Source organism: Arvicanthis niloticus, chromosome 6, assembly GCF_011762505.2.
Source record: "Arvicanthis niloticus isolate mArvNil1 chromosome 6, mArvNil1.pat.X, whole genome shotgun sequence".
Classification (NCBI taxonomy): domain Eukaryota; kingdom Metazoa; phylum Chordata; class Mammalia; order Rodentia; family Muridae; genus Arvicanthis; species Arvicanthis niloticus.
In genome coordinates, this window is record NC_047663.1 from 65959690 (window position 1) to 66103868 (window position 144179).

Here is a 144179-nt window from a genome sequence, read left to right on the forward strand (position 1 = left end):
ACACACAGACCCTTCTTGTCAGAGGGCCAGCCTTGTGGCTAGAGAGAGAGCCAGAGACTTAGTTGCCCCCCCCCCCGACCCCGTTTGCTGCTGGTGGCTCTTTCCCAGGGCAGCCCCTAGAGCCCCTCTGCAGAATCCTAGGTCCCTGTGCAGATGTCTTACCTGACCACTTCAGCTTGTTCTCTGTCAGCCATCACAGAGAGAGATTTACAGGACTGCTCAGAGTCACAGCCATTCAGAGGCAGACACAGGACTGGAAGCTTGGATGGTTTCTGCCCTGTTTGGGGTCCTGAGGTGTCCCTTCAGCCTCAGGGGATTGTGCAAGTGCCAGGACTCCCAGGTGGTGCTCCCTGCCTCCTCCCCTAGTCTCAGAGATAATCCCATAATGAATTAAATGGAGCAATTATGAGGGTTGGGGAGCCTGCACCGCTTTTGGGGAACCAGTTGGCATCTCGCTTACGTTCAGTGGCGTACTTAAGCATAATCCCTTTTATGCTCTCCTCCCCAGTTCAAGTCTGCAGTCCCTGCCAGATGCTGAGGTTCAAATGTGAGCAAAATCCACCTGCCTCTGTCTCTCTCCAGGGACAGTGCCACAAACACGGAATCTCCGTCTAGGGCAGGAGGGATGCTGGGCCTCTGCCTACAGCAGCAGCAGGAACACCAAGCCGCTCTGTCTGTTGCAGCACATGTTACAGCAAAACTCACTTTGTTATTCTGTTTGTTCAGAGCAAAGGATGAAGCACAGGGTTTTGGAGATGACTGCATCCCTCCAACTGGAAAGTCCCTCTCTGATTTGTCTGTCTGTCTGTCTATCTGTCTGGACTTCTTATCCCTTAAAGTCATCTGCTCAGAAAAGCCCTGTGCATAATATTCTGCTGTTGTGTTTTGTCTGTTTTTGGAAGAATGAAATATCCAGAACTACGGAGGGGCTTTTAAGGAAAGGAGTTTTCTACGGTTTCTATGGGTTAAGGTTCAGGATTACCATTGGCATTTGCTGGGATTTGGTGAAGGACACTTTGCTATACTGCAGTTCAGAGGCTCACCGCAATATGACCAGCCTGCCTGCATCCCCTGCAGCAGCGTGGAACAGGAGTATGCCTAGCTGAGCTGACTGCATGCTTATTCTTAGCACCCCTCTGTCTGTGACCTGAATCCCACACATGTTTGAGAGTATGTTGTCCAGCCTCAGTTTCCCCATCTGGAGTGCTTATGAGTTCTAAACCTGTCTCTCCAACTATGGAGCACTTCCGGGTAAGGGATGCATGTCTTAAGGCACCAGCTTCCAACTTCACTCTATACTGACATAACCTAGGGATGCTTTGATGCCTTCACTACATTGATGTTCGTCCAGACTCTCTGAGGCTGAGCAGACAGCAAGCCTTTTTAAAGCTTTCTGCCTGGGCTGAGAGCAGATGCTCTGAGCACGGCAAGGTTTCAGCTCGGCTCTGTTTGCACAACCCCACAGGCCCACAGCCTGGGACACCCGTGCAGACAACAGGGCAGCCTCCATCTGGGCAGCAGCCAGGTGGGCGGAGCAGCAAGAATCCTGTATCTCACCTCGGGTTCTAGAAGGATCCCTGCTGAAGCATGCTGGAAGCCGAGGGCTTAGCTCAAAATCCTTAGGCAATTTGAGGGACTTGTATCTGGGAGCTGCTGAGGAGTTGGCAAGCTTAGGGTGTAGGGCCATGGAAGGGTCATTTAAACTATGTCTTTGCCTCTGGGCAGGAGGCATTGATAGGGGCCCCCAAATAGTCTGCAGGAGAGCTGAGTCAAGTCTCCAGCCTGCCAGGCACCCATCAGTTGAACATGGATGAGGGATGACTGTTGCAGACTGAACAGGTACACACTGAGCAGTGCTGGTGTACCAAGCAGACCTCCTCCTGGATGTGGTGAAGCACTCATTCTGGTTGTTTCTGAGTCAGGTCTCACTGTGTAGCCCTAGCTAGACCAGAACTCACTATGTAGACCAGGCTCACCTCAAACTCATAGAGATCTGCTGCCTCTGCCTCTTGAGTGTTGGGATTAAAGTCATACACCACTATCTTCTTGGAGATGACTCAAGAACTGTACTTTGAAGAAAGCTTCCTAGCCCGATCTCTTATTCTACCAGAGTAACCTGAGGGTCAGAGAGGGTAAGAAATTGCCTTGGATTGTAGAGCGTGGTAGTGTGAAAGGCAGGCCTGCACCCAGGTGTCTGGCTCTAAGATGGTGTCCTTTCTCCTAGACTGAAAAGAAAAGGAAAGTAGCTCAGCAAGTGGCGATGGAGGATGGGATGGGTGGAGACAGAGCGCAGTTGGGTGAAAGGAGAGATGTGGGAGGCGACTCTGCCTTTAATGTTCCTTTGCTCTGCCCAGTTCCCAGTTCTCAGGCCTCCCTTCCTGGAATCCCCCACTGCTATGTGGTTTGCCTCCTGAGCCCCACTTGGCTTTCCAGCTGGGACAGTGCCTGAAGCTGAGTGGCCTTGGGCCAGGCCCATTCCCCTCCCCACCCCAACTTCCTCATTAGCAACATGGTAGGAATCAGCTGACTTGGCTTTGAACCCTTTCAGAAGTTCACTTAAAATATGCAGAATCCAGGAGTTGGGGGATGGCTCAGAGGGCAAAGTGCCTGCAGTGCACATGAGGATCTGAGCTCGATCCCCAGAACCCAATAAAGTGAAGAGCAACAAAGGATAATTGGATATTAGCCTCTAGTGTGCATATTTGCACACACAGGTCCACAAGTATGTGTATTATATACCACACCACATGCACTAGCATGCACGCACACACATACATACATACATACATACATACATACATACATACATAATACATACACTATATACACAACACACATACACCACATACATTCACACACACATACCACACACACCACACATGTACACACTCACATACATACACCCCCACATTCACATACACACACATACCACACACACACACACCACATATTCACATACACACATATACATACCACATATACTCACATACACACACACAATACACACCCCACACACATCCCACACACACTCACAGACACACACATACCATATACACACACCACATATTCACATACACACATATACATACCACATATAATCACATACACACACAATACACACCCCACACACACTCACATACACACATCACACAAACTCACATACACACACAGCACACACACACACACACACACACACTCCATCCAGAATCTATGGACTGTGTAATAATGAAGACCTGAATTTGGTCCTCAGAATCTTTATCATGAAACTGGGCATCCAGTCCCAACAGACACATCTATAATACAACTCCAACACCTAAGGTTCAGAGATCATTTGCCCTGGTGGAAATATCGTAAAAGCCAAAAGGTCAAGAAGTTTGATGTGAGATATATCTCCTCGTAATGTCAAAAGCTTCACCCATAAAGTCTCACCCATATCACCACTGCCTGAATGTGACCTGAAACAAGGATGTATTAGTCAGGGTTCTCTAGAGTCCCAGAACTAATAGAATGTCTCTCTCTATATTAAAGGGATTTATTGGAATGACTTACAGTCTGCAGTCCAACTGACCCAACAATGGGCAGATATGAATGCAAAGTCCAAGAATCTAGTCCCACGTGGCTAGGTGTTTTAGCTGGTTCTCTATATAAGCTGAAGCCAACATGTGCTGGCAAGTAAGTGCAAGCTAAGGAAGAAGAAGGAATCTTCCTTCTTCCATTGTCTTTATGTAGGCCTCCAGCAGAAGGTATGGCCCAGACTAAAGGCGTGTACCATTGTGCCTGGATTTGGAACTTTCTCTGTCCCAGGCTGGCCTTGAACTCAGAGATCTGCTTGCCTCAGTCTCCTGGAACTAAAGGTGTGTACTACCTTGCCTGGGACTAAACTTTTCATGGCCTCTATGCCTCAAGATCTGGATCAAAAGCATGTGTCATCCCATGTCAAGATCAGGGTCAGAGCCTGTGTCTTCCAGCCTCAAGATCTGGAACACAGGTGTGCCCTCTATTTCTGGATTGTAGTTCATTCCAGATGCAGTCAAGTTGACAACCAGGAATAGCCATCACAAAGGGTGATACCAGTAGACATGCCAGTGGGTGGGAGAAAGCCTTCCAGGCCTCAGCCCCAGACAAAGAACTATAAACAACCAAAGAATGCTAAGATTGTTAGAAAAAGTCTTCCCCAGGGAAGAACACACCCATTGGTTATCCAACACTAAATGGTCAGCCCTAAAAACAGACATATAAGTAACATTATACAGATTGAGCAGGTTGCATTTGTATATTTAAGAATGTATGTATGTATGTATGTATGTATGTATGTATGTAACAATAATTAACTTCAAAAGAGACCATGAATTTGAAAGAGAGCAAAGGTGGTTTGAAGAGAGAAAATGAAAGGAGGAAACGATGTAATTTTATTAAAATCTCAAAAAAAGAGAAATAATTAAAAACAAAAGTGGGCATAATGTCATGTGCTTGTTGTAATCCCATCTCTGGGGAGGCAGAGACAGGCAGATGCCTGGGTCTCACTGACCTGCCAGCCCAGCCAAATTGCAGGTGTCAGTGCCAGAGTGGTAATAGAGGTTGTCTTTTGGCCTCCACATGCACATGCATTCACATAAACACTCACACACATGCACACTCACACATACACACAAGTGGGGCCCTTCCTGGTGGGGATAGGGACTGGGAATGTGCATTTTAACAAACCCTCCACCAAAATATACACACCGTGCTGAGTCCTACAAACTATGAAGGTAGAACACCCTGGGTTACTGAATTTCCCTGCTGTCAGGTCTACGACTAGCCTGCAAACAGAGCTCAGGATGTCGAACAGTGGTCCCAGATTCTCAAGACACCTGCCTTCCTCTGTGTCTCCTGTCTCCCTGCCCTTCCTCTGAAGTTTCCCTCCCCGAGGGAAGGTTCTTCCTAGCCAGACAGAATATGTGGATGTGACTCAAGGGAGACTGGACAAGGAGGGTGGTGGCTCTGCTTCTGGAATTCAGGGGACAGAGGACAGACTGCCAACACTCAGGGACTCTGCCTTGCTAAATTTGGTGTGACCTGCAGACCAAGCAATTGAAAGAGGCTCTGAGACCAGGGAATCTTCATACACCTCAATTTTCTAATCTGTAGAGCCATGTCCTACAAGGAAAAGGCAGAGAGAGAGAGAGAGAGAGAGAGAGAGAGAGAGAGAGAGAGAGGGCAAGCAGCCCCTTTTATAGTGAGTTAGGTACACCTGTCTGTTGCCTATGTCTAGGCAGAGCCTAGACTAAGTGCCAACTTACCTGTCTGAATCTCAAGTCCTGCAAAATGAGAGTGACAGTGACACCCTTTACTGGGGACTTGGGGGTCAACTTGTGGATGGAACATAGTGGTGCTTAGTTCTTTTTATTTTTTAAATCTTTGTGTATAAGTGTGTGTGTGTGTGTGTGTGTGTGTGTGTGCGTGCACATACACCATGGTGTGTGAGTAGAAACCTACAGACAATCTCAGTGTCTGTCCTCATCTTTTGTCCTGTTTGAGACAGGGTCTTTTTTGTTACTGTTGTTATTTGCTGCTGAGCACAGCAGGCTGGCTGGCCCATAGCCTTCTCTGAATTCCTTTGTCTCTGTCTAGCAGAGGAGTGCTGTTATTTCAATCAAAGGTTACCACATGTGCTTTCACATGGATTCTGGAGATCTGAACTCAGGTCTCCATGCTTATGTGGAAAGCCCTTCACCCACCAAGCCGTCCCCACAACCTGATGCTTAGTTCTTAAGGAATAGTAACGGGTATTAGTTACTAGTGACGTTACCAATGTTGTTGATACTGTGTGATGGGGAGAAATAGGAGATGAGGAGGAGACTGTTCATGGTACCAGGATCCCCAGTGCTTTAAGTCATGATCATCAGAGTCCTAAGAATAAGGAAGTGGTGGGAGGATAGGGAGCAGATCATAGGTCCTGTTTCAGGTTCTCAGAGTGGCTTGCTAACTCCCAGGCTTATAGGTGGAGTGACCCAAGCAAAGCTAGGGCCAACAGCCCGACAGCCCGGCTCCAGCAACACTCAGCAGTGGAGGCCCCACCCACTACACCAGCCTGGGGCAGGAGGACATAGGACGGGATTGGTGGAAAATGAGCTCATGCCCAGGCCTGGCCTACGAGACTGGACACTTCTCCTGGCAGGAGCTTGTCAGCCTTGCTGGCTGGGGGTGAGGATGAGCTGGTGCCCAGATGCCCATGGCCAGCGGGTCTGCTGAGTGTTTGATTACATTCCCGGGCACCCCATGCAATGCCAAGGCTAGCCGTTCCCACTCCTGCTGGGGCCCGTCTGTCTGAAGGAGAGCTGGACTCCCGGCCCCGGCCCCCACGGCCCACCTGCCTTCTACCTTCTGTTTCTCCCTCTTGCCTGTAGCCCTCCTATGGCCAGGTGGCCTGGTCCCCAATGACTTCATCCTCCTTAAAGGTATCAGGTCCCTTTAACAGTCGGGCCCTGGACCTTGTCCTGTCTGAGGACCCACGGACTGATAGGATCTTTGCACTGTACCTGTCTCCCAGTTCTATTTGTTTTTCCTTAGGTCGAGAGGGAGTCCAGCCCAAGAAGACACAAGCCTGAATTTCACGTTCATCAAACTCTTTGCCCAATGTGACTAATCTGTGAGACAACTGTCCCCAATAAAACAATCTTCAAAGGTAGCAGTTGTCTCACCTTGAGTGACCAAAGGGACTAGATTTCCTTGGCTGTCTCCTTTATTGAAGGCTTCATATTTGGAGAGACCCCCTCAGTCCCGAGGCAGCCAGGATTTTGGATAGCCAACTAGCAAGCACATCTAAATCAGGGTTTCTCAACCTGTGGGTCGAGGGTTCGCATATCAGATATCCTACATATCATTTATTTATATTATAATCCATAACATTAAAAATTACAGTTATGAGGTAGCAATGAAAATAACGTTATGGTTGGGGGTCACCGGAACATGAGAAACTGTATTAAAGGGTCACAGCACTGGGAGGGTTGAGGACCACTGATCTAAATTGTACTGACTCTGGCTTGTGTCTTATTTGCCCTGAATGAACTTTAGCTAGTCATTAGCCTGTCCCAGAAGGAATCAAAGGTGTTCAGTGTGTTAAACTTAAATGAATACTTCCTATGCTTCCAGACTTCATCAATATTCTGAAACTCCCATCACTGCTCATATGAGGGATGTGGCTCTGCCCTGTAATAGGGGCAGCTTGAAAGGGAAAGAGGGAGGGAGGGGGAAGGCCGGGAGAGCTCCCTGGTCTATGGGAGACAGGGTAGCTTTCTCAAGGAAGTAGAAGAACACAGGGTGGCTCCTCCCTGGCTCTGTCTTGAGAAGTCCCTGTTAGGGCTTCCTTCTTTTGATATTGCAGCACAGTGGTGTCATCTACATAAATTCACACTCAAGAACCACAGAATTGAGGTACACACCAAAAAAAAAAAAAGGATTATCTCATAATATTTTAAGCCGGTGTTTGATTTTGTGTTGGCTGTATTCACAACTATCCTGGGCTGCATGTGTTGAGTTAGACACCCATGTGGACCAGGTGTTAAAGACCTTGTTAAAGTTCAACTTTGGCCTCACTTGCATAGAGACACAGAGTTCCAGCAAGGGCGTGTGGGGGACCCTGCACAAGGAAGCACAGATACCTTCTCCCCTTCCCCATGACTGGGGTTATGCTGGGGTAAGACATCAGGAGTTCTAAGAGTTCTCTGAGTGGGTACCATTGTGTAGCCTGGATTGAAGAACGTTATCACACACACATCCATCCCCAGGGAGCTCAAGACAAGCTAATCAAGAGTTAAAGTCAAGAGAGGCTCATGCAACCCAAAGGACCACATGGGAAGGTTGGCAGAAGACCATGGGACAGAGAAAGACATGGGCAGTGGAGAACCAGAGGTTAGGAGGACAAGGGCTTAGACAGACCAAGTCTTGCCTATCAGCTTCATCTAGATCACTGACCTTGGGCAGGTAATGAAAGCTTTTCTGAGATTCAGCTAAGCTATTGTAGCGGCGTCCAGAGAAACAAGAGAATCTTTGGAGAAAGAGGGATGCTATGGTTAGGAACTTAGAAATAAGAAGGTTCAGTGCACTCTGGGGCACACAGAGTCCCATTTCCTCAGTGCATAGGACCTTAAGCTAGAGATCCACCAGAAAGGTCTGAGGGCAGCTGGGAGCTGCACCAGGCCAGGTATGGCAAGACAAAGCAAAAGAACGGATGGACACGTGTCTGTGGCAGCACAGTTCTGCAGTCCCCCAGCCCCCTTACACCCTCATCCATTCAGGCCAGTGCCCCACCTGAGCCAGAGGGGCCCCCAAAGAAGGCAGTTGACTGCTACTCTGCACATGACTAGTCAAGGGCTTGGGGGACACCCTGCCACCCACCTCTGGTTAATGTATAATCACATCAGATTTGGAGACTGGGTGACAGGCAGCCACATCGATTACTGTTCAGTGTGGCCTCCTGCCACGGCGATCACAGGGGCCCCATACTGGAAGCCCCTAGGCCCACTGTTTATTAGACATAGATATCCCAGGGAAGAGACTTTAGAGACTCTCTTGTGACATTCTATACTAGTGACCTGTCCCTGAAGTCATGACCTACCATAGCTGCAGCAGATGATTAGATTAACTCTCACCTACAGCCTGGGAATAGCCAAAAGTGGCATTATTCCCCCATTTTCATATGTGTGTGGTAGGCATGTGTATATGCACATGTGTGTGTGTGTGCACGCACGCATATTCGTGCACATGTGTGCATGCACATGTAGGCTGAAGTTGATGCTGGGAACCATTCTTCATCAGTCTTCCACCTTATCATTGAAGCAGGTCTCCCAATCACACCTAGAACTTGCCAACAGGGTTAGTTTCAAGAGCTAGCTTGCTCTGGGGATCCTGTCTCCACTTCTGGAGGCTGGAATGACTGTTGAGCCACCACACATGCCTGATATTTATGTCTGTCCTGGGGACCTGAACTCTGGTCCTTACATTTTGAATTGCAAGTGTTTTGGCCACTGAGCCCTCTACCCAGGCTCCAAACAACGGGGTTTCATTATGGCATCTTCACAGAGGAAGACCTTTGTACTTTGCTTATAAGCACCCTACTGCCATGGCTTCTCCCCTCTCCCCACAAACAGTTTTCTCCTGCCTCCATATCAGACACACATACTTATGCATGTGTACATCCTGCATACAAGAGAAAACATGCAGAATTTGTTGCTGCTCCATTTCTCTCTCATTATCTTTTCCACTGGTCCTCCTCCTCCTTCTCTCCTCACCATTCTGCACCTGAGAGAAATCATGTGACAGTTGCTTTTCTAGATCTGCTTTTCATTGTTTAATGCGGTTGACCTGATTAGCTTTTATTGTCAACCTGACACAGCCTAGAGTCACCTGGGAAGAGGGAATCTCAAATGAAGCATTGCCTACATCAGGTTGTCCTGTTGGCATATCTGTGGGGCATTGTCTTGATTATTAATTAATGTAGGAGGGCCCAGCCCACTGTGGGCGGCACCATCCCTAGGCAGGCTGGCCTGGGCTATAAAAGAAAGCTGGCTGAGCGTGGGTCTATGAGTGAGTAAAAAGGTAGCATTCCTCTGTGGTTTCTGCTTCAGTTCCTCCTCTGGCTTCTCTCAGGATGAACTGTGACTGTAAGCATAAGCTGAAATAAACCCCTTCCTCCCCGTCTTGTTTTTGGTGAGAGTGTTTCACCATAGCAAAAGAAAGTAAACCAGAACAATGGTCATCTCCAGTTTTATTTATTTTCCAGAAAATGACATGATGGCTGAGTAAGGGATCGTAATATTCTAGCCCAGAATTTTAGCCATGGGATCAGGTCTCAGCTCTTTCCACTCTGCGTGGAAGCCAGATCTGCTTTGAATGTTCTCTTCACAGAGTGGCTGAGGCTATAGCTCAGTGGTAGAGTACTTGCCTATCCCAACCTAGGCCCTAGATTCACTCTCAATATTGCAAAAATCAAACAAACAAGTGGCCAGCAAGATGGCTCAGTGTGTGTGAAGATGCCTGCCTTCCAACCTGACCACATGAGTTTGATCATGCATCTCACATTGAAGGAGAGAACAGACTCCCATAAATTATTTTGACCTCCAAACTTGCACCATGGTGCATGAAAACACACACACACACACACACACACACACACAAACATACACACACAATAAATAAATATTGTGTAAATATGATTTTAAGAAGTAGAGAGAAAGATACAGACAGAGAGAGAGACACACACACAGAGAGAGACAGAGAGAGAGAGAGAAAAAGAGAGAGAGAAAAAGAGAGAGAGAGGGAGAGAGAGAGCACGCAAGAGAGCCCTGTGTGTGATGGCTCAGACACTTAATCCTAACACTGAGGCAGGAATATCAAGAGTTCAAGACCAGCCCGGGCTACATGAGGCCTTGCCCCAAACACAAAACAAAATAAGAAAACAACAACAAAACAGACACTGAGCAGACTTAAGCCATTTGCTCTGGGTCACGTGAACTAATGGTGACAGTGGAAACAAGGAGGTCTGAAGAGTTCTTGCTCATCAACCAGGTTCAAGGTCACCGCTCGGCTGAACATCAGGTAAGACTGCTGCATCTGAGCAGGTTGCCGGGAAGGAACGAGTTCTCTGTGATCAGATGTGCACAAAACCAACAAAGACTCAAGCACTTTCCAGGGATGCTGGAAAGGGGGAGGTTGGGAATGCCAACTGTGGAAGAATGGTTTCCCTGTGTGGGGAGGGACTCTTTCCTGATCTTGACACTCTAGTTTTGAAGGCCAGTGCTACACTTGAGAAAGCAAGCACAGGGCTTCCCCAGTGAAGGATGGCAGGGGCTGAATGGGGGAGAAGGGTAACTCCTGTGGGTCTCTTCTTTTATTCTCCTCAAATCATCCAAGTCTCTCTCTGTCTCTGTCTCACACACACACACACACACACACACACACACACACACACCCCAAACACACACTTTACAGATGGGGATCTGGGGCTTGGAGGGAATAGGTCATACAGCCTCATATCAATAAGAATCACCTTTTCTCAACCGCTCTCATTTTGCTTGTTTTGGGAGGGGTTGAGACAGGTCCTCATTCTGTTCCAAGCCCAGGCTGGCTTGGAACTCACAGCAATCCTCCAGTGGCCGACTAACAAGTGCTGAGATTTCAGTCCTGAACCACAATACCTCACTACAACTTTTATTTTTATTTAATCCTCAAAACCACTCAGGGAGGTAGGAGATATGAGAGAAGAAAAAGAAAAACAAAGGAAAAGAGGGTGGGGGAGGGAAACTGAGGCTCCAGTTCTATGACTGCCCAAGGCTACATAATTAGCAGTTGGCAGTGCAGAGCTGGAAGTGTGTGTGTGTGTGTGTGTGGGGGGCGACCTGGAAATTAGGATCGGATAGAACACTGATCTGCAAGCCAAACCACCTTTCCCACCCTAGTAGTCTGAGGTGACTTTGTATAACACTACCTGCCCAGTTACTCAGTTTCTTGAGCTGTGGAACCTGGAAGAGAGGTGACAAGGGGCCCGTCATTCTTCCCTGACTTCATCCTTACCCCATTGTGAGCTCTGGGCTGCAAACCAGTTGGCTTCCTCGCTTTCTCTCCCTGCAGTGAGCCAGAGAGCTGGCAGGAGGGGGATGATCCGCCTCACTTCTCCCACCTCCTCTCCCTCCTCCTCTCCCTTCTCCTCCCTGGGCCTGGACACACCTACTCCAACTTTCTCAGCAGCCTCTGGGCTGGGGCAGTGTTGAGAGCCTTCCTGTTCACTCCTCTGTCCCTCCTGGAGCCTTCAACTAAGCCCTGGGGACTGGGGCCCCAGCCCAGCACCCGCTCCTTCCAGGTACCCTCCTCACCTGAGGGGCACAGGTAAGACCTAGGAAGGGATTGGGAGGTCGGGGCTGGGATTGTAAAATGAATTTGTTTTTATGCCTGGTCTCTGAGCAAGCTGGCACAAGCTCCTGGGAGGTAGTGAAGGAACCAGGAGCTGGCAAGACAGACATAGAGGGGTGAACAGGGAGTCCAGTCTCAGTCTCCCCCGGTGTACTAGTGACAGTGATGTGGCCAGCCTGCAACGGTCACACCAGGCCACTAGTCAACAGGAATCTGGAAAGATAAGATTCTGGACTTGAGGAGAAAGAGGAAGGTCACATTTGCACGAGGGGAAGGCTGGACTTGTGTCTTTTGCCTGGGTTCCAAGGGTGAGGCTTTATGTTATAGGAAGATTTCCTGTGTAGTTTTAGAAAGTGAACTGAAGCAAGGGGCTAGCTTCTTATGTGTCTGAGGAACACAGAGACCCTGTGGCAGATAAAGCTACTTAGTAAAGAGGAAGGAAGACTTGGGAGGGTGTCAGACAGTAGGGCTACCCATGCCTCATCTTGGGTCCTTTAAGGGTGCCCTCCCAGACCCTTGTCTTGCCTGGCTGTGTGACAGGGGCATACGTTGTGACTAAATGTGACTAAATTCAGGGAAAGGTGGTAGTTTGACAGGCTCTGGAGGATGAGCTGACTCACAAGACTGCAGAGACCAATTCTGTTCTCATGCCTTGGGGGAGCAGAGCGGAGTCCAGAGAGCCCAAGTGGAATTTTGAAAAATCCACTGGGGGCTCAGCTCAGCTCTCCATGGGAGAAAGATGGTGTGTTTGTCCTAGCATGGGGAGCAGCAAGGCTGTGCTGAGGCTTGCCAGGAGCTCCCAAAGCAGCCTCTGCCCAAGACAGGATCCAGAGGCAGTGTCCGGGCTCAGGGACGAGGAGGGAGGTGGAGAGAGAGAGACTTAAGACTTCTAACGTTCTAGCCCTCCGCCTCGCTTTCAAGTGTGGACCTGAGGTAGAGTCACATGCCCTCAGCCTGTGGAAGTGATGATGGTCACCACGCTGGCATGTGCTGACCTCTTCCTGTGTGCTGGGGTTTGTGCTGAGCGTGTGTTCATGGTCTTCTTAGTTTTCCTGGCAGAAGGTGTGGCACTGTGAAAAGAGACCTTTCATCATGCTCCGGTGATTCTCATGCTGTGTGGCCTGGGACAGGGTCATGTGTCTCTGGGTTGACATTTCTACAAATGGAGTCAAGGTATTGGAGGGCCATTAAGATTCATTTTACTTAAGACTTTTTACTTAATAATTGTTTTACATTGTGTGTTTGTGTGTGTGTGTGTGTGGTGTAAGTGTGAAGGCATTTGCATGTCCACAGCATGCTGTTGAGGTCAGAGAACAACTTCCAGGAGCCAATTCTCTCTTTCAACCATGTGGATCCCAGGGATAAAACTCAAGTCACCAGGCTCAGCAGCAGGCACCTTTATCTACCGATCTACCTTGCCCACCCTGTTGATTCATTCTCAGTTGGTACTAGGAATGTAGCCCAGTGGATAGAGCATTGATCTAGCATGCACAAGGTCTTGGGTTCTATCCCCAGCATTGTATAAACCGGCTACGGTGATACAGCCTCGTCACCAGGGAGGAAGAAACAGGTAGATCAGAGGCCCATGCTCACCAATGGCTACATAGTGGGCTCAAGGCCAGATTGGGCTACATGAGACCCTCCGACAAAAATAAATAAAGATTTTTTTTGTTGAAATAGCCCCCAGATGACATCAGACAGACAGGACAGGCAGAGGAATCTTCTGACTGAGTGTCCTATGTTCGATGGAGGAGGCAGGTGTGAAGCTTCCCAGTAGGCTTTACCTGGAGACCCTGCCAGAGTCCTCACAGGAAAATACCAAGTCCCCAGCGCTAGCTCATCCAATAGCTGGAATAAAGCAATGAGCCTCCTCTTCATCTGTGACATGAGGAAGGCTGAAGAACTAGAATCGATCAAATTGTCTAGCATCCCTGTGATTCCATGATTCTCAGCATCTAGTCCTTAGAGTCCCAGAGGGCTGTAGGCAAGATACCTGTATTCTCCAGACACTACCTGCAGCTGGACCTGGTGTCTGTGGGCTGGACCTCTTGGATCCTCCAACAACTTGGGTGTGAAGCTGCTGTGCCCCTCCCTTCCTCCTCTGCCTTGGTGACTTAACTCCCCTCAGCTAAGTGGGAGAGAGGAGACTTCCATGGTAGGCTGAGCTGTAGCTGCTACCACTGGCCAGACAGGGCTCCATGGAAGAGGCCAGCAGCAGGTGCTGAGCCTCAGGAAAATCATGCATGCTGGGGATGTGTGTGCTGGGGACCTCCTGGTACGCCTTAGGTGGGCATGCCCTCTGCAAGCTTCATGGTTCTTGGGTCACCAATACTAACCAAGCTGGGGACAGAACTTGGAATTCTACTGCTCCATTCACAGAGCTAATAATTCCATTTAGAGTGACAGTTTGAAGGTAGCTTTAGTGAGATGGGCATAAATCTAAACCCTGAGTATTGTTAGTTGTGTGACTGGGGCTTCAAACTTCCCTAAAAAAAATTCAGTCTCTATTTGGAAAGTAGGGACAGTCATGTTCCTTTCTGTGTGTACTTGGGTGTTTGTGGAGTGTGGATGCACAGGGGTGCACACCCATGAGCAGGCCAGAGAACGTCCTTAGATGTTGTCCATCTTGATTTTTGAGTCAGGGTTTTCCACTAATCTGACACTTGTGTCAATTAAGCTAGGCTGTCTGGCCAGTGAGCCCCAGTGCTCTGTGGGTCTCCACCCACTCAGTGCTGGGATCACAAGTGTGCACTAAGCCCCATTTTTTTCTTTGTTTTTTAATATGGCTTCTGAGAATAGAAGTTATGTTCTCATATTTGCAAGGCAAGCACTTTACTGGCTGAGCCATGTGCCCAGTCCAACAACCTTCTTGGAGAGTTGGTGTGAGGATTCTGGTTGTTGAAGAGAGGGGCTGTGAGCTAACACAGTGCTGACAGCTTCAGGATTCTGAGGCCACGAGTGAGACAGAATCAACATGGGAGACTGAGAACAACACCAGGGTCACACAGCAAGTGGGGAAGGCCTGACCTGGACCCGTATCTCTTGCTTTCCTCTGCCTCAGCTAGTCAGGGGGTGTTCTAGTCAGGCCATTCGCAGGGAAGGGTAAATTGACCTCAAGTCGTCTAAGCTGTGCTGGATGGGCAGTGAAGCTGGTCACTAGGTTATAAACTGCTCTCCAAGGGACAGAAACTTATCAGTTAGACCCCTTCACACACATACATGCACATGCATAAACACACACACACACACACACACACACACACACACACACACACTCACACACTCACACACACTCACACACACCCCTATAGTCTTTCCCTGGTCTGTAGCTCTTTCCACTCAACAGCAGATAAATGTCCAATCTGAAGGGTCCTCAAGGGTCCCAGAATTGCCTGTTGAAGAATTACTGGTCCTGTTTTATAGGTAACATCATAGATTTTTAACATTTACCTAAACTTGAGTCATTTTTTTCCCCAACAGCAAGCTATTTGCAGTCATGGATGTGAATGAGGAGAGGATGCAGGCTAGCTAAGCCCTAAGTGGTGCATATCTCCAGGCTAGACCATCATACACATCATGGTCATCTTCATTGTCTTCTCCTGGATCTTTCTGTCACCTTTGTTTTCACTGTGGGGACAGAGTCAGATCCATCACCCAGCTTCTGTTGTGTAAGATTCACTTCCTAAAGTTGGGGAGGCCAGTTGGGGCTACATGAGACCCTGACTCAAATAAAATAAAAATATCTGATAGGGTTGGGTCATACACAGATGGCTTAACACCTCACAGTGGGCAATAAAACAGGAAAACTCAGGCTGGCACAGAGACCATTGTACCTACTGTACAACATAGCTCCAGATTTCAAGGAAAGTCAGCGGAGAACACATCCCACAGACAGAAAGCAGCATAGCAGGGATATAGCAGGCAGCCTTCAAGTACAGGACCCTTCGTGCCTGTGTGGAGGACTGGGCAGCTGTTCTGGGAAGAAAAGTGAGTTGGGGTATGAAGGGAGTGAGGATTGGTTTGCTTGCTAGCTTTAGTGTGTTGAGACAGTGTCTCTTGCTATAGCTCATGCTATCCTGGAACTCACTATGTAGCCCAGACTGGCCTCAAACTTGCAGCAATTCCCCTGCCTCAGTCTTCCAAGTACAGGGATTATAAAAATGTGCCATCAAATTTTCTTTTTTTCTTTTCTTTTTTTTTCTTTTTCTTTTTTTTTTTTTTTTTCTTTTTTTTTTTTTTTTGAGACAGGGTTTCTCTATGTAGTCCTGACTGTTTTGGACTCACTTTGTAGACCAGGCTGGCCTTGAACTCATAGAGATCCATCTGCCTCTGCCTCCAGTGTGCTGGGATTAAAAGCATGTACCACCACACTTTCTAAATTTTTTTCTTTTTAAGACACTTTTTAAAAAATGGTTTTGAGACAGAGTCTCTCACCATGTATCCCAGGTGGGCCTCCAACTCCTGACCCTTCCATTTTGGCTTTCCAAGTGTTGGCGTGACAAGTGTGGGCCACCATGCCTGGAACATAGCATTTTTAAATATAGACAGTGGGGGGTCATTCATATATACAAACGTAAGTGGTGTTAAGGCTCCTCCTCTTTTGCCTTTAATAACCATGCTACCTCCAAGCCTCTCCCAAGCTTCTGGCTCAGGTATTTTTTGAAGCAAGTCCATCTGGCTCAGTCCATCTGGATCTCCTCACATATCTTTGCATTACATATTTATTTGTGTATTTATTTATTGTGTGTGTGTGGTCGAGGGAGTGCTGTGGTGCACATGGTAATAAAAGGGTAACTTTCAGGAGTCAGTTCTCTCCCTCTAGGGATTGAACCTCTGTTGTCAGGCTTGGTGGCAAGTACCTTTACCCACTGAGCCATCTTTCTGAGTCCCATCCCCACAGATCTAAAAGCAGAAGGACATTATACCACAGGGTTATGTGTGACTTGCCCTCTATAAGCACTGAGAGATGACGAAGAACCTTAGGTGCCAGTGCATTGCTAGGCACATCTGTCTGAGAATGAAGATGAAGAATAAAGGTTACGATATCTTGTCCTTCAGAGGCTAGTCCAGGGTCTTATATGCCTCCATTACCACAGACTAACTCAAAACCTGTCTCTAAACCTATTGCCATCTGCAGTCCAGAAGAACTCAGTCTGAGCATTTTGTAGCTTCAAGCTTGCAGAAGGCCACAGCTCCCTACCTCACTCAGTTTTGTTCCCAGTCCTGAGGTCACAGTGGCCTATACAAGGCCACCAGTGTAGCCAGAGTGCAGCAACTCTCTTTCCAGGCAGGTTGGGTGGAACCTGCAGCAGCAGCAGATCCACCAGCCTCCCTGGGCTCCTATGCCCACAGCCAGGCTGAGCAGGACGGCACATGCCAGTGTGGGGATAACGTCAGCCTGTGAGAGTGTGTTGGCTTGCGTGTATTCACGTGCCTGGAATTAGAGCTCCTATCTACCCCATACCCCTGGGTCCTCCCAAGACATTTGGGACCCAAGGGTCCTGAACTGTATTTCTCTGGGCCTTTGGGAGATCAGTCAGGGAAGCAGAGGGATGGTGCTAGGATGGTCTCTATGTGTGTGAGCTCTACAGCCACTCCTGGACTGATTGTCACTGTTCCTCTGTACAGTGAGGACATGCACTTTCACCTCAATAGAGGGGCACACACTGCCATTACACTGACATGTTACAGCTAACAGAGTCACTGGCTCATGGTAATTGAACACCATGTGTCAGCAGCTATAGGTGAAGAGGAGATCCTGAAATCTTGGGAACTGATTCAACTCCCAGAATCTCTGACCCTTGGATTCAGCCCAGTAGCCTGGCCCTGCTGGACCCTTCTATCAAGTGCTAGCACAGAACCTGGCCAGTGTCTACTATAACTTTTAAAGTTCTCTTTGTAAACGTTCAAAAAGAGAGTACATAAGGCCTTTGCTGTAGCCGCTGAGGTTTTATAAAATAAAAGAAACTGGGAGCCCAACCAGAATCCAAAATAGGTGTCACGGGCCCCAGGAGCCCTCCTGAGGCCCCTTGCCATCCTAGCTACCTCTTTGCACTGTGTGACCCATATCCAGCTGGCCACCTCAGGACAGCAACACCTCCCTTCTCTGGCTATGCACTCCAGTCACAGCACTGACGATGCAGGAGGCCCAATGAGTTTATTGAAGTCGCTAAACTAAACCTGACCTCTCAGTTGCTTTGCTGTGGCCATCCTGTTCTGTGGCCCCTAGAGCAGAGTTGAGCTTTTCAGATGTTTAGAAAAGCAGTCAATTCTATGTGTGAAGGAGTAAAAATTGGCAGGGGCCGCGGAAGTAGATTTTCATGGGCTTCGAGGTTCTGGGCATGACACTGTAGAGCATTGGTTTCCATAGCCCTGTCTTGTCTGGCACTGTTCCCATAGCTTGATTTTGACTACCATCTCCTTCCTGGTTCCTGGGGGTAGGAAGAGACTCCACTTGATCCTTAGCCAGTTAGATGGCTGCCATCATATACACAGCTTTTTCCCTATCAGAGTCACCTCTGAACACTTACTAGGGCTTAAAAACCTTTCTAATGAAATATGATATCCATACAGAAGAGAGCATGAGTCATAAACACTCAATTTAGTGAAAACTAACCAACTCCAAGATAAACAGAACATACCTTTCATCCAGAAACCCCACTTTGTGTGCCTTTCAGGTACCAACTGTTCCCACACCTTTGAGGGTAATTTTACCCTAATCTAACTCATATCTTCAATTTGCCTATTTTAAACTTTATATACTAGTTGTAGCACAATGTGCAGAGAGAGAGAGAGAGAGAGAGAGAGAGAGAGAGAGAGAGAACGCTCCACATCATGAACAAGACCCATCTGCACTGTGCCTAGAACAATGGTTCCTCTTCTTCACTGCATAGTACTCCATTACACAATCATGCTCCAGTAGACTTAAGCATTCAGCCCTGGTTCTTTGGGCTGTTTAATGGAGACAATGATGGTGAGCTGTGCTGGTCCCATGAGGAATCTCAGGTGAAGGTTTGTTCATGTTTCTGTTGGGCCATGAGCTGTGTGTTCACATGCAGAGAGTTATTGTTTTCAGGTTCAGTTCTATTTATTGCAAGAGGAGCATGGTCCATGGGCTGGGACTCTCTGAAGGTAAACAGACTCTGTCTCAGGGAGGTAAACAATTGCCCTTGGGGCCTGAATACAGATGGATGCAACATATACAGGCTCAAAATGCAGGTGAACTTCAAATGTGTGAGGTTGGTTGCTTTCCCTCCTGGCCACTCTTCTGAGCTATCCACTTGGCAATCTGCTGAGGTCCTATGTTCCCCCAAGAGCATCTAGAAGATCACCAAGGGAGAAGATCTGTTCCCCACTTGAGCAACCCCCACACATGCCCCTACCAAATCATGCTTCTCAAAGGCTGAGGTCTCCAACATATCAAATCTCTTGTCTGACCTCAAAGATCAAAGTTGTCAAACCTCACCAACTCCCTATGGGATAATCTAGTCACTCAAAGGAGGTATGGCCCCAACGGAAGACCCTAAAGAAAGAGCCATGTGTCTTGTTCAGTAGATCCTCATTGCCAGGCACACCAAAATCATCCAGGAAACTTGTTAGACTCCTATTCCCGAGCCCCACCCCTGAGGATCTTGAGTCAATAGATCTGGGGTGGGGCTGGAATATTTATGTTTTAACCCCTCGTTACCACAGCAGCCTGCTTCACAGAGCACAGGCTGCTTCATAGATCAATTGACTCCTATGTCTATAGACGACCAGAAAGGATATAGATTTAGGGTGGATAAGGGAAATTAGGATGTACAGAGTCCTGGGATGGAGGGTTGTGGCTGAAGTCCAGTACCTTTGGGTCAACAGAGGATGCTGCAAAATCACCCCTCACTCACCAGGGGCCACTGGCCCTGTGTGCACTCTTTTCTCATTGCTAGAAGACTGCTCTCTACCTGCTGTGACCTGCCAGCCTGCCTGGTTCTGTTCTAAGCTGCCCTGCTCAGGGGAGGGAGAGGACAGATGGACAGAAGACTGGGCAGGGCCAGGCTGGAGAGAAGGGAGCTCAAGGAAGGATTGGATATGGAGCCTTGGCTGAGAATCTGCTGGTATGAGCAGTCCCATGGTATTAGGATCCCTGCTGTGGGGGAGGGACCACAGAACCTCTCCCTTCCTGGTAGCTCCTTCCAACCCATGGGCATGAACAGACAGGCCGGGCAACTGTTAGACATATAGGCAATGTGAATTCTACTCCAGCGTGGCTGTGGGATCAGAAAGGTGGGTCACCTATGTGAGTCCCATCAATGTCATGTGTATGTGTGTGTGTGTGTGTGTGTGTGTGTGTATGTGTGTACATGTGGAGGTCAGAGGACAACCTACAGAAATCAATTCTTAGCTTCTACTGTGCAGATTCTTGAGATCAAACTCAGGTTGTCAGGCTTGGCAGTAAGCACCTTTGCCTGCTGAGCCATCTTGCTGGTCCTCAGCAATGTCTTTTTCAGAACAAAGCTAAATCAGGGTTGCTGGAGATGAAGGGTACTATGTGCTCACCACAGTTCTAGCTTACAGTAAATGTTCAATTAATGTTGCCCACCTCTGAGAACTGCATGTCTCCACCCTCCACTGGACCTCAGTGCATCACTAATGATAGCTTAATGGAGGGTTGGCTCAGAGACGTAGGAGAATAGTTAATTCATCCTATTTCAGATGGTTGCTGGGCTCTACAGAATGAGGGACTCTGCTCTGGGATCACTTAATCCCTCTGATGACAACCATGTCACTGGGGTCGCAACAATGACCTCATGAAGGTTCCAGGTATGGCATTGTGCTGTCCACATCCCATTCCGCTTTGGTCTCCTAACAGTCAGAGGCTTATTTCCTGGTTGATGTATAAAAAGACTGAGGCTCTGTCAGATCCCCTCATTGGCTGAAAGTCACCAAGTCATGGGCCAGAGCAGGACTCGTTTGTACATGACCATGGTAGTATACTTCCTTGCCCTACCTGGCACATCTTCCTGGGCCAAAGTTGGAGGTATAACCTGGCAGGGAGTGGCCACACCACCAAGGAGCTTGTGGGCAAGGAGCAAGGATAAGACACAGCATCCACTCTCTGTATCTGGGTGGGGGTGGGAAAGTTGAGCAGGAAGCTCTAGATACAGTGGACATTCTGTTGTGTACGCTCATTGATAGACGGAAATGGAGCAGAGAGGGCACCTTGCACATCTCTGAAGAATACACAAGAGGACCACCAACAGAAGCCATCTAAATGGCCGGACTATATCTCTGTCTCCACTCCTCTCTCTTCTCCCTTCCCATCCTCTTCTCCCATTCTCTCACTCCCTTCATCCCTCTTCATCTCTCCCTCCCTCTCGCCCCTTCCTTTCTCCTTCTCCCTCCCTCCTTCTCTCTCATTCCACCTCTCTCCCTCCCTCCTTCCCTCTCTCCCATCCTACCTTTCTCCCTCTTTTTCTATCTTCTTCCTCCCTCCCTCTCTTTCATTTTTTTCCCTTAAAGATAGAATTCAGGGCTGTGCACCTGCTTGGCAGGGAGCTGAGACCCCAGTCCGTGTGTAGCACCTCTTCCGTTCACACCCTTTCTTTTCTGTCCCTTCTGAAACCCTGGAAGAATTCATATCTCTCAGGTTGCTTCTTCACGTTTGAAACAAATCACTGCAAAAAGAGGAGTGTTACAGACCTGCAGGTAGGTGTGTGTGTGTGTGTGTGTGTGTGTCATGCACATATGCATATGTCTCTGGGACTGCTCCCACAAAGAGCCCCTGGGCACACTGGTGACTAGTGATGTGTGGAGACTTCCCGCATTCCACAAATTTTTGAGCATGTATTGTGATAATACTGACTTCAACTTGTCAGCTACGTCAGCATCTCACTTGGCATCTTACCAAACGCTTTTCACACTAAGTCCTTCAGGCCCCCAGTCCCTGGGGAAAGTAAATGGGGATACTGAGGCTTGGGGTGGCAGAGCCTGGGAATCATGGATGCTGAAGAAGGAAAGGCCACCCTTTCCAATATCTTTGGCATAGTCTTCAGTCTTCACAGCAGTTTACAAGAGCAAATGACAGTATCCAGACAGTGATTACTAAGCCACACTTGTACACAATGTTCACATTGGCCTCAAGCTGCAGAAGTTACCTTGTTCAGCTTGTTTCTTGTATGAGTGTGCGTTGATAGTTTATGTGTGTGTGCACTGAGAGTTCACATGTGTTTGAGTGCATATGTACATCTCTGTGTGTGCACACAGAATAGATGCTGTCTCTTCCCACCTTATATACTGAGGCAGAGTCTCTCACTTGAACCCAGAGCTTGCTAATCCAGGGAGGTTAATAGCCAGCTTGCTCCAAGGATCTCATATCAACCTCCCAAGCACTCAACTACAGGTGGGCTGTCACACCCGTCTGACATTTGTGTGACTTTGGGGACCAAAATTAGGTCCTCACATTTACAATGCAAGCATTTAGCAGGCTGAACCATCTCTCCAGTCCCCCCATCCTGAAAACACACACACACACACACACACACACACACACACACACACACTGTTTTCTACTTAAAATACAATTCTGTGGCTGTGGGGTCAAACACAGGGCTTTGTGAATGCCAGGCAAGCACTCAGGCACCCTTCAGTTCTCTTCTTATTTTTTATTTTGAGACAGTGTCTGACTAAATTGCCCAGGCTGACCTTGAACTCTTTCTGTACTCCAGGCAGGCCTGGAACTTGTGATCTTTCTGCCTCCTCCTCCTTAATAGCTGGGACTACAGGTGTGCATCACTAGGACCAGCTATATATAGTCCCTTATTAATTAAGAATCACCTATTGCATTGTGGATCTCCTGAACTCACTGCTAACTTTTGACCAGCACTTCCTGCCTCCCACACTCAGAGCTTTCGGTAACCATTATTCCACTCTTGGAATCTGCTAGTTCAACCTTAGAGTTTCCCTGTGAGTGAAATGGTACAGCATTGGCTTTCTGTGACTGCTCTGCTCTGCTTCACCTATCGTGATGCCCCTCAGCTTCATCTGCCTCATTAGGAAGGATGGAGTCTCCTTTCTTTCTTCAAAATTTTATTTTCTTTTGAAAATTTCATACTAGCCATGTATTTATAACATTTCTACCTTCACTCTTCCTCTCTGACTGCTTCTGTGTCCCCCCCATTCTCTCTCAGATCCATAACTTTTTTTGTTGTTGTTGTTGTTGTTTTGTTTGTTTTTTTGTTTTTTTTTTTTTGAGATGGGGTTTCTCTGTGTGTAGCCCTGGCTGTCCTGGAAGTTACTCTGTAGACCAGGCTGGCCTCAAACTCAGAAATCTGCCTGCCTCTGTCTCCCAAGTGCTGGGATTAAAGGCATGTGCCACCACTGCCCAGCTCATAACTTCTTTTTTAATTACACACACACATACCTATAGAATTCATTTAGTGTTGTTCGTATGAATATGCCTTTAAGGTTGACCACGGGGGTTAGATAACCTGTCAGAAAAGTTGACCTGGAGAAAACTAACTCTTTCCTCTCATCAGCTTTTGGTTGCCTGTAGCTCTTCACCTAGGACTGAGGCCTTGTGAAATTTCCCGCATCCATGTTGGCGTGTCAACTGGTATTGTCAGTATACAGAACACACCTGCTGTGAGACAGTATTCTGGACATCACAGGAAGGCTGCACCCAAGAAATATCAACAATACATTTGCATAAAAATTTCTTTTTATCTTATCTATTTATTTTTTAATGTTAGTTCCATTTTTGTTTATTTGTTTTGTGTCCCTGCATGCCATAGGAACAGCAGCCAGTTCTTTCTTTCCACTACATGGATCCTGGGGATAGAACACAGACCATCAGGCTTGGAGACAAACACATTTCCTGCTGAGCCATCTTACCAGCCCCACTCCCGCCCCCCCTTAAAGTCTGAGTAGTATTCCATTGTGTATACAGACTACATTGTCTTTATCCATTCATCGGATGCTGGACACGTGGGTTGTTTCCATTGGGTAGCACGAATGTGCTGCAGTGAACGTGGGTGGGCAGACTGATTCCATTTCCTTTGGATGCTCGCCCAGAGGTGGGATTGCTGGGCCATATGGTGGCTCTATTTGTAGTTCTTTGAAGAACCTCCCTGCTGTTTCCATCATGGCTGTTTACATCACCAACCACACAGCACTAGGCTTCTCCCTCCACACCCTCACCAGCACTTGTTGTCTTTAGTCTTTTTGATGACAGCCATCCTAACAGACGAAGAAAGACAGGCCTAGTGATTAAGTTATCCAAGGCCACCCAGGTCGGGACCTGAGGTCTACTGGAGACTCAACAGTTTTGCAAAGGGTTCTGCTGAATCAAAGAGGCAAGAAGCAGAGGCCTGTTCAGCAGGTCTGGCTGGCCTCTGCATTTTACTCTGTTCTTTCATGTTCAAGTCTTCCTTCCTTCCTTCCTTCCTTCCTTCCTTCCTTCCTTCCTTCCTCCCTCCCTCCCTTTCTTTCTTTCTTCTTTCCTTCTTGCCTCCCTCCCTTCCTTTCTTCTTTCCTTCTTGCCTCCCTCCCTCCCTCCCTCCCTTCCTTCCTTCCTTCCTTCCTTCCTTCCTTCCTTCCTTCTTTCCTTCTTGCCTCCCTCCCTTCCTTCCTTCTTTCCTTCTTGCCTCCCTCCCTTCCTTTCTTCTTTCCTTCTTGCCTCCCTCCTTTCTTTTCTTCCATCCATCCATCCATCCATCCATCATTCCTTCCTTCCTTCCTTCCTTCCTTCCTTCCTTTCATCCATCCTTTCTCCCTCCCTCCCTTTTTTTCTTCCTTCTTTTCTTACTCTCCTCTCTCTGTTTTGTTTTGAGACAGGGTCTGATGTAACTCAGGTTTGCTTTGGGCTTACTTCTATGTAGCCCAGGATTACCTTAAACTCTTGACCCTCCGGCTTCCTTCCAAGTGCTGGGGTGCCACTGTGCTGTGCAATGCCCTAACTGAATTTTGTGTATGCCATCACACCCAGCCTCTGTGCTCTTTCTAACAAAGCTCTCAATGAATGCTGTTAATCCCAGCACTGAGGAGGCAGAGGCAGGCAGATCTCTGGGAGTTTGAGGCCAGCCTGGTCTATGTAGTGAGTTCCATGCCAGCTGTGGTTACATAGTGAGACCTCTCCCAGATAAAAAGCTCTCCCACTCCTATAAAGTTGGCTTATCTCATAATTTCAGGGGAATTATGAGATAGACCTCAATGCGTCCTGGGCCCTCCAGTCATTACTTGGCCAGATGCTGCACAGTTGAAGACAGAGATGAGTCTTTGAGTCTAAGCTCAGACCCCAGGGAAGGGGCTTTGTCCATAAAGCCTTGGTTCGTACACCTTGGTTAATACATACCAGGCAGGGCACTTCGAGGTCTGACCTCAAAAATCACTGTCAATGGAGCTCCGCAGGGACCTGGAGGGGCAGGGTGGTCAGAGGGACCTGGGGCAATGGGATGGTTGGTGGCTAGCGGGTAGAGGTGGGTGGGGCTCCAGAGTCCTTCCCCTGTATCTGCTGATCAGCTGGGCAAGGCTTCTCTCTAGCTCAGGCAGTTTTAGCTCACACACACAGACACTCTTCCTCAAGATGCAGTAGTCTCCGTTAGTCTCTTGGGCCTGAGGGTGTCCAGCGGCTGCAAGGAAAGCGGGTGGTCCTCCTGGGCTTGGCTTTCTCCCACCCAAGTCCTCCTACCCAGCTCTGACCCCGCTTAACTTCCATTATCAGCTGAGATTAGGCTTATTCATGGTGGTGTGGCTGTAGCTGGGCTCTGCCCTCTGTTCAGGTTGGAGAGAGACATGGGAAAATAATTTGCTTCTCGGCCATGTGTAAACTGGCTTTTGGGAAGAGGGCATCATAAGCGTCCACCAGAAGCATTCACTGCTCAGCGCCAGTCAGCGGGTGCCACACAAGAGCCCCAGGGCATGTCTTTCAGTTTTGGAAAGAGGAGCTGAAATCCAGGTTTGGGGAAAAGTTGCCTAGAGTTGTTATGTGAATAACTCGCCATAAAAAAAAAAAAAAAAAAAAAAAACCAAAAAACCAAATGATAGATTAAAAAAAAAAAAAAACCCACCAAATAATAGGATGATCTGTCACAGGCCAGGAACAGAACTGGATTCCACCAGTTGGCTCCATGGGGGCACCCTTGAAGATTGTTTAATTAATTAATTAGTTAATTAATTGATTTTGAGACAGGGTATCTCTGTGTAGTCCTGGATATCCTGGAACTCACTTGGTGAACCAGGCTGGCCTCAAGTTCACAGAGATCCTGCCTCTGCCTCCCAAGTGCTAGGACTAAAGGCATACACTACCATTACCCAAGTGAAGGTTGTTTTAATCACTCGTGTGTGTGTGTGTGTGTGTGTGTGTGTGTGTGTGTGTATGAATGTACTACATGTGTGCACACATGTTCATATGGAGGCCAGAGGACGACCTCAGGTGTCATTTCCCAGAACATAATCTACATCATTAGAGACATGGTCTCTTATTGGCCAGGAGCTCACTGTTTAGACCAGGCTGTCTGGTTAAGGAGTCTCAGATCCCCCTGCCTCTGCCTCTGGAATTCAAGGTGTGCTCCACCACAGCCAGATGTTTTTATGTGGGTTTTCGAGATTGAACTCAAGTTCTCATGATTAGATAGCACGCACTCCGAGACCTGAGTTATCTCCTCAGGCTCTGCACAGAGCTAAAGCACTGGTCCACCACCATAGACACTCTTCTTCGTGTAACTGTCACTCAGATCCCACAGTGGCATCCTCCTCTCTACAAGTCTCTTTGGACTCAGGGCTTTTGGCCATCTCTCTGCCCACACAGACATCCTCATTCCTTCTTCCTCCATTGCCCCATACACCTCTTTGCTCCTGCCTGGGAGCTTTGCATAGCCTGTTCTTTGGCCAGGAACTCTCTTCCTTAAAATAACTACATGACTATCTTCCTTACTTTGACAGCATCCTGCCCTTAGGTCACCTGACCTTCTAAATTCCCTTTCCAGGACAACATTTCTTCCTCGACTCTATATGGTTTCCCTGTATCTCACCTTCATGGAAAGACACAATGCATATGATTTCTCTGCACCCTTCCCACAAGAATGCATTTCCCTCCACAAGAATGTAGTCCCCCAGGAGCAAAAAGTTGAGCTTCTTTTATCCTTTGTTCTAGAACTGTAGGTAGAAGGTTCTACTTCATGAGTTCTGAATGAACCAGTCAGTGGACCTGGCAGAGGAGACCCTGTACAGAAACCACAGTCCAGCCATCTCCATATATCATCTTTCTTCTTCCAAACTCTCATGCCTGGGAGCGCTTAGCATCCTCATATGCCCCGCCCACACAATTGCATTCCAACCCTTGAAGACCCCAGGTATAAAGCCTTTGGGGGGGGGACCCGTCCTCTGTGAAAAACATTTAAAATGACCATACAGTTACAAATTAATTACCGTTACAGTCATATTTTATTTAGCACAGCACTGGTATGAGGATGGGCATTCTGTTGTCTATGATAGCACTGTCTTCGGGGCTGGGAATGGGAACCAGAGGGCAGAGTACTTGCCTAGGATTTATGAAGCCCTGGTTCAACCTACATCATCATTTAACCAGAGGTGGGGGTGTGTCTCTGTATTCCTGGCATTCAGGAGATGGAGGCAGGAGGATAAGAAGTTGAAGGCTATTTTCAGCTATATAGTGAATTTAAGACCAGCCTGGGATGCATGAGGCTTTGTCTCAAAATAAATAAACAACTCCTCCAAACAAAACAAAATCCATTGTCTTGAATCTAAATGTTGATTTTTTTTCTTCAAATGATGAAGAAGCTCAGATACCTTCTTGGGCCCTGGGAGAGCCCATGGTGCATGATAGATAAGTTGCCCCTGAGTGGCCCCTCCCCAATCCCACTCTTTCCTGTGCTACATTCTGCAGCCAGGTTGACTTATGTCATTCTGGGGGTGGAACCCTGGTCTTCTTACAAGCTAGGAAAGCATGCTACCCACTCTGCTAGCTTCCTTTTGAGTGACTGTTCATCCTTCTGGTCTCAGGGATGGGTGGAGCTGATGCTTCCAGATCCTCTCCTAAGAAAGCCTCTGGGCCTGCTGTAATCTCCATACATTGTTGGTCCTAAAGGGTGCCACCTGCCCACTCTCTCTGTGCATCCTCTTGTCATCCCACCTGTCCTCCTGTAGCCCTGGGAAGTGGGTCAGAATAGTTCTTATCATCACCAGCTTACATGTAAACGAAGGCCCAGGACAGGCCAGGTGGCTTTCTCAAGGTCATGTGATCCATCTACATGGTTCAAGCCACTGGCTGTTGTCGGCACTTGTGCAGCACGGGCCTTTGGTGTCTTTACTCAAACACTCAGTAGTGGCTGCCTATAAACTGACAGATGGATTGAATGCTCTTCTGGGTTTTATACATGACAATTCCCTTTGGCTTAGGTGACAATGCCCAGCACGCAGGATAGGACAGTCTTGATCTGATGTTAGATTAGTTTTCTCAAAACAGTCCTGCTTCTCCTCAAACACCCTCAAAGGCTCTCCACTACCAAGGAAAGAAAGGAGGAAAGGAAAGGGAAGGAAGGGAAGAAGGGAGGGAGGGAAAAAGAAGGAGGGAGGGAGGGAGGGAGGGAGGGAGGGAGGGAGGGAGGGAAAAAGAAGGAGGGAGGGAGGGAGGGAGGGAGAGAAAAAGAAGGAGGGAGGGAGGGAGGGAGGGAGAAAGAGAGAGAGAGAGAGAGAGAGAGAGAGAGAGAGAGAGAGAGAGCTTTCATGACTAACAACTATGCAGAACTTACAGTCTATTTTGAAGGCACACTCCCTGCTCATCAGCCCCACCCGCTATAGCAAACAGAATGCATTTAGGACCCTCCCCTTTGAATGCCACTAGAACCATTCCTAGCACCGAGTGCTCAGACCAAAGGAGGCTCTAAGAAGAGGGCCTAAGAACACTGCAGCACTGAGTTCACTGCTGTTGCACTGGGTTTGGGAAGAGAGAAGATATCTTCCAATGGCGCTAAGGGACTTGTGCCAAAGGACTCACAGTGAATGAATCCAGGGACTTGTCCTTTCTTGAAAGGCCTTCCAAGTTTAAACAGCACCTGAGCTATCAGCCAGAACTCCTGCAGTTTAGGTACATAGATATACCAGGAGTCTGTTCAGGGGTCAGCCCTGTTGCAACTGGGGGAAGGGTGTCCTGGGAAGCCATGCAAGCCTGTTTCCCTTCCTTGAGAGCTGGAGTAAAAGGCAAGTGTCTTCCTACCTTCCTTTCCCCCCTCCTTCCATTTCTTAACATTTATTCATATTTGTATTTGTTCTTGTGTGTGTATGTGTGTGTGTGTGTGTGTGTGCATACCACAGCAGGTGTGTAGAGGTCAGTGTGTGCGTGTGTATACCACAGCAGGTGTGTAGAGGTCAGAGGTCAATGTGTGAGAGTCAGTCTTATCCTTCCAACATGTGAATCCTTAGGAGACACTTTGGGACACTGCTTATTAACACCGGCCTTGTGCTGAGAAGGGAGGTTGTTGGCCCTTGAAGGGCTACTCAGAAAGCCTCTGCCTTTGCCTAGGTAATAACACATTTTCCTCCCTCCCTCCCCATAAGGGTTTCAGAGTTTCAGGTCTTAAGCTAAGGTCTTTGATCCATTTAGAGACAATTTTCATGCAGCGAGATGGCCAGGAACCTGGTTTCATTCTTCTGCATGTGGATATCAAGTTTTCTTTTCCACATGACCGAGCTATACCACTCCTGAGATTTATCCAGAGGATGGAGACAGCATATCACAGACACCAGGTTCACTGCAGAAATATTGACAATGGTTAAGACATAGAACCGACTCAGGGGTCCATCGACAGAGAGTGGATAAGGAAAATGTGTATACATAGAGAGATTTTTTTTCCAGCCATAAACAAGAACAAAGTTATATCATTTGTAGGAAAATAGATGAAGCTGGAGACAATCATGTTAAAAATTAGGTCCATTCCAAAAAGTCAGATATCATGGCTTTACTCTCATTTGTGGTTTTTAGATTTTAATGTAGCTATATAAACTCATGTATGTTTATGTAAAGTAAAAGTAGGAATAAAACTGTCTAGAGTTCAAAGGGGACAAACGAGAAGGGTAAGAGAAGGATAGGAGATGTGGAGCTGGGGGCCATCTGCTCAACATATAAGATATACATGTAAGAAGACTTAACAATTAAAGTTTAAAAAGGGAGGTGTTGGATAGAGGACAGATGTCCCTCTGCTCGATGCTCGGGTATTTCTGGGAAAGACAGGAGTATTTCCCGGTGCTCCTTCAGTTGAGGCTTGGTCTGGTTTTGATTCATCAATCTCTTCATAGAACAGACATCAGTCAGAGACACAGACTCCTGGAGTTTCAAGTGACACACCACACATGGGCTGCTGCATGTGCTGTGACAGGCGTGAAGATCACAGCACACCAGACCAGATGTCCCCAGACCTCTTCTGACAGGACTCAGGATGCTGGGCAAGCAAAGCCAGCTTGCCAGAGTGGAAAGGACTTTTAGGGGTCCTTCAGCATGCTGCTCAGCCCTGAGTTCCCAGTCAGGTGAGGGGCAAGACTGGGGGCAGGGTGTAGGTCCCAGCCCTGCTTTTAGTAACATAGTCATCTTCAGGTTGTTCACATATCAGCTTAGTTCTGTTAGGAAAAGAAAATTCAGCGAACCGGCGGTGGCGCGCATGCTCTGTCTCTGTCTCTGTCTCTGTCTCTGTCTCTGTCTCTGTCTCTGTCTCTCTCTCTGTGCGTGTTCAAATCCCGCCCGCCTCCTCCCGCGTCTCATGGGGGGGAAAAAAAAAGAAAAGAAAAGAAAAGAAAAGAAAATTCTACCTTCAAAGTAAGAAACAGCTCTGAAAACATTGAGCCATCCCCACCTCACTGAGCCTAATACACACAACATTTACAAAGAGGTCTGTGGGGTGGAGCAGATGTATGTGGCTGAGAACACACAGTGAATGGGTGACCTCAGATTCTAGGGTGCTAGGGGACCTTCTCAGGGATATGACCTAGGGTTTGTGCAGTACTGGTAGGTGTACAGATGAGTCCATGGCTGGGAACATCTCTCAAGGCCTCTGGGAGGCTCCTTTAATATGTGCTGGAGCTGCCTCTCCATCCATACGTACAGTTCAGAGAGCCATGCCTAATGAGCCAGAGCGACCTTACAACTCTGCACCTCCTTGGTGTAGAATGCCTTCCATAAGTGCAGCTCAGACTGATTGCTGTTCTGGGGATTGCAGCATCTTCTGGGACACTCTGGATCAGTGGTACCAAATTTAGTGCCACAAAGTTCTTAAACATCGGAAGCGGTGTTCTGAGGAACTGGTAGCTGAATCACAGGATGACCAGAATCACAGCCTCTTAAAATCCTATAGCAGCAGGGCTGGGGATGTGGCTCACTTGGTGGAGTGCTGGCCTAGCGTGCACAAGGCCCTGGATTCCGTTCCCAACACTGCACAAACCAGGTGTGATAGTGTAGTCCCATGATCCCAGAATTTGGGAGATTAGATGACTCAGAACATAAAGGTACTCGCTGCCAAGCTTGCTAACCTTAGTGTGTTCCCCAGGACCCTATGGTAGGAAAGAACCAACTCCAGTAAGTTGTTCTCTAATGTCCACAGATGCACTTTGACCTTTCCCTTTCCTTCCACCACCCATGTGTGTGTGTGTGTCTGCATGTTTTTCTCATAAATAAATAAATAGATAAATGTAACAGAAAGATAGAAAGTTTAAAAAATAAAACAATCAAGCAGATAAACAACCCCGTGCTTTGTGTTGCAGATGAGCAGATGCAAGATTAGTTAGGGAAGGGCAGGACACCTGATACCAGAAGTCTTCCTTATCCACGAACCCACCTTTAACAGGATGAGCCTGTCACTGAGACATGCTAGCACTGGATGATATTGAAAACCAGGCCCCAGGGGCTAGAGAGATGATAGCTCAGGGGTTAAGAGCACTGGCTGCTCTTCCAGAGGACCTGGGTTCAATTCCTAGCACCCACATGGTGGCTCACAACCGTAACTCCAGTTCCAGGCAATCTGACATCCACACACAGACATTCACACAGGCAAAATACCAATGCACATAAAATAAAAAATAAAGAAAGAAAACCAGAATATCAGGTCTCAATCTGTATTCTCACCAACTTCATTTCCATAAATTTGGAAAACTAATGATCAGCGATGGCAAGTCATTACCTGAGGCTACATAGCTGGTCCCTCTTCTGTGAAGTGGAGCTGGGTCTCACACAGAGGCAGCTGGATTCGTACATAGATCCTCACGGCATTCTATTCACACTAGATGTGTATGATATCTCCACATGACAATCCCTTTGCCTGTGTCCCCTTTCTGTCTGTCTAGGCCTGGGGAGCTGGGGAGCGCCAGGCCCCACCCCAGACAAGTACCCGCTAGCAGCTTCCCAGAAGAGCATGGAGTAGGGCCAGCAAGCAGAGACCTGCTTCCTGTTCCACTGGGCCCAGGCTGGACTCTCTCCAGAGATGTCAGTGGGCCCCAACCTCACCCCATCCCAGGCTCTGATTCATTGAGAACTAAGAATATAAGACACTCAGCAGCCTGTACTCAGGCACCAGGCCCTGTACAGTGTATTTATGCTCACTTCTCTTCATTTTCCTAAAACCCAGTGGGTAAGAAACTCTCAACAGCTCATCTTCCAGACAAGGAGAACAAGGTTCTCAGAGATCAAGCAACGGCTCAGCAATACAGTTGGCTAAGGGCTGGGGCTGGGACTAGGGCCCTAAGAAAATAGCATCACTTTCTGGTGGCCCAGTTGGGGGAAAATCCCTGGCTGTCATCCTTACTCTGAAACTCTGGGCAAATCCCCTTATTCCTTTGGGACTTCATTTTCCTCACCCTTTAAAAAAAAAGATTAATCTTATTTTTAATTATGTGTTATGTGTATCTGTACGTGGGTATGTGTCCACGAGTCCAGGAGATGGAGGCCAGGAGAGGGTGTTGGGTCACCTATAGTCAGAGTTACAAGTGGTTGTGAGCCGCCAGATGTGAGTGCTAGGAACCAAACTGGTCCTTGGCAATTTAGGCAAGTGCTTTTAACTTCTGAGCCATCTACCCAGCCCCATATTTGCCCCCTGCTCTCAACAGAGAGGAGCATTTCCAAAGATTCCATTTTCTTCTCTCATGACTTTAGGTTCAGAGCCTCCCATTTTCAGCTGGTATCAATTGAGCTGGGTGTGTACCCAGTATTGATCCCCCACCCAGTGGGGGTCCCACTGTGAGTAAGGAGCTCTTCATGGAGCCCTCGGATGTTCAGTGGGGGAGGACTGTCACTGGATAAACAAGGTGATGACAAAGACTCTGAAGCGACACGGGTGGTATTGGGGAGGGGGGTTGCTTCAAATCAGGATCCGGGAGCACATGAGATGTGAAGTAGGGTCTTATGAGAGAAGCTTCAGTGGAAGAAGCCACAAAATCAACCATCTTGAGGCAGCTCCCCCACTGAACGTGTTTGTAGAGGGAAACGGCAGCTCCAGTACATCAGTAGAGTGGAGAATGGTGTGATGTCATCAACAGGTGGTTTGGGACCTTTTGTACCATCCTAAGGTGATAAGATGGTAATCTAAGAATTATGGGAAAGTTAGAAAAATTTCAACTGATAAATGATATGAAGATACGAACTGCTGTGTATTTTTACAAGAAGTCTCATGTATTGCTCCTGGGTGTGGGAGGTTCAGAGGGTAAGACAGGGAGGCCTGGATGCCTCTACACCCTGAGAGCATGCTCACCTGTTGGTACTAGGTGCCAGGAAACAGCCACGTGTAGACACAGTGTCCTCCCTCCACAGGCTGCCTGCCCACTGTGGCTGTCTGTCAGTCCTACACTTTGCATGTGGGTACATGCATCAAGCTACCACCCCAGGGTGCATCTCTCTGCCTCTCATCACCCATGGAGACCCTGTGGCCACCTCATCCCTACAGTGCATCTTAACGGGTCGGCTTGGCGCCTATGCCGGCTGAGCCTGCTCTTGTTGGGACCTGCCCATTGCTGGTGCTGACCCAGGGGAACAGGAAGCGCCCTGCAAGCAGCGGGGCAAGCAGAGCAGCTAGGGCGGGCTGCAAGCACCTGGCTCCCTGGAGCTGAGGCTTCTTTACTGGGGTAAGGGCTCTTTTCTCCAGGGATTTCAACTTCAGAGAGCACACAATCCTGTGAGAGCTGGGGCTTGAGTGATTCAGGGTTCCCTCCTGCTTGAGGGTCTGGGGGCGGGGTCCTTGGATGGTTTCTGCACGTGCTGCAGGACAGAATAAGGTAAGAACCGGGCTGCGGGGGGGCGGGGTGAGGGGTGGGCACGAGGATGAGAAACGCTGATTTGGGGACCTGGAGGTGTGGTGTCTGCCTCTGTCCTGTATTCTTTTGCCGAGGTTAACTCCAGGCACCCCAACAAAGTCTTACACGGCAGACTGTGGTGTTGAAGTTAGAAGGGTGGGCTAGACCCTGCCCCTTTTCTGTCTCAGGCTTCCAGAACCCGGGGTCCGGTGGGCTTTTCCGTTCCTTCCTCCCGTCTCGAAACATTTCCTGCAGGCTGTCAGGGAACCCTATGCCCTATTCACTGGGGACTCTGAGAAGAGGTGGCGCCCTTCTCCTTTCCCCCTTGCCCTGGAAATTTAACTCTTCGGTGTCTTTGAAGAGCAAGATAACCAGAAAAACGAGTCTGTCCCGTCTTACCCAGGAATGCTCCACACATGGCCCAAAGCCAGGGTGTTCCTGGGAATGGGGTTCCCAGGGGCAGACTGGGCTCCCAAATCGGCTTCTACCCTCGGTTCTCTGGAGCAGGCTCAACTCTATGGGACACAGCAAGCAAGTAGAGAAGACAGAGGAGTCAGGAGGTTAGTTCAAGGAGAACCAGTTCCTTAGACTAGTTCAGACCTGGCAACCCACCATATGAGCTGGGAAAAGCCCTAGCTCCAGAATGGGTCTCTTTGCCCATTTGCACGTGAGTACAGAGCCCCATTTTTGGCTAAGACATTCCCGGAGTCTAGGAGTTATGTATCTGGAGTTAAGTTCTGTCCGCAGTGGGTAGGGGTGATTTAGAAGTTCCTAAGCCTGAGACAGGGGAAGCAGCCCAGCCAGTGACTACAGAAGCTTCATCCAGCTCCTGCTTTGCCTCCTGGTAGGTGCAGGTCTTGAACTCATCCTTCCTACTCTTAATAATGCCTAATCTTGTTAAAACTTACCTCATACCGATCTCTGCTAGATCCCTCACCTTTGTTCCCCCTTTAATTTATACAACACTGCTGTAAGATAGAGTCACCCACACTTATTATTTTAAGATTGGGTCTCACGTTGCCTAGCCTGCCTTAAACTTGCTATGTAAACAAGGATGACCTGGAACTTCTGATTCCCCCTTCCTCTATCTCCTGCGCGCTTAGATTACAGGCATGCACCATTGTACTGAAGTGTTAGTATGAAATCCAGAGTTTCCAGCATGTTATGCAAGCACTCTATTGATTTAACCATATCTTCAACCCTAAATTATATATATATATATATATATATATATATATATATATATATATATATATCATATTATTTTAAATTATATGTGTATGTATGTGTCGATGTGTGGGTTTGTGTAAGTGAGTGTGGGTGCCCGCAGAGGCCAAAGGAAGGTGTCAGATTCCCAGGAGCTGGAGTTAGATGTAATTGTGGACTGCCTGATGTGGGCACTAGGAGCCAAACTCTGGTCCTCTGGAAGAGCAGTATGCCCCTTTAACCACTGAACCATCTTCACGAGCACCACCTAGATACTATTTTTATCCCTGTGTTATGGAATAAGGAATCAGGGTTCACAGAGGTCAGGGACTTGCTGAAGGGTTAACCACTTGGCAAATAGAGAGCAGGGACTGAGATTTAGGTAGCCTGGTGCCAGATCTGGGATCCTGATGGCAGTGCTTGTCTGCAGTCCCCATGTGAACAGATGCAGTTCATTCCGGCTCCTGCCCAGCACCAGTGGAGGGGTTCTCACATGGAGAAACTGCTAAGTTTGGGTCCTTGGCTAAGAGGTGGCACAATTTTACCTTCTTAAGGTAGCCACAAAGGTTTATAGGGGGTTGGGGTGAGGCAGGGGGAGGAGCCAATCAAAATTAGGATGTATCCACAGGATACCACTGAGAGAATATTTCCAGCTGTCTGTGTTCTGATGCGGCATAAGTCAGACGGAGCCTCTGTGTGATTACGCTCTTTTCTCTGCATCCTCCCTTGCGCTGCTGAGGAACAGGGATCTGGATTTGGGGGAATGGGAGGAGGAATAAAAGAGGGTAAGGAGGGTAAGAAGATCACATACTTTATATTCATGTATGAAAATGTCCTAAACCAGTTATTAAGTACAATTAATATATGCTTTCAAAAGAGAAAGAACCACAGTGATGGGAGTCGTCTCCTCTCTAACTTGAACCTTCTCCTTCTTCTTACTCAGGAGCTTTTCACCATGACTCTTGTCCTGCTGGGTCTAGTCATCATATTGCTCCACCGTGCAGCCTGTGAGAAGCCCCTAGAAGAAACCCTCACCCCCTTGTCTTGGCGCTTCACACATTCCCTGTACAATGCCACCATTTATGAAAACTCTGCTCCCAAGACCTATGTGGAGAGCCCAGTAAAGATGGGCATGTATCTGGCAGAGCCCCACTGGGTGGTGAAGTACCGGATCATCTCTGGAGATGCAGCTGGAGTATTTAAGACCGAGGAGCATGTGGTGGGCAACTTCTGCTTTCTGAGAATAAGGACCAAGAGCAGCAACACGGCTCTTCTCAACAGGGAGGTGCGAGACAGCTACACGCTCGTTGTGCAAGCCTCAGACAAGAGTCTGGAGTTTGAAGCGCTGACCCAAGTGGTGGTCCACATCCTGGACCAGAACGACCTGAAGCCCCTTTTTTCCCCACCTTCCTACAGATTCACCATCTCTGAGGACAGGCCCCTCAAGAGCCCCATATGCAAAGTGACTGCCACAGATGCTGATCTGGGCCAGAATGCTGAGTTCTATTATGCTTTTAATGCCAGGTCAGAGGTGTTTGCCATCCATCCCACTAGTGGGGTGGTCACTGTGGCTGGAAAGTTGAATGTCACATGGCGAGGGAAGTATGAGCTCCAGGTGCTGGCTGTGGACCGCATGAGAAAAATCTCAGAGGGCAATGGGTTTGGCAACTTGGCTTCATTGGTAATTCATGTGGAGCCTGTACACAGGAAGCCCCCAGCTATCACCTTAGTGGTCCTGAATCCACCAGAGGGTGATGAAGGTGACATCTATGCCATTGTCACAGTGAATACAAATGGCTCAGGAGCTGAAGTAGATTCCCTGGAGGTGGTTGGTGGTGACCCTGGAAAGTACTTCAAAGTCCTCAAGTCCTATGCCCAAGGTAATGAGTTCAATTTGGTGGCAGTCAGGGACATTAATTGGGCAGAACACCTTCATGGCTTCAACATCAGCCTCCAGGCCCACAGTAGGAGCAGATTTCCATCCCACTCCATCATCAGGGCTTTCCATCTTCCACCATACAAGCTGGCCAACCTCAGATTCGAGAAAGCTGTTTACAGAGTAAAGCTCAATGAATTCTCTCCTCCCGGAAGTCGTGTGGCATTGGTGAAGGTCACCACGGCCTTCCCCACTTTGCGTTATGTTCTAAAGCCATCCCCTGGGAGCACAGTGTTCAAGTTGAATGCTCGCACAGGCCTGATCACCACCACAAAGCTTGTAGACTTCCATGAACGAAACCAATACCAGCTCCATGTCAAAACTTCCTTGGGTCAGGCCACCACCACTGTGATCATTGATATTGTGGACTGTAACAACCATGCCCCAGTCTTCAACAGATCTTCTTATGAAGGTACCTTGGATGAGAACATCCCTCCTGGCACCAGTGTTTTGACTGTGACAGCCACAGACCAGGACCATGGGGACAATGGACACATCACCTATTCCATCGCTGGCCCCAAAGCTGTGCCATTCTCTATTGACCCTTACCTGGGGGTCATCTCCACCACCAAACCCATGGACTATGAACTCATGAGAAGAATTTATACCTTTCGGGTCAGAGCATCAGACTGGGGGTCCCCTTTTCGCCAGGAGAAGGAGGTGTCTGTTTCTCTGAGGCTCAAGAATTTGAATGACAACCAGCCTATGTTTGAGGAAGTCAACTGTACCGTGTCCCTCCGTCAAGATGTACCGGTCGGAAAATCAATAATGGCTGTGTCTGCAATAGACATGGATGAACTTCAGAACCTAAAATATGAAATCGTGTCTGGCAATGAACAAGACTATTTCCATCTCAACCATTTCTCTGGAGTGATATCTCTCAAACGCTCTTTTATGAATCTCACTGCTGTTCGGCCAACTGTCTATTCTCTGAAGATTACAGCTTCTGACGGCAAGAACTATGCCTCCCCCACAACTCTGAAAGTCATAGTGGTGAAGGACCATCACTCTGAGGTCCCTGTACAGTGTGATAAAACGGGAGTACTGACCCATATCACAAAGACCATCCTTCAGTCTGCAGGGCTTCAGGGCCAAGAGTTGGGTGAAGAGGAATTCACCTCCCTTGGCAATTATCAGATCAATCATCATGCTCCCCAGTTTGAGGACCACTTCCCCCAGTCTATTGACATTTTGGAGCAGGTTCGTGTCAACACCCCCTTGGCCCGCCTGGCAGCCACTGATCCAGATACTGGCTTTCATGGCAAACTGGTCTATGTGATTGCAGATGGCAATGAGGAAGGTTGTTTTGACATTGAGCTGGAGACAGGGCTGCTCACAGTGGCAGCAGCCTTGGACTACGAGACCACCAGCTTCTATGTCCTCAATGTGACCGTGTATGACCTGGGTACTCCTCCGAAGTCCTCCTGGAAGTTGTTGACAGTGACTGTGAAAGACTGGAATGATAACCCACCCCGGTTTCCTCCAGGTGGATACCAACTCACCATTTCTGAGGACACAGAAGTTGGAACCACGATCGCAGAGCTGAAGACAAGGGATGCCGACTCAGAGGACAACAGGAGGGTTCGCTACACCCTACTAACCCCTACAGAGAAGTTCTCTCTCCACCCACTCACTGGGGAGTTGGTTGTCACAGGACACCTTGACAGGGAATCAGAACCTCAGTACATACTCAAGGCAGAGGCCAGAGACCAGCCCACGAAGGGCCACCAGCTCTTCTCTGTCACCGACTTGATAATCACATTGAAGGATATCAATGACAACCCTCCCCAGTGTATCATAGAGCACAGTAGGCTGAAGGTGCCAGAGGACATGCCCCTTGGGACAGTCTTGACATTCCTAGATGCCTCTGACCCTGACCTGGGCCCTGCAGGTGAAGTGAAATATATCCTGGTGGATGATGTTCATGGAACCTTCCGGGTGGACCCGATGACTGGTGCTCTGAGTCTGGAAAAAGAATTGGACTTTGAGAGACGGGCTGGTTACAATCTGAGCTTTTGGGCCAGTGACAGTGGGAGGCCTCTAGCCCGCAGGACCCTCTGCCACGTAGAAGTGTTAGTCATGGATGTAAATGAGAATCTCCACTCTCCCCACTTTTCATCCTTCGTGTACCAGGGCCAGGTGCAGGAGAACAGCCCTGCAGGGACCCAGGTGATGGTAGTCACAGCTCAGGATGACGACAATGGCTTGGATGGAGAGGTCCAGTACTTCTTACGGGCTGGCACTGGCCTGGAAGCCTTCAGCATCAACCAAGACACAGGTACTGGGGTGAGGTACACGGAGAGCCAGGGCCTGGAGGAGAGTGGGATGGAAGGGACACAGGGACAAGTGGAGATCTGCCCTTCTGCTCCTTGTATTTTAAATTTGTCTTTATGAGGATTTTTACGGCAGATTTTTTGTAGACTCTCACACATATATACATGTATGTGTAAAATGCATACTACATGTGTATAATAAATATACATATCCCATTGATGAAAGTGATACATGATAGCTATGCATTTTTCCTTTTTTAAAATCTTTATTTTTAAAAGATTTATTTCTTTTATTTGTGTGAGCACACTGTAGCTGTCTTCAGACAAAATAGAAGAAGGCATCGGATCCCATTGCAGATGGTTGTGAGCCATCATATGGTTGCTGGGAATTGAACTCAGGACCTCTGGAAGAACAGCTAGTCCTCTTAAGCGACGATGCCCCTCTCCAGCCCCCCCCCCTTTATCTTTGAGACTACAATTTAATTACATTTCTCCTTTCCTCTTCTCCCTCCAGACTCCCCTTATATGTCTCCTTGCTCTTTTAAATTTGTGGCCTCTTTTTGTTTCTTTACTAATTGTTATTGCATGCATACGTGTATATGTGTATACATGTATATTCCTCACTATAACCTATCTGCTTATATAATGCTACCTGTATGTATGTGTATGTTTTCAGGGCTGACCATTTGGCCCTGGACAACCAATTGGTCTGCTTTTCCCTGGGGAAGGCCACCTCTCCCATCCCTAGGCTTCCTTAGTTGCCTATAGTTCCATGTATAGAAGTCTTGTGGCCTTCTCTCCAGCTAGTTTGGCATATATGTTTATTGGTGTCCTTGTTTAGCTTACATGCTGTTTAGACTCTATGGGTGTAGTTTCTGATATTACTAGGAAACACCATCTCAGAGCAAACTCCCCGACTTTCTGCCTCTTAGTCTTTCCATCCAATCATCTACAAAGTTCTCTGAGCCTTAAGTGCAGGAGTGTTTTGTAGATGTATCTGCTGTGACTGGGTGCCACAACTCTGCATTTTGATTGGTTGTGGTTTTCTGGAATGAGCTCCATCTGTTGCAAAGGGATGCTTCTTTGATGAGGGAAGAAGACATATCTGTGGGGAAAAGGACAAATGCATAGATTGTTGTTAGGGATTATGCTGGTTTAGTAAATTAGTGGTTGTAGATTCTTCTCCAGTGTCTATGACTTCATCATTAGCACTGAGTAGTCAGCGAAGTTTCCAGTATCAATCAAGGCCTCCCTCTTGCTGAGCAGGTCTTAAGTCCAATTAGAGAGCTTTAAGTTACCACCAAGGTATACTTGCCACTACTAGGGTTATTGTGCCATGATGCTTGTTGATGTGGTTCATAGGCATCATAGTTGGGTAGGACTTTGGTTGCCTCCCTCCTTTGGAAGCTTGCATGATACCTTCTGGTGCCCAGGGAGGAGGCTTTCAGGTCAGTTCCAGCTCAGAGCTCTCTGGGCCCTGTTTTGGAAGAACATGGTGTCTTCCAAAGGTAGCGAAGGTAATAAGGACTTACCTTTCACGTCTGGCGCTTGTCAGGAGCAACAGCAACAGACTCTATGTTTTGAGAATCTCTTGAACAGCTCTGGCCAGCAATTCAAAAGAGGGCTTCTCACTCATATCTGGTTTTGGGGCTTTTGTTTAGTTGGCCTTTGGCTCTTGGAGGAAGCCTGGTCAATTCAGATGACAAAGGTTCATTAAAACTATACATGAATATTTTTACACCAAGTTATATGTATTATGGGTGTTTGTGGTTTTTTGTTTTCTTCTGGATTAATCTCCCTCCCTTTTCCCTAACAGGCCCTCCGCTTTTCCATTTCACCAGGTCACTTGTAGCCTGCTATTCCTCTTTGCCTTCCTCCCACCTTCTTCTGTATTTACTCTCTCCGCCTCAAAGAAGCTCCCCTTTCCCATTTCTGGGATCAGGTCCTGTATACACTCCTCGTCCCCGTTCTATTGCTCTCCAAGCCCCACATCCTGGCAGCGATCCAGTTTCATTGTCCTGGTTTCTGTGGTTACTATGGACTATGTACTCACGTATATGAAGGTCTGGAGTTTGGAGCCTCCAAAAAGAGAGAGCGTACATTTGTCTTTCTGGATCTGGGTTTTGTCAGTCAATATGTCTTTTCTTAGTTCCATCCATTTACCTGCAAAGCTCATGATTTCACTTTTCTTTACAGGTGACTAGTATTCCATTGAATATTTGAAGCACATTTTCACCACACCCTCATCAGTTGTAGGACATTTAGGTTGTTTCTATTTCCTAGCTATTGTGCGTAGAGCAGCAATGAACATGGCAGAGCGAGTGTCTGTGGAGGAGGGCGTGGTGTCCTCTGGGCATATGCTGGGGGTCATACACCAGAGTCAAAGAGTTGATTTACTTGAGCTTTTTGAGAATTCTCTACACTGATATCCACGGCGGCTGTACTAGTTGGCAGTCCCACTAACAGTGAGTGAGGGTTCTCTTCTCCTCACATCCCCGCCAACATTTGCTGTCGGCTCTTCTGTTGATCTTTGCCATTCTGCCTGGTGTCAGATGAAAACACAAAATTTGTGTTGTTGTGTATTTCCATAATTTCTGGAGATAATGAAAATTTTTTTGAGATGTTTCTTAGTCATTTTTCCCTTCTTTTGAAAACTCTGTTCAGATTCCAGGCCCATTTCTGAGTGGGTTGTTTGGATTTTTTTTTTTTAATCTTGTTTTTTTTGAGTTCGTTATATAGTCTGGATATTAATCCTTTTTCAGATATATAGCTGGCAAAGATTCTCTCTCTCATTCTGTAGGTTTCCTCTTCAGCCTGTTGGTAAGTTTCCTAGCTATGCAAAAAGCCTTTTTCCCCTCCAGCCCTGCTTGCTCCAGCCCTGCTTTCTCCTGATCAAAGTACACTGTAGCTGTCTTCAGACACCCATACGAGGGCATCAGATCTCATTACAGATGGTTGTGAGCCACCATGTAGTTGCTGGGATTTGAACTCATGACCTCCTGAAGAGCAGTTGGTGCTCTTAACTGCTGAGCCATCTCACCAGCCCCTATGTAAAAGCTTTCTAGTTTTATGAAGTTCCACTTGTCAGCTGTTGGCTATAATTCATGGGAAGTGGAGTTCGATACAAGAAGTCCTTTCTTTACCTGCATCACACAGGCACTTCCTGCGCTCTCTTCTGAAAGTTTCAGTGTTTCAGCTTTCAAATTAAAGTCTTTGGTTAGTTTGGAATTAGTTTTGGGGTTATATAGTAGAAACAGGTATGATTTCATCTGCATGTGGACCCCCAGTTTCCCCAGGGCCATCTGTTGAAGATGGTTTTGTTTCTCTAGCATGTGTTATTGGCATTTTCGTGAAATATTAAATAACTGCTTACATGTACTCATGTTTGGGTCTCTGGTTTTTGTTTCTTTGCTCTATATATCTGTTTTTGTGCTGATACCACATTGTTTTATTACTGTGACTCCATAATATATCTTAATGTCTGAAATTGTAGTTTGTTTCCAGGGTAAAGGGCAGAGTAGTGTGGTTGGTAGAGTATTCTGTTTAGTAGACTCTAGATCCAGCTCTCGAAATCTCTGTTTCCTCCTGCTCCTCCTCCTCTTCTTCCTCCTGTTCCTCTTTCTCCTTCTCTTCATCCTCCTCTTCTCCTCACCCTTCTTCTCCTCCTCTCTCCAGGGTTTCTGTGTAGCCTGGGCTGGCCTGGAACTCACTCTGTAGACCAGGCTGGCCTCAGTCTCACAGAGAGTCGCCTGCCTCTGCCTCCCATGTGCTGAGATGAAAGGTGTGCACCACGCTTAACCCCAGCTCTTCCTCTTACTATATAATCTTGACCAAATTTATGCTTCCTCTCTGGGCCTCAGTTTCCCCATCTGTTACTTCTGGCCTGCTGTGCTCTGATTGTGATTCTAGACCCTGCCCCGTCATGCAGACCCCATCAGCTGAGAGTGAGCACTTAAGGTATGGTTGGGTTTCTTGTAGTACTGTTAGAGCCTGGTGCTCTAGACCAGAGCTGGGCCTTACAGGCAGTGTGTAGAGTAGATGGACCAAAGAATGGAGCTGAGCCCCTAAGACCATAAAGTGACAGAGTAGGGAGCAAAAAATGTATCCCTCAAACCCCTAACCAGTAATTTGAAAATCTATCAGGATTTAAGGACTAATGGAATCAGGTCAAGGCCAGCTGTAGGACATCTCACAGAATGTGAAGTGATGAGCTGGAACTTGGGTGGAAGGAGTTGGTGAAAGCCTTGCATATGTCTGTATGTCAGGAGCAAGGGCCCATTTTAGCAGAGAAAGGCTAAGAGGTTCTACCAAATGGACACCCACCTTAGCACCTCCCACCTCATACTGACAGCCCTACCCTCTTTCCCTGAACTTCCTGTCAACATCCTTTCCACATACAGATCAGTAGACGTTGGGTAAGGTGAGTTTTTTTTCTGTTTATTAATTGTGTGTGTGTGTGTGTAGCTGTGTGTATGTATATCTATCTATGCGTTCATGTGTGTGTGTGCACTGGGCATACATGTGTGAGTGTGTCTATAGACTTGTGAGCAGGCACATCAAGGCCAGAGATTGATAAATTAGGTTTCATCTTCTATTGATCTCCACTTTATTGTTTGCGACAGTCATTACAGAACCCAGAGCTCACTGCTGAGCTGGACTGGCAGCCAACAAGCTCCACAGACTCTTCTGTCTCTACCACCCCTCCTCCCTAGTGCTGGGACTCATGGGTACATGGCACCACACCCAGTTTTTATGTTGGTGCTGGAGATCAGAGCTCAGGTCCCTGGACAGCAGACATGTCACTGAGCCATCTCCCTAGCCCTGGGTAGGGTGGTTTCTAAAGCCTCACTGAGATCTGAGTATATTGAGTTTGGTCACTTGCTGTCCCCAGGAATGCTCGAGACTCTGGCACCTCTGGACCGAGAATTCACACCCTACTACTGGTTGACGGTGTTAGCTGTGGACAGAGGCTCCATTCCCCTCTCTGCTGTCACTGAAGTCTACATTGAGGTTACAGACATCAATGACAACATTCCATCCATGTCTAGACCTGTGTTCTACCCCTCTGTCCAGGAAGATGCCCCTTCAGGTACCTCTGTGCTTCAGCTGGAGGCTTGGGACCCAGACTCCAGCTCTCAAGGGAAGCTGACCTTCAACCTCACCAGTGGGAACCACATGGGGCATTTCATCATTCATCCATTTACAGGTAAGGCCCGGAAAGCTGGGGGAACAGGGATATATAGATCTACAAGGCAGTTCTTGGAGTGTTCCTGATGCGGTATCGGGGCAACCTGCAGACGGGTTGGAAATTCCAATTCTCAGGCATCTCACTAGACCTGCCAAATCCATATTCTGAGGGCAGACTCCGGAAATGTTTGTTTTAACACCGCAAGCATGGCATTCTGACAGGTGCCAAAGCTAAGATACATTTCACCAACACCTGCCTCCACATAAGGAGAATCTGTTAAAATCTTTCTTGCCTTGGGGTCCAACAGGACCTTTCTTGCCAGAGGTCAAGCTGCAATTAGCTCAGGCCTTTGAATGCTCTCCAACTGCCATGGCCAGAACCATCATTGGCCTTTGTTCTACTTTATCTCTGTTGCTGTGCTAAAAACACTTTGATCAGGAGCAACCTAGAGGAGAAAAGGGTTTATTCAATCGATATACTTTATTGTCTTAGACCTCCAAGTCACACTCCATCATTGAGTGAAGTCAGGGTAGGAACTGAAGGCAGGAAACGTGGAGGAACACCGCCTACAGGCTGGCCTTCTGGCTTGCTCATGGGCTCATGTTTACCTAGTTTTCTTCTGCAGCCCAGGACCACCTGTCCAGAAAATAGTGCCACCCACACTGAGCTGGGCTGGCGTGCATCAATGAACTGTCGAGCCAATCCTCAGCAGATGCTCACACATGCCAATTTGATCCACGCAATTCCTCCGTTGAGGCTTTTCTTTCAAATGACTCTAGGCTGTGTCAAGTCAAAAAGCAAGCTGACTAGGACAATCCTTATTGCAGACAAGTCTCAAGCCTGCCCACAAAACAGTAACAATTGTCATTCCACCCCACATCCCATCAGGTCAAGGGTGGTAAAAGGTTCAGAGGAATCCAGGGGTCACTTCATTGCAGCGGTGAGCCATGGAGAGCCATCCCCGCCCCCCAAAGATATCTGACTCAACTCAGAAACTTTAAGCACAAATTTGCCAATTTGTAGTCCATACTGGCAAATTCCACAGAACATTCTGTATCTCCGGATGGTCTTCAGAAATGGCATGCCTTGACCACACTTTCGCCACTTTCTCTGAGGACCACAGTATACTGGAGGCTGACAGCAACTCACTGAGCAGATCCCACATACATTCTTTGGTCCCACAGTCCCCTCCTCCACCCCCCATCCCCATTGTCTTAGTCCCAGCCTGCCTCCTCTAGTTGTGGCATCTGTCACTCTAATTCCCACTGGACTCTGAGAGAGGCTCCTGTAAGGAAGGCTGACCTTTCCGTGTGGCCCAATCTTTTCTACTGCAATGTTCTCTTGTTGTAGAAGGACAGACTATAGAGGGGAAAGAGATGGTGCTTGTGGGCTTTCCCAGGAGCCCCAGGGAGAAGTGGGGCAAAGAGTAGGTAAGGGATGCAAGTGTCTGACACTGAAGACTTTGGTGAGAGCCTTTTCTGTTAACCTTTGACCTCAGGCTATAGACACGTCCTCTTCTCTCTGAGTTGAGGGAGCTTTTCTTTTAGAAAACAGGTCCAAGCAGGTTCTCCCCTCAGGCTCACCCCATGTCCCCAAGGTACCATACCCACACCCCTGTGCTCCACTCCTCTTTCCAGAAGAGTGGGGGAATCGAGCCCTCACCTAAGGCATCAGCTTCTCCCAATCCCTCTTTAATTTACTGTCAACAGTCCTCTGGCGGCAGGCCTGGCCCGATGCCCTTGCAGGCAGACACCTCTCAGCTTCCCTGCAGCAAGGCAGAAGAAATCGTGACTAGCGTGAAGTCTTACTTTTAACATTAGAATTGCATCCACCACCAGCCCCAACCCACCTTCCTCACCGAAGTCCCAGTACCATTCCACATCCCCACCACAGAAGCCTGGCAGGTTTCTCTGTGTCCTCCAGGTAAAGTCAGGGTCTCCTGTGTCCCACAAGCTGGCACCTAAATGGGCCCCCTGACCTCTCTGACTTCGCCACATCTCTCTCACCAGACCTCTTTTGGCTCCAGCCACACGGCCGTATCAACAGTAAAACCACAGCTCTCATCTTAAAGGGAATAAGAGATAGTTTATTCTGGAGACATCACGTGTGACTGTAGCCCGGGAACACAGATTTAGGTTACCCCGATCAAGTTCCACGTTCAAATGTGGGTGCAGTTTCACAGGGTTTTATAGTTTTACACAACAAAGAAGGCCATAAATCTAGGCAGCTTTAAAATATATTGGCAGGGACACCAGAGAGGCAGATACATCAAAATGGGGAAGCTTTTTATAGACCCAAGATGCTATCTGATGACGTTCTTCGCTCTTGGGTTGGCGGAAGCTAGTGTTCTGCTAAGTTCACAGCTTCTAAGACGTTTTTACTTACTATCATGAGGTATTAGTTTAGATACAGGGTGGGGGCAGGGACTGACTACTACTTTGGATCATAGAAGCTCTTAACACGGGTTTTGACACATGCTACAGGAGTCTCTCCCTGCCCTCTTACTATGAAGTCCTGGCTGGCCTAGAACTTGCGAAGTAGAACAGACTGGCCTTGAACTCACAGAGATCTGCCTTCCTAGTTCTGTGATTAAAAGCTTGGCTGGCTACATGTCAGGCTTCCACTCTCTCTTTGTCTCTGTGGCCTCTGGTCTCCCACAGAGCACAGCCAGATAGTTGCTAATATCATCACATACATGCTGGTACTGCCAATGTACCACTCAGCTCACCATACTCATCCGAGTAATTGTCCACTATTCCACCTCCACTGGCTTTCCACAGGTCCCTAAAAAAAGGAAAGTTGACTGCTTTTGCCTGCCAGAGTGTCTTCAGTGCCTGGCAGAACCACAGAGTACAGTACAAGCTCACTAAGCAATTGGTAAATGAATGAATGGGTCCTCGAGGATCCATGCATGTACCCAGCAAGTGCTTAAAGAGGTCGCCCCTGTAAGGCCTTAAAGCCTTGCGCTGTAGAAAGATGTAAAGAGAAATAAGATCTGGTTCTTGGTGTCAGAAAGCCAGCTCATCAGGATCGTGAATGTGTGGGGATAGATACTGTAGGAACAGCAGAGGAGAGTGATGTATATGAAGGTAGATGCTGCTGTGGCTGCTCAGGGGAGGGAAAAAGCTGCTGGGTGTGGCCAAGCTGCAAAGGACTAAGGAGGCAGGGCAGGTGATAAGCAGCAGGTAGGAGGGGTCAAAGACAGCGAGGGTAGCCCGAGAACCTCCAAGTGGGCGAAAAATGAGGCTCTCATTGTGGATAGAAGCCATGGTCTGAAGATAGTCCATTCCACCATTTGTAACTAGTAGGGTCTTGGGAAAGTTTCTGGACCCCTCTGTTAGCCCATTGCACGTTTCTCTAATTGAATACCTCAGGCTGGATAATTGATAAGGAACACAGGGCAATTTAGCTTGTGGTTTTGGAAGCTGAGAAGTCAAAGACCATGGCATCTTGTGGGGGTACCTTGCTACAGGATATCTTGGTGAAGTACAGAGCGAGTGTGTTAGGTCTTCTCTTTCTGAAAAGCTATTAGTACATTCATGGGGACTCTACTCTCATGACTTCATCTAACCCTAATTACCTCCTGAAAGCCCATCTACAAATCCCATTCAGCTATGGATAGACCAGGGTGTGGTGTTACATACCTATAATCTCAAGCAGGAAGACCAGTGGGCAAGGGTAGCCTCAGCTACAGAGTGAGTGAGTGAGTGAGTGAGTGAGTGAGTGAGTGAGTACCAGGACAGCTTGTGTTATGTACATAGGGAGGTCCTGTCTCAAAAAGCCAAAATAAATGGCCAATAATCTGCGGATAATATTTGCAATATTTGAACTTTTGAAGGTAACACCCACACTAAGCACTGGTTTGTACTGAAGTTTCCACGAGTAAAATACAACCATCAAACTGCTTCCTAGATGGCTACGGGTCCCAAATGAATTAGTATGGAGTGCTATAGCTATAGGAAGAACTTAGAAGAAAGCCTGGCACATAAGGGGTCAGCAACATTGGCTCTGTGATGCTGAAGGATGGAGGAGTGGGGACATTTGAATGGATAACTGGTTGGGGAAGAGCCCTAGACTTCGGTGGATCAAGGAGTGAAGGAGCAGGAATCCCTCAGAGGTGACTTAACAGCTGTTGATAACCTATCTGGGGGCAGAGGGAAGAGTGTCCCTAAGGTGGAGTGATGGGAAAACTTAGTTTGGAGGAGAAAAGAGATAATAGTTAAATCAACAGAGTGTCACCTTGGGCTGGGACAGGCGGGGACTTACACGACACAAGCTCAGTGAGTGTTTCTTATCCTCACGTGGGGAGTTACCAGCCCTTTGCAGAATCTCAGCCATATCTCATGGGAATTCCTTGGGAATCCAGACACTGATGTCAAAGAGAGACTTGAAGGTAGACAAGAGAGTGGCAACTCAGGAGGTCACAGAGCAGCGGTTTCAGGGGCGTGAACCCCTAAAGGGTCAGGGAGGAGATGGGGAGAGCAAGTCCAAAGACAGAGACAAAATAACATTGAGCATGATGGTTGCATACCTGGAATCTCAGCACTCAAGAGGTTGGAGTTGGCACCTGGCTGGGCAACCTGCTGATACTGCGTGGGTTGCTGAGTTTTGGGTCCATCACTCATGTCTCATGGGGAAAGAGGACTTACGTGAGAACTTCAATTAGTCTATTTTTTTTCTGTCCATGTCTCCCACCTCCTCAGTGTCCCTTCCCTTTCTCCAGAGCTCTAAAAAAAAAAAAAAAAAAATACCAGGACTCTGTTTTGTTGTGTGTAATTCTGAACCTGCTCCAGTGACAAGACCCTGGGAGCCCCTTGTTCATGCCTCTCTCTCTCTCTCTCTCTCTCTCTCTCTCTCTCCATCCCTTTCTAGGTCTCCTGTCCACTGCCAAGCAGCTGGACCGAGAGAACAAAGATGAGTATGTCCTAGAGGTGAGTGGTGGGAAAGCTGGGCACTGCCTTTGAAAGCCTCCGACGGAAGCTGGACTGTAGGCCGTCAGCTGTACGACTCCAGTGCTGTGGATGGGGTTGGGGTGGGAGGCTGAGGCAGGACAGGACAACCTATTTCATTCTATTTCTGTAGCTGGTGGTAAAGATCTGTAGGTCTTCACCAGCTCTTCTTCTGAGGAGTTTAGGATTCTGAAACTTTATCCAGACAGGGCAGGAATCTGTGTTAACTAGTAATGCCTGAAGGAAGTGCTGTTTGTGTGTGTGTGTGTGTGTGTGTGTGTGTGTGTGTGTGTGCACATGCACATGCGTGTGGTCTAGTTTCTAGCTCATCCCTCCTGGCTTGGAGAAAGCAAACCACTTAATGGTCCTTTACAAGGTTTGATGCAGGGCCAGAATAAACTTCTTTTGTCTTCTAGATCTGTGTTCTTCCTAAGGTGTCTTCCCAAGATCACCCAACTACAAGGCTCCCACAGTGCTCTAGAGAGGAGTAAATTAGCAGAGGCTACAAACCTACTTATTTCTCTCCCGAGCAGCCCGTACCCCACCAGGCATCTCTTCTGGCCTTAAGGGCACCCATAGGGTAGGATGCATATTCCTTAGCAGATTGGAGGTCATTCTGCATTTCTATGCTATGGGCTCTGAAATTCTCCTCCCCTTTGAAATACTGGGGGGGGGGGGGGGGGGTGGGAACCTGTGATCCCAGCTGTTTAGGAGGAGAATCACAAGTTTAAAGCCAGTCTGGGCTACAGAGGGAATTCAAGGAAGTCTGTGAACTTAGTGACAGAACTTGTCCCAAGATAAAAAAAAAGAGAGAGAGAGAGAGAGAAAAATGAAGGTGGGGCTCACTGGTAGAGCACAGCAAGTATATTCAGCAAGTGTGAGGCCCTGGGCTGACATGCTTAAACCACAAGAAAGGAAGAAAAGAAAGAATGAAAGAGAGAGAGAGAGGGAAGAAGGAAGGAAGGAAGGAAGGAAGGAAGGAAGGAAGGAAGGAAGGAAGGAGGGAGGGAAGGAAGGAAGGAAGGAGAAAATGGAAGAAAAGGAGAAAGAAGAGCATTTGTCGCCGGGCAGTGGTGGCGCACGCCTTTAATCCCAGCACTTGGGAGGCAGAGACAGGTGGATTTCTGAATTCGAGGCCAGCCTGGTCTACAGAGTGAGTGCCAGGACAGCCAGGGCTACACAGAGAAACCCTGTCTCGAAAAACCAAAAAAAAAAAAAAAAAAAAATGGTTTCTAAAACCATTGGAAAACACAGATATTTACATCACAATTCCTAACAATTGCAAAATTACAGTATGAAGTAGCAATGAAATAATTTTATGGTTGGGGTAACCACGACACGAGGAACTGTATATATTAAAGGATTGCAGCATCGGGAAGGTTGAGAAACCCTGCTCTAGAAGTTCTAAATGGCTGCTTTCATGTGCAGACTGAGGATCAAACCCAGGGCCTCATGCGTGCTAGGCAAGTACTGTACCACTGAGCCACACTTCAGCCTCTGGGGTACTGTGAGTGGAAATGCCTTGTCTCATACCATTTCCTCAGCACTATGGCTGCATCAGATGATTGGGTCCTGGCAAGTCAGAGTTTATTTCAGGTATAGGGCAGCAGGTCTGACCCAGGTTTCACCCATTCCTGCAATAATGCTTTCTAACCCAAGCAGAGAAGAAGGCTTCTGGCAATCATAGGAAGAGGCCCAGCATCCTCCACGTGAAGGCCAGGTTTTCATGGCAGTGACTTCTGGTTCTCTGTGGTTCCTTTCTGTTCTTACTGTTCTAAGGTCAGATTGTGGCTGCAACAGCATCGGGCTCTAACATGGTATGAGCCATGGTAGGACTGTGGTAGTTCTAGATACGGCTTCACAGTGGCAGCACAGGAGCTCACACCCTGTTTGTCTACAGGTGACTGTGCAGGACAACGGGGACCCTCCACTAAGGTCCACCTCCAGGGTGGTGGTGTGCATCTTGGATGTCAATGACAACCCACCCGTGTTCTCCCACAAGCTCTTTAATGTTCGCCTTTCGGAAAGACTAAGCCCCCTCTCCCCGGAGCCTGTGTACAGGCTGGTGGCTTCAGATCCAGATGAAGGTCTCAATGGCAGCATCACCTACAGCATTGAGGAGAGTGATGAGGAGAGCTTCAGAATCGACCCTGTCACAGGAGTTGTATCTTCTAGCAGCACCTTTGCAGCCGGAGAGTACAATATCCTAACGGTGAGTGGTCCAAGGGCTGCCCAGCTGCAGGGCAGAAGTAGCTGGTGATTTTCCTTTCTTTCTCTCTTTTATTTCTTCCTTGTGTGTGTACATGTGTGCATGCGTCTGTCTGTCTGTCTGTCTGTCTGTCTGTCCATCTGTCTGTGTGTTTTAGCTTATAAGGAGGTAGAGGAGGGAGGCAGGCTCACTCCTGAGAGACACTCACAGCCTGTTGTGCTGGGATATCACTAATCCATTCCTGAGAGTTGCAACTGAAAAGACCATCACTAAACTCCATTTCTTGTGTGTGTGCATATGAGTGTGTGTGTGTGTGTGTGTACATGTGTACTCTTGTGTAGTAGCACTCACTTATGTAGGTATGCATGTACTATTAATCTTTAGGCACCATCTTTTTTTTTTTTTTTTTTTTTTTTTTTTTGGTGACACTTTCACTGACCTGGGCCTCATCAGGTAGGCTAGGTTGGCAGTCACTGGGCCTGTGAGTCACCTGTGTTTGTGTTTATCACCCCAGCACTGGGATTACAAATGGTCATCAGCACATCCAGATGTTTTTAATAGCTTCTAGGGATTCAGTTCCTATGCTTTAAAGGCAGGCGCTTTGCTGACTGAGCCGTCTCCTCAGCCCCTTGACTCTGCCTCCTAATAAAAGTTTATTTACTAGTTTATTCTGTATGTATAAATGCATTGCCTACATGTATGTGTGTGTACCTTGTGCATGTCTGGTGCTGTGGAGGTTATTGGATCCCTGGAAACTAGAGTTACAGAAGGTTGTGAGCTTTCACATTGGGTGCTGAGAAGGGAACCCAGGTCCTCTGGAATAGCAGCCAGTCCTCTTAACTGCTGAGTCTTCCCTCTGACGCCCCCAGATTCCACCCTTGAGAAAGACTCCCCAGCCTCAGCACTGCTTCCTTGGGAACCCAGCATGCAGTTCATGAAGCTTTGAGGGACACACTCAAACCATCTCTAGACCATAACAGGGTGAGGCAGGTGAGAAAGGCCTAGGGAGTATTTGTAAAGAATGGTCCCAGATGGTGAATTTCTGTGAGGATACAGGAGGAAGGAGATCACCTTCTTTGTCTTCCCTTAGGGAACCAGGGAGTCTCCACTCTTACCAAGGGAGGCAGAATTGTAGACTGTGGCCTTCTCTTTTTGAGGACAATAAAGGCCCCTGAAATCCCCTATTCTGACAAATAACAATTTAGCAAAATTAATCATGGTCTCAGAATCAAGATGGACCTGTTGGATATTTTTTTTAAAAATATTTATCTACTTTGTTTTTAATTATAATTTTTATACAGGGTCTTACGATGTAGGTTTGGCTAGCCAGGAAGTCACTAAGTAGGCTAAGCTGGCTGGGAATTCACAGAAATTCACCTATCTCTTGGCTCCCAAATGCTGGGATTAAAGGCATGCTTCCCCTGTTCACAGTCTATTTTTTTTTCCCAAAAAGTATGTGTATGTGTGTGGGAGTGTACACACTTGTGGAGGCTAGAAGCAGCTGATGTCTCCAGAGCTGGTGTTACAGACTGTTATGAACTATCTGACATAGATGCTGAGAACTGAACTCAGGTCTTCTGAAAGAACAGCAGGTGTTCTTAACTCCTGGTCCATCTCTCTATCACCCAGGGCCTGGGCTTTCACCCATATGACATCTGTTAGGCAAGTGTTCTACCACTGAGCCACATCCCCGAGCCCTAAAATTCATTTAAAAACCCTGACTCATTTCAGGTGAAAATGGCCTGTCTGATACCACACCCTCGGGGCTGTGGCCAGTCACTGCCACCTTTGCAGAATAACTCTTAGTTCTGAACCTGCCTTGAGGCTTTCCCAGTACCCTGGATTTTATTTTGTATGTCAAGCTGCACATCTAAACCCAGAAGTTTCCAGCCATTCCTGCATAAGCATCCAATAACCTTGAGAAGCTTGAGGAGAGCGGAGGCAAAGGCTTCTGAGAATCATGAGCAAAAATAAAGTAATTATCTCTGAGAAATAGACCATGGTCTTTCCTGAGCAATGGACAGCAGCTCCTGTCTGGAGACACTGACCTGGACTTCCCTTCCTCAGACAAGCCATTTAAGTCTTTTGAATCTCTGTGACCTGAGGCTAAGATGTCAGAGTGTCAAAAGGCAGGTCATGAGTTCTCATACCACATCACTAAACTGAAGCCCGGCCTTGTTGCTGATGGGTCACGTGACTCAGGGTATGAACTCAGGGAATGAACTTGGAGTCCCCGTTTCTGCCTACAAAGGGGAGATAAATTATTCCAGTATGTCTCCCAGGGCTACAGTGAGGATTAAAGTAGGCACACAGTGCTCTTAGGGGGAGGACTGATCATACCAGAGCTCAGTAAATCCGACTCAAGTTTGTGTTTGTTGATCGTGATATGCCATCTCTGAGTATAAAACCCAACTTAGGAATTACTATGCAGTAAGATATAGTGGCTTTCTTTGGGAGTTGTTCTCATCACTGTGATCACATCCCTGACAGGAGCAGCTTACGGGAGGAAAGATTTATCTGAGCTCACATTTCTAGAGGGTCTTGTCTATGATTACTTGGCCATGCCCATTTGGGTAAACATCATGGCGGTAGGATCATGTGGCAGAAAAGAAGTATTCACTTCATGGCTGACCAGGGAGGTGAGAAAAAGAGATTCAGGTGGGAACTAAGGCATGTCCCCAAAGATGTGCCCTAGTGACTTCTGTCTCAGCCCATACCTACTTCTCACTATCTCTCATCATACTTGCCTCATACCAAGAACACATCAAGAAACTGACCCATTAATTAAGTCTGCACACTTGCAATCTAATCTTTTTTGGAAATACTATCACAGATATACCCAAGGGCATGGTTTACTAATCTCCTAGACCTTAATTCCTCAATGGAATTGCATTAGTTACTTCTATCACTGTGATAAAATACCATGACCAAAAGCAACTTTAGAAAGAAAGGGTTTGTTTTAGTTTATGGTTCCAGAGGGATAGAGTTCATAATGGCAGGAAGGCAGCAGAATCAGGGAGCAGAGAAATCACATGTCATCCACACACAGGAAGCAAAGGGAGACAGAACAGGAAGTGGGGCAAAATGATAAGCCCTCAAAGCCCATCCCCAGTGACATACTTTCTCCAGCAAGGCTGCATCTCCTAAAGGTTCCACAACCTCCTCAAATGGTGCTGTCTACCAGGTGTTCAAATATCTGAACCAAAAGCAGTCATTTCTCATTCAAACCACCACACCAGCCAAGTTGGCAATCAATATTAACTGTCCCAGTGTATTGTTGCTCTGTTTTTTCCACCTAACAAGAGATTCTAGAATGTAGGCTACAAGTGTTTGCCTAATAACCAACAGAGCTCCTGTCTGGTCATCATTTTTCAAGTGTGTCCAGTGGGTGAGTGAGTAGAAGGCCACTTCCACGATGACTCACTGGGCTTTTGGTATTTTCTCAGATCGAGGCAACAGACAGTGGGCAGCCAGCACTCTCCACCAGTGTCCGGCTACACATTGAATGGATTCCCCAGCCTCGGCCATCCTCCATCCCACTGTCCTTTGATGAGTCCCACTACAGCTTTACAGTCATGGAGACAGACCCTGTGAACCACATGGTAGGAGTCATCAGTGTAGAGGGACGACCTGGCCTCTTCTGGTTCCACATCTCAGGTGAGGACCAAGAAGAACAAATTCCCCTATTTTTATATCTCCACCTGATGCAACACCCTAGCCCTCTTAAGGACATGTTCCATCACAGCCACCCATTTTCTTCTGATCGTCTCTTCCCTGGTTTTCTGGGACACCGGGACAAGGAACAACACATCTGCCAGACCTCAACTTGAACAAGAAGTACCCAGGAATTCTCCCAAGGACCCAGCTCTTATTTTTCCACACCCTTCCCTCAGACCCTTCCATACCGTCTGAGGACCAGGCATTCAAATCCTGAGCCTATGGGCAGGCACACTGCATGTTCAAGCCATAAAATATCCCAGAAGTAGAATACATTCTATAGCAGCTTTTGTTTTCCCCACAGGACTCTTTGACTCTCACAGACCTATGTTTCTCTAGATTGTTTGGTGATTGGACAAATAGTATAACATCTTTTTGGTCTCCCAAGGAAGTATACTCCAGTCTGTCACCAGAAAGCTACTATTCCTAAAGTCTTAGACCCTCTGGTTTAGCCTCTTTGTTGGTCACCCATAGACATGTCAGCCAAAGTCAGCCAAGGTTGCCACTTACCAAGTGTTATAGGTCTGTGGCCAAATCCAGGTTGGCCTATAGCTGCCTAAGTCGCTGACATCATATCTGCTCTAACTCTCCTACAGATGGGGATAAGGACATGGACTTTGACATTGAGAAGACCACGGGGAGCATCGTGATAGCCAGACCTCTTGACACAAGGAGAAAGTCAAGCTATAACTTGACTGTGGAGGTGACAGATGGGTTCCACACCATTGCCACCCAGGTGAGAGAACTTAGTTAAGAGCCCTTGACTTGGGAGGAGATCAGAGGTGAACTTGGAGTAAGGCTATCAAAGGCTTTCTATTGATGTGAGATTACTTAAAGAATACTGAGGTTGGAATCTAAGTTCTGGGTACCAGTTTCCCCCTCCCTGTTCTACATCTCCGTAAAGTGATAGAATTTATGCAAACGAATAGTTTTAATTAAAGATAGTCTGCCCTAAAAACTACAATGGGGATGAGGAATGACATGTCATGGGGCTCTCAACTTCTGCTCTGACTGTTGTAAAGTAAAACCAGTTCAGAAACTGGGATTTTACACATTTTGCTTGAAGAAATAACCCAATGAAATTGTTCTGTTTTTTTGAGACAGGTCTCTGGCTATTGCTGTGATAAGATACCCTGACAAAAGCAACTTAAGAAAGAAGGGGTTGATTTGGCTCAAAGTCCCAGGTTATAGTTCTTCAGGGCAGAAAATTCAGGCTGCAGGAACTTGAAGCAGCTGCTCACATTATATCCGAGTCAAGAGTAAAAAGCAATGGATTAACACATGCATGCTAGAGTTTGCTTGATTTCCCTCCTATTATATAGTCCAGGATCCCTTACCTAGGGCATGGTGCAGCGTTGGATGGATCTTTCTATCTTAATTAATATAATCAAGAAAATCTCTCACAGATATGTCTACAGGCCAACTAATCTAGACAACAACCTCAAGAGTCTCTTCCCAGGCGAATCTCATTTGTATCAAGTTGACAACACTAACCACCACAGGGACTTACTCTGTAGCCCAGGTTGGCCTAGAACTCACCATGTAGCCCAAGACTACATAGTGATTCTGCCTCAGACTTCCATATACTGGGATTATAGGTGAGCAACACCATGTCCAACACACACACTCACACACACACACACACACACACACACACACACACACACAAAATCAATGGCAAGCTGTGCCTTTAACCCAGGCATTCAAGAAAGAGAGGCAGGTGGATCTCTGAATTTGAGGCTAACTGGTCTACAGAGCAAATTCTATGACAGTCAGGAATACATAGAAACCCTGTCTCAAAAAAAAAAAAAAATCTACTGGGAAATCTGGTATCTAAACATTTGTTAGTTTGAAATACCTCAGTAGCTATTTACTGGTTAGAAAGGCAGCTGCTTTCCAGACACTGTCAACATGGATGGGATTGTGCAATTACAGCAAACACCATTCCTGTGCCATTGTAGGTCACAATCTGCCTCTTTGCTTCTTGTCCCCTTGCCCAGGTCCACATCTTAATGATTGCCAACATCAACCACCACCGGCCTCAGTTCCTGCAGGATCACTATGAAGTCAGGGTTCCCCAGGACACACTGCCTGGGGTTGAACTCCTCCGAGTCCAGGCCACAGATCAAGACCATGGCAAGGGTCTTATCTATACCATCCACAGCAGCCAGGACCCTGGAAGTGCCAGCCTCTTCCAGCTGGATCCAAGCAGTGGAGTGTTGGTGACAGTGGGAACATTGGACCTACACCCCAGGCCTTCTCAGCACATTCTGACAATTATGGTGAGTAAACACAGGAACAGAAAAGGGCTGGAATCTTAGTTATTTTCTCATTGCTGTATTCAAACACCCTGACAAAAGCAACTTCAGAGAGAAAGTTCCAGAAGGCTTCAGTCCATCATGGCAGAGAAGACATGGCAGCAGAAGCAGGAGGCTGGCTGCTCATAGTCATCCACACTTAGGAAACAGAGTGAACAGGAAGTGAGAGCAAGCTATAAAGCCTCAAGACCCACTCCCAATGACCCACCTTCTCCAATAAGCCTTCACGTCTTAAAGTGTCCATACACTTCCCAATCTAATATTCAAACACATGTGCCTATGGGGTCATTTCACATTTAAGTCACAGTGGGCTTGCATGTAGGTAGAGTGGGCATGCTGATCCCTGAGGAGGCAGGTATGTAGACAGTCACAATGTAAACCCTGGGACAGAGGTGTAATATTTCACATTTGGCCAGAGGCACCTTCTCAAAGGGATACCTGAAGTGAAGATACAGGTAGACTAGTTGGCTTCCAGGTTTCTCTGGACTCACCCCAAATATCTACAACAGATCTTTGCCCACTCTGTGGTTTTAGGGTTGCCCTGTAGATTCATGTATTGTCAGACTTGGGAGGAACCCAGAGATCCTCCAGCCCAAGGCAAGGATAAGAGTCAAGCAAGCCTGTGGGATCTAACATTTGAGGAGGACTTTCTATCTGGGCCCTGTGCTTCTGTGACTCTGAGAGTGAGAGTCACCCTGAATTTTACACCCTACATTCCCTAACTACCCCACCTCTGGCCATTCCCATTCCTCTTTCTCATACCTGAGGCCTTCAGAAGAAAAAAAAAAATTGCTAACTACCATGCAGTTGTTTATGAGAAAGCTGGAGTCAGGATTTGACCATCTGACCATAGAGTCAGGATTTTTTATTTTTAGATTTATTTATTTATTTTATTTATATGAGTACACTGTAGTTGTCTTCAGACACACCAGAAGACAGCACTGAATCCCATTACAGATGGTTGTGAGCCACCATGTGGTTGCTGGGATTTGAACTCAGGACCTCAGAAAGAACAGTCAGTGCTCTTAACCATTGAGCCATCTCTCCAGCCCACTGGAGTCAGGATTCTCACATGCTCACTTACCATCCTTGGGGAATATTAGTATACATTGAAGGATTTGAGATGTCCTACCACCAAGGCAGCCCTTTGACTTCATTTAGTTCAGTCTTTCCCAAATCTATGTAGAACACTTGAGCGAGTTAATACCTTAAAGAACTCAGTCTGAGGCCTGCTATATCCTTCTTGTTATGCCTTTCTCCTAAAGTGGAATCATCTATAGTAACAGCTAGGCCAAACAATTGATAATGAAGCATTTATAAAAAGCACAGATTGAAAAAAGACTTAAAGGAGTCCACAGAAATTGAGTAGCCTGTTCATAAGCATTCTGTCTTTTTCATCTGACTCTGACCCTACCTCCTTCAATTCTGTTTGCTGCATACTCTTCTGAACCCCGTGTTAGGTGCGAGACCAAGAGATACCCATCAAGAGGAACTTCGTGTGGGTGACCATTCATGTGGAGGATGGAAATCTCCACTCACCTCACTTCACTCAGCCTCGTTATGAGGCAAATGTCCCTGACACCACCGCCCCTGGTACAGAGCTACTGCAGGTCCGAGCTGTGGATGCTGATCGGGGAGCCAATGCTGAAGTCCACTATTCCTTCCTAAAAGGTGAGGACCTGGCTGTGAGCTTTAAGTATTAGACAAGGGCTAGGAGGTGGATCAGCAGTTGACTCTACAGATTATTCAAGTACCAGCTCTCTAAGTAGTGACAGATGACCATTCTAGACACATAGACCATTCTATGTGTCAATGTTATTCAAAAAAATGATAATACCCCTAGCAAAGGTGCTCTTAAGCTACGGGGAAATCTATGGATAATATGATATAAGCCACCATAAGCATGTGGAAAGTGTGTATAGAGCCTGTAAATGTGTTAGGATGTAATAACTTCACGTACATACGTGAGAAGGGATATTTAAGTACTTCATCATTCGTGACATCGTTTAAGGAGTAACTTTTATTTTTTGCTCAAGCCACATATTGACTTGGCGTCTGTTACATGATTTTCTTCCTCTAAAAACTGGAAATATTACCTTTTCTGTAAGGCTGTAGGAAAAATGTATATGTGTCATAATTTATAAAATGTGGAAATGTCAGAGATTTCACTGTCATTGAGAAATATCCATTATTAGTTAATGTGGAGCGGATGAGATGGCTCCAAAGTTAAAAGTTTTTACTGTTCTTTCAGAGAATCCAAGTTTGGTTCTACCTATGTTGGTTGGGCTTTCACCTGTAATTCCAGCTGGAGGGGGGAATCTGACACCCTCTTCTGGCCAAGGCAGGGACTGTGTTCACATGGCTCACACACACATACACTAAAAAATAATAAATCTTTTTTTTAAAATCCATGTGATATGACAAATAAGTAACATCTAGTATCCCACAAATTACTAGTGATCATTTACAAGATAAAATACATAATTAATGACACTTCAATTATTAGTTTTTATGATAATGCTATTTCACAGAAATAGACACTGTGGCAGGAGAACTATGGTCACAGCTTACTCATTACCTTCTCAGAGCACAATGCTGGCTGAAGGCATTTGCAAAGCTAAGAGATTTTTATACTCCCTTTTTTGGAGGAAAGTGGTTAACAGAGACCACTGTAGAGATGAATATAAATCATGACACATTCATCATTGATTTCCCAATTTATGGACTATAATCACATAGTTCATCTCATTTTATCTTATTGGCAACCATCCAGATGGAGATGATACTCTCATTTTACAGATAAAGGTTAGTTTTAATGGGCTGTTGCGATGCCTCAGAGGTTAAGGGTACTTGTCTCCAAAGCAGAAGACCTGAGTTCACTCCCTGGGACACACACACATAGTGGAGGGACTGACTGCCACAAGTCATCCTCTGACCACCACTGCATATAACTGTGCTTCCTCATGCACACGCAAAATAAATAAGTGTAATAAAAATTTAAATGCCAGTTTTTAATATTCTATGAATTATAAAACTACTCATGCTCATTTTAAAAAACACAGGAGCTATGGGGATATAGAAGACTGCAAGGTACATCCCTAGATGCCAAGCCCCAGAGATAACTGTCAATGGACTGCCGGTCCATCCTTTCTGAGCATCTTTTGGTGGTGCTGAGATTATAGTCAGTCTATAATTCTGTGCATTGACACTTCTCTCTCTGCAGTATACCATGAAAAGTAACTAGAATTGTATTTAGATAGTTAACTGAGGTACTGTTTCAATTCATTTTTGAGACAGGGTCTCATGCTGTCCTAGCTGGTCTTAAACTCACTATGTAGCCAAGAGCAATCTCGAATTCCTTGCCTTCCTGCCTTCATCTCCCAAGTCCTGGGATTACAAGCAAGCGCCATCATGCCTGGCTAACTTAGCTACATCTAATGGATGTACCGGAGACAGCTGTTTACTCATGAAGCCCCTGTCCACCCCTCACCTGTGAAAAGGCTCTGAAGAGTGGAGGAGTTAGCTGGGAGGCTTTATGGTGAGGCTCAGCCGTTTGTCTAGCCACATAAAACACGCATAATAGAAAGAAAGGAAGCTGCCTCCCTGCCTCCGTGGGGCCTACGCTTCTGGTGATGACCAAACCAAATCTCCTGTCACTCGGGTTTTCTCATAGGAAGAGAGCACATCACTCTGGTTCCCATTCAGACTTCAGGATTAAATTCTGTTACAAGCCTCAGCTGGGTTTGAGCATCTTCAGCCCTTGCCCAACACTTGCTTTTTTTTTTTAAACCAAAGAAAGAAGATAGGTTCCAGGTCACATACTTTAGTAAGGAATATCTTTCAGAGAGTTTAATATAATGTTTTCATTGACTCGCTTTTATAATAACTCCTGATTTATAGCCAAATTTACATTTTATAAAATTTACAAATTTAAATTTATAGCCAAAATTACATTTTTTAAAAAGATCAGTATGAAGTTGCCTTCTAAAAACACATGTCAAATCTGGAGTGAATCTACTTAAAGGAATGTATTCATGAGATGGTATTATAAAATAATTGACCAGCGGCTGAATATTGAAAAGAAATTATCAAGAGGACATGAAACTGGCAGAAAATTAGGGGATAGGGTGTGCTGAGAACCACTGGTACAGAAGCCTGTGGCTCTGGGTACTCTGTACATTTCCTCCACACTCACCTCCTTATTCATTCTTCTAGCATGGTGAGAGACTTTCCAAGGGGTGCCCCATCCAGCAGGGCATTAAACAGTGGTCCAGAGAGGTCACCTGAAAGAGAGAATGGTGAAACACAGGCAAACGCAAAGAACCATGGCTTGTCTATAGGCTGATCAAACTGCTGATTTTACTTTTTTCACATAGGGGTTATATGCACATAGAGGCAGGATGTGGGGAAGGGGATGGCGCAGGAACATAGGTGTTCAGAGGGAGTACAGATATCTTCCAGAACAGAGTATCGGCTGGGTGAAGGTTCAGGGGACAGGTCACTATGACTCCGCCTATGATTCACTTGTCTTATCTAAGTTGGTACTATCTGCCAAGGCTACCTATCTACAAGGTCTATGACTACTCAGGCTGGTAAATTTCCACCAAAGCTGCTTGTTTACAATATCTTATAGCTATCTGTTTCAGTGTTTATCCACAGAGACCCAAGACTTTGTGTTAGCAAGCTGACTTAGGCCTATTGCTGATTTTAGGCCTTCAGTGTATAAGCAGGGCTGCCCCTAACAAAGGGGAGTCTATAAAGAGCAGAAAGTGGCTTTTTAAGTCCCTCTTAGTGTTGGCAGCCTGACTTCATGTTTGCAGACCCACCTTATAAGTATATAAGCAGAACTATAAAAAACAAGTCAAGGAATGCCTCTGAATGCTCTACCATATAACAGAAGTTCTTCCTACCAAAGTTGCCAGTGAACTTCAGGGTGAAGCATGAAGTGTGAGTCTCATTTCTTGGCTTCAAAGGGTTATGGATGATGGCTTTGGTTTGTAGTTCAAGTTGTATCCCAAAGATTTTTCTAATGCCTGACACTTCTATTTAGACAGCAACTATGGAAGGTGACATTCAGAACTATGTAGCATGCATTTGCTCTACACATGATATACTAAATCCAGGGTGATTGTGATGAAGATTGTATCCTGTCCCTATTTGGTGTCATGGCCTCTTGACTGACCTAAGAAGCCTGGCTGGTGTCTCTTGAGAGTGTGGCCAATGTCAGTTTGTCCTATTATCTATTTCAGGGAACAGTGAAGGTTTCTTCAACATTGACTCCCTCCTGGGCATCATCACAGTATCCCAGAGACTTGATCATGTCCATCTCAATAGGCATGCATTAACTGTGAAGGCAGAAGACCAAGGCTCCCCACGGCGACATGACCTGGCTATGGTGGTCATTCATGTTCACCCCTCCGACAGCAGTGCTCCCATTTTTTCAAAAAATGAGTATTTCATAGAGATTCCAGAATCAGTCCCCATTGGCTCCCCAATCCTCCTCATCTCTGCTGCCAGCTCCTCTGAAGTCACCTATGAACTAAGAGAGGGGAACAAGAACAGTGTATTCTCCATGAACTCCTATTCTGGCCTCATCTCCACTCAGAAACGCTTAGATCATGAAAAAGTCTCATCATACCAACTGAAAATCCGAGGCAGCAACATGGCTGGCGTGTTCACGGAGGTGGTGGTGCTTGTCTATGTCATCGATGAGAATGATAACGCTCCTGCATTCCTAAAGTCAACTTTCGTGGGGCACATCAGTGAGGCAGCTCCTCTGCATAGCCTGATCCTGGATGAAGACAACAGCCCCTTAGTGATCCGTGCCTCAGACTGTGATCAGGAAGCTAACTCCTTGTTGGTCTATAAAATCTTGGAACCAGAGGCCTTAAAGTTTTTCAGAATTGACCCCAGCATGGGAACCCTATCTATCACATCCGAGCTGGATTATGAGAGCACACCCTTGTTCCAGTTCAACATCTATGTCCATGACCAAGGGACACCTATCTTATTTGCACCCAGATCCACCAAGGTCATCATCCATGTCCGAGACGTGAATGACTCTCCTCCCAGGTTCTCAGAACAGATATATGAAGTAGCGGTGGTAGAACCCATCCACCCTGGCATGGAGCTCCTCACAGTGCAGGCCGACGATAATGACTCAAAAGTCACCTATAGCATCAAAACTACCAACACCGAAGAAGCTGTTACCATTCATCCCACCACAGGCCAAATATCTGTGGTTAATCCTGCTGCTCTGAGGCTTTTTCAGAAGTTCAGTGTTAGGGCTTCTGATGGTCTGTATCAAGATACTGCAGTGGTAAAAATATCTTTGACCCAAGTCCTTGATAAAAGCTTACAGTTTGATCAGGATATCTACAGGGCAAGAGTGACGGAGAACACACCACACAGAAAGGTGCTGGTAGTTCTTGGTGTCCATGGAAACCATTTGAATGACACCCTTTCCTACTTCCTCTTGAATGGCACAAACTTATTTCATGTGGTCAAGTCAGCAGGTGTGCTGCAAACCAAAGGAGTGACATTTGACCGAGAGCAGCAGGACACTCACGAAGTGGCAGTGGAAGTGAGGGATAACCGGGTCCCTCAGCGGGTGGCTCAGGCTCTTGTCAGGGTCTCTGTTGAAGATGTCAATGACAACATCCCCGAGTTTCAACATCTGCCCTATTATACAGTCATCCAAGATGGCACAGAACCCGGGGATGTCCTCTTTCAGGTGTCTGCCACTGATCAGGATTTGGGAGCCAATGGGACTGTCACATATGGGTTTGCAGAAGATTATGCCTATTTCCGGATTGATCCCTATGTTGGGGACATATCACTCAAGAAGCCCTTTGATTATCAAGCTTTGAATAAGTATCACCTCAGAGTCATTGCTCGGGATGCAGGTACTCCGCCCCTCCAAACTGAGGTAGAGGTACATGTTACTGTCAGAAATAAATCCAACCCATTGTTTCAGAGTCCCTACTACAGAGTGAAAGTCCCTGAAAATATCACACTCTATACCCCGATTCTCCACACACAGGCCCGGAGTCCAGAGGGCCTGAGGCTCATCTATAACATTGTAGAGGAAGAGCCTTTGATGTTGTTTACCACCGACTTTAAAACTGGCGTCCTCACGGTGACAGGACCTCTGGATTATGAGTCTAAAAACAAACATGTGTTCACAGTGAGAGCCACAGACACGGCTCTGGGATCCTTTTCTGAAGCCACAGTGGAAGTCGTAGTTGAGGACATCAATGATAACCCTCCCACTTTTTCCCAGTTGGTATATACTACTTCAATTTCTGAGGGCTCACCTGCTCAGACTCCTGTAATCCAACTGTTGGCTTCTGACCAAGACTCAGGACAGAACCAAGATGTCTCCTATCAGATTGTAGAGGATGGCTCGGATGTTTCTAAGTTCTTCCGGATCAATGGGAGCACAGGGGAGATTTTCACCATCCAAGAGCTGGACTATGAAGCTCACCAACACTTTCACGTGAAGGTCAGGGCCATGGATAGAGGAGATCCCCCACTCACTGGTGAAACACTGGTGGTTGTCAATGTGTCAGACATCAATGACAATCCCCCAGAGTTCAGAGAACCTCAATACGAAGCCAATGTCAGTGAGCTAGCAACCTGTGGCCACCTAGTTCTAAAAGTTCAAGCTCTTGACCCAGATATTGGGGACACCTCCCGCCTGGAGTACCTGATTCTTTCTGGCAACCAGGACCGACATTTCTCCATCAATAGCACATCAGGAATCATTTCTATGTTCAACCTTTGCAAAAAGCAGCTGGACTCATCTTACAGCTTGAGAGTAGGTGCTTCTGATGGGGTCTTCCAAGCAACAGTGCCAGTATATATCAACACTACCAATGCCAACAAGTACAGCCCGGAGTTCCAGCAAAATGTCTATGAAGCCGAATTAGCTGAGAATGCAAAAGTGGGGACAAAGGTGATTGAGTTGCTAGCCATAGACAAAGACAGTGGTCCCTATGGTACAGTGGACTACACCATCATCAATAAGCTAGCTGGGGAAAGGTTCTTTATAAATCCCAGTGGTCAGATCACCACCCTGCAGAAACTGGACCGGGAAAATTCAACAGAAAGGGTGATTGCTATTAAGGTCATGGCAAGAGATGGAGGAGGGAAAGTGGCCTTCTGCACTGTGAAGATCATTCTCACCGATGAAAATGACAATGCCCCGCAATTCAAAGCATCCGGGTACACTGTGTCCATCCCATCCAATGTCAGCAGAGACTCCCCCATCATCCAGGTACTGGCTTATGATGCAGATGAGGGTCGGAATGCAGATGTTACCTATTCGGTAGACTCGACTGAGGACCTTGCAGAAGAGATCATTGAAGTCAACCCAACCACTGGTGTGGTCAAGGTGAAGGAGAGCCTGGTGGGACTGGAAAACAGGGCTGTTGACTTTAACATCAAAGCCCAGGATGGTGGTCCTCCTCATTGGGACTCTCTGGTACCAGTACGACTGCAAGTGGTTCCTAATGAAATCCCCTTGCCCAAGTTTTCTGAACCTCTGTATACATTCTCTGCATCTGAAGACCTTCCAGAAGGTTCGGAAATTGGGTCTGTGAAAGCAGTAGCTGCTCAAGATCCAATCATCTACAGTCTGGTTCAGGGTAACACTCCAGAGAGCAACAGTGATGATGTCTTCTCCTTGGACCAAGACACAGGAGTCCTAAAGGTGAGGAAAGCCATGGACCATGAGTCCACTAAATGGTATCAGATTGATCTGATGGCACATTGCCCTCATGAGGATACTGACTTGGTGTCATTGGTCTCCGTCAACATTCAAGTGGAAGATGTCAATGACAATAGGCCTGTATTTGAGGCTGATCCATATAAGGCTTTCCTCACTGAGAATATGCCGGGAGGTACCACAGTCATTCAGGTGACTGCCAATGACCAGGACACTGGAAGTGATGGACAGGTGAGCTACAGGCTGTCAGTGGAGCCCGGTAGCAACATCCATGAACTCTTTGCTGTTGACAGTGAGAGCGGCTGGATCACCACACTCCAAGAACTTGACTGTGAGACTCAGCAGACTTACAGTTTCTATGTGGTGGCCTTTGACCATGGACAGATCATCCAGCTGTCTTCTCAGGCCCTGGTTGAGGTATCCATCACAGATGAGAATGACAACCCCCCTCGGTTTGCTTCTGAAGACTATAGAGGCTCAGTGGTGGAGAACAATGAGCCTGGTGAACTTGTGGCTACTCTGAAGACTTTGGATGCTGACATCTCTGAGCAGAATAGGCGGGTCACCTGCTATATCACAGGTAAAGATGCTTATCTTGGATTAGAGGCATTGGGAGACATTGAGAAAGCCTAGCAGGAGGCTCTCTGAGATGGAAGTGACATGTTCCGTCACTTGTTCCCATAGGATCTCAGGGTTCTATTCAGACACTTGACATGTCTGTTCTCACTCACCTTATAGGGATACTGAGAAAACTCAACTGGGAGAAATTCCTAAAGTCACCTATAAATTAGGCTGTACTTTGCAAAGGGGTAATCATAATTTCTTTAGGTGAGGAGATGGAATCAAAGGAGTATAGTATACTCTATACCTGCTTGTCTTAGTCACTATTCTATTGCTGTACAGAGACACAATGATTAAGTCAACTCCTATAAAAGAAAACATTTAAATGGGGGCTTACTTACAGTTTCTGAGGGTTAGTCTATGATTGTTATGGTATAAAGCAGACAGCACAGCACTGGAGCAGTAACTGAGAGCTTCACATTCTGATCTGCAGGTACCAGGCATAGAGAGACTGGGCCTGGTGTGATCGTTTGAAATCTCAAAGCACACCCCTGTGACACACCACATCCAATAAAGCCACACCTCCTAATCCTTCCCAAACAGTTCCACTCCCTGACTAAACATCCAAGTATATGAGCCTATGAGGCCATTCTCACTCAAACCACCACATTACTGTTGACTGTCTTCTAGGGGTGCTGAGGTACCCAGCAGTTGTGACTCATAAAAATTCTGACAACTGTCTGTCTTTATGCCTGTCTTTGCATCATGCCCAGGGCAAGTTTGAGGGAGGGTTCTTCACCCAGAGTATATCAGTCACATCCCTCATTGCTATGGCAAAAATACCTGATCAAAGCAACAGGAGTAAGGACAGGATTATCTTGGCTCCTGGCTTAAAAGGGATGTAATCCACTGTGGCAGGAAGACATGACAGCAGAATGTGAGGCATCTGATCACACTGTATCCAGAGAGACAGATGTTGGCTCTCCACTTATGTTCATTTTTACTCAATCCAGGCCCACATTCAGGGTTGGTTTCCCATCTCCACTGAAACCTCTCTGGAAATGCTCTCACAGACATACACAGGCGTTTCATGGGTGACTCTAGATCCAGCCAAGATAAAAATGAAGATGAACCTTCACACAGAATGATCCTTTCTTCTCATTCCCAGCATTATGCTTCCCACCCTATTCCATAAACATGGCTCATTCTGACAGTACAGACGTTGAGGGGCTCAATGATGAGTTTGAAGTTCCAACCAAGAACCTCAGGTTCCCTGAGACAGACAGGGTCAGAACCACTTGAAATAGTCAGGAAAATAGTGGTTATAATCTTGTGATATTAGACAACACCAGTCTTAAAACCCCGAGAATAATGGAAGATGATAGCTCTTATAAGAATGGAATCATGGGAAAATCTTAGCATCTGAAGAAGACCTCACCTTTCCACACCCTTGTTGGGAGATGATCACACGTTCTTTGCTTAGTGTGTGCCTTTAGTTGGGTATTAAACCCTAGAGTTAATGTTGCTGAACTTTTCTCCCGCTCTGCTGAAGCATTGCAGCAGAGCCTAGACATTTCTCATACATATCTAGAATTTGCCTCCCTCTGACTTCCCTCAAGGCCTTTCTAATCACAAGAAATAGGAGCCTCCTTCCTCCTACCAGCCACGTTTCTACTTCTTATAGTAATCATTTCACTTGAAAGTCGGAAGAGGCTTCTTAATTTTGCAAAATAGAATGAATATATATATATATATATATATATATATATATATATATATATATATATATAATTGTGGGTCCCTAGTTCAGGGATGAAAATTCTGCCTTCCCCAGTAACCCTGAAAGACGAGTCAGGGGTGCAGCCACCTAGGACACAGAGCCCAGTTCATTCCTGTTCTTGGTTCCTGATAGCTGCATCCCTCCTTTTTAGAGGGAGACCCCCTGGGTCAATTTAGCATCAGTCAAGTTGGAGATGAATGGAGGATTTCCTCAAGGAAGACTCTGGACCGAGAACACATAGCCAAGTATCTACTCAGAATCACAGCATCAGATGGCAAGTTCCAGGCTTCGGTCCCCGTGGAGGTCTTCGTCTTGGACATCAATGATAACAGCCCACAGTGCTCACAGGTGAGCCCTCAGAAGTCTTGGGAAGTGGAAGCAAGGAAGGTTAGAAGAAGGTCTCTATTCTCCTGAATAGAGACAAACCCTCATTGGCCATTACTGTCCAACTTTCTTGGCATCTTCTGAACAGACCTTAGACTGGTGCTCATAAACAGGAACTATTCTGGGCAAGTTCTTGCTCTGAGCCATATCAATACAGCAAACTCTTCAGGAACCGTGGTACTTACCAGTCTCTTTACACATCATACAAAGGCCACATCTCTGCAACACAGACCCAGAGGTAGTGGACCCACCTGTTGCCAAGCCTGATAATTTAAGTTTGATACCCAGGACACACGTGGTACAAGGAGAGGTCCAACTCTTGAAAGTTGTCCTCTGACATTTACACATAATCTATAGAACACACATATGTACACACAAATGCGATAAAATAGCCAGAGAGTTTTCCCTTTAAATGTATTTTTAAAAACAACAACTGAATTTTAACATTTAAAAGAATTTTCATTATTCCAAATTTTACTTAAAAAACAAAACCTTAAACTGGCCAGATGTGGTGGCATGTGCCTTTAATCCCAGTACTTGGGAGGCAGAGGCAGGCAGATCTCTGAGTTCAAGGCCAGCCTTGTCTACAGAGTGAGTTCCAGGACAGCCAGGGCACAGAGAGACTTTGTCTCAAAAACAATAACAACAATATATGAAAAATAAAACAAAACAAAGAAACTTAAATGTAAACTGTAAACATTTTAAATTTATAACATCTCAACTTAGAATAATTCATGTCTACTGAAAATCTAGCCAGTAATGGTAGACACATCAATGCATACTTATACATACAGATACACATCTGCCCAGAGGGTCAGCTACAACCCCTCCACATAGACACAAACACTTGTAAAAAATGTGTGCATGTACACATAATCCCATACCTACACAGCTGGCACATTTGCTCACCACATCCGCCAATGTGCACATATATATTTCATCCAACTAGACCCATGTATGTTCTTGCATATGTGCACACTTTAACTTACTTGCACACACTCATGCACATATGGAACCATGAAGCACACATGAAGGTATACACCCTGTTACCTCTCATCTGTCACATAGAACACAGCAGAAGAGAGCCTGGGGCATTTGTAAGCATGGAGTCCAGATGGGCACATTATTTGAGTGGGTTTTTTTTATTGGGGAGAAAGGTGACCATCTCTTTTCCCTTTCCCACTTGATCATGCGTACTACTTTTCCCTTCTCTTATGTTAGGAGAGGCCAGGATCAAGTCAGCCTAGTCTTTCCTAAGTTGGCCCATAACATCATCAAAACCAGGGCAGAGAGATCTGAGTTCCAGTACCACACAATTTAGTTGGGCATGATATGTCTACCCAGAGAATGCCCAGAGTCCATGCTTGCCTGTACTACCCTGGTGGAAACTAGGATATCAAAGGGACACCGAGTTCTCAGAGGCTCCAGCTATTTTCCATACCCAGTCCCAGGTTGCCCTGCAGGGGAGGGAGGGGAGGGCAAGGCAGGTGGTAGAGCCACTGAAGTCTGGCTCTGCCTTAAAGGCCAGTGGCCTGTCCTGGAAATATGAGCAGGGAGGTGACCTTGGCAGCCTGGCCTTACAACAGAGGCAGGGATGGGACTTGGCGGGGCTTGGCCTGAGACTGCATCATGTACTGCCAGAGTTTGCCTCAGCTTCTGCTCCTTTCCCACGACCCCCTCTGAGTGGGCTGTGGTGGGTCCTTCCAGCCCTGGACGTTAACTTCTCAATGGTGGCTGCTTGTAGGCCATATTCTAACTTACTGTCTGTCATTCCTCTTCTGACTTGTTGTTTGTTTGTTTGTCTGTTTTATCTACATGTGCGTGTGTGTGCGCGCGCGCGCGCGCGCGTGTGTGTGTGTGTGTGTGTGTGTGCACGTGTGCACACGTGCGTAGATCAACAGTGTCTGGTGTCTTTCTCAATCACTTTCCACCTTTATTTTTGGAGACAGGGTCATTCAGTAAACCTGAAGCTTATTGATCACCTTCCTACTCATATTCCCAGGATAGACCACTGGCCGCAGTGACCCCAAGAAATCCACCTACCTCCAACACCCCTTCTCAGTGCTAAAATTACAGGAATACCCACTCCCCACTTTTTATGTGGGTTCTGGGGATCCAAACTCAGATCCTCACACTTTTGTGACAGGCACTTTACCCACTGAGCCATCTCCTCAGCAATCTCCTCTAGCTTTAAAAATAACTATTTTATTCATTATTACTGTATTGTGTGTATGATATCATGGGAGTTGGGAGGGTGTTCACATGGGGGTCATAAGACAACATGGTGAGGTCAGTTTCTTTCATTTCACCTTTGTATGGGTTTCAGGTATAAAACTCAGGTTTCAGGATTATATGGCAAGCACATTTCCCCTCTGAGCCATCTCATCGGGCCTCTGGCTTTTATTTTTCATTTTACTTACATGTCACTTTAAAACAAACAAACAAACAAACAAACAAACCAGAAAGTGATGTACCCAGGCTGGCCTTAAATTTATTATGAAGCCAAAAAAAAAACGAGCTTGAGCTTTGAATCCCCCTGCCTCTGCTTCTCTAATCCGAAGTGGTGTCTCATCTTACCCCATCTCCTCCCTCTTTGCTTCCTTCTCTGCCTCCCTGTCTCTTTATGTTTTCACTTGAGTCCCTTCTTGCCCTCCCTCCTTCTCCCCTCCCCCACTTCTGGACCTAAGTGCTCTTGCCTCTGACTCCCTCTGTTTACCTTTCTGTCTTCAGCTTCTCTACACTGGCAAGGTCCGTGAGGACGTCACCCCCGGACACTTCATCTTGAAAGTTTCTGCCGTAGATGTGGACATGGACACCAATGCTCAGATCACATACTCTCTGCATGGACCTGGAGCCCAGGAATTCAAGCTGGACCCTCACACAGGTAAATCTCTGAGATGTGGGATGAAGCCAAGAACCTGTGCCTGTGCCATGGTGGGCTCTTCCTTGAGCAGGAATTCACCTAAGGATGGATGAGTTCAGACCTCGTTCTTTATAATCCAGGGGCTCAGTGGCTTGCAGTGTGCTGAGTTAGGAGCAATGAAAGGTTCACACCTGTGCTCTCAGTGAGGAGTATCGAGAGTTTAGGGCCAGCCTGAGTTGAGACTAGCCTGGGCTATAATATGAGATCTGTCCCCAAACAAACAAACAAACATAGAAGAAGAGGAGGGGGAGGGAGAGAGTAGAGGGAAGACAGCAATGTTGACAGAAGTTGATTTAGGCTTAAGAGCCAGGTTAAATTAAGCCTCTTTGAGGAAATGCCATTTTGTGTGGGCTTGAGCTCACACAGGAGTTAGTCAAGCATACCAGGAAGGCAGAAAAGGACAGAGAAGGTAGAGAGAAAGTGTCCTCCAGGGTCGTATTTGGGGAAAAGGACACATGTCTAAGTGTACAGAGCAGGGAGAGAGAGGACAGGAGATGATGCCCTGAAGACAGATGGGCTGATGCCCTTACAAGCCAATGAAGAGTTTAGACTAGTAAGAGCCAAAATTGGTACAATCTCAAGATTTGAACATTGCAAACTGAATTACTGGTCCCCAAGACTTCAGTAAACACCACAAGCAATAAAGCTCCTGGAAGCCTGACCTGAGCTAAGGAAGAACTCAGTAGAGGGGACAAATTCCCATAAGACCATCAAGGGACCAAACAGAGATAGAAAGTGGAAGCCCCCACAGGGTGAACCATGAATAGCATTGCCAAGGCTGAACTGTGGAGAACTGATGGAGAGAGAGGCAGGGAAGAACAATACCCCCCAGGTAAGACCCTGTCCTGCTGCTTGCTGTGGGAAGCAGGTGGCCGGAGGCAGCCAGGCACAGAGACCAGCTGCCAACCCTTGGCTTGAATCCATAGCGCCAAACATGACTCAGAGATTCCTGAGCAGGGAGAGGTATGTGGGGAGGTGGGGGATGGCAGTGACAACCACGTCCCAGGAAGCTGTCTGGGTGGATCAGAGACCATATTGTCCTTCCTGACCCCAGTCCAGCATGTTGAGTGATTTGAGAAGCTCATCTTCTCTCTGCTGCTGTTTGCTCAGCTGCAGGACTTCCCATGAGAACTTAAAAGAAAAACAAACTGGGCATTTTTTCCAGAATATGAAAACGATGCATGCTCGGTATACAAATTAAAAAACACCACAGGTATGTATCCAGCTGGAGCCAGAAAGCCTACAGTAATCCCTCACCAAAGCTCCTCAGGGTGTATCCAACCAGCTTGCCTTTCCATGCACCTCCGAACTCTCTCTGTTTCTCTGATGTATAATGTACTGTCCTCCCCTAGTGATTGCTTGCAGGTGTTTGCAAGGAAGAATGTAAAGAGAGAGATGAATGCATACATGCTCATTTGTGGCCAGCGGTCTTCTCCCACTCTCTTACACAGTTCAGGACCCCTTGCCTAGGGAATGGTGCCTCCCACAGTAGGCTGTGTCTCTCCACAGTTAATTTTAAAAAATCCCACAGACATGACCCTAGGCAAACCTTGTGCAGACAGCCCCTAACTGAGACTCTCTTCTCAGGTGATCTAACTGAAAACTAAAACTAACCATCACATATTACTTTACTATATGGCTAAATCATATTGATTAATTTCTATTTGAAAAACATATAGGGTGATTTAAGTGTGTCACTATTATATATAAACAATACCTCAGACAATATCTTTATGCATGTATTTGCTTTTTTTGTTTTTTTTTGAGACAGTTTCTCAAACAAGCTATGACTGTCATGGAACTCACCATGTAGATGAGGCTGACCTTTAACTCACAGAGATATACCTGTCTCTCCCTCCCTAGTTACTGGAATTAAAGGCGTGTGGGACCACATCCACATATACATTATGTATTTTTATGGCTGGGTTAATTATTAAGTGGGATATATATATATTTATGCACATAAATTATATATAAATATATAATAAATGTATATGTTTTATTTTATATTTTATATAATATATATGTGATGTATATTTAAAAAGTTGCCTAATTGGCCTTTAAAATCAGTCTATTTGTATCTTATTAATAGTGACTTTAGATTGGTGATAATGATCATGAAGTATTGTGGGAGAATTAGAAAAGCCGGTGGGTTCTAGGGGATGAAACTGCACTTCGTCCCTGACAGCATGTGCACAGATCAGTCTCTCTGCTATGACAGAACCTGAAGCTAGGACTGTCACTGTAGCTCTCTAGAGGGCAAGTGTCCTCTCAAGGAAGCTCAACCTTTGTCATTTCTCCTGGCAGGGGAGCTGACCACACTCACAGTCCTGGACCGGGAAAGGAAGGATGAATACAACCTTGTTGCTAAGGCGACAGATGGAGGGGGCCAATCATGCCAGGCAGAGGTGACTCTCCACATTGAGGATGTGAACGATAATGCTCCAAGGTTCTTCCCCAGTCACAGTACTGTGGCTGTCTTTGACAACACCACAGTTAAGACCCCTGTGGCTGTGGTCTTTGCCCGGGACCCTGACCAGGGTGAGTATGTGAAGGACTGGTGGCCACCTATGCTGGTGAGCCATTTTAACATTAGGTCCAGCTAGGGTGAGGCATTGTCTCTGTGTCCTCTGGGATGCACTTGGACTAAAACTCTGTGTTGAGTCTGCGGATAGTCCAGAGTGGAAAAGATCTGTGGACAGCTATGCATCTGAGGCTGTGACAAGTGTCTTTAGTGGCATCAGAGGCAGGCACAAACCATTACAGACCACTTTCCCTTTGCCACTTAGAACTGAAGAACCTTTATGTTGCCGCTGAAGCCCAAATGCATTCCTTTCTCAAAACCATTTTGAATACAGTTAATCAGAAATCTACAAGTATGTCATTCAATTCATTAATTTACATAAGAAAAAAATTTTGGCTCTGAGTCCGTTATGCTTATTAAAATCAGCAAATCTTAGACAGTAAAGTTGAAACTGTTTCAATATTTTACTTCTTTTTTTTTTAGGTACTGGGGTTTGAACCCACTATGCTAAGCAACCTGTCTGCTACTGTCTCCATTCCTTTTCTTGTTACTGTGACAATAACAGCTTATGGAAGGGACTGATGTCTGATGGGCTGAGAAGGGATAGATCTACCATGGCAGTAGGACATGGGGTGTGGCTTGTCACACTGTGTCCATACTCAGGAAGTGGGACTAGGGTATAAAGCTTTAAGGTGCACCTCTAGCAACCTACTTCCCCTAGGAAATTACCTTCTAAACAGTATTCAACCTTTCCAGACAGCTCTACAAGCTGGATACCAAGTGTTTAGACACATAAACCTGTGGAAGCCTTTTTTCACATTCATGTGTGGGGACACAGGAGAGCAACTTTTATTTTCTTTTTTGATGTGTATGAGTGCACTGTAGCTGTCTTCAGACACAGCAGAAGAGGGCATTAGATCCCATCACAGGTGGTTGTGAGCCACCATGTGGTTGCTGGGAATTGAACTCAGGACCTCTGGAAGAACAATTAGTGCTCTTAACCACTGAGCCATCTCTCCAGCCCCCACTTTTCACCTTCAAACCACAACCAATGAGCTACATCCTTAGCCCCAATAACCTACATTTTTATTTCAATGATACTGTTTTCCATGTTTCTCTTCTACGTGATATTTGCAAAGTCTTTTAGTCTGGTTTCAGTTGATGGAATTGAATGTCGTGGACTAAGTGACTAGTAAGGAACTGGAAGGTTCAGGACTAGAGAGATTCTCATTTGGTAGAAGGCTTGCTGCCAAGCATGAAGACCTGAGGTCCATCCCCAGGACCCATGTATGAAAGCTGTGTATAGTGATGTGTGCTTGTATCCCAAATGCTGCTCAAGACATGGAACAGGAAGATCTCCGGGGCTTGCTGGCCAGTTGGCCTGGCTGCCTCAGTGGGCCCCAGACCAGTGAGAGACCCTGTCTCAGAAAAACAATATGAATGGCTCCTGAGAAATGACACCTAAGGTTGACCTCTAGCCTCCAGATGCACACACACATACGTGCATACACACCTGCACACACAGAAATATGCACACACCAAAAAGAAAATAGAAGTTTACCTGGCTTGCTATTATAGAGGTTGGGAAATTAAAGAATGTGGTACCAGAAGCTGGGAAGAGTTTCCTGTTGTATGACAATGTAACAGAAGGCATTGTGGGGAGACCAAGAATACCTATGGTATCTTGGGTCTGTCTTCTGCTTCTTATGAAGCCACTAATGCCATTCTGGTAGCTCCACCTTCATGACCTCATCTAGTGTCAGTGACCTCCAGACATCAGCCACACAGGAACTAGAGGCTGAGTTTTCAAAACATGAACTATGAAGGAAGGTCACATTCAAACCATAGCACAGAGTGAATTAGACCTACTGTGGTGTGTTTGTACCATACTGCACCAATTATAGCATCTGCCAACCTGAAACATAGTAATGTGGTCCATTTTCCTAAGCCAAACTTTATCATTGAACATTTGGGTAGCCTAAAACATGTTCTGGAGGCCAAAGTAGCCAGATTGATTTAAGATGGTGGTGGTGGTGGTGGTAGTGGTGGTGGTGGTGGTGGTGGTGGTGGTGGTGGTGGTGGTGGTGGTGGTGGTGGTGCTGTTGCTGCTGCTGCTGCTGCTGCTGCTGCTGCTGATGATGATGATTATGAGGAGGAAGAGGAGAAAGAGGAGGATGATAAGAAGTAGAATCATACTCTACTAGTGATGTAAATTGAATATCTCCTAAATCATTGCAGGAGACAAGATTTTTGAAGAAACACAGTATTCTAGGGAGGGTGAATAGTTAATCTGAAGGCAGAGAAGCTGGACCTGGGAAGCCTGCCCCACACATGTTTATGATGTGGGTGCATATGTATGTGTGGACACCAGAAGTCAATCTTGGGCATCATTCCTTGGGTGCCATCCATTTTGCTTTTTGAGACAGGGTCCCTTCATTGGCATAGAGTTAGTCAGTTAGTCTACGGTGGCATGTCAGCAAGCCCCAGAGATCTGCAAGTCTCTTCCTCCCTGTGCTTAGATTAAGAGCATGCACCACCATGCCTTGCTTTTTTGCATGCATTTTGAGGATCAAACTCAGGTCCCCAGGCTGGGGTGACAAGCACTTTATCAAACAATCCCCCTATCAGCCCTGTTTTCTTAACCTTTTACTTTGACACTAATTATAGGTGCCTAGGAAGTTGCCAGCTAGTTTGTGAATGAGTCCATCATCCTCCCAAGAACTTTTTGTGAGGGCTTAGAGTGGCTGCCTGAGAGAGTCTCACTTTTGACATACTCTGGGCACACTAGCTTTTATGAGCCTCTCCCAAGCCCTGCTTGTCCTCAGTGTGACTTTCACCCCTGGACTCCACAGGTACCAATGCTCAGGTGGTGTACTCACTGACGGATTCTGCTGATGGCCAGTTCTCCATTGATGCCACCTCAGGAGTGATTCGCCTGGAGAAGCCTCTGCAGGTCAGGTCAAACTCAGCTGTGGAGCTCACGGTCCGTGCCTCAGACCTGGGCACCCCAATACCACTGTCCACATTGGGCACTGTTACAGTCTCCGTAGTCGGCCTGGAGGACTACCTTCCCATCTTCCTGAACACAGAGCACAACACACAGGTGCCTGAGGATGCTCTAATAGACACAGAGGTGCTACACCTAGCTACCCTCACACGTCCAGGCTCGGAGAAGACTGGTTACCACATCACAGGAGGGAATGAGCAGGGGAAGTTCCGACTGGATGCTCACACAGGTGAGATGGGCAGGGGGTAGCTCAGGTCTTCATTCGTGGGTTATTCTAGTTTTTTCCACATACAGGGAGCAACCATCCACACAGCCCCGTCCCTGCTCCCACATCCTTTGATTATATATACACTTCTTCAGTTCTTAAGAGACCCATAAGCTGATCCCTTTATCCATGTGTGCTTAGCTTACCTGAGAGGGCTGTGATTCCTCCATATTTTTACCTAGAACTTTATCCAGGATATCAGAGATCCATCCATTTATCCCCTTGGTGGCTTCCTGGGCTCAGCACAGCCCAAACCATAGGAGGCATAGCATGCCTCTGTTCCTCCCTTCACCAACAGTTGCTGAAATCCAGTGTTCAGTAGCATAGGACTCGATGCCTATCTGAAACCACTCCCAGGAGAATTCCTAGCACCCCTGAATCTTCCAGTGTGATCATGAGGAAAGGCAGAACGATCCTCCTAACTGAGGAGCCTGAGTCAAACCCAGGCACTCACGGATGCATCTCATGCAGAGTCCTCCCACACACCCCAATGCACAGGAGCTCTCCCTGAACCCCTCAGACCTTGGCCTTACAGTTCCAGCTGCTTGGCCTCCATCACCTCTTCTCTCCTCAGGAATCCTGTATGTCAACGGGAGCCTGGACTTTGAGACAAGTCCCAAGTACTTCCTGTCCATTGAATGCAGCCGGAAGAGCTCTTCCTCCCTCAGTGATGTGACCACCATTGTGATTAATGTCACTGATGTTAATGAACACCACCCCCGATTCACCCATGACCTGTACACTGTGAAGGTCTTAGAGAACGCCGTTGTGGGTGATGTCATCTTGACGGTAAGGACCCCAGCTTCACTGTTTGTGGGGTGTGGGCTCTGGGGATGGCTCTTGCCTCACTCCCCTCAAGGGTTCTCAGTCATCACAAGCATAGCTTGGTTTATCAAGCTGTGTTCTGTAGACCTGACCATGACTTGCAGCTTCTCAACAAAACTGTGCCACATGTTAATATCAGAGTGATTTGGTGAGGATACAGCACTGGCAATGTTCAACAGAACAAAAAAGAGGTTGACTCCACAGAGAGTGACATGGAGTGCCAGTAGGTGGGAAACAGGGACGAAGGGTATGTCATGTTATACTTCTTCACATTTAAATACACAGTTGCTCCCTCCTTCCATAAATCAAGCTTATATTTAGTTCTTCAGGATTCCTCTCCATCTCTCTTCTGGTCTCTCCTTCTGCCTCCATATGCATCCTGAGCCCCAAATGCACATGAAGATGTTCATTCCTGATCACGCCCGTGGCTTCACACATTCTTACCCAAACCATTTCCTCTGCCTGGTGTAATCTTTCTATGCCCAAACCCTTCCTCATCCTTCAAGGCTCCCTGAATCCTCCCCTACCCTTCTTGGAGTGTCACTCACTCTACTCCCATGAGTAGATTCCCGTGATAGTACCCACCATGACTAGAATTACCTGTAACACCAAACACAACACTTTCTAAGGATGTATCATTTTACCTGTTCCTCACACCCTGGCTTCCCGAGACCAACTCTGCTGTACCTTGTCACTGAGAGAAAACAGGTAAACAAGTGTGTCTATGGCATACTGAGATCACAAGAGGTTCTCATGGGGTGTGGATTACTGACTCAGTGGCAGCCATTGGGATATGAACATCACCATCACTCTCATCATCATCTGGCCACTCTTGTGCCTGCATTCATGGTCTCCTTTCTCCTGCAGGTATCAGCATCTGATGATGATGGACCTGTAAATAGTGCCATTACCTACAGCCTGGTAGAAGGGAACCAGCTTGGACACTTCACCATCGACCCTAAGAAAGGGAAGCTTCAGGTGGCCAAGGCGCTGGACTGGGAACAGGTAAGTCATGTCCAGGCTGAGCAGAAGTGTGGCCCTGTGGCAGGTCTAGAGGGTAAAGGGCAAACACACCCTGTCATGATGTCCAGAGAGTCCCCAGGATGATTCCTCTGTGAATTCTGTGATGAGAGACAGGCTGACAAGGGATCAATCCAGCGACAGCTACTATGGACTGTGATCAGTTACTGGCATCAGGCACTCAGCTAGTTGCCTTAGGTCCATCTGACCATTAAATGGGCACAGTCATCCTAGGAAGGTTGACCTGATTTTACCCTCCCCCAGTTCAGTCTGCTTCCCAAGGCTTCATGTAAGGAGATGCTGGGTTGCAAAGACTCTCTGTCTGATTCTGGCGCCTAAGTGCCAGCGCTATGAGTAGGCCACGGGAATAGATAATACACCATGGGGCAGACACCAGGGGCCTTATCTCTAATTCTCCAGTGTGCATCTTGTCACAGACCCCTAGCTACTCCTTGAGGATCCAAGCCACAGACAATGGGCAGCCCCCATTGTATGAGGACACAGAAGTGGCTGTTGAAGTGGTTGATGTCAATGACAACCCACCCAGGTTCTTCCAGCTCAACTACAGCACTGCTGTCCAGGTAAGGACACCCTGAGCTCACCCTCCTCTTGTGTCCCTCTCAATGGGAGGAGCTTCCCAGGGGTGTCAGCCCGCCCAACCAGCTGTGATCGTTCCTTTGTTATCCCTAAAGGCAACACAGGGAACCAAAGGGGCAGTGGGAGAGCTGTGGATTATGGGATTGAAAAGAATTCTTGTTAGGCATTTAGATGACCATCATTCTGGGATCCACCCCTGCCATTGAAGTAGGTAGGTCCACCTCAGAGATTTCAGACATTAAGTAAGGTACATGGAGGAAGAAAGTGACATACTGTATATTAACTAGAAGACTCTACTTTTAAATATGAACATATATGTATATTTGTGTACATATATACTTACACACACATATTATGAAAGCAGAAAGGAGACTATTTGGGCAGGAGGAAGACCAGAGAGATGGGGAAAGAAGGTGTAGTGAGAAATTCTGGAATTTTGTTTTTTTTTTTAAAAAAACCAGAACTATAAGAATATATTTTCATTTTAATCCCAGGTGTAGGGATACAGGGCCACTTTGCAGCAGCTGAGTATAATTTTTGTCATGCTCTATCAGAGGCATGGTTTTGCCATCTGCAGATTGTTTTTGCAACTGTGTGACATTTGGAATTCTGGGAACTTTTCAGAGGGTTTATAAATGTTAGCACTTCAATAGGTGGGTGGTTGTTGGTCACGGACGGGGGTGTGTGTGGTTTGTTAGTAGTCATGCTCGAAGAAGAAACAAGACGAAATAGATTCAAGGATTCTCTGTCTCTCTCTCTCTGTCTCTCTCTCTTTCTCTCCCCCTCTCTTTTTCTCTCCCCCCCTCTCTCTTTCTCTCCTAGCTAGTGATGGGGTGAAATTGGGGTAAGGGATAAAGGGTGGTAAGAAGACCTCACAGGGTAGTAAGGTATATATACACACACATATATAAACCATCATAATGAAACCCATTATTTTGTCTTCTAACTGAAAAAAAAATGATGATTAAAAAATGGAAGTGTCTCCTCCATGCATCTGTGGATTCTAAGTACTATCAATCTGTTAGCTGTCAGGGTCAGCAATGGCCTCTTCTAAAGGACAAGAGTTTGACCTTTGGTGTAAGATCCCTTCTAAGACCCAGCACTGCACTCAGGGACACCGAGGAAAGACTACCAGACCAGCTTTCAGCCTGGGCCCTGTCTGTAGGCAGAGGGATAGGCACTGGTCCCTGGAAGATAGGACCCCAAAGGGAAGACTGGCAGGGCTGGGGCTTACGCCACTCTCTGGCTTACTGTTGTTCTCGGTCACAGGAGAACTCCCCCATTGGCATCAAAGTCCTGCAGCTGATCCTGGATGATCCTGACTCTCCACAGAACGGGCCCCCCTACTTCTTCCAGATCACTGAGGGGAACACCGGGTCTGTGTTCCGGGTGACTCCAGATGGCTGGCTGGTGACAGCTGCAAGCCTGAGCAGGAGGGCCCAGCAGTGGTACCAGCTCCACATCCAAGTGAGTGCTGTGTGGATCCAAGCTGGGGTGTGTGCTGATGGCTTGGGGACAGGATGCCTGCTGGCAGACACAATGGCAGTGCTGTGGGGAAGAAGTATGTGGAGTGTGTATGTGCCTGGAAGTGGATGGATGGATGTGTGTGTGTCTGTATGTCTGTGTGTGCATGTGTGTATGTGTGTGTGTCTGCATGTCTCTGTGTGTGCATGTGTCTGTATGTCTGTGTGTGCATGTGTGTATATGTGTGTGTGCATGTGTCTACATGTTATGTGTGCTTGTGTGTATGTGTGTATCTGTATGTCTGTGTGTTCAAGTGTATGTGTCTGTATGTCTCTCTATGTGTGCATGTGTCTGTATGTCTGTGTATGTATATGTGTCTGTGTCTGTCTGACTGTCTGTATATGTGTCTGTGTGTGTGTGTGTCTACATGTGTGTCTATGTCTGTTTGTATATGTGTCTGTATGTCTGTGTGTGCACATATGTGTTTGTGTATGTGTGTCTATATATGTCTGTATGTCTGTGTGTGCATGAGGGTGTATATCTGTATGTCAGTGTGTGCATGTGTGTGTGGTGTGTGTGTGTACATGTGTGTAACTATTCATGTGTGTGTACATGCATGTGGAGGCCAGAAGACAAGCTTAGCAGGGATGTGAAGGAGACGTCTCCTTTTCTTGTGGCCTTCCAGTCTGGGTACGAAGATAAACAATGAGTAGATGAAGAGAGAGTCACACCTAACGACTTGAGATAGGTAAATAAAGTAACAAGAGACTCAAGGCAGGAGACACTCATATTTGTTACACAGGTGCTATCTGAGTGGGGGCCTGGAGGACAGTGGGCAGGAGAATACTCCAGACAGGAAGAGTAAGACAGGCACGGACTTCAGTTAGATAAGAGTGTAGAGTGACCTGTGATCGGAAAATAGAAAGTATCATAGGAAAGGAATTTGACTATAGATAAAAATTAGTCAATCATCGTGGGGCAGGAGGATTGCTCACTGCACGGTGCTCTCCATTTCCACTGGCTGGTGTAAGCAGAACAGCACAGAGAGGCACAGGTGGGACAGGCTACAGACCTCTCACAGCTCTGGGGGCTGAAGCTGAGATCAGACTGAAAGTGTGGGCAGACCCTGGTGAGTGACCTCTTCCCACCCTGCATAAAAACACCAGGCCAGTGCTGACTCTGCTTACAGGGGCACTGGTCCTTTCAGCCAGAAATAGTGGTACAGTCTCGTAATCCTAGTACTAGGGAGGCTGAGGCAGAAGTCGCCGGGCAGTGGTGGCGCACGCCTTTAATCCCAGCACTTGGGAGGCAGAGGCAGGAGGATTTCTGAGTTCGAGGCCAACCTGGTCTACAGAGTGAGTTCCAGGATAGCCAGGGCTACACAGAGAAACCCTGTTTCGAAAAAACAAACAAAAAAAAGTGTGAAGTCAATCTGGGCTAGACAGCAACTTCCAGGGCAGACTGGGCTACATGCTGAGACCATGCTTTAAAACAAAGCAAAAGAGTTGTACACGTCTATAATTCTAAGACTTGGAAGGCTGAGATAGGGGGATTGTAAGTTTGAGGCTAGCCTGAGCTATATAGTTAGATCTTGTCTCGTAATTTTTTTTTCTTTAAGGCACTAATTATCATCACAAAGACTCCACCCCTATGGTCTTATTTTCCAAAAGGCTCCACTTACAAACGATGGGGATGATATTTTAACATTTGAATTTTGTATGGACAGAAAAGCTAAGCATGGGTAGCAGTTGATCCACAGCAGAGAACACTCTAAGCTAGCCTTGGCAAGCCAAGTTGAACAAGCACCTTGAATTTTTATATTTGCTTATATACTTGTTTCGATCCCCTGGAGCTGGAGTTATAAGCAGTTGTGAGCCTGCAGTTGAGAGTCCCTGCCCGCCCCCCCCCCACCCCCCCCCCCCCCGTTGTGGGTGTTGAGAACAAAGCTTTCCACAAACGCTTGTAAGCACTGGGCCATCCTCCAGCCCTGAGACTCTTATCGAAGGAGGTCATCCCATCCTTGTTTAAAGCCTTCATGAGTTTCTCACTACTGTGACACAGCCTTGTTCTCCTCAGCCCACTGTGGAGGCCAGCCCAGCCTTCCTTGCCTTTGCTCCTCTGCCTTCCCGTTTAGTTTAGCACCCCACTTCTCCTGCACCCTGGGACCCCTTACCTACTCATCCTTCTTCAGAGAGGCCTTCACTCCCCCCTGACCTAAGTCGGCTCCTCACTTGTCTTCCTGTCTGTTTATTCCCTTCACTTTGTCCAAGCTGATAGTCTCTTGCATGTTTGGCAACTCATCCTGCCTGTCTTCTGACCATAACAGAGGCCTTAGCCAGAGAAAGCTCTCAACTGGTCCAGAGAATTGAGTTCACGCTCCCATTCTGATCACGTAGGAAAGGGAGTCCCAAAGGGGCTCTTCCTCAGCGGGGTGGCAGCAGTGGAGGGGTGTGAAGACTGCCCAGAGGTGCCTGCCAACTTGCCAGAGTCTAGGGCAGAGAGATGGGGTAGAGGGCTCAGAAGGGAAGAAGTCTAAAAGATTGGCCTGTGCTGGAGAGCTGGCTCAGTCAGCGTATGCATGTACACACAAGTAAGTGCATACGTGTGCATGCACACACGTGGAAGTTTCTTTGGAGGGATTTAGGGAGAGGCTCGGGGCTCATGAGGCTTGGGGAAATTTGTTGTTTTTTCTGTTTCCATATTTTCTTCAAAACTTTAAGAAAATCTCCAGCACATCCCTGTGAGCCGGAGTTTGTCTTTTTCCAAGCATGACAGCATGCAACACCTGTCTCAGCAGATATAGAGAAGGAAGACTAGGCTGATAGGGACATCAACCTCAGTTGGGCATAGCGATAATTTTGGGGACCAATACTGTTTGTCTTACCCTCAGGTGTCAGACAGTGGCCTCCCTCCCCTGTCATCTTCCACGCTGGTCAGAGTACACGTCACAGAGCAGAGCCGCTACCCGCCCTCCACACTCCCACTGGAAATCTTCATCACAAAGGGGGAGGAGGAATTTCAGGGTGGCATTATAGGTAAAATACATGCCACTGACAGAGACCCCCAGGACACGCTGACCTACAGCCTGGAGCAGGAGGGAAGCCTGGGCAGATACTTCACAGTGGGTGCATCCGATGGCAAGATTATTGCCTCTCAAGGACTGCCTCGTGGCCGATACCTGTTTAATGTCACAGTGAGTGATGGGACCTTCACTACCACCACTGGGGTCCATGTCCACGTGTGGCACATGGAACAGGAGGGTCCGCAGCAAGCTGTGTGGCTGGGCTTCCACCAGCTCACCCCCGAGGAGCTCGTGAGCGACCACTGGCGCAACCTGCAGAGATTCCTCAGCAACATCTTGGACATCAAACGAGCCAACATCCACTTGGCCAGCCTGCAGCCCGCAGAGGCCGCGGCTGGGGTGGATGTGCTCCTGGTCTTTGAGGGGCATTCTAGAACTTCCTATGCTCTCCAGGAGCTGGCATCTGCCATAGCTCATTCAGCCAAAGAGATGGAACACTCGGTAGGAATTCAGATGAGGTCAGCTCTGCCCGTGGTACCATGCCAAGGGCCAAGCTGCCAGGATCAAACCTGCCAAGAGACAGTGTCCCTGGAGCCCAGGGTTGGGCCCTCTTACAGCACAGCAAGGCTCAGCATCCTGACACCACGACACCACTTGGGGAGAAACTGCTCCTGCAATGGTAAGAACTGGCGATGGGTTGTTAGGTCCTGGCTATCTGCCTCCATGTAAAGTCCCAACCAAGGCTCATGAGTGTGGTTACAAGCAAACTGAATGCCAGACCAACACAACATGGGAAGTGACTTCGCAAAGTCTAGTCATGGGGTTCTACTCAAGTTCCCTCTGCTTTCTGGAATTCTGAAAGTAGCACTCGATTACAATAGAAATAGTACTTAAAAGCATAGACGGGGGCATCAAGCTCCCAGGGTTCACTTCTTCACCCTGCCGCTTTCCAGACAGATGACTGGAGGGAATTCTTTGACCTCTTTACACCGGTGGGCTTTGCTACTATAAGGACTGAGATTGGCATTTCAGGTACTCTTGGAAAAGAGCCTGACAGAAGCCTCCAGACATGTCAGCTCCTGATGCCCCTGCTGTTAGCTCCACAGCCTGCTAATATCAGCTCAAGAAGTAGATCCAACGTAGGTTCAGACCTCAGCTCCATCATCTCCTAGTGGGTGGGTTCTGGGCGTGTCCTTCGGTGGCTTCTGTAAAGTCCACTAAATTCCTGTTGCCCATCTATAAGATAGAATAATAACAGCAACCCCCACAAGTTGGTTTGAGGAGTAAATTACATAGAAATATAATAGCACGTAGCTCATGGCTGGCCACAGTAAGCCCAGGATGATGCTGGCTGTCACCCACATGGGAGCAGTAGGTGCTGTAAAGACCCTGCAGTGTACCAGGCTCCATGTGGGACATCAGTTCCTTCTGTGTTAGGGACAGGCATTGTTTTGCCTGAAACTATATATATATCCTCCAATGGCAGTCAGGCTAGGCCTTGCACTACTGATGACCCACATGGAGCCTGGCACCCTGCTCAAAGAGACTGTTCTGGGAGTGTTGCTAAAAGTTCTCATTGCAAAGCCATGGGTATGCCCTTCCTTGGCATCTCCATGGTGGGTATTGAGGAAGGGAGCCTAAAGGTGGGCTTTACAACACTGGTCACATTCTGAGCCTTGATAGAGCTTCCTGTTACACTAATATATTGAGTTTTGAAAAACATATTGAGGTGTTTGCATCTTGGGTTTCCTTGTACCTAAGCTGCCTCCCCCGTTTCCCTTCATTGCCCTTTCCCACAGTCTCTTGCCTAGGTATCAGGAGCTTGCCTACAACACATGATTCAACTTTCTGGGTGTCCTATTTTTCAAAATATATGGGTAGGGCTAGATTTAAAAGCTTGGCTTCCCACACCTGATTAGCTGACTTTTCTTTCTTCATGGTGAAAAGCTCATTGTTCCTGACCCTCAGGATGGAAGTGATTCTGTGTAACCTCTACCCAGGGGTGAGGCTTGCAAGATGACAGCCCAGCTCCCTTTGTGGCACTGGAAATGAAATTCACCTGATCCTTGCCTGGGCTCTTCATATATCAGATGTGGGAAGTGACCTATCTGCCACCCAAAGGTTGAATGAGACAAAGATGGTCTAAGGGATCTGTGACATCTCAAGGATAGTGACACCTCGGGTTCATTTGCAGGTACCACCTTGAGGTTCAGCGGTCAGAGCTACATGCGGTATAGGCCCCTAGAGGCTCGGAACTGGCAGATCCATTTCTACCTGAAAACGCTCCAGCCATGGGCCCTTCTAATGTTTACCAATGAAACCGGCTCTATTTCCTTGAAGGTAAGGTGATTCCCACCTGAGTGGCTTCCATGGGCACCCCAGATTGTCCCCAGTGAGGATGCAGGGAGGATGTCTGGCAAAGAATCTCCTCATGCTTTTCAAGGATGCCGAGTGTGATTGTCAATCAATGCACAGATCCAGGACTTCTACCTGGAGCTATATAAACCAGGCCACTCAGTGGTGGGGCTGCTTGCTCTGTGGGATGAAAAATTCCTGGAAGATACTGAGAGAGATATGAGCTCACACAACCCTGGCACTGTAAGAGTGTGCGTGTGTGTGTGTGTGTGTGTGTGTGTGTGTGTGTGTGTGTGTAGGGGTAGGGGTAGCTTTGTCTGGGAGTACTCAGAGGACAAACCTCTGGAACCACAAGGAAAACATACTCATTTATGCTCAGTCTCTCAGGGCTTTGTATTACGTCCCATGCAGCTCTCATCTGCAGCCTGGTCATGTCAGTCAGGAAGCAGAGATGCTGGTGCTCAACTCTCTTCCCCTTCTATCCAGCCCAGGACGCCACGCCCACATTCAGGATGGTCCTCCCTCCTCAGCTAAGCCATTCTAGAATCTCCCTTATAGACACATCTGGCTGTGTGTTTCCGTGGCCATTGGTTGCCAATGGAGAAAACACATCACAGGGAGATAGCTGCATGGGCATGTTGGGAGTAATGGCCAGTTAGATGAACAACAGGAGACTGTTGGCATTCTTTTTGTTTTTAACTTTTTATTGGCTCTCCCACGCTTGACTGTTGGCATTAAATAATAGCCCAGCCTCCACATGGCTCCAGTGACTAAAGGTAGACAGACCTCACAGCTGGGGTTAAAGTGTAATGAATGGGGAAGGTGTACCAGGGAAGGTCTCGGAGGCCCTTGTAAAGACTTCGCTTTCATCTGAGCAAAACAGACCTGTAGCAAACACAATAGTCTGACTTATTGTCATCATGGTGCTGGGTTAAGAATAGAGTTTAGAGAAACAGATGCAGAAACAGAGAGACCCAGATAGGAGGGGGAGGCACCAGTAACCCAAGTGAGCAAGGGTGGCTTGTGGACATTAAGCTAATGACAGTTCACTGTGAAGAAAGTGTCAGCTTTGGGAATAAATTAAAAGCCAACAGCCTTTCCTGGTGCACAGAAGAGGGAGTAGAAAGAGCATGGGGGTGTGGTTTGGTCTGAGCCACTGGAAGGGTGGAACTGCCGCTGAAAGACCTGGGTAGAAGAGGTTGGGGGTGGGTCTTAGGAGCTCAGGTTAGACATGTGGGCTTGAAATGTCTATTGGGCACCCAGAAGGAGGTAGTGGAACCAGTCTAGTGTTGTGAGAGAGGTCCAGGCTAGGGCTGGAGAGACATAGGGTCAACAGCACATGTATGTTACTGAAAGGCAGAAGGCTGCATTCGAACCCCAGGGAGCACAGCTCAGAAACCAGGCTAAGACACTTAGAGCACAGTCCAGTGAAAAGAGAAGACAGAAGACAGAGAGCCAATAAAGGCCCCGACACGTGAGCCTTCAAACGGGTTTAGGAAAAAAAAAAAATACTTAGAGTATGGCATCCAGGAAGACAAGTGCACTTGGATCAGAAAGAAGTTGGGGGTTGGGCTTAATGAGGGAGCGCTTGCCCAGTGTGTGCAAGGCTCTGGGATCATCCTAAAAAGAGGGGGAAGAGAAAGGGGAAGAAATGGGGGAATATGAGGAGGAGGAAGAAAAAGAGGGGGCAAAGTAAAGGAGAAGAAAAGGAAGAAAAGAAAATGGAGGAGAATGAGAAATACATGAAGAAAAAGGAGGAAGAAGAGGAGGAGAAAAAGGAAGAGGGGGAGGGATAGTGGGCAGAAGGAGGAGGGGACAGCCGTGATTAGCTGAGTGACGGGCTGCTGAGAGTGGAGCAGACCGGGAAGATCTGTCATTTGACTCAACAACACAGAACAAACTGAACACTGACACCAATGGATTTTTATCACAGGACAGATAGGTCTGTTTGGGGGACAAAGAAAGAAAATTATTCCAAGTTCAAGGCAACTTTTTTTTTTTTAAGATTGGCGGCCTGACTGTGTCTGTGGGGTGACTGAAACAATCCCATAAGGAATAGTCATAATGTGATACAGTAGAGAGGAGGCTGGAGAATCTGGTGTTGGAGGAGGTGAAGGGGACATGGGCCAATAGAGGGACCAGCGTTAGCTGAGGAGGACGGTTGTGATTTCGGAGCACCTGCAAGCACCCTTGGTGCCTTCAGCAGGAAGCAAGACCGTCAGCTGAGAGCTCTGTGACTGAGGAGAGAAAAGCTGTGTTCAGTCACAACTGGTTGGCCTGATGCTGGCAGCACGGGAGGCTCATCTGCCACTGGGGTCATGAGATGAAGGCAGGGCAGTGGATGAGGACATGGAAGATACCATTTCCTCCAACAGTGTTCAAATTTTTCTAAAGAAACTGCCTTGCCCATAATAATCAGGAAAATATTTAGTCCCGAGCACGCCTAGTTTCTGTTGTCTTGTTTTTGTTTTTCAACATAACATCAACCTGATGCTTGCCAGCACAGACGACTAAACCTCAATCAGAGGCTTACGGGTCAAGCACACTCCCACTGAGCTACACACCCCAGACGTACTTTTTCCGTTTTGCAGCAGGGTCTTGCTGTGTATCCCAGGTTGGCCTGGTGCTCCATAAGCATACCTATCTGTTGAGAGTAAAGAAAACTAGAATGTTCTAAGCCAGAGGTTTTCTAACATTTTGACTTCTGGGACTTATGATGTGTGTGCAAATGTGCAGAGGCCAGGGGGCAGCTTTGGTGTTGGTCCTCAGGTGTCCTCCATCTTGGTGTTTACCTTCTTGCTAGTCTGGAGCTGAACACTTAGGCTAAGTTAGCTGGTCCATGCACAGTCACTAATGATCTAAAACACAAGGTCCCATCAGTAAGGTATCTTCGGGCCTCAGTTTCTTCATCTGTCAATTGGGATCTTGATCATTCTGTGAAATATGGTGAGGACTGGATGAGATTTTGAGGACATTTGGATTCTTCAGAGACAATCTCTGAAGCATTTGAAAGTTCTTGGAAATGGGGATGTAGCTCAGTTGGTAGTATGCACAAAGACGTAGATTCAATCCCCAGCACCATGTAAATGAGATACAATGGTGGGCAGCTGTAATTTTAGCAAATTAGGAGGTAGAGGCAGGAGGATCAGGAGTTCAAAGTCATCCTTGGCTACATAGCAAAGGGTGGTGGGGCGGCGGGGGGTGGGGGGGAGAACTGAAACCCTGTCACAGGATTACAGAACTTCTTGTTTTGCTGATAGATATCTGTGCTCTCTTTGCAGCTAGCCAATGGCTTCCCCCACCTGGAATACCGCTGTTCTGGTGGTTTCTATGGAAACCTTTCCTCCCATCATCCTGTGAATGATGGGCATTGGCACTCCATGCTGTTGGAGGAGAGGGACACTTCTGTTCATCTGTTGGTCGATATCACAGACAATGCTTCCCTTGTCATCCCAGAGGAATGTCAGAGTCTGAGGACTGAGAGACACCTACTGATGGGTGGCCTTGTCCCCTCAAATCCTTCCTCAAATGTCTCTGGGGGCTTTGAAGGTTGCCTGGATGCTGTTGTGGTTAATGGTGAGAGGTTAGAACTGCTTGGCCATGGAAAGAAGATGGTGGGCCACCTAGAGACGTGGGCCCTCAGCCAGTGCTGCTGGCCTGGCACTGCCTGCAGCCAGAACCCATGCCTCAATGGTGGGAGCTGTTCACCGGCCCTTGGATCAGGTATGGACTGAGAAGATGACCCCAAGGTTTATCCTAAAGGCCCCTGATAGTGATCGATCCCTTGTGTCTCACTGTAGAGTTGGCAGGGTAGGGTCTCTCACCACAGCCCAGGGTAAACTTGGGCAAGCCACTAGTATCCAGCAGATAAATTATTCTTGAACTACAGCACAAAGACACAGGTTTTACTGGGGCCCCCAACCACTAGCCAATTGCTTACCCACCTTCCTCTCTCTCCCAGGCTACCAGTGCAGGTGCCCCCCTCCATTTTCTGGCAGGAACTGTGAACTTGGAAGGGAGAATTGTACTTCTGCGCTCTGCCAAGAAGGTGGCACATGTGTCTCCTCCCCTGAAGGCACTTCCTGTAACTGCCCTCACCCTTACACAGGTGACAGGTAAGCCCAGAGAAGCCATATGCCCTGGTTCCTTACAGTGGAACATTAGGGAGTGATCTTTTTCCCCTTGCCTCTAGAGAGGCCAATGTGAGTTCAGAAGCCCAGCCTCTGGGTCTTTTCCTCCTATGACTTTCTTATATCAGGATATTGTGAGAGGGAAGGCTTGTGGGAAAAGGTGGTTTCCCAAGCCCAATTCCCAGCCATCTGAACCAGACCGTAACAAGGGACCTGGAAGCCACACAGCTCACTGACTTTTTAGGGCGTGTCAGCTCTGGCTGACATCTGCAGAGGATGACCACATTTGCTTTGTACTGTGTGTCCCAGACACACTTGGGGAAACTGATTCCCCTGGGCCCAGGAATGGTTCTGTCTCAGACCCCACTGCAAAACTATGAACCCTGTCCCTAGCCAGGCTAGGCCATGAGGGTTGTTAGGGAAGGAGACACATTCCAGAAACCCAGAAACAAAGCTCTTGGACAGGTAATGTAGTGTTGGAGCCCCCAAGCTTAGGAACCTTTAAGCAGTCATAGGAGGGAATTAAGAATCGAAGAACTCAGGCTCACCCAGAATGGGCCTTGATTTTATCTTAACAAGCTCCCAGGGGATTCCTTTGTAGTCAGCCTGGATACAATAACCATTGACCACCAGGCATGGTGGCTCATGACTGCAGTCTCAGCACTTAGGAGGTGAAGCAAGAGAATCAGAAGGTCAAGGTCCAGGCTGGAGGGATAGTGTAGTGGTTAAGGGTGACTGCCGTTCAATCATAAGTATGGGAGTTAAGATTCCAGCACTCACATAACTGACCATGTGCTCCATGAATGCCTGTGACCTCAACTTCAAGGGATTGTATGTCTTGCTGGCTTCCAGCCCAGTCAAGAAAACGAAAGCCCCAGGTTCAGAGAGAAACCCTGTTTCAAAGGAATAGGCAAAGAGTGATAAATGAAGACACTCACTACTCTTTTTTAGCTTCACCATGAGTGCACAGGCATGGACATATGCACATACAGGGGCCCATATACTCACACACACACACACACACACACACACACACACACACACACACACATACACACACACACACACACACACACATTTAATACTGTAACACTTTACTGGGGCCAACATGGCCTGGTGGTTTCTAGAATGTGTCTCCTTCCCTAACAACCCAAATACAAAATTATCTATGCATACATAATGAGTTCAAAGTCAGCCTGGACTAAGACATACCATCTTTAAAAATAGAAGAAAAGTCAATGGCATAGTCTTCCCATTTCTCCATAGTTTTGGAGATGGAGAAACTGAGGCCCAGAGAGGGAAAGGGCTTCCCAAGTGAGTCCCAGTGTTTCAATGACTCCAGTCCTCAGCAGCTACCATTGCTATCCTGTTCCCTGCCTGTTCTGATGTAAAATGGTATGCATCAGGGTCATTGGAGGGTATGTGGCAGGCCAGGAAAGTGGTGTATATGTTTTAAAAGAGAAACCTGGGGAACATAACATTTTACACTGTAGAACAAGCCGCTTGTGGTGAAATTCTAAGTACTAAGAAATATTTGGGACTCAATTGAGGTGGGAGGAGCTTTTTCCCCAATCCCTAAAAAAAAAAAAAAAAAAAAATCTCTCTCATTCAATAGATGTTTTCTAAGGGCTTTCTACCAGGCAATGCCAAGTTGAAGATGGCCTGGGAAGTCACATAGTGTCTTAGATTCTCTTCCTGTTGCCATGATAAAATACTCTGACTAAAGCAACTTAAGAGAAGAAGAGTTTATTCTGGCTCACAGTTCACAGGTACAGTCCATCATGGATGTCAAGGGGGCAGGAGCTTGAAGCATCTAGCCACATCCACAGTCAGGGAGCAGAGAGAGATGAATGCACACTGTTGCTCAGTGCCCTTTCTCTACTGGTACAGACCAATATCCTAGCCAGGGAATGGTGTTGCCCACAGTGGGCATGTCTTCCCACCTAAGTTAATGTAATCATAATAATACCACACAGGCATGCCCACACAGCCATCCTTCTTCCGGATGCTTCAAGATTCTGCCAGGTTGACAATTTATGTACTTCCTCCAAGCAGTAGAAGTGTGTAAAGTGTCTAAGCTATACAGGGCCATTCTGGCTTCTTAGGGCTCAGTGAAGAGCAGCAGGTAGCATTCTATCTGATTTCTGTTCCTGTGCCTCAGCTGACTTGGATCTCATAAATATACACTCTTCCTAGGGGACAGCCTGGTAGACTAGATGTCTCCACAGCAGTAGCATCTTACTTCATTTGTGGAGAGAATATCCTAGGCTTGGGTGTCATTGATGGAAATGAACATTGGCAGGTTCCACGGTCACAAATGAGGCTGTTGCTGAGTCCTGTGTTTGAGCATGGGAAGATGGCTCAATTGGTAACAAGCTTTCCTGCCTTGCAAGCTTGAGGATCTGAGTTTAATCCCCAGAACCTATGTAAAAATGTTAGGTGTGGTGGTGCACACTTGTGACCCCTGCTCTCAAGAGGCAGAGTTAGGCCAAGTTCCTGGAGCTTCCTGGCCAACCAGCTTCACTTAGTTTGTCTCTCAACAACTAAGAGGCCCTGTTTCAAAGACAAGGTGGGTGATGCCTATGGAATGACATCCAAGATGACCTCTGTCTTTACACACACACACATGCACACATGCACACACGCATACATATGCACATGTGCCCATACACACATGTATACTTGTACACATATTTGTATATGTGGGGGTATTTGTACCCAATAACATGAGGTATCCAGAGGAAGACGCCAAGTGTTCTGCTCTATTGCCTTCTGTCTTAGTCTGTGTGACAGGGTCTCATAGTACTGGGGGCCAACAAGGCCTGGTGAGCCTCCTGTCTCTGTTCCTCATGCTCTGGGGACAACACAGCTAAATTTTTGTATGGATTCTAGTGATTCAAACTCAGTACCTCACTCTTGGACAGTAAGTTCCCTTATCCACTGAGCTATGTCCCCAGCCTTAGACTGCACACACACACACACACACACACACACACACACACACACACACACACACACACACACACACACGAGTGGGAGGATAGTGAAGTCACAGGATTGGGGGTGAGGCATCTATCCCATGGGGCTGGAAAAATAGCTCAGTGGTTAAGAGCATTTGTTGCTCTTTCAGAAGACCTGGGTTTGATTCCCAGACCCTACATGGTGGCTCACAAACGGTCTGTAGGATATTATTCCCTCTTCTGGCCTCAGAGGGCATCAGACACACATGTGGTGCACAGACATACATGCAGACAAAATATTCATGCATTAACAAAATAGTTTATTTTAAAAGAGGGACCTTCAAAAGTCTGCTAAATACTTTTCAATCTCTGCAGGTGTGAGATGGAAGCAAGAGGTTGCTCTGGAGGACACTGTCTCATCACTCCTGAGATTAAGAGAGGGGACTGGGGACAGCAGGAGTTTCTAGTAATCATAGTAGCCTTACCTCTTGTCATCATTGCCACCGTGGGACTTCTCCTCTACTGCCGTCGCTGCAAGTCTCACAAGCCAGTGGCCATGGAGGACCCAGACCTCCTAGCCAGGAGCATTGGTGTCGACACCCAAGCTTCGCCTGCCATTGAGCTGGACCCGCTTAACGCAGGCTCCTGCAACAACTTGAACCAACCGGAGCCCAGCAAGACCTCAGTTCCAAATGAACTTGTCACCTTCGGAACTAGCTCTAAACAGCGGCCAATGGTGTGCAGTGTGCCTCCCAGGCTACCACCAATAGTCTCCTCCCACCCTGGCCACGAGCCCATCATCAAGAGAACCTGGTCGGGCGAGGAGCTGGGTCAGTATAACCAGAAGTACTGTGGCTCTGGGATGGATGGAAGCGGGTGAAAGTATGAAATACTCCATTGGTATGCACATTGGTATACAATGGAACAGTCATTGATCAAACCAATCTCTGGGTATAGGGCATGAAGGGATGCATTCCAGGTCACAATGCATAGATGACTGGAAAAGATGCTAAGTCTCTTGACCCAGAGTTTGCAGCTCATCGTGTCTGTTCCATGACCCAGTCCCTCTAAACTCCAGGTCACACCATCGGTCTGATTGATGTTCATGTCATGAAACGTAGACTTGATGGTTTTGGGTGGACTTGGGAATGAAGTGGGGAGGGGGGGATGTCTGCACCTTTGTGCTGTTCTGGAAGTGGAAAGGTTCTGGCAGTCCAATTTGGGAGTGAGACTTAGCTGGCCTAGAGTAGGGAACTATAGCCCCTTTCATCTTTGGCTCAGAACAAGGTAGATTTGTAAAGTGCTTTCTATTTTTTCTAGTATGTTCTCTAGTAGTTACAACAGATATGTCACTGAGGCCATAAAGATGAAATGAGTTGTTCTAAATCTCAACTTGTCATTGGCAGATACGAGTGTGGGATAAGGGGCCTCTTCTTATCCCATCACCAAGTCCATAGTGTGCATCCGTTTCCTTGAGTTCTGAGATTAAACTTCCCAGCAGGTCTTGGGAAGAACTGCAGCTGTCTAATGGAAGTGTGGATGGTAGAGAATTGTCCATGGTTCTCCCTAGACCTCCCTTCTGACTGACACAGGTTGGCAGTAGAGATTCACAAGATGGGCTGGCATTGAGTTTAACCTCAGGCTTCAGTTTGCCTTCACTGGATTGTAGATCCATCCCAGCTCCCAGAGACAACATGTACAGATAGGTCGCATGCCCACCAGCTCCCTGAGCCATCCCTACCAAATGTTAAGTCATTGATAGCCCCTGTACAGCTTGCTGTACAGCCCCTGTACAGAATGCACCATGGAAACACAGACCTCACCAAATCTTACTGTTCTCTTTCAGTATATCCAAGTGGAGCTGCAGTCTGGCCCCCAACATACTCCCGGAAGGAGCATTGGGAATACCCACATCCTGAAGCAATGCAGGGACCTCTGCCACCCTCTCCTCGACGCCATGTTGGTCCCGCTGTGATGCCAGATCCCACTGGACTCTATGGGGGTTTCCCTTTCCCCCTGGAACTGGAAAACAAGCGGGCACCCCTCCCACCCCGTTACAGCAACCAGAACCTGGAAGACCTGATGCCTCCACAGCCTCCCAGCCCCCGGGAACATCTGCTTGCCCCCTGCCTCAACGAGTACACAGCTATCAGCTACTACCATTCACAGTTCCGCCAGGGAGGGGGTGGGCCCTGCCTGGCAGAGGGGGGCTATAAGGGGGTGAGCATGCGCCTCAGCAGAGCTGGGCCCTCCTATGCTGACTGTGAGGTAAATGGTGGGCCTACCACAGAGCGGAGCCAACCTCGAGCTCCTCCCAACTATGAGGGCTCAGATATGGTAGAGAGTGACTACGGAAGTTGCGAGGAAGTCATGTTCTAGCTTCCTGTTCTCAGAGGAAAGCGTGGGGAAGACCCGGCCCCACACTGTCTTCCAGTGTCATGGGAAGTGGGTTGGGTGTGGCTGGGAGAAAAAGGGAAGCCACCACATCCCCATCTCTTAAAATGTGCTCTCCGGGTCCCCAGCTTGTCCTTGAGGGTGGAGGGAAGCTGAAGGTAGAGCTGTAAAAATGGCGGTAGGGCCCCAGGAAAGAGGAGGTGCCCAGACAGGTGCATGCTGGGGTGAGAACTAGGAGGGTAATGCCGCAGATCCAGCAGCTCCCAGTCCCAGCAAGAAAGAGCTCCAACCACCAGCTCAGCGGGTTTGGGCTACATTCTTACATCTTCTCACAGGCCCATCACAGGGCAGGCAAGTTTGTGCCCAACCATGCATCTATCTACTGTGAAGGAGAAACGGGGGGCCTTCTGAGATCCATGAAGTGGTCTCCTAAGGGGCTGAAGGGTAAGCAGCCTGCAAGTAGGTACTACAGTCACCTGAGTATCTGCTTTGTGTGTTCATTTGGGACACCTATGCCAAGTGTCTCCTGTCAGCGCCATTCTGGGCACTGGGAGCAAGAACATTCTTGGAAGTTGAGTCCCTTGGACTTCCATCTTCTGGAAGTTTTGTTCTTGAAGCTTCAGGACTTGTTCCACCTCTGCCAGTGGGATCCTGCCTGGAACCTCCGTGCTGAAGAACCCCGATCTCATGGAATGCCGAGTTTATTGTCCCAAACTTCCCAGGCACTTTTGGCCAAGAGCAAGAAGGAAGTAGTTCATTTGAAAACTCATTAGGCACTTTTCAACCTTGCTGTCTGGATGTGTTTTCTCAAGAGGGTTTCTTCTTGTTTAGACACAAGGAATTCAACTGCCATCCAGGACCAGGTGGAGGTGGAGAGCCAGCCAGTGGACCCAGGCCAGACACCCTGCCTTCTCCCTCCCCTTCACCACAAGACGCCTGCCAATCAAGTGTTACCCACACTGGCTCAGCCCTGTGCATGGAGGGTCAGTGTGGGCACATGTCTGCACATGTGAGCACCCACGGACCGTGTGTATGCAAACATGTGTAGAAAGTTATGTAGCTGGGAGTGGCAGAGACTGGAAGCCAGGGAAGCCTGTAGTAGCCTGATCACTCTGTCCTCTGCCCACCCCTCTCTGGTCCACTGCCTTTTCACGTGTGAGGTTTTGGAGTTAGAAGACAAGAGGAGGAGCCACAGAGACGCCCACCCACGGAGCTGTCCAGAATGACTGCTGTGTGGGAGGGCGCATTCGTTGGCCCTGTGGCCGTGTGTGATGGCCCTGTGGCCGTGTGTGACTGAGTGTGTGATTGATTGCACAAGCGGGCTTTGATGGCCATTGGATTTTTTTTTAACAATAAATATCTTTTTTACTGTTATTTTCTGTGTCACTTAGAACACTTCAGGCTAGATTAGGACCATGTCAAGAGAGTGTCCAAGTTCAAATTCATAAAGAATTCAGAGGCTGGAAAGGTCTATCACCCTGATACCTGCTAAGCCAGACTCTAGAGCTTCACCAGACATGAAGTCAGAGGTCTGAGCAGGAACAGAACACTATTCTGGGAAAACATGTCTGATTCCAATACCCCTTCTCAAGTTCAACTTTAAAAAGATCTTCAAGATGGGCATGATGGCGTATGTCTTTAACCTTAGCACTGGGAAGACAGAGGCAGGCAAATCTCTGTGAGTTAGAGGCCAGCCTGGACTACACAGTGAGTTCCAGGACAGCCAGGACTACACAGAGAAGCCCTGTCTTGAAAAAATCATCATCATCATCATCATCACCACCACCATCATCATCATCATCATTATATCTATTTGTATGTGTGTTTGGAGGTTAGAGGACAACTTGTAGGAGTTAGCTCTCTCCTTCCATCATGCAGCTCCCAGGGATCAAACTTAGGTCATCAGACCATCAGGCTTGGTGGTACACACCTATAAGCGGAACCGTATCACCAGCCCCAAGATCCTCCATATAAAGATGAGGAAACTAAGGCCCTGGAGCACAAGTGTGTCAAAAGTCCAAGGCTCGAGACTTCATTTCCCAGCACCACATGGGATGGCTGCAGTAGGGGCCTCCTTAACACAACAAGTCTTGGGGACCCAGCAACTGCTGCTCCACTGCAGAATGGGACTTCCCCTGGCATCTGTCGTGACCTGAGACTGGAAAGTCCAGTCAGTCACAGACAGTGTGAGGCATCCATGGGGACTTGGGGCTCTGGAGTCAGGCAGGTAGGCTGTCTTGCCCAGCTCCACTGCACACTAATGGATCCTTGATCAGCTTTCACCTGACTCTTGTTTTGAGAGTTTCTTTTAAGACCTCGTGTTGCCCAGGCTGGATACATCCCAACTCAATATGCAGCCAAGGATGACCTCAAACTTCCTGTCCCCCAACCTCCATCTCCTGAGTGCTGGGTGTGTGTCATCACGTGGGGTTTATGCAGTATGGGGAATAGAACTCAGAGCTTCATGCTTGCTAGGTAGGACTCTACCAACTGGCACTACATCCCCAGTTCTTGTCAGAGAGGCTCTCAATAGGTCTTGGGTGGAAGACACTGAGCTATCACCCAATCCTCTTACACATGCAAGGGCATCCCTCGAAAGAATGGCGCTTTTTTTTTTTTTTTTTTTTTTTTTTTCAGAAGTGAACCAATGTCGGCACACCACAAGCCAAAGTCCATAGTACACAACAGGGCTCATTCCTGGTGTAGTGAAAGGACATCTACCATCATTATATCATATGGAACAATTTAGCTCCTCCTGCCTCAACCCTCTCAAACACTGGAATCACACCTCACATTACAAAACCCGGCAGAAGTTTTTAGGCAGTTTACCTTAGCAACTCTGCCTTCCGTCTACGATACATACTGCTGCCCAGCCGGACTTCTACTCTTCCCATTTATCCAGCCTGAGACTCCATCCCACATTCAAGGCCAGTCTCCCCCTCAGTTAAACCTCTTTAGAAATTCCCTTGAAATCATGACCAGGTGTCTCCTGGGTGATTCATTTTTAAAAGTCACTGTTATAGTAAAGAAAGATGGTTTGTATTTTCTTATAGGATGGCTTCTGGGGTTTTGTGATATCTTTTATAGTTTTATGTTTTACTGATGGGCCTGGGTCTCACTTGGCTTTTTAGATGAGGATACTCAGTCTTCAGCACCACTTGATGAGAAGACTGTCTTCCCACCAATGATTCCCTTTGCTTCTTTGCCAAAGTCCTTCTGGAATTCTTTTTTTTTTTCCAGTAGACAAATATAGTAAATAATATCACATTGGTTACTGTGATGGATAATCCTGTCAACTCAGTGGGACCTGCAATCAATTCAAAGATGGATTCAGTTAAGCCTCTGTGGAGAGTTCCAAGACATGCCCAGAAGTGTGTGTCCTGAGTATTTCCAAATCTAGTCAGGTTGACAGTGAAGGTTAAGTACTGTAAACAGCAATGACAGCTAGCTCCTCACAATGAGGACATTAGAAGTTAATTTTCTTTAGATAAGGCCTCATGCCCTTGAGCTTACTGCATAGCTGAAAGTGATCTTGGATTGCTCACCTCACCCTTTACTTCTTTACAGCCACATTCCATGTATGCCGTGCTGGGACATCAGCTGAGCTACGTCCAGGCCAATAGTCACTTTCTTCTCACACAAGCAAAATCCCCATTCAGATCAAAAGAACTGTGTTTTGGGAACACCCAGTTAGTCAGGTTTTTACTCCAAGGTCCTTGGAGAAGCACTCACCCTCAGAGGGCGCCTGTCAGCCCAAAGATACAGCCCCCTTCCTTTGTGCACTTTCCCAATCGACCACCAGAGGGCTCTCTGAGCTTAAGAACCAGTCCTCTCCTCATACCACTTGGGCTCTAGATTTAAACAGTCTGAATCTGGCGCAGCAGATGTCTTAACAGTAACTTAACAGAGCTCACTGCCGGTAGCCACCATTCTACAGCTACTTGCTGATCACTTGCTGGAAGTCAGGCACCTGGCATGACTATTGTCCCAAGTCACCTAACCTTCCTGAAACCCTCCTGACATAGGTTCTGTCATCTCCATTTATGGGAAGGAGTGAAACACAGAGAAACTAAAATAGCTTGTATTATGTCGGTAATTTAAATGCACAAGGTCACTGAGTTCAGGAGTGATGAAGGTTTGAACCAAGGTCTACCCTGCATGTGAGTTTATGAAGCCATCTCTAATCCAGGACCCTAGATAGTCAACACACAGCAGCAGCAGGTGTGACTCATGGGGCAGCCCAGAACTCTAATGCTAAGTGCTACCAAGAGCCAGAGGGTCATAATCTTGAGAGGAGGCAATCTGCTCAGTCTTGAGGCTCTAGTCCAGGCCTTTCCTGTATCCCTACATCTGGACTTGAGGACATTAAGAGTGATTCAGCAATCTGGAACACAGAGAGGAAAGAGTCTGAAGGAAGGGAACAGAGCAAGGACCCCCAGCATGTCAGCTGAGGGGCTGCAGGAGGCAAGCAGGGGGAAATTCCTGCTGAAGGGAAGATAGAGACACAGCTCGACAAGCAGCAGAAAACTCCTGTGTGGTGTGTGTGTCTATGTGCGTGTTGCCAGGGGCTCTCACAGAGTCAGTCCCAGGGCTATCAAGGCCTTCAGGAAAGAGTGAATGTGTTCACAGGAAAGAGTGAATGTGTTCACAGGAAATACAAAAATATAGGAGATCTTGGCAGAGGCTGGAGGCTATGACCAGAAGCCTTAAGAAGTTTCTAGAATTATGATAGAGGGACTCAGCCAGAGAAGTCTATGCCATTTTGAGCTGATGATAACGGACAGTCTCAAAGATCTGACTGAAAAAGAAGACCAGACATGACGTTCTAGGATGGGGAGACTTGCCCAGGGCCCACAGCTGCTTCAGGGCAAAGGGAAAGTCACTGTCACTGTAGGACAAGGTGAATTAGTGAGCTGCCACTGTGTTAGAGCACTGATCCTGTGCTGATTGACAGCCTGGGCTGCCTCCTGAAATGCATGAGTGCCCTCTGGGACCTGACTCGTCAAAGACAGTCTAGAACTTTCTGATTCTCTGATAAGTCTCCAAGGTCCAGCCAAGATAACTGCTTGGTGAGATTAATGTGAAACTGAAAAACATTAGGAAGTCAACTGACTGCAGAATATCACTCACTATAGGTTACACTGAGTCCTCAGGGACAGGCTCACCCCTAGGGCAGACGCTGAGGGGAGAGACACTTAACCAATGCCCTCATCAGTTTAGCATCGAAGCAAGGAGCCAAGTACGGAGACTCTCATCATCCATACCATTGGTTCCTGGGCCTGCCAAGGTTACCAGGCTCTGTGGAAGCTTCAGTGCTTTGTAGAAACACGTGATATTTGCCTGTGACCTAAGCAGGTCTTCTTACATACTGTTTGTCCTCTCTAGATTATTTCTCACGCCTGAGATCATGTGGATGAGAGGTGAGGAAACCACAAAGCCCATCCATATTCCATATTAAGTGCACTGTTTCCTATGTTTATTGGTTGAATCTGCAGCGGAAGTACCTACAGAGCATGGAGGATTGATGGGGTCACATGTCCCTAGCACATTGAGGCACAAGGCTAATCGGGTAACAACACATAGCTGAGGGAGGAACCATAAATTCCCACCAAATTAGCCAGGGAAGATTCCAGAGACAAGTTGAATCCCCACTTGGGAAGCAGAGGCAGGTAAATCTCTGAGTTTGAGGCCAGCCAGATCTACAAAGTGAGTTCTAGGACAGCCAAAGCTTCACAAAGAAACATGGTCTCAAAAAAACAAAACAAAACAACAAAAAAGTTGAGTCCCAGGCTGAGCATGGCTAAGTCAGGCACAAGTACTGCTGTGAAGACTCGGGGCCGGGACTGAGAATGTGGACAGCGGGGTCGCTCTCAAAGCCGGCAGTCGAGGACTAATCAAGGCTGGGATCAGAGCAATGTGGGTGGCCCAGGTACCCAGTAGGTCTGGGGGGTGGGAGGCTTCTCTGTGCCCACTGAAGGAGATGAAGCAGATGAGATGTGGTGAGAGAGCTGGGAGGCGGGAGGTAGGAGCCATGGGTCTCAGTGGCAAAGACAGGAGGCAAGACCTGGCTAGTTAGAAAATGTTAACCTCAGATATGCTTTTAATCCCCCCTCCCCCCAATGTCTCTGTTTGCAAAGGAGATATTGTCAGAAGTTTCTTTCCCTGGCTCTGAGTATTAAATAAGATGCTATATAGGAAACTGTTGATTGTCATTGGCATAAAGTCTCAACACGTGATTCTACTGTTGCCATTGAAAAGGCCACCCCTGGGTAGTTCCCACATCCACACACCTTTGCTCCAGGGTCAAGGGCAGAGTGATCTGGAAAAGAGGGAGATTACCAGAGAGAGGACCTGGGGAGATGGCTCAGTGGGTAAGAATGTTTTCTACACAAGCATGAAAAACTGAGTTCAGATCCCCAGAACCTACATAAAAACCTAAAGTGTCGACATACATGCTTATAACCCGTATCTTAGGGGCAGAGACACGAGAATCTCTGGGTTTGGCTAGTAACCAGTCTAGCGCCAGGTTCAACGAGAAATCTTGTCTCTGGGGAGTAAGCAGAATACCCAACATCCAGGTGTGCACACTTGCACACATATATATGCATATACCACATGTACATCAAATATAAATATTTTAGGTAAAGGCAACCTTCTACATTTTTATTGAGATGGTCTCACCAAGTTGTACATTGATAAACAGGCAAATTTTGCTATGTATTGATGAGAATCTAATTTATTTAAAAAGATGAGAGAGACCATGGTCTAGGACAGTAATTCTCACCTTTCCTAATGCTTCGACCCTTTTATACAGTTCTTCATATTGTGGTGACCCCCAACCATAAAATTATTTTTGTTGCTACTTCGGAACTGTATTTTTGGTACTATTATGGATCATGTTGTAAATGTGTGCTTTCCATTGGTCTTAGGGGACCCATGTGAAAGGGTCCTTCAACACTCCCCCCACTCCCACCCCAGTAAGGAGCAGTAACCCACAGATTGAGAACTGCTGGTCTAGGACAAATGCACCATTAAAGGTTCACAGTCTCTAAGCACATCTGCATAGAGCAGAAATGAAGAAGCTGCCTGCCTAGGAAACCTGGGTAGGCTCGCTGTCCATCATATGTATGTCTCCAGCAGAGCAGGGCTTACCTTGAGGGACCCGGAGATCTGGGGGTGCAGATTATAGCCATTACACATGAATGAAGCCTTGGCGCAGATGATCGTGTAGCTAAGTGCTTTGACTCCCTTCAGTTTTCTAAGCCCTGCATCCTTCTGACACGCCCTTCACCCTCCCACACTCCCTGCTGAGGCTGTAAGCAAAGGGAAGAGGCAGGTACCTTGAGAAACACTTGAATTCTGGGACCAAACCCTGCTGTGTTACAGCTGGTGGCCTGTAAAGACTGTTGAGTCTTCCTTTGGTACCTTGGGGTGACTCCGTCTATGTGTGCACACACAGTCATGCACCAGACGAGGAACAGGAGTGGTGAGCCACATGTGCAATTGTGACCTAATTATTTATTCTGCATGGTGAATTAGTAGCCACCTCAGCTAGTGTGGCTGACAGGTGTAAAACTCCTAAGGCTGGTCTCCGGTCAAGTGTGGAAGTTCAGAAGCTGGTGCTGTGGTCTAGAGACGGGATTCATTCTCAGGGAGGCCACAGTTTAAGAACTTTCAGATGAGATGAAGCCACCCACACTAGCAAGGATAATCTTGACTTAGTCAATTGCTATAGATGTTAACATTTGCAAACACCTAGGCTCATATTTGACTGAAAAACCAAGCTGACACCTAAAACTACCCACTGATATATGCAGAAGGCATTGAAACTGCCTACCCAGGATTTCAGAAGAATATCAAAGTGGTTTAGGGAGGCAGGACTGTTTCCCCTTTCTCAGACCCCTGTCCCTTCATCAGATGATCCTAACCTGAGTGATTTTTCCCCCCTGGAGTGTGAAAACAAAGACACAGTTTGCAACCTCTCAAAAATAAAAAATAAAATTCATTTATTGAAGTGGAAACTTAACATAAGATCCATATGTGCAATCCAAATGAGACCTAGAAGCCCTGACATGACCCACATGTGTACACAATGCACGCCTGAGGAGGCACACAGCACTGTCTGGCTGGTCAGACTCTCTGTATGGCAGTTCTCTCGCTCCTTGATTCGAACATCTACTGACAGTTTTTCGATACAGACATGGAATTTTATTATTCATTTAAAAAAAAATCCAGCTTTTTCAAATCAGCTTGATTTAAACCAAAGAACAGGGCAAACGCCAGGTTCCTTCCAGCCTCGTTTTCCGCTTCTTTTTTTCTGATAACTGCCTGTGAGCACGGTTTAATGTCTCTGACCAGAGAGTGACTCGGGATACACAGAAAAAGAAGACGCCGGCCAGACGGAAGCTGGCGCGGCCAGCAGGACTAAAGTACCTTCAAGTATTGACCACAGTTTCAAAAAAACGAGCCACATGACCTGCTTTCCCTTAATGGTATCTGATTTGTAATGCACTTTGGAAAATTAAATTCTCAAGCCAACTTGGCGCCACCCTCCTGATTGCCACATCCTACCACTCTGTCTGGTTCCCATATCAGGCCCCAGAAAGCCTCAGTGTCCCAGCGGGAGTAGTGGCTGGGGCTGGCCAGTAGGGAAAGCAAACCCATGTCCAGAGCCCTCAGCAGGCGTGTGAAGGGGGTAGTGAATGCTGTAAACACGATCTGAGCTCTGCACTTCCTGGAAGGATCAGGTGAAACATTGGTGTCCAAAGAGCAGACACTGAAGGGAGGGAGAAGTCTGAGGATGAGAGGGGCTAAGGACAGGCTCTGGGATCTACCTTCAGATCACTGATCACACTTAACCCAAGGCTTCCAGCAGGGAGAGTGGACAGGGAGCACCTGCCAGTAGATGTTGCTAGTGAGGTGAGGCGGCCAGGTCTAAGCTAACCTCTACCTCTCCTGACCCAGACAGCAGCACACGTGAGGCCACAGCTGAGAGCACAGTGGGTAGCTCAGGCTGGATCACACGCTTCCCAGCAAGTGCTTACATTCAAGTGTGGGATAACAGACCTCTGGAGATAAACTTCGGGTACAGACAAGGACTGGGCTGGCAAGGACAGAGCATGTCTGCCCCTGGGGCATCTGGATTCAGGCTTAATCTACACAAGCCTTGCCTATATTGTTCTGTCCAAGCTCCCATTTATCTGTGTTTTCTCACCAGGGGCCATCTGGCTCCAAACTGACAGTGGGAGGGGCAGGAGGGCTCTGACTCAGGGCTCCTAAGGGTGCTTGGGCTGTGTGCAGTGCCTGGCGCTGCGTGCTTAGCAGCTTCCGGGTGTCCACCCAGAAAGGCCCTGATATTGCTCAAAGAGTCAGTTCACCAAACTGACAATGCCTGAGGAGCACAGCAAGAGATCAAAAGATGTAGGCCCTACCAAGGAAGCTGCCATCAGTCAAATGCTACAGAAGGCACTCCACATGGTGTCAGGCCAGGGGCCCTGAAGAGACAGCCGGCCTTGGACAATGGGTCTAGACCTGGGTAGGAGTGCCTCTAACAGTTCTGAATATAGTCCTCCTACCCAGGAAGTCAAGCTCAGGTGGCTTCCAGGAGAGAACCTGGCCCACAGTTGGGTTGCTGGCCAGCGTCTGAACCTACTTTGGTCACTTTCCAGCCTGAGACTTCAGAAAGCAAGGCGTCTGTGAATCCCAGCTGGCACCAGGCCACATAAGCACCTGTAGGGATTCTGACGCCAGGAAAAAAAAAAAAAAAAAGCATTGCTTTTGTCAGGGCCAAGTTAACAACACCTCTTCCTAGCTAATGGCTAAGGTCAGCTGCCGCTGTAGCCGAGACCATCCTTCTCATCCTGTGACCTAGAAGTCACTAAGCAGGCTCTGGACAGAACAGCAGGAAAGGGCTTGGCTGCAAGACTGGGCCACTAGCTTCTGTAAAACACAAAAGCAAGACCCTGATAAATTCTTGCTTCTTTCTCGAACTCAAGGTTCAAGGCAAATCCTATCTCTAGGTTAAGAGCCTGGTAACCAGAGTGGAGGAGACACAAACTGCTCTGTCATTTGCATATGCGTGCATGCACACGTATGCACAATCACACACACACAACTCAGAGATGGGGAGCTAACAACTGTCCTTTGGAAATCTTGACATCAACAGGGGAACGAACAGTGGCGAACCACGGACTCTCTCAGTGGCCTCTAAAGGCACACCTTAAGGTGACTGACCTAGAAGCCAGGTGACTCTGTGAGAGGCATAATGGGGCACTAGTGTGGGTCATAGTTAGTGTTTAGTGGTTCCTTGGAAGCCCAGGATACAGAGGCAGCTTGGGGGAAAGCGGGTCTTCTGCTCTGTCCCCCAGGAACTGTAAACAATGACCCTTGTGCGTAGTGTCTATGAAGAGGGACCTCATGCTGTCCTCAGTACTTCCGAATGCCCACATGGAGTCAATCTCACGAATGGAAGGTCCACACACACATGCGTCTTCCAGAGGTGGTGCATGCTCACCTGATCTGCCTGAGATCTCTGAGCTGGCTGGGTGTGGCAGCTCATGCTAGTAATCACACTACTTGAGGCAGAGACAGGAGGACCTTGACTACATAGCAAGGTCCTCCATCCTTGACTACATAGCAAGCAAGTTCAAAGCCAACTTTGGTGACGTGAGACCCTGTCTTGAAACACAAAAACAAAACAAAACAAAACAAAACAAAACAAACTAACAACAAAATGGCCTCTAGGCCACTCAGCCAAGAGGGTGGACGGCATATCCATGGTCCCCTGGGCAGTCTCTCTCTGTGACAGGAGAAGCCAAGCGCTCGCTGCTGAAGGAGAAGTAGTCCACCATGATGCCAGGTCTGAAGTCAGAGTCCGAAACCTAAGCTTAAATACACTATAAATACCTCCAGTCTGGGCGGCATCTCATTATCTTTAAGAGCTAAAGGAATCAAGGGGCAGTACTGTGACCTACACAGAGGAAAGGAGAAAAGAGGTGATATGGCCTGTGGGTTCCCCAAGCCAGACAGTAGATGGAAACCTTCAGCATTCAGGGCTGGCTGTAAACTATTGGGGGTGGGGGCAGCCAGACCCCTCTCAGGACTCAGCTGGGTGAAATAGTGAGGTACAATATTTGGGAGCCCGATGAGAAAGAGGTCTGGCTTTTTAAAACATGAGAGTCCCCACTTATTTAATCTACACCTGGCCCTAGAAAGGAGAAATCATCGGGAACAGGAGACTACCTCTTAAATAAAGTGAGCTGTGCAGTGGGAATAATTTAGGCATAGCAGGTCAGACGGGGGTGGGGTGGGGAGCAGCGGGGGAGGAGGCGGAATAAAGGAGAACAGTGACGGCACCATCACAAGTGGAGGGTCTGCTCTCCGCCCTCCCCCAAGTCTCAGTCTCATCTAGCCCAGGTTACCCAAGGGTCCAATGCCAGATAGAGGAGTGCCCAGGCAGCAACCCTGCCTTTTTGCAGAGGCTGACCCATACCTGAGGATGTGGGGACACTACTGGGAAACACACAAAGGGTGGGGCTGGGCAGGTGGTAGGAGCTCGCCCAGATCCTTATATGAAGGCACGGGTGGAATTGGTAGAGGAGTCGCTATGGCTTGGCTGGATCAGCTCACTCAGAGACTCGTAGGTCCCCACCACGAAGCCCACGAAGCCCAGGATGCTGATGAGGACGTCCTTGACGATGGTCAGGGGGCTCATGCCCTCTCCGTAGTAGGTGGTCACTTCCAGCAGGGGCGGGATGATGAGGGCCAGGGCGCTGCTGCTCACAGATCCCACCAGGGAGATGACCAGGTCCAGGCGGGGGATGAGGATGGCCAGAACACCTGCAGAGAGAGGGGACATCTTTGTTCAAGAACACCTGGGACTGTAGGAGATATGCTCACTGCCCAGAAAATTTAGCCTGGGTCCACGTTTAGAACTGAGAACTGAGGAAGTTAAGATGCTATCTAGTCCAATCTCTGGGCAATATGTGGTCAGATTTACAGAATTACTGTGATCTCCTGGTTCCAATGCCACATATGTCTGTCTGTCTGTCTGTCTGTGTATATATAATTTATATATTTATTTTTTGACAGCACTGTCACAAGTTGTACCTTACTATGTCTTAAATGTCTTATTATCTTAGGCTTCCACTGAACCTGAGACCCTTTTCCCTCAGCCTCCCAAACACCGGGATTACAGCTGTGTACTGCTCTCCCAGCTGGACAACTAGTCTCTCCCAAAGGGACAACTGGGTGCAAGTAGGGGTGAAGAAAACTAGGTGGGCCTTTCTGAGGGACCACTCACTTCCTTACACTGATAGAGCCGCAAACACATCAGTCTTCAAGCACCAAAAACAAAGGATCACACATAGCCATCACTTCCTCTTCAGAAGATACCATGATAAAACCCATGATAATTTCATCAAATACTTTCATGGTGGAGGGACAGGGGGTGGTTCTGCCTGAAGACTGCCCTCTACAAAAAGCCCATTGTATCAACCAGCCACGTCAGTCTTGGGATGGTGTACAGTGTAGGCTTTTCAATGTTTAGAAATTCATCTTCAGAATTCACAGTGGCCTTGAACAAACTCATTCTATGGGGGGTATGGACATCTGCATTTATGAACATAGGAAAGCTTACGTAAATGATCCCCTCCCCCTCAACTGCAGTTCAAATGTAGTTGGGGAGATTGGGAAGAAAGATAATTCCAAGCAGGGTTTAAAACGAGGTTACAGAGACTGGAGAGATGGCTTAACAGTTAAGGGCGCTTACTGCTCTTGCAGAGGATCCACGTTCAGTTCCCAGAACTCATATCAGAAAGCTTACAACTGCCTGTACCTCCTGATTTAGGAAACCTGATGTCCTCTTCTGGCCTCTGTGGACACTCATGTGCGCACACACATGCACATACACACACATAATTAAAAACAAGATCTTTTTTAAAAACTGAGGCTGGGGACTGGAGACAGTGATCACTGGTTAGAAGCTTTGGCTGTCCTAAACCAGGAAATGACCTTGATCCTTTCAGTTCACCTTGGGCAAATCTCCTAAGGGTTTCTTGCAGACTGAATCTGGTCATTATGGACTCTCCAGCCCTGTGGAGAGCTCATAGAACTTCTTCTGCTCTCTGGCAGAGTCCAGTCCCTCTCTATTTTATGAGTCTCTGAGTGAGCTGATCCAGCCAAGCCATAGCGACTCCTCTACCAATTCCACCAGTGCCTTCATATAAGGATCTGGGCAAGCTCCTGCCACCTGCCCAGCCCCCCCTTTGTGTGTCTCCCAGTAATGTCCCCACATCCTCAGGTATGGGTCAGCCTCTGGAAGAAGGCAGGGTTGCTGCCTGGGCACTGTTTTAAGCTTTAAGCTTTCCTAAAACAAAGAAAAATAGCCAGGTTAACAGATGTTTAAAATGAGCATACAAAAAATATATGGGATCATCTCCCCAGCTCACAATGGTCAGGATGTGGGTTTTATTTTCAGCACCCACATGGTGCCTATCTCTGGTTCCAGGAGATCTGATGCCCAGAGACCAGGCACATATGTGGTAAAACATCCACATACATAACATTAAAACAAGAGGCTGGACCTTATTTATTTATGTATTTATTTATTTATGTATGTATCTCCCTATTTTTTGTTGGATATATACATTGAGGAAGAGGAAGTAAGGAAAACATTAGAGACAGCAATAAAAACAGATGCCAATAAGATATAAGGGTATAATTGAAGACACTCACATAAAGATGGAAAGTGATTCACCAATCAACTTTGCCACAAGAATTGAAAAAGCAGAGGAACGAGAACAAAATGAAGCCACACAAGTATATACTTGACTTGATGCTACCCTGAAAGGCCTCCTCTGCCTCCCACAGTTGCTTCAAAGTCTCCTGGAAAGCCAGTAAAAGCTATGGAGAGGGCAGATGAAGGCACTGCTTCCTCTCACAGGACAGTGCACAGAGCAGATCACGGCAGATGAGAGCGGAACACACTCTAAGAGATCAGACACAGCCCAGCCCTGTAAGTATCCTTCAATGCAAAGAGAGGGAGTGAGGCCCTGAGCCAGCAGAAGAAAAGCAGAGAAACCAAGAGGATCTAAGGACAGGATGAGGTCCAGAGCCAGGGACTGCCACCTCCTGCAGGGCAGGATAGGAATAAGCAGGTCCTATGCTCTGGGACATTTTACAGAGACAGACCTACTTTTTCTGGAGGATCCACATTGGGGAAAGGCAAGTTATATGAATGTTCAACATTCTGTCTTGCAAAGCCCTTTAAATTCAAGAACCAGGTTCTCAGAGTTGTCAGAGATAAGCCACTATGCACACAGAAGCAGTCTCCTCAAGGCTGGAGCTAATCCTAACCCAACCTTAGAGGAGAGCCAGTAAATGCACCTCTGGAGCTGCTGCAGGGGGTGGGATCACAGTGCAGCCTATGTGGTTGCTCCAGACCCTCCCCAGCTTAGCTCTAGGAGAGAGACTGGACTCTGCCAGAGAGCAGAAGAAGAAGCCAGATTTCTGGGTGCTATGAGCTCTCCACAGGGCTGGAGAGTCCATGATGACCAGATTCAGTTTGCAGGAAACCCTTAGGAGATCTGCCCAAGGTGAACTGAAAGGATCAAGGTCATTTCCTTACTTCTAGAGAGTTCTTTCTACATCGAAGACAAGAAGGCTGGCCTTCTACCTGCTGTCCTGGCAGAAAAACAATGATGAGCCAAGTACAGTGGGTCATGCCTGTAATCCCAGCACCCAGGAGGTAGAGGGACTAAGGTCAGAGGTTATAGGTCATCTAACATCATAAAGTTGACCTCTGACCTCTACATGTACCCCACCATCATGCATGCATATGATAGTAAATAAAGCAAAAGAATAATTCAATTCCAGTTCAGTTTACAAATATGTGTGTGTGTCCATATGGATATGTCTGAGATAGAGGGTAATCTATCATATTAGACCATAATTATTCCAAAGGTGGAGGCTAAGATCAAACAATTTAAGGACATTTCCAGGGAAGTCGTAACATAATAAGCAATGAGATGCTTGCCCCTAAACAATAAAACTAACATAAAAGCCTAATTTGAAAAACTGAAAATCTCCTGGAAATCTAAATCAGAGGTTAGGGACCAGTTGGTCAGGGATTCTCTGGTTGAACTCACAGAAGCAATGAGGAAAACGTAATTTTTAAAACTTTACCTTATTTTCAACAAATAGAAAATAAGGTGCTAGTGATATTCTGATTTTAATGTTGAAGTCACACCCCTTAGCTCAGGGTAGGGGAAAGAGGACTAAAAAAACAAAAGAAAACAGCCAGGTTAATAGATGTTTAAAATAAACATATGAAGAATATCTGGGATCATCTACCCAGATCACAATGGACAGCTATTTAAAACAACAAACATATATACCTTCTATGAAACTAATGTGTTCTCATTACAGACAAGATGAAGTAGCTAGTTATTGATTGAGAGAGAAGAGGTCTTGTGTATCTCAGGCTAGACTTGAACTCTTGACCTTCCTGCCTCTGAATCCCAGTGAGGGGATTTTGCCATGTACCATTACTTCAGTTTATTTGGTACTGGGGATGCGTGCTAGGCGAGTACCCTGGCCTGCAGTGTCTGTTAAATACTTATCTACTTTAGATGAGATAGTAACAGTGCCTGCTATTAAAGTTTCCAGTTCTCACTATGGATGTGGTTGAAGTGGCTAACCATCTATCTAAACATTAATTCATCCATATATCCAACCCATCTTTTTATCCAATTATCTACCTATCCATCCAACCACCCATCCACCCACCTATCCATTTCAGATTGGATAATCACAGTGTCTTTGTTCTCTACTGAACTTTAGGCATCATCTGTACACTCCTGTCCTCACTCTTGAGTTCTTTGCAGTCACTGAGAATAACTTCTTCATGCCCTGGCTTATGTCTCAACTCCAGCAGTGTGTCTGTGTCCCAGGCTCTCATTGGGGACAATTCAGATATCCTCTAGCCTTTAAGGAAATGCAGAGATCATCTCTTCTACTCACATGTCACACAGACCATGGCAGTGCGCACACAGAGGTCCACCATCAGCTCGAAATGCTCAGGCACTCGGGATACAATGGTCGGGACGATGATCTCAGCAGCAACATAGAACTGGAGGGCATACGTGAAGAAGATGCCCACGGAGTACAGCAGCTTCACAGACTGGTACAGCCTGCAGAGAATGTGTGTTCTCAGGAGACTCAGGGTGCACTCTGACAGCCCTGGACAGAGCCCAACCCCATCCCTGTACCCTGGAGACAATTGGAAAGGTCACCAACCCACACAGTCTTCAGACTGAGAAGTTTTATGCCTGGCTCTCTCTCCTCCCACCTACCCCATTTCCCTGTCTGTCTGTCTGTCTGTCTCTCCCCCCAGTCCCTTCTCTCTCTTTCTCTCTCTCTCTCTCTCACACACACAATGCAAATTAACTTTAAAAAAAAAGTCCTCCATAGCTTTTATGCAAGGGAAGGCTACAAAAATGAAGTGTTAATTCATAGAAAACTGGCTAATTAAGTCACAGTGCCCCATGTGTAGCTCTCAAAATGAGGTGAGCCAGACACAGCAGAACACTAGCACTCGGGAGACCTTCGACTGAGAGTTCAAGGTCAGCCTCTGCTACATACTGAATTTCAGACCAGCCTGGGCTACAGGAGAATTTTTTCAAAAAAAAAAAAAAAAAAAAGAAAGAAAGGAAGGAAGGAAGGAAGGAAGGAAGGCAGGCAGGCAGGCAGGCAGGCAGGCAGGCAGGCAGGCGGCAGGCAGGCAGGCAGGCAGGCAGCAGGCAAGCAGGCAGGCAGGCAGGCAGCAGACAGGCAGGCAGGCAGCAGGCAGGCAGCAGGCAGGCAGGAGGCAGGCAGGAGGCAGGCAGGAGGCAGGCAGGCAGGCAGGCAGGCAGGCAGGCAGGCAGCAGGCAGGCAGGCAGGCAGGCAGGCAGGCAGCAGGCAGGCAGGCAGGCAGCAGGCAGGCAGCAGGCAGCAGGCAGGCAGCAGGCAGGCAGGAGGCAGGCAGGCAGGCAGGCAGCAGGCAGGCAGCAGGCAGGCAGCAGGCAGGCAGGCAGGCAGGCAGCAGGCAGGCAGGCAGGCAGCAGGCAGGCAGCAGGCAGGCAGGCAGGCAGCAGGCAGGCAGGCAGCAGGCAGGCAGGCAGCAGGCAGGCAGGCAGCAGGCAGGCAGCAGGCAGGCAGGCAGGCAGGCAGCAGGCAGGCAGGCAGCAGGCAGGCAGGCAGGCAGGCAGGCAGGCAGGCAGCAGGCAGCAGGCAGGCAGGCAGGCAGGCAGGCAGGCAGCAGGCAGCAGGCAGCAGGCAGCAGGCAGGCAGGCAGGCAGGCAGGCAGGAGGCAGGCAGGCAGGCAGGCAGGCAGGCAGGCAGGCAGGAGGCAGGCAGGCAGGCAGGCAGGCAGGCAGGCAGGCAGGCAGGCAGGCAAGCTCTCTGTCTCCTACCAAACACACATTCTTACACACTCAGAGCATCACACTCTGAATATGGAGACTGTGGCCACAGTGTGGTAAAACGTTCTCTAAGTAACTTCTGTATCTGGATTCTCTGCCCTGTGCACAGGAACAAATGCCCTTCCATGCAAGACAGGAATCTTAGAGTCAGCTAGTGGCCAGGGAAGCCCCCTGGGAAGGAGCACAGGCCCCGCCCATCCCCAAATGGTTGCCTTTTTACCACAGACCTCTGTGGCTCGCCCAGGAGGCCACTGACATGCCATGGGGTACTCCAACTTGCCCCTAGAGCACAGATCCCTAGAGCTTTCTGACCTGACTCAGTACACAGAGAAGGCCACTCTCTTCAGAACTCCACCTTCATCAAGACCTGTGCATATGACGGTGAGAGCCACTGGCCACTCTTGAGATTGATTTAAATGTGGTATGTGTGTAATGAGAACAGGTCTTCTCTGTAGTTGAGTTAAACACCCAGATGGGGTTCTTAAACTGTAGTAACACTTGGGGGTCAGGAGAGTGTTTTCCTTCTCTCTTGCTAAGTACAGACAATAAAAACTCTTTGAGGAAAACAAACCCTCTGCTGGTGGTGCTCTGAGGTAAGCCCCTGAGCCCTCCAGAGAGCTGTTAAATCTGGAGTCAGGAGCCCCCTGCCGGGACACCCAGGTAAACTTGCACAGGAGCACAGGAGTGACTTGAGCTCAGCTGGGCTCAGATGGTGTGGCAGGCTGTGTCAGGTCTTTCTGAACTAGGCACACCCTGGGAACGAGAACACAGCCCCAGCCAGCATTTGAAGGCACATGCAGTAATTTAGAAGTAGTCCCGGAGGGAAAGATTGAAATCAGTCTGAACAACAGCCCACTTGGTGGGAGCCGCAGTGAGCTTTAGCTTCAGATGCCTGCTGACTAGGGATCCTATGCTACACACGGACCCTACTGAGCCAACAGTTTTCTCAATCTGTCCTCCCCAAAAGTCTCATGACTCAGAGTACAATAAAACAGCTGGATGGGGAGGCTGCTCTAGGTCCCTGGGCATTAACCAGCTTCTCAGTGTGGGTAAACAGTGAGGTTTTAGTCTTCCAAACAGAGACTGCTCAGTATGTTCTGTGACATCCCAGCACTTCTGTAGGTCTCAAGTGATTCCCCATAGCATGTCCACTGGGAAGGACACTTGATGAAGGACTCCCAACAGTCCATGGTGAGACGCTCCCACTTGCATGGCACACCTGTGACTGACCAGGCAGACTGCCCTCCAATCACAAGAGTCTGGAACAGCTTTAGCCACACACGGTGGATACTCAGCCCTTCTGGGCTCAATATTTCCCAGGAGAAATGTCTTAACAGGTGGAAGATTCACACATCAATTCAGTACAAGCTACTGAAGGATCACATGCTCAGGATAGCCAAATGACAAGAAAAAGCCACATTCCAACCTAGAGCCCTCTGGAAGTTTCCAGTCCCTTCACATACCAGCAGTTGGGCAGGTTGAGGGTGATGCTGCCCTTGATGTTAGCTCCAAATTGCAGGTACCCCAGGCTCCCCAGGCTGATGTAGAGTACAGTGATGATAGCCATCCCCAAATACAGGATCAACGGGAATTTCTGTGCATCCTTCATTTTGTTCTCAAGGGGTAGAACCTACAAAAAAGTAGGAAGAGAAGGAGAACATGTGAGGAAGAAGTAAACACATGCCAAAAATAGCATTACCAGGGGACTGGGGAGATGGCTCTGCCACTAAGGTACTTGCTATGCACATATTTGATGCCCAGAACCCACAAAAAAGCCAGGTGTGGTGGCATGCATTTGTAACCCCATGCATTTGTAGCAGAGGTGGGTTGGGGTGGGAGGACTGGCTGACCAATGGAACCCACAGACAACAGTCTAGCTGAAGCCGAGAATTCTAGGTTCAGTGAAAGACATTATCCCCAAAAACTGAGTGCCTGGGGAAGACTTCTGGCCTCCAAACACACAAGCACACACACATGCATGCACATACACAAAAGCACACACATGCATGTACACACAAAAGCACACACATGCATGCACACACACATATACATGCATGCACACACACAAAGCACACACATGCATGCACACACGCATATACATGCATGCACACACACAAAGCACACACATGCATGCACACACATGCACACAAAAGCACACACATGCATGTACACACACAAAGCACACACATGCATGCACATACGCATACACATGCATGCACACACACAAAGCACACACATGCATGCACACACACAAAGCACACACATGCATGCACACACACAAAGCACACACATGCATGCACACACACATATACATGCATGCACACAAAGCACACACATGCATGCACATACGCATACACATGCATGCACACAAAGCACACACATGCATGCACATACGCATACACATGCATGCACACACACAAAGCACACACATGCATGCACACACACATATACATGCATGCACACACACAAAGCACACATGCATGCACACACACAAAGCACACACATGCATGCACACACACAAAGCACACACATGCATGCACACACACATATACATGCATGCACACACACAAAGCACACACATGCATGCACACATGAACACACACACAGAATCATAAAAAAGAAAATAGAATCTCTACTGCCAGACCTCCAAGTATACTTTCCTCAAACTAGCTGTAGCCAGTGACAGCCTAAATACCTGATACCCCCCCCCACCTCCTGAGTGCTGTGACCATGGGCATAGGCCACCACATCCAGCTCAAGAGATAATTTTGATGGGGTTTCTTGAGCATTAAAGCAAAGCCGGTGAGGACAACAGGTTGGGGTGGTGGTGGCAGGGAGCACTCAGGCCCAAGCCACAGTACCCTTCTTACCACTCCAATGCCTTCAAAAGCAAAAATCGCCGTGCCGAAGAACAGAGGGTAGGTCTTCCATGGAGCCACCAAGGGGAGGTGGCTGGGATCTGGGATCCTCTGGAAAAGATGAATAAAGCCAAGGACTATTCAGAGGTTTGGGCTTTGAAGAACCAGTCAGAGCACACCTTCTCCTAAATCCAAGATTTCAGAAAAGGAAGAAGCTGACACAGACAGGATGGAGACAGTCGGCCTTTTTCCCTCCTCCGGTTGGGAAGTCCCCACTTGCTTTGGATGAAGACCTGCCCAATATACCATAAAGCTCTCACATGCTGGTGCCTGCATAAAGCTTCACGCTCTCTCACTTGGTGAAACCATCCCCAGACATGTGATATAAAAGAAACTCAAGAGATAAAAGAAACTGAGCACTTTAAAAATATCAAGAGGCACATGAGGAGAATGCTGAGAAATGCTGAGGGAAGGTAGCAAAATGAATATATTTTAAACATGAAGGTCAAAGCTTAGGGTGGGATGGCTCAGTTGTTAGGAACACATACTGCTCTTGCAGAAGACCACATTCCCAGCACCTACATGGAATACCTCACTACTGTTACGTGACTGCAGCGGGATCAGACGCCCTCTTGTGATCTCCATGGCTCATGTCCTCATATATACATACCCGCACATATATGCATAATTAATTTTTAAAAAACTTTACTCTTAAAAAAAAAAGAAGAAGCATTTTAGCATACAGGATGCAGACAAATAGGTGTCTCCGCTCTAAAGTGAGGCCTGAGCACAAGGTCACGTGGTAATTAAGCCTGCGTCATGGACGAAACTAGAAACAGGTGCTACCCATGGGTTAGTGATTGACAGCTACCAGGTCTGTCTATCAATCAGATGGAGCTGTGAGTGGGGAGTTTCACAGTTCACAGATATGGATGCTACATGACTGAGACAGGTGAGCAGGTCAGCCATCATCCCATCAAATAAGCGACGCTGACCATGCTGGCCTACAAGTCAACCAATGAAGTAGAGAGAGTTCCCTGTACAAAGAAGCTTGCAAATTATCAACCTAGCTTAAGTCTACAACAAGACCAACGAATTAAAAGCTCAAGAAAAATGTGATAAAATACATAAACCGAAAGACCTAGGTGGAGTAATTCTTTTGGTCTGTCACTGGAGGCCTATCTGGAGTAAACATTTGTTCCCAGCTCCTCCTCGGGAAGTTATGCAACCTCTCATCTAAATATCCCACATGCAGGCAGTGTTGTGATCTTTCCATTGGATTTCTCCTATTCCACAGGATGGAGTAGGGCCTGGGCTCGTACCTGGACAATGAACTGGTATATCATGATCAGGCTGACGAACATGCTGATGTTGGCCAGCAGGGAGAAGATGGACAAGACACGCAGGTTCCTGATAAAAGACAGCAGCACCAGGAAGGGCAGGAAGGAGAGCATGTAGAGTCGAGAGTCCATGGTGGGCGTCAGGATCACGGTCTCGTTGTTGTTGCAGTTGGTGGTGGTCCCATTAGCCGCCTCTATCACCTGGAACCAGAAGGAAGGAGGAGGAGCCCTGGGTGACAGAGTGGGTGGGTATCTTGCTGGAGAGGGTCCTGAAAAAGGATCAGGTGTCTGAAATTGGCATTAGATGTAGGCACCTCTGGAAGGCTGAGGAATGTTCCTTGGAGTCTTCATTGTTGCAAACTGTCTGAGCTGGGCTTGACCATGTTTCACAGGAGACAGATGATAGGGGAAATTTAATGGTAAGTTCTTCCCACCCTTGTCTTAAGCATTCCTGATGTTCAGGAAGCAAAGAGAAAAGCCTGCAGGCCCTGACCCAGCATTAACTGGGATGCTTGAAAATGAAGGAGTGCACTTTAAAGAAACTTGAGTCCTTCCTTCCAGCTATCTGGACTCTGGCACCCTAGACACTTGGAATTCCCCCTAGAATACCATACTGAAGGAAAGAAATGACCCTGGTGCCAGCCAGATGTGGAACTAGTCTCCTGGAAAGGGGAGGGAGTATATACAGTGCCAACAAGTCAGCCTGTCAGACCACCTTGCAAGAGAGACTGGAGTGGAGACAGTGATGAGCCAGTAATGGGCAGGACCACACCCTGACCACCTATATTCTTCCTTCTATTTAAACTTCATCTCCTGTCAGGCCCCTGAAGATGCCCTTGGTGGGTCCATGGATCCCTCCTCCCAGTGAGGTTACACTGAATAAGTCTATTTCTGATCTTCATCATCAACCCTGCTCTTCTGATTGACTTACCAAGGACTGGTGGCTATACCTGGCTTATTAGGGATCGAGGGCATAGACTCTGACCCTAACTCCATAGCCTTTCAAGACAAGGGTTTCAGACACTCCATGTCTAGGAGATATAACCCTGGCTTCTGTCAAGGGCTAAGGCAACTTGACACTTAAGCCTGCCCAGTAGTTGCAGAGAAATGACAACTGACAAATGACAAAGGTACAGAAGGCTTCCACAGGAGTAGCTGGACAGCACCACCTGCTGCAGCTTCCTCCTGCTGCTGCCCAGGAATAAATACAAAAGCTACCCCAGACTAACCTGGGAAGAGCTTCTTCTCCTAGGGTAAAAGGTGTTGAGGTTTTGTCTTTTACTGTCTATTGTAATGCTAAGTGTGGGTCCCCTGGCCCCAAAGTTAATTGTGATTGGTGAATAAAGATGCCAACAGCCAATAGCTGGGCAGAAGAGACATAGGTGGGGTTGAGCTTTCGCAGGCCTGGGGCTGGGGAGAACCTATGAGGAGGGGGAAGGGAGGAAGAAGCCACCACAGAATAAAGGAAAAATGAGTAGAGGGAGGAGAGCCAGCAATTGGGTTAAGAGCAGCCCAGATGGGACATATTAAATAGTAAATGATAATGCAGTTATTGAAGGTAGAATCTAACAGCATGAAGGGTTGGTAGCTGCCCAGCTATTGTGCTACCTAAGGCATATTAAAGTGTAATATTTTTTACTACAAAAAGGACCTAAGGTCAGCTGGTGGTAACACAGGCAAGGCAAGATCTCTTTACACCACAGGTGCTGAGATGAGAATCAAACACCAAAGGTTTGACCCAAAGCATTTGGCTTGGAAGGAGCCTTGGACCAAATCTCTGCTCAACTCTTACCCTTCCCTCATTTTCAGAACTCTCTCTACCTGTTTAAAGTTGTCCGCCAGAAACACAAAGTAGACACAGCAGAATCCCAGCTGAGTGACAATGAGGAAGAAGTCCACAATCCGCCTGCGGAGAAGGTGAGACAGGTGCAAAGGCCATCAGGTCTGGGAGCTTCCCCGGAGAGGAACATCTGTGCAGCTATCCTCGCCGTCCCTTCTCAGAGGGTGACAAAACGAGCTGTGGCAAGGGACAAGGTGTGCCAGTGCCACTGGTACAGAGTTTGGGGAGTACCTGTGCTCTCCATGTCCCCTCCCTGGTTCTTGCCTCTCTGCATGAGCTCAGGGCATCACCAGAGCATAACCTGGCTCTTGCCTTCTACTGCCCACACACTAAACTCATTCTTCTTCACTAAAGCTACAGAGAACCCTTGGCATGAAAGGCTAGGAAGCAGGCCCTTCTCCTACAACTCCTACAACTGCGACCCAAGAACTGAACTAGTTGCAGGTCAACTGGCGGAAGTACAACAGCTGGTGATGACCTGAAGCCTGGTGAGAGCAATGGGGTTCCGGACCTGTCTTACTTAAATGGAACACAGCACGGCAGTTAGAAAGGATGGGTTAGAGTTAGGAAACTTCGGGAGGAAATTCTCCAAGGTATCAAAGGAGAGAAAGCATGTTTCTAAACAGCATACACAGGGAGAGTCACTTGAGAGAGAAAGAGAGAGAGAGAAGAGAATGTGTATGGTCATATGTGCACAGAAAGTTCCAGAAGAGCCAGAAGGATACCTCATGCCACTGAACTATGGCTAGAATTTAATATTGTTTTTCAAACTGTGTTCTCTTTCCACATGCAAACAACGCTCTCCCTATGAAAATGAGGAAGGGTGTGCAGGAGAACAGAGGGGAGGGGGAGGAAGGAACGGAGACGGGAAGAACTGACTGAACAGCCAAACTGTGGTGGGCACTCTGCAACCTGGCTGCTCCTCAACAGGTAGTTTTGCCAAAAAGAAAAAAAGAAGGACAGAGGGAGAGAGAAAAAGAGAGGGAGAGAGAGAGGGAAGGAGGAAAAAAAGGGACACACCACTTTACAGGCTGGAGCTACAAATGACAGCAAGCACCCTCTTCATTAAAACAACAAAACTAAGGATTCAGGCCCTGCCAGTATGAATTCTCTCCTTCTAGACAGGAACAAAAGGTGGATTGTTTCTCTCCAGTCCCCTGACAAGTCAGGAGAAATTCCCGAAGCTCTCCACCTGCTCTGGACACTGATGCCCAGCATCAAGACTCCACCCTCCAGCCCCATAACCATGCACTCCTTTTGTCTTGTTCCCTGCTTCTCTTCCCACGCATCTTTCACCCAATGAAGGCCGCAAGACCCTGCAGGGTGGGGACAAAGTAACTTACATCAGGGAAACGCCTTTTCTAAGCTGGAATCACTTTGTGCCGCTTACAAGAGACTACATAAAACACATTTGCTGAACATATCAGAGCAGCTGAACATATCTGAGGGCTGGGCAGCCTTCAGAGGTCCTCAGGTCAGGACCCATATATTAAAGATGAAGAAGCTGAGGCCTGAAGAAGGTTGGGCCCGCGATTTACTGTTTGTCAAGCTAACCCCAACATCCTCTGCTCCTCACACTTCCCTGAATCATACCTGCCTGTCTCTGGTCCCCTCGCTGGGAGCTGTGGCCAAGAGAAACTAAGAAGTCAGTTACCTTCCCCAGTGGGAGTGGCTCCGGACCCAGGTGCTGGGGATGCATTCTAGTCCGTACATCACCGTGTCCCCATAGTCCAAAAAGGGTTTGTTCAGCCTGGGGGGGGGGGGGGAATACAGGAAAAGCAGAATGCCTGGGTTAGACCACAACAGTAAAAAGACAATTGGAGCTACTAAGACATGGACCAATTCTCTACCTGTCACCCTAGAGGACTTCTGAACCCCACAAGGACCATAAGTGAAGTGTATGTGTGTATGTGTATGCACATGTATACATGTTCATAGTGTACAGGTTCACATACACGGAGGCCAGAGTGGATTTTGGGTGTCTTCCCAAATCACTCCCTATAATTTTACTTCAAGACAGGACCTTTTACTGAACCATAGCTTGCCTACTGTGCTAGAATGGGTGTCGAGGAAGCCTCAGGGCTTCTTGTCTCTGCCTTTCCCATGCAGGGATTGCAGGAGCTTACCTCTGCACAAGCTTCTTTTGTTAATATAGTTACTGGGAATCTGAACTCAGATGCTGAAGCCTGCACATTAAGCATTTTACCAAACGAGCTCTCTTCCAACCCCTGGGCCACAGGTATTAAATGAACAGCATAGATTCTTCATCAAAATCCACAAGCATAAAATGTGGTATCTGCCCACTGGACAGCTGTAAATTTAACAGATAGCAATGACGCCCCCCTACCCCAAAGGTCAAAAAAATCAGTAATAAGGAGGGGAGGCAACACTGTAATAGCAGCAGCCATCTCCAGCTGGGTGACGAGCCCAGAAGAGCTGTCCAACCCACTTTCAGACTCATGAAGGGCCCACGATGACAACCTCCACCCCTCATGAAGTGGCTTGGGGCGCTCACCTACGACATAAGTGATGAGCACACTTCACCAGGATGCCCATGCAGTGCACGGCCACGATGCCAATCACCAGCAGACTGAGAGGACCCAACTGGGAACCGAGATTGCAGACAAAAGGGGGAGAAGGCGGCAGAATTAGGAAAGCGCCCGAAAGAGACTGGATATACAGATGATAAATGCTATGAAGGCACTTCTAGGAACCATGCTCTGTCCAGCAGGAGAGAGAAGGGATCCAGGAGACTGCATCTGCATGTGACCTCAGCTCTGGTCTAGACGGTTAATCTTGTGGAGAACAGTGACCTAAGATAAGCTCCTTCTGGGATTGTCTGGGATCCACAGGGCACAAGTTCCTGGCAGGCTCCAGGATGAAGCAGGAGGGGAAGCAATCTTGAGGGTGATCAGCGAGGTCAGCACTTGAAGAGTCAATGTCTCTGAAACCATGGCACTGGGCAAGCAGGTTACGTGGGTGAGTCAAAGAGAGGGCAGGACTGTCGGCTAACATCACTGACCCAGGCTCAGAGCCTACGAAGTGCCTGGCACACAGAAAGCCTGATGCACAGCTTTTGAAGAATGAACGTCTGAAACCCTTACCAGGAGGCCTGCATTCTTCACTGCCAGAGGCAGCCCCAGCAGTCCCGTGCCAATGTTGCCTTTTAGCAGGTGGATCAAGGTCTGGAACCATCTGAGTAAGAAGGCAAGCAGGAATCGTTAGCCACAAGGCCAGCCATATCCTATCTGATCTCCCAACAACCTTGTACTGTTTTATTTCATAGATGAGGGACCAACCTGTTCAAAGAACACTTTATTTTATTTGTTTGTTTAGTGGGGGTTGTTTGGGTCGTTTGTTTTCAGACAGACTCACTAGAAAGCCCTCTAACAGTTAGTTAGTCATGTAATACAAGAGACTCAACTCTCCTACTGGGCCAGGCATGGTGACATTCACCTTTAATCCCAGCACTTGGGAGGAAGAGGCAGGAGGATCTCTGTGAGTTCAAGGTCTACAGGGTGAGCTCAAGAACAACCAAAACTAGAGACTCCACAACCCCCATCTCAAAACAACAACAAAAAGTTCCTATTGGACTTGGAGAAAACAGAAGCCAACTGCTACTGTGGACCCAGGCTAGGGAGGCCTCTTCAGTGAGTCCTGGGGTCACCCCTGTGCCTTAAGGGCAGGTGTCCCTCTGACTTTGTATAGCCTGCCCCACTGTGCTGTGACGTACATAAACCCTCTTAGGTCCTCACTCATTTTTTCACTCAACAAACACTATATGCAGCTCTATACAGTGGGTGTGGGTGAATCACTATGGATGCCGGCTTCTAAAGATATGTCATATCTGCAGGAAAACAAAAGACTGAGGGGCTGGGGGACAGAGCCAGGTAGAGTTGGGGCAGGTGAGTGGAGGGCAGAGACCTGAGGCCAGTGGTGAAGTGGGAGGGGCTAAACACCACAGGTGAGGAGAAGCCACAGAGCCTGCTGAGAAATAAGGAACACACGAGGAGGAATGCTGTGCCTTAGTGGCACGTGGGTTGTGGTGACAGCAAGGGTGAGTCAGGAGTGCCCCCTTCTCTAGGAAAGGCAGACCCATCCCAGATTACACAGGAGCGTGCCCGCTGTGGCCTGTCTTTGCATTTTGTTCCCCAGTGACAGAGTAGGAAGCAGCTTGACACTCAGCCTTCTATCACCCAGAACTTAGAACCCTCAAGATCCCTCAAGATTGTCACTTGCGTGCAAATCTGCACTGGGCAGAAGTCAAAAGCCACAACACTTGCTGCCCACAAAGGCCCTTCCCTCATGTCCACCAGGAAGGAGATCCGATCCACCTGCCGCCCTGGTATCAACCTGCCATTCCGGCACCTACCATCAGGAAAAGGCCTTTGACTCCCAGGAGAGATGTGCTCCCTTGTGCTACTCTGAGGCCACACAGTCCAAAGGCATTATGGGCAGCCAGTGGCCGGGAGATAACGGGCCTGTTAAATCTCCATCTTGTCAAACAAATGTTTAACCCACTTAAGTGCAAAGGTAAATCTGTACCACACCCTCCCATTTCTCTGAAGCCTCCCCTGAATGCCTCTGTGCTGGGCTTCCTGGCCCTGATTGCTGCCACTCGGCATGCCCATTCCTTCCAGTCTAGGACCGGTCAGCCCATCTGTACTGTGAAGTAACTGTGGAGTGCTCTCGGAGATCAGAAGAGAGTGTCAGATTCCCTGGGACTGACTGGAGTTATGGACGGTTGAGCCATCATGTGGATGCCGAGTATCAAACCTGGGCCCTCAGGAACAGCAGCAACCAACTAGATCTCCAGCCCCCGGTTTAAAAAATAAAAATAATTTATGTCTGAGTATGTGCACATATGTGTGTGAGTGAGGGTACCCTCAAATACCAGAAAAGGGTATGGGATCCCCTAAAGCTGGAGCTACATGTCTGTGAACAGCTCACTGTGGGTGCTGAGACCAGAACTCAGGCCCTTAGCAAGGGCAGCAAATGCTCTTAAGCACTGAGCCAGGGTTCCAGCATCACGTCCCCCATGGCTGTTTAAAATATCTCCTAAACGTCTCATCTGAGGGAGACAGCTGGGTGTCTGTCTCAATCTCTATATATTTATGTGTTGCTTTGGTGGAAGACTAGGAGAGACTGTGCTCCCTAGACGTGCAGCTGGAAAAGGAAGGGACATTTTAACGCCTCTTCAACTATGACAGTTCTTCTGACACTGCTCCAAAATGAGAATGGGTTCTTTATCAGCTGCAGTGTGGAAGCTGAACCGCCCACGATGTTTCCTTAACCCACCCACCGTTGCTGCTGCTGTCTGCAGGGACCTCTCTACCATGCACGATTTCCTAACATATGTGAAGTTTCCTGGCTCCCGAGGCACCTGCTCACCTCCTTCCTTACATAAGCTCAAGCCTCTATTTGAAGGTTTCCCTTGACCTCATGGGGAATGAGCACACAAAGCTGGCTGGATATAAGAATGACTTGCATGCTCTGCTTGTTTGTTTTCTTCTAATTTTGCTTGAAAGCTCACAGTTTGTGAGAGCCACAAAAACACTGCTGGTGTTTTTTCTTGAATTAATGGGTTCATTTCATGTTCAAAGGAAATGCTAAATACTTGGGTCAGAAAAATCCAGTTAGCTGGTTGTTCTCTCTAGTGAAATAAACCATTTCTATGGGGAAAAAAGAAAAAGAACAAAACCCCAGTTAGTTCAGTTGACAACTAGTATCTGGTATTTTTTTTTTATTTAGACTAAAGAGCCCCCATTGCTAAAGGTTGCAACTTAATAAGAATTAATGATCTCTCTTATCAAGGACTGTTTTGGCCACTGGAGACAGGGTCTCATGCATCCGAGGCTGTTCTAGAACTCCCTATGTAGTCCAGGATGACCTTGAGACTTCTGATCCTCCTGCCTCCACCTCCCGTGTGCCACCTCACTGAGTTTATGCGTTTCTGGGAACAAGACCAGGGCACAGTACATGCTCCGGCGCAAGCACTCTGCTACCTGGGCTGCAGCCCCAGCCCTTGTCAAAGCCACTCAAAAGACTCTGGCCTTTTCCTTCTACTTGCATGAGTATAGGACAATGTGTGTATGTTGGGGGGAGGGGGGCAGAGGGGGTACAGTGTGAGGGGAGGAAGCTGCAGACACACACTGCCCTGCATCCTCATCCTCGTGCACACATTAAGAGAGTGAAATGGCATCTTGGCACTTTGAGGAAGGGACCTGGTCTTGGAACCCCAGAAGCTCTGCAGATCATATTTGGCTGTTCCAAGGCAACAATGCCAGCGGTAGCTGATGTCCCGGCCTGCTGACCTTTGGATGCTCTGCTGAGGTGGGATAGAGAGCTGTTCCTACCTACTCAACAGGGCAACAAGAAAGAAAATGTGCCCTATGGTATAAACTGCCCTACTGTGTGTAAACCACCCTCCAGTGTTGACAGAGGCTGCTGTCAATGCTCTCAGTGGCTCCACAGCACCAACTGTTAGCTGAAAATCACTATTACTCTGTCACAGGAATGTCTAAAGTTCCTATCTGCACTCACTATTTGGGGCCTTTAACTGAGCCTCTAACGCGTAGAAGAGGCGGGTGTGGTGAGGCAGCTCTTCTAAGGTACTTTGCTCCTTAATAAAGTAGATAATAGGAAGGATAAAGGCTTCAAATCATGTCCCTCACACTACCTGAGAGAGATTAACAAGGGCCCCCAATCAGCATTGGTCCACCCGGCATGTTTCCTGAATAAATGCCTGGGTGGATCCTGTCCTCAGGCTGGAGTGACCAATACTCTAAGACCCGAATGAATACTTTGCCCTGTATCTTGGGAAATGTCCTATACAAGCCCAAAGAAGAACTGTCTGCTTGGCTTGATTTCCAAGAAACCAGGGAAGTGATAAAGGCGACCTTGAGGACAGCCCAAACATGTATCCTTGGATGGCTCACCTAGAGCAGCCATTCTGGTCTTGACTAACTAGCTAGACTTGACTTTCAGAGAAGTCTCTACAAAGGTGAAATTTTAGACTGTGCACAGAAAGCTCTGTACAAACAAGCTGACGACCAGAAGAAGTATTTCACAAGCCTTCAAGAGACCTTCTCCACACTGATGGGACAGACGAAGTCAGAGGGAAGACAGGAAAGGTGTCCTGGCTGCCACCAGCTGTTTCATACATAAGTGATCTTTTTCTCCAGCTGAATTTGCAAGTAAGTCGGGACTCTCTAACAGTGGGCTGTATGGGGCACAAGCTAAAAAGCCAGAATCTCTACGCTAATGGTAGCAAGGAGCCAGTCCCGAGCCACCATTTTCTATGCCCACCTTGGTTCACAGAGGGAAACAGCCCTCCCAGGAGAAAATACAGGCAGAGGGTTCATCCCCACAAGTCCCCTTGAGCAGTCACGGAGACTGGAGGCATGAGGCATTACATTAAGACACAGAGCCACCCTCAGTAAGTCACACCCAGCCACCAGGGACACTAGAAGGGTGACAGCTGAGATTGGGGATAAATGATAGGACTACTAAGGACAGGGACCTGGGACCTTGACAAAGGCCAGGGGCATGCTGGGAAACTCAGAACAGAACCCCTCCCTCTGAAATTTCCAGCTCAAGGAGTGAACCTCACACAGCTAGCCCAGTTTCCCAGTGGGCTTCTCAACTGGTCCTTACATCTGGAGAAACTGCGAACCAGAGGGTCAAATGTGATCCAGACAAGACTGGGGTTTCAGCTGCCAGGTACAAGACTGCAGCCCCCTTAAGGAAAGTGGATCTCTCTTCTACCAACTCTGGAGGGCTCTTAAATACAGCTTGCCACTCCCTCCCACCATTTCTTCAGCCAGGTGCCAGGATAGGAGTCCCAGGAGGCTCTGCCAAGGAGGCGCTAATGGGGCCAGGAGGCATCTGACATTTGGTTCTAGCCCAAGACATTATCTCTCATGATGCTTTTAAGTCCAAGCTCTTCCTGGCCACCAGCTTTCTGGAACTAACAAGAAATAAGCAATGACTACGGAGGGGCAGAGTCCCTTGCTGGTTCTGCCTGTGGATAGCCTACTTTCCTCTGTCAAGAAGGGAGTGTGTAAAATGGAAAGGTAGAGGTACCAATTGCTCCAAGGGACACTTGGGGACAGGAAAGCCCACTCCATGGCAGAAGGTCACAAGTACTCACGTCATGCTACTGTTCTCTCCTAAGCGCTGGTAGGAGCCGGGGGAGAAGCTCCCGAGGCCTTCAGATGGGCTCTCCTCGGGGCTCACGTCAGTGGAACTGTAGTCATGATAGTCTTCGTTCCGAAGCCTCTGTGTGGACATGGTAGCTGGGGGGACAGAGGCAGTGCTAAGATCTCCAGTAGATGGGGCCTTCAGCTCCAAGTGTGGAGTAGGCTCAGAAGCAGAGGCAGACATTGTCACAGCTGCTCCCGGTGATGGATGTACTATGGAGTGAGTCTGACTAGAGTGCCCAGTACCAGTCAAGGAGGATGCAAGAGGCACGAAGTCCACAGGCAGGCTGGGCCTGTTCGCCCTCTGCCTCCCCACCTTCCCACAGGGTGCCCTGCTCATAAATTTCTAAATTCATCCCAGGGCACCTGGGCAACACACATGTGAAGTAATGCTGGGCAGGGCAGGGTAATTCGAGTATATACTTCCAGGAAGCCTTCCCTAGTCTTCTGGTTGAGTTCACCCCCACCCTCGTCTGAGCTTATCTCTTGGACCTCAAACAGTAGTTAAATCACACACCTATCAGTGAGCTATCAGGAGACATGAACCCAGATGATCTTTGAAATACCTTTTTATCCTCTGCCTTCAGCAGAAGACACAGTTATACTCATGAAATCCCCTCTGGGCCACCCAATTCTGCTTCAACTTCACAAGTTCCCAAACCAAACAAACCAAGCCAAACCAAAACCCTTCTTTCCCATAATGAGCTCAGCCCAACCTACAATCACCTGGAAAGAGAATCTCAGTGAAGGATTGTCTAGATCAAGTTTGCCTGTGGGCATGTCTAGAGAATTATCTTAAGACAACTGATGTGGGAAGACACTGCCCACTATGGGTAACACCATTCCCTAGGGAAAAATCAAGCTGAGCACCACAATCAATCAAGTGAGTATGTTCATATTCATTTCTTTCTGCTCTCAACTGTGGACATAATTAACTGTTTCAAGTTTCTGCCACCTTGACTTCCCTACAACAAATGGATTATAACCTGAAATTGTTAGCTGAGCTAAAACCTTTCTCCTCTAAGCTTGTTTGCATCGGGGCTTTTCCTTCATCACAACAAAAGGGATGAAACTAGGACAGAGTTATCAGGAAAGCTCACCTTCTCCCCCTGGGCTCTTTTCTTGACACCAACCTCACTATTAGAAAATGGTAGCTGATCACAGCTCAGAGGAAGAGACCATGAGATACCCTAGACTTGTCTCAGTAGCGCCTCTCCATGATGCTGTACTGGGGCTCAGAAAATGATATCCCAAAGTACAGTATCGACTACAAAGTACAGCTTTGGCATGTCAAGCACTTTGTTCTAAAGGAGACCTGAAGACCACAGAAACTGCCCCAACAGCAAAGTCTGTTGACTCTCCTGTCCCATGCCTCCCTCCCAAACTTTGTCCCTGAAGTGAGTCTCAGAAACCAGATTTCTTCCTAGTCTGCCACAAAAACCCAAAATGGCCATTCTGTCCCTTCTGCCTTCTTAATCCTGAGCTGGAAGAAAGGACAGTTCCACACAGGCAGAAAGGATCTGAGTGGCTGGACTGGCAGAGTGTAGCTCAGTCAACTTCCATTACCGCACACTTTGTGACCAGCCATCCCATACAGCTGACCCACTCCAGCAAACTGGAATTATAGAAATGGAAATGTGAGCTCACAGATGGACTGTTCCCCTCAGTCCTTCCATATACTTCTCTGAAGGCTCTCCCATGTCACATAAAATGTTGACTAAATAAACACTTGCACCCTTATTAACCCATCTTATCACAGGAGTGTTGGCTGTGACCTTCATGATGGAGAGGACGGACAGTGTCACACCTTCTCAGCCCTATGCTTTCTCTTAAATTTTATAGATTTGCTCATGTTTAAAAGATGGTAAAAGAACTAACCCTCCCTGATGTGAACTGCTGAGGGATGGTAAGGGTGTGCTCTCTCCTCATGGCATTGGGGAAGAGAAGAGGGCGGGGCTTCTCTCAGTTGAAAGTTGTGGAAGCCCCCAGAACCCTAGCCTATTGCTAAGGAGCTTCACAGGGTGCTGTGGCAACTAAAGGGAAAAAGAGTCACCTTCCTATCCTTCAAGAATCTGCAGTCAAATAAGGGTGGGAAAGTACATTAGCAATAAAAATGATCAATAAAACCCGTCCTTCTCTGTCAGGCTCTCCCCAGCATGCAGACACCAGCCTGACTCTGAGATGCAACCTCCCAAGGGAAATGCATAGTGCAAAGTCAGCACAGGGCCTGTCTTAGTTCATTTTCTGTTGCTGTAAGAAACTATCAGAAACTAAGGAATTTAATAAAGAATGGGCTCACAGCTAAGGGTTCAAGTATCTGCTAGGCTTCCCACAAGGGTCTCACACTTCTTTAGGCATGGCAGAAGAACAGAAAAACAGGCAAGTGAGGAAGAGTGGTCACAAGAATGGAAGAGGAGAGGTCACAAGGTGAGACAAGACCAAGGGGAGGAGACACACTCACTTCCTAATGGTTTGTTCCCACAGTTACTAACACCCTTGCTGGGAAACTACATTAATCCCTCCATGAAAGTGGAGTCTCTTGGGACTCTTAAAGACCCCATCATTTTTCAATGCCACCACCTTAGGGGCTGAGCCTCAACATGACTTTTGGTGTAGATAAAACACATTCAATACACACAGTACCAGCAACCCCAGGGAGTGGCCTCCTTACCCCACAGCCTCCAGTGAGAGTCTCAGGGTTCCATTAACTCACACCTGGGGAGAATAAACTCACAAGTGGACCAGGAAAAGAAAACCTGCCAAGCACATTGATGTAGAGAGCTGAAAACCTCTGTCATTAAAACAATAGCTTATGCGTCGATGTGCATGCCAAGGGGCCTGGGTGTGAAGCTGGCCTCTGTCACCAGTTTGATTGGTAACTCTGACCAGTTTTCTCTCCTATGATCTTAGTTTGCAAATGTAAAAAGCAGAGTGGGAAGTGCAGACTGGGGCTCCTGAAGCTCTGATGTTCCAATCAAAGGACGTAATTACTTATGTGAACATCAGGTTATTTCTAGTCTCTTCCAACACACGGGATGCATCTAAATAGAACCTTGTATGTGAACTGTAATGTTACTGAAGGCAGATGATGGAGAAATCCTCCAACTTCTTCCCACCCACCACAAAACCACTATGACTAGGAATGCTGGCACACACTTATAATCCCAGCAATCAGGACACTGAGGCAATAGAATTACAAATTCAAGGCCAGGCTGGGCAATATAGTGAGACCCTGTCTCAAAAACCTAATTAAGGGGCTGGAGAGATGGCTCAGAGGTTAAGAGCACTGGCTGGTCTTCCAGGGGTCCTGAGTTCAATTCCCAGCAACCACATGGTGGCTCACAACCATCTGTAATGAGATCTGATGCCCTCTTCTGGCCTGCAAACATACATGCAGGCAGAATGCTGTATACATAATAAATAAACCAATCTTTAAAAAAAAAAAAAAACAAAAACAAAAAAAAACAAAAAAAAAAACTAATTAAGCCAGATGTGGCGGTGCACATCTTTCATCCCAGCACTATGGAGGCAAAGGCAAGTAGATCCCCTAGGCCAGACCACAGAATCTGTCTTTAAGGGCTACCACACAGATTAGACTTGTTATGTGGACCTCAAAGATTCGTCAAGCTGAGACCGACAGGTGGAAAAAAGGGAAATAATTGCTTGTTACAGGAAGAACCTACTACTACGATAGCACTGTTGTCCAAACAGACAAGACCAGCCTGGGAGAAGACATGTTTCCCAGGGCCGAGGCTGGGGCTCAGCTGGTAGATGGCCTGTCTAGCATGCACAAGGCATTGCCCCCATCTCCAGTACTGCATAAACCAGGTATGGGGTGCCAGCCTGTGACTCAGGAGATGGGGAGGAGAAGGATCATAAGTTCAAGGTCATCCAAGGCCTGGGCTACAGCAGACCCTGTTTCAGAGACAGACAGCGAAAAGAAGGAGAATGGGGAGAGGACAGAGAGGTTCCATCTCTGGCAATGGCAGCCCCATTCTCAACTGGTATTTTGGGGAAGGTGGACATAGCCACCCCATTCTACACAGGACTTCCTCTTCTTCCTGCTCCCCTGCTGTGCCAGCCTCCCACTGGGCTCCCTTGAGGAAGTTAAGCATCTACAGGATTGCAACTACTGCCAACCCCTCTCCTCAGGAGATTTAATGGGACCTGTTAATGTTGAAATGAGGGTTGTGTAACTCGAGAAAGTTGAAGCAAGCTTGTCTTTCAGGTTCTCGAGTATAGCGATGGTTTATAGACTGTGTGTGGTCCATCAACACAAGGCAAAATCTCCACTCAACAGTGTTCACGGGGAGACTGAGGCAGGATGGGCTGCAGAGAGACAGTACAAACTCAGTGATAGAAACTGAACCCTGTACCCACCAGAATAAAAATGATACAATGCCTCATGAATTTGTAATTTTGTATTATCTAAGTGTTTCAGTCATACTACCTTGAAAGATACTCAGTTAAATACTAAGACCAACAAAATCATGTCTTGGGCTTTTGGCTGAGATCCAGTGTAAAAAATGCAAAGAAACAAAGATTTTTTATTTTTGCTAGATTTTAATGCTATTATATTAAACTTAGAAATGAGACAGAATGTGCACTCTTACCTATAGGCTTGACTCAGCTACTGTTAGGAATCCTTATTTTTTTATTTTCTTTTGAAGTCAGGCTCTCTGCAACCCAGATTGGCCTCAAACTCTACTATCCTATGTCAGCCACACCAGTGCTTGGTTACAGGTGTGAACCCCAACACTCTGCAGTTTTAGCTTTACTGAGCTTCCTAAGTGACCCTGAGCACAGTAATTTACATAAAGTGCTTCAAAATATATAATCTTATTTGATGCCCACACATCAAGCCTGATCCCACAACAGTCAGGCACTGGTGGTAATTATTTTAAACAGTTTTTAAGATTTATTATACTTAAGTGTATGTGTGTGCATTTTGTGTCGGAAAAGGCAGAGCCTCTGAAGCTGGCTTACGAGCAGCTGTGTCCTTCCCATGTGAGTTCTGGGAACCCTGTCCCAGCCTAGAGGTACAGGCCTGTAATCCCAGTTACTTGGGAAGCCAAGGCCAGAAGATCTCAAGAGTTCAAGGGCAAGTTCGATTAACCTCTGAGCCATCTCTCCAGCCCACCGTGGGGATTATTTGAAAACTGAAAGTACAGTCCATTCTTTTTCAGTCATGAGTTGGACTTTGGAACCCAGAGCAAACAGCAAACTCTAAAGACATGAATAGATGATACAGACTGTGTTGCCTAATGTGGTCTACAAGGAGGGAAGTGAAAACAGCTTGTAACTACAAGAACAGTTAGAAACAGCACCAGGCAGCAAGTACTCTGCCAAAACCACCAGAGTATATTCTGCAATCCAGCCTCATGCCCAAGGAGTCCCATGCTGGGGCAGCCAAAGCACAGCTGCTGTCAGCATTGCACAGTGGCTAAGGAACAGGCAAGCATGCTCAGTTTTTACATACACTAAGTGCTAGCGCCAGGCACGACTTCAGAAGAGCCTAGTCCAGCATCTCAGCCAGGGGCAAACCAAGGCACAGAGACGGCTTCCCCCAGGCCACAGATACAGAAAGATGTCCCGAGATTCCAAGCCAGCAGCAAATCAGAGTCCCAGACCGACGCCCTTCTACTACCAGACGGAACACACCCTAAAGTGCCTAGCCCTAAACTAGACCCAGAGCTAGGTCAGCTGGAGGTATTCTGCATGGCTGGCATCAGGAAAGCAACCCCAGCTAAGTCACTCTACTTTTGTCTGGACTCCTGCATCTTAGAGATATCTCCAGTACATCAAGCTACAATACTGTTAGGAAAATAAGATAAAGGTCAGGTGTGTTGCCTGGCACACAGTGGACCCTCAGTGATGGTAGTGATTGTTACCTTGGAGACAGCCTGGACCAGAGAAAGAGTCTCTACAGAAACTTTACAGTGTTTTTTTCCAGTTAACATTGTACAAGATTGTCCGGAGTCTTTAGAGGAAAAAAACTGATTTTAAAAATTATATATATATATATATATATATATATATATATATATATATATATATATATCTCCACAAGGTTGGATGTTTTGGATGGTCTTCCCGTACATGGCAGAATCCTGAAGACTGCCTTTAATGCCAGTGAAGGAATAGACTTGTCGGCAACTGTGAGAACAAGCCAAAAAGAAGAAAAAAAAAAAAAAAAGAACAAAAAACCATTAGACCCCAGCTGTATATGTAGGGGAGAATGACCCTGCCAAGCATAGGTGGGAGAGGAAGTCCTTGGTCCAGTGAAGGCTGGATGCCCCAGTGTGGGGGAAATCGTGGGTGGGGAGGTGGGAGTGGGAGGGTGGGTGGAGGTATATCCTCATAGAAGCAGGAGGAGGGGGGATGGGATAGGGGGTTCCTGGGGGCGGGGATGGGGAAAGAGGATTACATCTGAAATATAAATAAAATATCCAATAATAAAAAAAATAAAAAACAAAAACAACAACAACAAAACATTAGAACCTCCTTCCATGTCCTTTATACAGACTGCCAACAGAAGGTGTGGCCCAGATTAAAGGTGGGTCTTCCCACCTCAAAAAATCTGGATTAAAAGTGGGTCTTCCCACTTCAATTGATTTAACTAAGAAAAAAAAAAAATCCCTCAGAGGTGTGCCCAGCTGCTTGGGTTTTGATTAATTTCAGATGTAGCCAAGTTGACAATCAAGAACGACCATCACAGTCACCTGGGAGAAGGGACACTCAATTGAGAAAATGCCTACTACAACAGACTGCCCTACAGGTAATTGGGTGCTGTCACCCGTGAGTAAGTGGGTCTCATTGATATAAGACAGCAGGCCAAGCAATCCATGGAAGCAAGCCAGTGTTTCCCTGTGGCCTCTGCTTCAGTTCCTACCTTGGGTTCCTGCCCTGATTCCTTCGTGATGGGCTATAAGATGTAATAAACCCTTTCCTCCCCCAGCTGCTTTTGGCTATGATGTTTGTCAGAGCAATAGAAAGCTAACTAGGACAAGGACTTCGATGAGTCCTTGACTTGGAAACCTTGAGCCAAGTGTCGAAGCCCTGCAACACCCCACACAGACAGACTGTTGAATTCAGGCAGAAAAGCACAGAAGAGCCCTCCTAACCACCCCTACCAAGGATGTGCGGGACACACACAAGGACGGACACACACACACACACACACACACACACACGAGACACACAAAAGCAGCTCATTGGGTCTTGACTGAGTGTCCACGTTTCCAAGAGCAATGTATTCGGAATAGCCTCAGATCTGTGGTTTTCATGCTGTGTACCTTACACGCCAATCTGTGAAGCAGAGGTCCACTTTTTGCATCTGGCCAAAGGAGAGAGGTGTTAGATCCCCAAGGCTTGAAGTTCCAGTCAACAAACTAAATGTGACTCTCCTCCACAGGAAAAAGAAAAGTCACTTCAGGAACAGGGTTCTAGAAAGGGTTAGCAGCAGAAACAGAAACAAAGCCATTCACCAGCCCAGCACAAGGCCTAGCTTCCAGTTAGAGGGAAGAAGCAACAAGAAGCTGAGAAGCTGAAGAGTTGAAACCCTCAAGAGGTGGGACAAAATGGAAGACAACAGGGTGCTGGGGAGGGGGGCTGTCAGTAAAATCTCACCTTGCAAACATAAGGACCTCAGTTCAATTCCCAGAATGCAAGTGAAAAAGCCAGGATAGCGATGTCCTCATAATCCTGGTGTTGGTGAGGTGGAGAAGGGGAATCCATGGGGCTCATGGCAGCTCAACCAAACCAATCCAGCAAGCTGGAGGGCAAGGAGACTGCCTCAGCAAAGGTAGACAGTGTCTGCGGCTGTGCTCTGACTTATGGAGGGGGATAGCAGGACAGGGAGAGACGGAGAGGGGGAGATGGGGGAGGGGAGGGAAGGGGGAAGGGAGGGGGAAGGAGAGGGAGGAGGGAAGGGAGAGACCAAGAGGGGGAGACAGATGACAGAGATAAAGAAGGAAAACACAGCTGACCATATTTAGGTCAGCTTTCTATCCAGCACAGCAATTTCACCTGCAGCGTTCCCCAAGGTAATCAATTAAATGCCCAATATCAACTCCCTGTGGTGACGGGGAGCTCCATGCTGTGTCTGAAGCAAGAGAACTGATTCCTTGAAAGTTTTCGTGCTCAAAAACCACTTCCTTACCGCACTGATCTTAACTGTAGTCTCGTGAATAACAAAATGCACAAATCCCTCTCTCCTTTATAGACTCCAGGCTAGACAAAGATAGCTACCCGGGCATGAGGCTGAACGAACAGCCACAGGGTTTAAGGCGAAAATGGACACACATAAAAACAAAAAGGCTGCAGCAGCACATACCCCACCAGAGGAGACACAGCCTTAGATCAAAACCAAGTGCTGAGAACCGAGCCTCTGGCTTTTAACCTCAAGAACAGCTTTAAAGAAGCCTGGCTGTAGATGCAGTCTCATTAAAGAGTATTTGGAACCCCTGGGTTCCATCCAAACAAAAACTCTATGCACTAAATGTACCTGTTAGTTACTACAAATTAGGATGCAAACTAGAGCAAAAGATACCTCGGTCATAAGGAAGACAATTAAAATTACTTTTAAGTTGCCAATGTCTAGTTTAGCCATAAATGCGGGGGGGGGGGGGCGCGGAGGGGTGGCATTCAAGACAATTAGGAATGAGCACAGGTAAAATTCTTTTAGAACAAGATCTACTCTTGTAGGCTAGTGCCTACAGAATATAAGGAGGGGGAAATCTCTCCGAATAAAATCAAACAAACAATAAGTTTCAGAACAAAAGGACCCCAGGGGCTCCAATCAACCCTACCACCATACACTGAAAACTGTAAACCCAGGTGAGGGAAGATTCAGAGTTACCTAAGGCGTCAAGCAAGAGGCAAAAGCTAAAACACGCGCTGCAGATTCTCCAATGTTAGTTCATTCCAGGACACTATGTTGCTATCCTGTTTCAACAAGCCCCCGCCCCACCCCATTCCATCCATATAAGCAGTCATTACCTAAATCTGTCAAATTTCAGAAAACAAAACAAAGCAAGCGGTCTTCAAGTTGACGTCAAGGCTAATCATGAACTGGAGCCCTCCTGGCCCCTCCGGTCTATCCCAGGTCCCATTTCATATTTCCGTGTGACTTTCACAAAACTGCAGAACGGTTAGAAACGAAGCCTACTAAGTGATGAGGAAAGAAAGAGAGAAAGAAAGAGAAAGAAAGAAAGAAAGAAAGAAAGAAAGAAAGAAAGAAAGAAAGAAAGAAAGAAAAAAGAAAAAGCCATCAGTGAACAGAACCACACCCAAAGCTCAAGCCTGGCGTGGAGAGCCCAGACACAGCAGAGCTAAACAAGGACGCGCGACCCACGGCGGAAGGGACAAGTGGCTTTTCGCAGGGCGAGTTTCCCCGCAGATGACAACGTGGCAGAAAGCAAACAGCTGCAGGAGCTGACACCTTGCTGCGGGGATACTTCGGAAGCCCACACACAGCCCTGGACCTCAGTTTCCCCTACCATCGGAGAACAGGAGTTGCGGTGTGGTACCCTGTGACCCAAGGCAAGGGCATGGCTCGTCCAGCCGCATCTGCAAACGAAGGGTTGGTCTGAAATGCCCATCGGTGACTGCCGTCTCCACCTGGGAACCATGACTGAACACCTGTCAAAGGTGCTTAGGAGACCTCACCCCACGGGTGACCTGTCCCTGAGCAGTAGCATCCGTTTGGCGGGAGGCGCTACAGCAGGAGGTGAGTCGGGACTGCAGTGCAGGGCACGCACTACTCACCGGTCGGCCCTGCTCGGCCGGGGCTCCGGCTCCGGCTCCCGCTCCCGCTCTGGCTCCTGCTCAGCCCACCTCGCGCAGCCTCAGCGCCGACCCCTAGCCATGGTTTTTTAGCCGCCTGGACAGCCGCTTCCGGGCCCCGTCACGTGATGCTGGCTCCCCGGCCCAGGTCACGTGCCGCTCTACTCCGTGCTCCTCCTCCCGGACCCTTGTTCTGCAGTGCCACCTGGCGGCCCTCAGCCGCGGCTTCAGAAAGGGCAGTGCTGAGACCACCACAGCTGAGGCAGGCGACCAGGATTTTGAGGCCATCTCCAGAAAAGTCGGCATGCAAAATATCCCTAATTTTTATCCTTGCTAAACTTTATTTTTGCAGCGTATATTAACGTGCATGTACTGATTTATAATTAAAAATATGCGTCTTTTTTAAAAAAAATCATGCAACCAGACCTGATGTGATGGTATAAGATTGCAATCTCAGCACTGGGAAGAAAAATAGTTCAAGGCCTGTTTGAGCTATGGAGTGAATTCAAGGATAGCTTGGGTGACTTAAAGATACCTTGTTTCAAAAAAATTAAAGGGGGCTGCTGGGAAAATGGTTTTCTGGGTATAATGAGGACCTGAGTTAAGATTCCCAGTACATAAAAAAGCTAGGCATGGCAGTGTGTGACAGAAACATTACAGCTTGGGGCCAGAGGCAGAAGGACCCCTGCATCTCTACAGTAGACTAACTGATCTAGCCAAAACAGTGGGCTCAGGTTCAGTGGGAGACCCTGTGAAAAAATAAGATGGGGGAGCTACTCAAGGAGACAAACAATGTCACCATCTGACTCCCCGAATACCCATTACACACACACACATATAATCCATACACCACATACACAAACACACACAAACATATACTCCATACATCATCCACACATACATACATACATACATTCCATATACCACACACAAACATATATACTCCATACACCACACATATACACTCTATATACACACATACACACACATGCTCCATATATCACACACACATACATACACTCTATACACACAGAGAGACACAAATAATACATACACACACATACAGATGCAGACACATCTTAACGCATACACATACTTCATACACCACACACACACACACATAGTACATACACTACATACAGTACATACACATACATGCATACAAATATATACATACACAAGCATATACTCCATATACCGCACATACACAGATACATATGCATACATATACACACATGAGCAGGAAATGATAAAGCAATACAATTTCTAGAATCCCTTTCTACACTTGTTGGGTCAAGATCGCCATCCATAAGTGAGTGGCATCTGGTAAGACTTCGGGAGATTTGGATTCTCCTCCTGCTGAGAGCCCTACTACGGAGGACTGGCTTGGTGTGCTGTGTGTTAGTCGAGCAAGTCCTGCAGTGTGGCAGAGTAATATCCTCCCCACCTCCCCAGCCCCACCCCAGGTCTGTCTCCATCACTTCCCGCTGGGTGGCCTTCTGAGCTCCCTTTGGGTTACCCATTTAGAAAGCTCAGTTGGAAGCCCTGCTCAATTCTCCCTGGTGGTTTGCAAGTCACATAAGATCTGGCACCTAAAAAGGCCATGCTACAGAGAGATTTTGGGTAACTCCTTCTGCACCTAACAGAAGGGGGTCACGTCTGCTTTCCCCTAAGCTCCACCCACACCCGACCCTCAAACGTGATGGGCCCTAAGATCCCAGATGCTCAGCGGCTGCTCTCCTTTGCAGATAGATACATTGTTCTCAATGCCACCTTCAGTACACTCAGCTTCCATGCCCTCTGCTGAAGGTCTTGCAGCTTACAATGCGCCTGAGCCCATGCAAAGTTTCCTTGTACACTAACTGATTCAGTCATCTTCAAGACACCAGTGGTGGCCCCTCCGGCACCCCCATTCCCAGAGCAGGCTTCCAGGCCCCGGATGCAGTGAATGCTATGCTACTATTGCAGGGCAGTAATCACTGGCTGGGACATAGAAAGCCAGGCATCCCTTTGTCAGTGTCCCAAGAACGGTGCCACTATTCACAATCACAGACCTTTGCTGGAGCGAAGCTTTCAGCACTGTTAGGAGTTTGAAAGCCACAGCAACATGATTCCGGAACTCATTGAGTGGAGTGAATGGAGTAGACACCTTTCATTTTAGAGCAACCGTTCCAAAAGATAAAAAGAAAAAAAAATGTTACAAAGAAGCCCTGCAGGCACCGTGAGGACACCATGAGCTGGGGACATAGGAGGGAATGTGCTGCAAAGCAGATGAACAACAATCCTGAGGAAAGGAAAAACGGTCTTGGAATCAAGGATGATGCTCGAGGGAGCAAACATCAGGAAAGGGATGGTGCCAGACTGGCACTGCCAGGAGGTGTCTGCACCCCCAGCTGCAGGCTCAGCCACCCTGCCAGCCCATCTTATTTTTTGAGAGAGGGTCCCTTAGTAGCCTGGAATTTGCCAAGAAAAGTAGACTGGGTGTCTAGTGAGCCCCAGAGATCTGCCTGTCTCCATCTCCCCCAGCACTGAGGTTATAAGCCAGTGCTACTACATGCAGCTTTTTTACCTAGGGTCTAGGAATCGAACTTGAGTCTTCACGCTTGCGTTAATAAGCACTTTCTCAACTGAGCCATCTCCCAGCCTGTTTTGACTCTTATGTTTTTTGGATGACGTGAAAGGAGACAAGGACAATTTTTTTTTTAAATATTGCAAATAATATTTTTGTGGCAATGTATTTAAAGATACATTGTGAGAAGATATACAAGCTAAGGCTGCAGCTTAGAGACAGAGAGCCTGTCCCTGGTGTGTGTGTGTGTGTGTGTGTGTGTGTGTGTGTGTGTGTGTGTGAGATCATGTCATGTGATGCAATTCAGGCGAATGCCACCAGATGCACCTAGGTTCCATTCCCAGGACCAAAAATAAACACATAAATAAAGCTATTAAAGGTACAAACACAGCAATTGAGGTCCCAGGGGAAATGTTTGCAAATTATTTGATATTCCATGCATTCTGGGGTTAAATGGGACTGTCTTGCCAGCAACACACCACTCACATGCAGGAGAAATGAAAAAGCCTGTAGGAACTCAGCAGGCCTGAAGACAGGGAGTGTGATGCCAAGATACCAAGGGGTATATCAGTTTACAACATGCACTGACCTGAGGGCAAAATCAAGCAACAGGGGTGTCACAGCTCATAGACCCAGGTGAGGCAGACTCCTGTCCTCAGTCCCAAACTGAGGTTGGTACAACCAGGCAGATCCTAAGGTAGCTGGAGCTCCTGAGGCATTTATGGCTAGCCAACATAAGCCTTGTTCTTTTATAGCAAGGGCTTTCAAAGTGTTAGCATCCTCTGCCTGCTGGGACACTTGAGAATGAAAGAGGCTGTATGACCATCAGGATTGTAATGAAATTGTCCTAGGTAATCAAGGATGTATGAGGTAAAACATGGCTACCTGAACTGTGGGTTGTGGCCCCAAATGACATCATGTAACTGGGGGAGTTGAGAAAATGTAGTCCTGGTCAAAGGTTTCTAAATGTGCAGTGGCAATAATAATTACTTCAAAATCAAATTTATACTGAACCTGGCCATTTCTTCGAGTCCTTTCCACAGCCACATCAAATGGATTGGCTCTGACCACATAGGATGCCTACTATGTGCATGGTCGTGGCCCATGACACCCACAAACCCAGCCTGGATCACCTTGGCTATATTCCAAACGTTTGCACTGTATGTTATAAGCTGCCATGTTTTTACTATATATTTAGTTTCTACTCTTACAAAAGCATAAAGCTGAGTTATGAATAATAAAGACTGGATTCTATTAGGAAGTTTAATTCTTAAAATTGGGGTTTCGGGACTGGAGGTATCTCACAGAAATTACTCTTGCTGCTCTTAAAGGGAACCTAGGCTCAATTCCCAGCACTTACATGGCAGCTCAAAACCACCAGTAATTCCAGTTCCAGAGTACCCCACATTATTTTCTGTCCTCTGTAGCTCCTGCACACACCTGTGGTGCATATACAGGCAAGCAGGCACACACATATGCATGCATATAATTCTTTTCAAATTGTGATTTAGTTGCTGACTTAAGTGTCATTTTTAAAAATCATGAAAGGTCTTACTTGAGATAGTACAAATTTCCAATAATTTCTGAAATGACCCTATGTATACGTCTACCATTTTGTACTATGTATTTATCCAAAGCAATGTTCTCTGAATTGATGATTATAAGACTAACATTTTTTTGTTATTGCTGCTGTTGCTGAGACAGACGCTCTGTATAGTCTTGGCTGTCCTGGAATTCACTTTGTAGACCAGGCTGGCCTCGAACTCACAGAGATCTGCTTGTCTCTGTCTCCAGAGCGCTGGGATTACAGCCATTCACCACTATGCCCAGAGGACAGTACAAGTTTAAAGCAAATGTACTTATGATCCATTGCCAGTAACTGTTTGATGCTTACATCTATTTTAGATACCTGTATACCCAAACTCACAAAAATCTTCTCAGGCAGAAAGGGGTCAAAGTTGGGATGAAGTTTACAGAACTCTAATGGAGACTGAGTGGTGATGGCCTCCAAAGATGGCTCCTAACCTTAGAACCTCCGGGAAGACTGCCTTAGGCAAAGGGGTTTGTGGATGTGACTCAGTTAAAGAACTTGGAATGAGATTATACAAGACTACCTGGGTATATTATGAGCTCAGGGGTTTGTATGGAAGGGAGGGAAGAGTGTGCAATAGGAGGATGTTCTCCTACCAGTTAGGGGGACAGAAGGAGAGGGCATGAGCCTACAGGAGCTTCTAACAGCTGAAGAGCAAGGAACTGGGTTCATCCTTAAAAGCTCAGAAGGACCCAACTCCTGAGGACACCATGGCTCTGGGACTCCCGACCTCCAAGCTGTGAGCAAATGAACTTGTGCTTTAAAAAAAAAAAATCTATGTACAGTTATCAGAGAAGGAACAGGAAACTCAAACAAATGCTGTTTATAAATTATAACAAAGTTAGGGTCAGCCTTTAAGAGTGTGTACTGCTTTTGCACAGGGGCCAAGATCAGTTCCCAGCACCCGTGTGAGGTGGCTCACAATCCTCTGTGCCTCAGCTCCAGAGGACCCAGCTTGCCCTCTGGCCTCTAAGGGCCATGTGCTCATATACACATACAAACACACACACATAAATAATGAACAGGGTGGGGGACATCTCCAAGAATGTATTAGGTATTCTAGACATGCCATAGATAAAACTGCTTACTTAGTCTATGTCCCTCCTTAGTCCCTCCACTTGTCCCTTTGTCCCTCCCTTTGTCCTTCCACTTCCCTCACCTCTTACTCAGCCCACAGCTTCCTGACTCTTAGTCTTCAGGGCCCACTAGCAGAAAAAGACACTGCTGAAGAGAGCTATTGCAGGGGTCAGGTCCAGACAAACTATGAAATGTAGAGCAAGCCCTAAGTCCCCAGCTGTGGTGTTAGCAGACCTGGCATTACCTCACAATGGTGACAAAGGGTCCTGGTCACTTAGCTGAGGGCAATTCTTTCTGTGCCTCATCAAAGCACTTACATAGGGGCCACAGAGAAAGGCAGAGCACCATTCCCCCTGGGCTCCATCTCCTGCCTTACGAAATGAGTAGAAGGAAACTCAACTCCCTCAGGCTTCCTGTTCTCTGGGCCTTTCGTCCCCCTGCTTCAAGAATGCACTCATTTTGGGGATGATGGGGTAGGCCCAAGGTCAGTCCCCAAACCACTCACTATCCCACTACCACGTGACTTTCAGACAGCCTGCTGAAGCACATTCGCTTCACCCACGGGGAGCCA

General features: G+C 47.5%; 2 protein-coding genes across 3 annotated transcripts; one reads left to right on the top strand and one right to left on the bottom strand.

Annotated features, from left to right (window-relative positions):
• Positions 1-11725: 11725 nt before the first annotated feature.
• Fat2 (FAT atypical cadherin 2) lies at positions 11726-98247 on the top strand. The gene is made up of 24 exons (XM_034507206.2): positions 11726-11865; positions 36299-39569; positions 44456-44770; positions 49625-49683; positions 51602-51913; positions 55357-55567; positions 56224-56363; positions 57628-57909; positions 59406-59616; positions 63195-67253; positions 69166-69362; positions 72129-72282; positions 74629-74862; positions 77698-78081; positions 78692-78906; positions 79810-79947; positions 80400-80543; positions 81829-82026; positions 84914-85724; positions 87240-87385; positions 90682-91123; positions 91362-91515; positions 94866-95320; positions 96337-98247. The coding sequence occupies exons 2-24, from the start codon at positions 36311-36313 to the stop codon at positions 96867-96869; spliced, it is 13053 nt and encodes a 4350-aa protein (XP_034363097.1). The 5' UTR covers positions 11726-11865; positions 36299-36310; the 3' UTR covers positions 96870-98247.
• Positions 98248-104866: 6619 nt separating this feature from the next.
• On the bottom strand, positions 104867-138490 carry Slc36a1 (solute carrier family 36 member 1). Of its 2 annotated transcripts, none has more exons than XM_034506954.1 (11): positions 138354-138490; positions 128537-128681; positions 123489-123579; positions 122900-122988; positions 122039-122134; positions 120366-120450; positions 118527-118745; positions 117217-117315; positions 115810-115976; positions 112905-113074; positions 104867-108722 (listed from the first exon to the last, which is right to left on the bottom strand). In XM_034506954.1, exons 2-11 carry the CDS (start codon positions 128674-128676, stop codon positions 108451-108453), a joined length of 1428 nt encoding a protein of 475 aa, XP_034362845.1. In that variant the 5' UTR covers positions 128677-128681; positions 138354-138490; the 3' UTR covers positions 104867-108450. The 2 variants fall into 2 exon arrangements, with proteins under 2 accessions (XP_034362845.1, XP_076792929.1); XM_076936814.1 differs by lacking the exon at positions 138354-138490 and adding an exon at positions 136215-136332 and having other exon boundaries at positions 108308-108722.
• Positions 138491-144179: the final 5689 nt, after the last annotated feature.

What these genes read in the sequence shown, in the direction of transcription:
- Slc36a1 (XM_034506954.1), bottom strand. Translation starts at nt 128,676, where the DNA reads ATGTCCACACAGAGGCTTCGGAACGAAGACTATCATGACTACAGTTCC. An exon ending in GCTCATCACTTATGTCGTAG is followed by an intron (nt 122,135 to 122,899) that starts GTGAGCGCCCCA and finishes CCCCCCCCCCAG; the next exon opens with GCTGAACAAACCCTTTTTGG. An exon ending in CTCAACCTGCCCAACTGCTG is followed by an intron (nt 113,075 to 115,809) that starts GTATGTGAAGGG and finishes CATTCTCTGCAG; the next exon opens with GCTGTACCAGTCTGTGAAGC.
- Fat2 (XM_034507206.2), top strand. Translation starts at nt 36,311, where the DNA reads ATGACTCTTGTCCTGCTGGGTCTAGTCATCATATTGCTCCACCGTGCA. An exon ending in CAGCATCAACCAAGACACAG is followed by an intron (nt 39,570 to 44,455) that starts GTACTGGGGTGA and finishes TGCTGTCCCCAG; the next exon opens with GAATGCTCGAGACTCTGGCA. An exon ending in TTCACCGGCCCTTGGATCAG is followed by an intron (nt 91,124 to 91,361) that starts GTATGGACTGAG and finishes TCTCTCTCCCAG; the next exon opens with GCTACCAGTGCAGGTGCCCC.